This window comes from Prunus avium, chromosome 3 (genome assembly GCF_965620075.1).
Source record: "Prunus avium chromosome 3, drPruAviu1.hap1.1, whole genome shotgun sequence".
Lineage (NCBI taxonomy): Eukaryota > Viridiplantae > Streptophyta > Magnoliopsida > Rosales > Rosaceae > Prunus > Prunus avium.
The window spans coordinates 11,499,131-11,642,544 of NC_142286.1; the positions used below are offsets into that span (position 1 = coordinate 11,499,131).

At 38.3% G+C, this 143,414-nt stretch overlaps 10 protein-coding genes and 3 long non-coding RNA genes across 19 annotated transcripts; 7 read left to right on the plus strand and 6 right to left on the minus strand.

The window, feature by feature from the left end:
* Positions 1-760: 760 nt before the first annotated feature.
* On the plus strand, positions 761-1,969 carry LOC110762141 (uncharacterized). Its single transcript, XM_088250547.1, has one exon. The coding sequence runs from the start codon at positions 902-904 to the stop codon at positions 1,967-1,969; it is 1,068 nt and encodes a 355-aa protein (XP_088106673.1). The 5' UTR covers positions 761-901.
* A 4,749-nt stretch (positions 1,970-6,718) lies between these two features.
* On the plus strand, positions 6,719-8,468 carry LOC110764396 (alpha/beta-Hydrolases superfamily protein). Its single transcript, XM_021967370.2, has one exon. The coding sequence runs from the start codon at positions 6,835-6,837 to the stop codon at positions 8,212-8,214; it is 1,380 nt and encodes a 459-aa protein (XP_021823062.2). The 5' UTR covers positions 6,719-6,834; the 3' UTR covers positions 8,215-8,468.
* Positions 8,469-17,910: 9,442 nt separating this feature from the next.
* Positions 17,911-20,723, minus strand: MBF1A (multiprotein bridging factor 1A). Its single transcript, XM_021967309.2, has 4 exons — positions 20,460-20,723; positions 19,782-19,865; positions 18,348-18,430; positions 17,911-18,252 (listed from the first exon to the last, which is right to left on the minus strand). The coding sequence occupies exons 1-4, from the start codon at positions 20,596-20,598 to the stop codon at positions 18,133-18,135; spliced, it is 426 nt and encodes a 141-aa protein (XP_021823001.1). The 5' UTR covers positions 20,599-20,723; the 3' UTR covers positions 17,911-18,132.
* A 3,522-nt stretch (positions 20,724-24,245) lies between these two features.
* LOC110764318 (2-aminoethanethiol dioxygenase, putative (DUF1637)) lies at positions 24,246-31,715 on the plus strand. 2 transcript variants are annotated; one of them, XM_021967255.2, is made up of 6 exons: positions 24,317-24,456; positions 24,947-25,281; positions 29,283-29,428; positions 29,889-30,036; positions 31,007-31,210; positions 31,354-31,715. In XM_021967255.2, the coding sequence occupies exons 2-6, from the start codon at positions 25,179-25,181 to the stop codon at positions 31,470-31,472; spliced, it is 720 nt and encodes a 239-aa protein (XP_021822947.1). In that variant the 5' UTR covers positions 24,317-24,456; positions 24,947-25,178; the 3' UTR covers positions 31,473-31,715. The 2 variants fall into 2 exon arrangements, with proteins under 2 accessions (XP_088106971.1, XP_021822947.1); XM_088250845.1 differs by lacking the exon at positions 24,947-25,281 and having other exon boundaries at positions 24,246-24,456.
* A 5,059-nt stretch (positions 31,716-36,774) lies between these two features.
* LOC110764372 (uncharacterized) lies at positions 36,775-40,577 on the plus strand. The gene is made up of 7 exons (XM_021967332.2): positions 36,775-36,918; positions 37,787-38,199; positions 38,755-38,831; positions 38,945-38,981; positions 39,235-39,406; positions 39,698-40,037; positions 40,120-40,577. The coding sequence occupies exons 2-7, from the start codon at positions 37,800-37,802 to the stop codon at positions 40,387-40,389; spliced, it is 1,296 nt and encodes a 431-aa protein (XP_021823024.1). The 5' UTR covers positions 36,775-36,918; positions 37,787-37,799; the 3' UTR covers positions 40,390-40,577.
* A 4,089-nt stretch (positions 40,578-44,666) lies between these two features.
* LOC148295627 (uncharacterized) lies at positions 44,667-48,256 on the plus strand. Of its 3 annotated transcripts, none has more exons than XR_015834320.1 (4): positions 44,667-44,994; positions 46,580-46,691; positions 47,541-47,815; positions 47,896-48,256. It is a non-coding gene; the product is annotated as an uncharacterized LOC148295627 (long non-coding RNA). The 3 variants fall into 3 exon arrangements; XR_015834321.1 differs by having other exon boundaries at positions 47,541-47,584; positions 47,669-48,256; XR_015834319.1 differs by having other exon boundaries at positions 47,541-48,256.
* A 10,165-nt stretch (positions 48,257-58,421) lies between these two features.
* Positions 58,422-60,161, plus strand: LOC110764526 (uncharacterized). Its single transcript, XM_088250548.1, has 6 exons — positions 58,422-58,464; positions 58,529-58,605; positions 58,719-58,755; positions 59,009-59,180; positions 59,470-59,806; positions 59,889-60,161. The coding sequence occupies exons 1-6, from the start codon at positions 58,422-58,424 to the stop codon at positions 60,156-60,158; spliced, it is 936 nt and encodes a 311-aa protein (XP_088106674.1). The 3' UTR covers positions 60,159-60,161.
* Positions 60,162-63,493: 3,332 nt separating this feature from the next.
* LOC110773446 (uncharacterized) lies at positions 63,494-66,125 on the minus strand. Its single transcript, XR_002529306.2, has 4 exons — positions 65,789-66,125; positions 64,444-64,543; positions 64,232-64,345; positions 63,494-63,920 (listed from the first exon to the last, which is right to left on the minus strand). It is a non-coding gene; the product is annotated as an uncharacterized LOC110773446 (long non-coding RNA).
* A 2,109-nt stretch (positions 66,126-68,234) lies between these two features.
* On the minus strand, positions 68,235-71,669 carry LOC148295628 (uncharacterized). The gene is made up of 2 exons (XR_015834628.1): positions 69,257-71,669; positions 68,235-68,616 (listed from the first exon to the last, which is right to left on the minus strand). It is a non-coding gene; the product is annotated as an uncharacterized LOC148295628 (long non-coding RNA).
* Positions 71,670-80,665: 8,996 nt separating this feature from the next.
* Positions 80,666-81,638, plus strand: LOC148295629 (uncharacterized). Its single transcript, XM_088250549.1, has 2 exons — positions 80,666-81,416; positions 81,448-81,638. Exons 1-2 carry the CDS (start codon positions 80,666-80,668, stop codon positions 81,636-81,638), a joined length of 942 nt encoding a protein of 313 aa, XP_088106675.1.
* Positions 81,639-101,058: 19,420 nt separating this feature from the next.
* LOC110764186 (uncharacterized) lies at positions 101,059-104,568 on the minus strand. Its single transcript, XM_021967107.2, has 2 exons — positions 103,456-104,568; positions 101,059-101,742 (listed from the first exon to the last, which is right to left on the minus strand). Exons 1-2 carry the CDS (start codon positions 103,504-103,506, stop codon positions 101,299-101,301), a joined length of 495 nt encoding a protein of 164 aa, XP_021822799.1. The 5' UTR covers positions 103,507-104,568; the 3' UTR covers positions 101,059-101,298.
* A 9,400-nt stretch (positions 104,569-113,968) lies between these two features.
* Positions 113,969-114,688, minus strand: LOC148295630 (uncharacterized). Its single transcript, XM_088250338.1, has one exon. It carries the CDS (start codon positions 114,686-114,688, stop codon positions 113,969-113,971), a length of 720 nt encoding a protein of 239 aa, XP_088106464.1.
* Positions 114,689-125,584: 10,896 nt separating this feature from the next.
* LOC110764445 (arginine N-methyltransferase, putative (DUF688)) lies at positions 125,585-130,161 on the minus strand. 4 transcript variants are annotated; one of them, XM_021967439.2, is made up of 5 exons: positions 129,878-130,161; positions 129,033-129,105; positions 127,597-128,469; positions 127,408-127,502; positions 125,585-127,301 (listed from the first exon to the last, which is right to left on the minus strand). In XM_021967439.2, exons 3-5 carry the CDS (start codon positions 128,450-128,452, stop codon positions 126,030-126,032), a joined length of 2,223 nt encoding a protein of 740 aa, XP_021823131.2. In that variant the 5' UTR covers positions 128,453-128,469; positions 129,033-129,105; positions 129,878-130,161; the 3' UTR covers positions 125,585-126,029. The 4 variants fall into 4 exon arrangements, with proteins under 4 accessions (XP_021823131.2, XP_021823145.2, XP_021823122.2 ...); XM_021967453.2 differs by lacking the exon at positions 129,033-129,105 and having other exon boundaries at positions 125,585-125,980; positions 126,063-127,301; positions 129,878-130,160; XM_021967430.2 differs by lacking the exon at positions 129,033-129,105.
* Between the last annotated feature and the right edge of the window lie 13,253 nt (positions 130,162-143,414).

Sequence of the window (143,414 nt, forward strand, 5' to 3'; positions counted from 1 at the left end):
AAATCCATACGTTATAGGTTTATAGGTTATGGATGCCCACAATAATATCCATCATTATATACATGTAACCTACCAATGTATTTGTACTCTACCAACCAATGTATTTGTACTCTACCAACCAATGTATTTGTAACCTATCAATTATGGGTGGTAGGTGATTCAGGTATCTCTGCTCCTATAAATAGTGGCACCAAATATGAATGAAAGACAAGTTGATTTGAGCAAATTATACTGTCTCTTTCTTCCTCTTATTTCTCCCTACATATTCTCTAGTTTTATAACACGTTATCAGCACGAAAGCTCTTGGTAATGTTCTTCTCTATAGCTTAGTTAATCCATATATATATATATATATATATATATATTTTCTTTTATATACAAAACTCGATGATGGCTATTTTTTTTGTGAAATCATGTTTTTGACATGATTTAAATTGCCGAGAGTATCCCCCAATGAATGCATGAACATGTAGTTTTTGTTGTTGTTGTTGTTATTGTTATATGACCACTATTCATTGAAAACTTGTTGACATGCATGTTGTAGCTAATAACACGAGTAGTATGCAATTATCATTATTATTATTATTATTATTCTTTCTTTCTGTTCTCCTTTTAAGTTTTTAATTTATCTTATTTAAACACAATGTATTATGATGAGTTTTTTTATTAACAAGAGATCAGGACCTGAAGTTCCTCGATCCTCATAATGGATAAGGACCTGAAGTTCCTTTATCAAATTAGAACCTAAGTTTCTGTGATTCAAAATAATTGAAGGCATGAAGTTCCTCAATCTAAATTGTCTAAACATCCCAAACCAGAAGTTTTGGTGATTATATTTATGTTTACTATATCAACAATTTTTCTTGAGCTCTAATACATTCCATTTTCTTTTATATAGAAAATGTCGAACTTGGCAAAGCTCGAATTTGTTGCACTTGACATCTCCGGAAAGAACTACCTTTCATGGATCAATGATGCTGAGGTTCATCTTGAGGCTATGAACCTAGGGGAAACCATTAAGGAAGGCAATGAGGCATCCTCTGTGGATCGAGCGAAAGCCATGATTTTTCTCAGACGCCACATACATGAAGGCTTGAAGTGTGAATACCTTACTGTCAAGGATCCGTTGGCCCTTTGGGGAAATCTCAAGGAAAGATATGACCATCAGAGGACAGTTATTCTTCCTAAGGCTCGCCATGATTGGATGCACTTGCGTCTACAAGATTTCAAATCAGTGGCTGACTATAATTCTGCTCTGTTCAGAATTAGCTCTAAGTTACGACTTTGTGGAGAAAATATAACTGATGCAGACCTATTGGAGAAAACTTTCACCACATTTCATGCCTCCAATGTGGTTTTGCAACAACAATATCGAGAACGAGGTTTCCAGAAGTATTCAGACCTCATATCTTGTCTACTTCTAGCTGAACAGAATAATGAGCTTCTGATGCAGAACCATCAGTCCCGTCCAACTGGATCTGCACCATTCCATGAAGTGAATGCTGCCTTGGCACCATCTCATGAGGCATATGCTACCTCATCACATGGCGACCGTCGTCGAGGACGTGGTCGTGGTAGGGGTACCCGTAATGGTCAAGTCCAAAATAGTAATAGCCACCGCTTGGGCCCAAGAAATACCCAAGCATCTCATAACCACCAGAAGTGGAACAAACAAGACAAGGCAAATGGCTCCCAACCTTTAGCTGACAGGGTGATTGAGGAAGCATGTCATAGGTGTGGTACAAATGGGCATTGGGCACATGTATGCCGCACACCAAAACATTTGGTTGATCTTTACCAAGCCTCAATCAAGGGCAAAGGAAAAAAGGTTGAGACATATTGGATGGATGCTGATCCAACAGAGTTAGAACCAGTGGATGCAACTCACCTTGATGTCTCAGACTTCTTTGTTGATACTGATGGCAAATCTTTTGATCCTATGATTAGTGATGGGATACTCCCCAATTAATTTTGTTGAATTTTTTTTATTTTTTATTTTTCCTCGCTTTATGTTGTTTGAGCGCGTTTGAGCTGATTTTAATTCCTTTTTTTCCCCATTTCACATGTTAGTTTGGATCTTTTCCATTGAATAAAATCGAATAAAAGACTTCATTTGAATAACATTTTTTTTTTCCTGTTTTATTTATTATTTATTTATTTTTCTTCGAACAACATTTTAATACATATATATTTTCTTATAAATTTGAAGGCATGGAAAACAATCATGGATCCCCTCGTCTTGGGAGAATTGACGAAGATATTTGTCTTGCGGATAGTGCAACTACGCACACAATTCTTCGAGATAAAAAATATTTTCACAATTTACATTTATCAAAAGCAAAGGTAACTACCATACTAGGTTCTGCAAACCTAATTGACGGCTCTGGAAGAGCTCAATTTTTGTTACCCAATGGGACTCAATTCTCCATTGATAATGCTTTGTACTCTTTGAGATCGAAAAGAAATTTACTCAGCTTTAAAGACATTCGAATGAACGGGTACCATATTGAAACTAGAAATGATAATAATGTGGAGTATCTTTGCATTACCACCAATATCAACAGCCAGAGGCGTATATTGGAAACACTTCCTGCTTTCTCTTCTGGGTTGTATTATACAACCATCAAAGCAGTTGAAGTCCATGCTATCATGAATCAGAATTTCATTGACCCAACGACCTTCATGCTTTGGCATGATCGCCTTGGGCATCCTGGATCCACAATGATGCGTAGGATTATTTCAAATTCAAATGGACATCCTTTAAAGCCTTACCATAGTACTTTGTCCATTGACCAGTCTTGCAAAGCTTGCTCTCAAGGGAAATTGATCATTAGACCTTCTCCGTCAAAACTTGACTTTGAATGCCCATCTTTCTTACAGAGAATTCAAGGGGATATTTGTGGGCCAATTCACCCATCTTGTGGACCATTTCGTTATTTTATGGTTTTAATCGATGCATCTACAAGATGGTCACACGTTTGCCTATTGTCAACTCGTAATGTTGCTTTTTCTAGGCTCCTTGCTCAGATAATTAAATTACGAGCACAATTCCCTGATTATCCAATAAAGTCAATTCGACTTGATAACGCTGGTGAGTTTACCTCCCAAACTTTTGATGCCTATTGCATGTCACTTGGGATTGATGTTGAGCACCCAGTTCCCCATGTCCATACTCAAAATGGATTAGCTGAAGCTTTTATTAAGCGTCTCCAGCTTATTGCTCGCACTTTGCTATTGAAGACAAAGTTGCCAATTTCTGCTTGGGGACATGCAATTTTACATGGAGCATCCTTAGTCCGCTTGAGGCCCGTTACCCACCACCAATTCTCCCCTTTACAACTTGCCTTTGGGAGACAACCCAATATATCACATTTAAGGGTATTTGGTTGTGCAGTTTATGTGCCAATTGCACCCCCACAACGCACTAAAATGGGTCCTCAACGTCGATTGGGAATTTACATTGGTTTTGATTCACCAACTATCATTCGTTATCTCGAACCTATGACAGGAGATACTTTTACAGCACGTTTTGCGGACTGTCACTATGATGAGACATTCTTCCCGCCGTTAGGGGGAGAAAAGACCGTTCCTGAAGAACGGCGAGAATTGGGTTGGAACATATCCATTATGTCTCATCTTGATCCTCGTACAACTCAAAGTGAAAATGAAGTACGAAAAATTGTCCACCTTCAGCAAATTGCTAATCAAATGCCAGATGCATTCACTGATACAGGAAAAGTGACAAAATCACATATACCTGCAGCAAACACACCAGCAAGGATTGATATCCCAATCGGATTAACCAATGTTGCAGCAAATGAATTATCTACTGCACGCCTGAAGCGAGGTAGACCCATTGGTTCCAAGGACTCAACTCCTAGAAAGCGAAAATCGAAAGTATATCCCAATCCCAATGGAAACGCTAATGAAGATATTATTGGGAAAGAGATTCACCTTGAATCTACAATTCATCCGGAGAATGAAAGTGTCATTGAAAAGACACAAGCCACTGAAGAGGAAAAGATACCTAATACAGAAATTTCTGTAAATTTCGCATGCAATGATGAATTATGGGACCGTAGTGAAATGGTTATCGATGATAGTTTCTCTTTCGCAGTAGCTGCTGAGATTATAAAAGGTTATGAAGATATTGAACCACGATCTGTTGATGAATGTAAAGGAAGGCCTGATTGGCCAAAGTGGAAAGACGCAATCCAAGTTGAGTTAAATTCCTTGGAAAAACGTGGTGTATTTGGACCTGTGGTTCAAACACCACAAGGTGTAAAACCTGTGGGATATAAATGGGTGTTCACAAGAAAGCGTAATGAGAAAAATGAGATTGCAAGGTATAAGGCACGACTCGTTGCGCAAGGTTTCTCTCAAAGGCCTGGGATTGATTATGAAGAAACATATTCTCCTGTTATGGATGCAATTACGTTCCGTTATTTAATAAGTCTTGCAGTTTCAGAAAAACTTGACATGCGTCTTATGGACGTTGTTACTGCATACTTGTATAGGGAGTTAGATGCTAATATTTATATGAAAGTCCCAGAAGGACTCAAGTTGGCAGAATCAAACACTAAATCACGGAACATGTATTCCATTAAGTTGAGACGTTCTCTATATGGGTTGAAACAATCCGGACGAATGTGGTATAACCGTCTTAGTGAATATTTGATCAAGGAAGGCTACATTAATGATCCCATATGCCCTTGTGTTTTTATAAAGAAATCAAATTCTGGATTTGCAATCGTAGCAGTGTATGTTGATGACATGAACTTAATTGGAACTCCTCAAGAGATCATTAAAACTGCTGAATATTTAAAGGGTGAATTTGAGATGAAAGACCTTGGAAAAACTAAATATTGTCTGGCCTTGCAGATCGAGCATCATCCCAATGGTATTCTTGTCCATCAATCAGCTTACACTGAAAAAAATCTTGAAGCGATTTTATATGGATAATGCCCACCCGTTGAGTACTCCAATGGTAGTTCGTTCATTAGACACAAATAAAGATCCATTCCGTCCTAAAGAGGATGATGAAATGATACTTGGTCCAGAAGTTCCATATCTTAGTGCAATAGGTGCTTTATTATATTTAGCCTAATGTACTAGGCCAGATATTGCATTCTCAGTAAATTTATTAGCCAGGTATAGCTCGGCTCCAACACGTAGACACTGGAATGGTATAAAGCATATCTTGCGCTACCTTCGTGGAACAACTGATATGGGCTTGTTTTATTTGTACGAACCTTCCAACGGTTCAAATCTTGTTGGATACGCGGATTCTGGGTATCTCTCCGATCCACATAAGGGTCGCTCCCAAACTGGTTATGTGTTTACTTGTGGAAATACAGCAATCTCATGGCGATCTACAAAACAAACTTTGGTTGCTACCTCTTCTAATCATGCAGAAATTCTTGCGCTCCATGAGGCCAGTAGAGAATGTGTTTGGTTAAGATCCCTAGTTCATCATATTCGGAAAACATGTGATCTTTCTTCAACAACAAAAGCCCCGACAATCATGTATGAAGACAATGCTGCTTGTATAGCTCAAATTAAAGAAGGGTTTATCAAGGGTGACAGAACCAAACATATACCACCAAAGTTCTTCTACCCACATGAGCTTCAGAAGAATCAAGAGATTGAAGTCAAACAAATTCGCTCCCAAGATAACCTGGCAGACCTCTTCACCAAAGCTCTTCCGAAGTCTATATTTCAGAAGTTGGTATATGGTATAGGAATGCGACGACTTTACAAGCAATCAGATTGTTGAAGATCAGGGGGAGAAATCAATCGCGGAAACTCCTCAGTTTTACTACATTGGATGTATGTGCAATGTACTCTTTTTTCCTTCGATCAGGTTTTTATCCCATGTGGTTTTTCCTGACAAGGTTTTTAATGAGGCAATATTTAGCACGTCCAACATGATATCATTGTCTAGTGGACATCCAAGGGGGAGTGTTATAAATCCATACGTTATGGGTTTATAGGTTATGGATGCCCACAATAATATCCATCATTATATACATGTAACCTACCAATGTATTTGTATTCTACCAACCAATGTATTTGTACTCTACCAACCAATGTATTTGTACTCTACCAATTATGGGTGGTAGATGATTCAGGTATCTCTGCTCCTATAAATAGTGGCACCAAATATGAATGAAAGACAAGTTGATTTGAGCAAATTATACTATCTCTTTCTTCCTCTTATTTCTCCCTACATATTCTCTAGTTTTATAACAATAAATGGTTTTTTTGTTTTTGTTTTGCCAAAGATAAATAATAACAAAACAAAGAATAATAATTAATTTATTAATCTAAACCAATACAGTGTGAACGGACACTGCCCCTTCGTAATTGGACGTTCTCCCCTCTGTTTTCCTCTCTCTCTCTTTTTTTTACTTTTTTTTATTTTTATAAATTGCGGAATTTTAATATTCTTTTTTACATGTTTTTATTCTTTTCTCCTTCTACATTATTTTTGTTGGCAAATGAACCTGCCTCAAATGGTAATTTAAAATTCAGACCCAAAAAAAAAGTAATTTAAAAAGACTAAAGACTCGAAAAGCCAACTAATTTCCTATATAAAATATTTAGCACATGTTCATTAATTTCTACCCTCCCCACCTGTCAAACGTTGACAACAAAAAAGTTGGCAAGATATAAGCCCCACCATCATTACAAACCAGACATCTCTTATCCCCAACAGAGGAGACTTACTTTCTCCTTCGGTCTCCTAGGCTCTGGCCATGGCCGCCACCAACCAAACTCAACCACGACCACCATGCTCAAATCTCCTCCTCTGCTAGACATACAACAACAAAAATGGGCAACCAAAACGCTAAACACACAACAACAACACCACCAACAACAATAAGCCATCCATTGCCTCCTCCTCCTCCTCCTCCAGCTCTGTCCATGGCGGCCAGCGAAACCCAAGAAGCATGGCCAGAGCTTCTCGGCGCAAACAACTGGGCTGGCCTTTTGGACCCTCTGGACCTCAACCTCAGAACCCTCATCCTCCGCTGCGGCGACTTCTGCCAGGCCACTTACGACGCCTTCAACAACGACCAGAACTCCAAGTACTGCGGCTCCAGCCGCTACGGCAAGGCCTCCTTCTTCGACAAGGTGGTGCTCCAAGAAGCTTCCAGCTACCAAGTCTCCTGCTTCCTCTACGCCACCGCCCAAGTCAGCGTCCCCGAAGCCTTGCTCCTCCACTCCCAGTCCCGCGAGTCGTGGGACCGCGAGTCGAACTGGATCGGCTACATCGCCGTCACCACCGACGCCGTCAGCAAGGCCATCGGACGGCGCGAAATCTACGTCGCGTGGCGCGGCACCATAAGAAACTACGAGTGGGTTAATGTGCTGGGAGCTGACCTCGATTCTGCTGCGGCTCTGTTACGTTCTCATGAATCTAATCCCAGCTTGACAAATGACCAAACAGATGGCGGACATGGTCGTAATAGCAGCAGCAGCAGCGACGACGGCAAGAGTGAAGATGACGAAAAAGAGCCCAAAGTCATGAGGGGTTGGCTTAGCATGTACACGTCGAGCGACCCAAAATCGCTATTTACGAAATTAAGCGCTAGAGACCAACTTCTGACGAAAATCAAAGAGCTGAGGCAGAAGTACAAGGACGAGAAGCAGAGCATAACGATCACAGGGCACAGCCTAGGGGCGAGCCTGTCAATCTTGAGCGCCTTTGATCTGGTGGAAAATGGGGTTGCTGATGACATCCCAGTTGCTGCTTTCGTATTTGGTTGCCCACAAGTCGGAAACAAGGCACTGAAAAATCGAATTCAGAGCTACCCAAATCTGAAGATTCTGCACACCAAGAACACCATTGATTTAATCCCACACTACCCTGGGCGTTTACTGGGTTATCGTGACATTGGAACAGAGTTCGTGATTGATACAAGGAAGTCAAAGTTCTTGAAGGAGTCGAATAATCCGAGCGACTGGCACAATTTGCAGGGGATGCTGCATGTGGTGGCTGGGTGGAACGGGAAAGAAGGCGAGTTCGAGCTGAGAGTGAAGAGAAGCGTGGCTTTGGTGAACAAGTCGAGCGATTTTCTGAAGACGGAGTTTTATGTGCCGGGGTCGTGGTGGGTGGAGAAGAACAAAGGGATGGTGCTTGATGAGAGCAGCGGAGAGTGGTTGTTGGCTCCTCCTTCCGACGAGGACCTGCCTGTCCCTGAGTTTTGACTGGTAGTGGTGGTGGTGGCTTATGGCTGGGGTCTTTTTTTTTTCTGTTGATTTATTGTCCAATATATTATATAGTGTTTGTTTGCTTGTCTTGTTGCAGTTGTTAACTTGTTAGTGTGGTTTTCTTTTGGATCAGAGAGGGTTCAACAGGTTTCCAAGTCAGTCAATCAGAGCCTAAACTCGAGTTCTTAGTTTCAATTTTTTTTTAATATCGCTTGTATTAAAAAATTCAAAATATTTGTTGTACCGATACATGGGTGATTGGAATTTTAGAATTTTCGAAATTCAAAATTCAAAATATCAGATGTATATTAGAATTTTCGTTTCGATTCATGGGTGATTGGTTGCTTGCTTCCTTAATTGGTTGTTTAGAAGGATGGATATGCGATAAGGAATTCAATCCAGCGAGATCTAGCCAAGTTAAGTGCCCAAATGGCAGAGCCGGTCCTGGGTTTTCTAAGGTCCAATGCAAATTTCTAGAGTGTGCCCTTTTAGATAAATTAAAAACTAAAATTACAAACTTTTTTTATCAATAAATTAATTTTATTATGTAACATTTTTTAATTTTTATAAAAACACAAACAATAACAATAAAACTAATGAACAAAGAATAGTAAAATTTGGATTTTGAGCATTTTTTTCTTAAACTCGAAACTTCAAATTTCCAATTGTAAAGAACAAGAATCTCTGTTGAGTTTTTTGCTAAAACAAATAAAAAAGAAAAATAAGTTAACAAAGATGTCTCTTACAAAAATCCTATTATACATCTATTTATAAAAAAGAATGACACAAAGAAAAGACTTTCAAATTGCTAAAGCTTCCTATGTTTGGAACGTTTGTTTGGATTTTGTTGTTGTTAAGAACTCTTTGCTTCCATATGTTTAATTTTTGTTTTCTGAAATATTATATTATATCATTTATATTTAGTTTCCTAGAGAATCTCAAAGAGTTTTGTGCTGCCATAATTAATGATTACGACGACTTGCTTCTAGGACATTGACGGTTTGTGGGGTTTGTTTTTTGTTAATGTAAATACGTAGGCTGAAAAATCATATTTTTGTGCCCCCTAAGTTTTGGGCCTGGTCGCCTTGGGCCAGGGCCGGCTCTGCCAAATGGGTGTTTCTTGAAGTGGTTGATCTTGTAAATTAATTGATTTTGTGTTGTGGCAATTTTTTATTATTAATAAGTTTGTTGTACTTCAAAATAAATAAAAAAATAAAAAACCCAATGTTTACTCCAACAATTTCTTTTGAATATGAAAAACAAATTCAATTGGAATCTTGATTACATGTAGGCCTACCCTAGGACTCATGTGAGGTTGTTGACCCAAACGAAAAGAAGAAGACCGGTATGTAAGGTCCACTCTCCACTTGTTCAAAGTGATAAGGACTTTATGAATTGTGTATTTGCTTATAAATCACAAATAACAATAACAATAATTATGATAGTTTAGCAATAATAATAATAATAAAGCGACAATTCTCCTCCTGTACCTGAAGACTTTAAGAGTATTTTCACTCATTTGTTATGATAAAAAATAAAAGGAGGCAATGACTGTTACTAATTTTTTTTTATTAGTTTTCCACCTATTGCCATGGCAAAGGGCAATTACTATTCACAAAAAATTAATTTTATTTTTTATACTTAAAAGATTAATTTTAATAAGATTTTCGGTTGCCACGTGTCCATATTTATTATAAAATTCACATCTCATATTTCGAACAAGATTTTCAGTTGCTTCAATTGCGCCACGTGTCATCTTTATCTTCTAAATCCCTCTATAAAACCACATCCTCAACACACACCAATCATCCATATCCTCTCTATCCTTTCATTTCTCAAATTTTACAACACACATTCTACTTTCAATGTCTTACACGAGGAGGTTGTTGGAGAGAGCTGAGTGAGAAAATGAAGAAAGAATGTGCAAACATGCTGAAGAAGAAAGGAAGTGGGAGCAAATGGACAACCACTGGAGCAAGAACCGTTGATTCGGGACGGTCGTTACAACAACCGTATGATTGGCCATTATAGGGAAATGCAATCTTATGTTCACGTAAGACGTCAAGTTGATTTGATCAAGCACTTATGGGCGCTGAGAGACAATCAACGAATAGAATCAAGATTTCATTCAAAAACTTAAGAATAGAGTACATCTGCATAAAGAAATAGGAGCAACCATGTAAGTACTTCCTCAATCCAAGAAACAAAATCATTACAGCTGATTGCAAATTGAGCCAAGGTGTGTGCCACCTTATTACAGCTCCTTAGGGATCATTGACATAAAGCTACTCTAAATTTTCTTAGTAGGCATTTTGCTTCTTCAAGTAAAAGACCATGTGTTCCATTGCATTCCTCCGCCGAAAGAATAGGTTATGCATTCTTTTGCATCCATCTCTAGAATGGCACAAGTATATCCCATGTCAAGAGCAAAATGCAGTCCTTCAATTACATCCATAAGCTCCGTTTGCTTGGCCCCATAACTTGCTTGGATTGGCTTAACACATGCACTCATAAAGTCACCACACTCATTTCTAACAACAACACCTACCCCACGAATTGAATCCCCATTTTTGAGTGCTCCATCTACATTTATTTTATAGAGACCTATTGGTGGAGGCCTCCAAACTTGAGAAGGGGCTTGAGAGATATAAGTGCTATCTTGGATTGTGTGATAGAAGTGATTTGCTTCAGAAAATTCTTTCACAAAGACAGTCATACGATGCAGTAACTTTTATGCTGGTTCGGATTTCCCTTAAAAAATAAAGGCATTTCTCATGTTCCAAATGCCCCAGCAAATATATGCAAACATTCCTTGTTCTTCATTACTTGAGGAGAACTATAATGAATGCAATAGATCTCTAAAAGAATTGACCCTCCACAGCACACATACATTCCCCCATACTGAATATCGACACACTTGCTTTGCGGCCTCACATGACCACACTGCATGTAAAACACTTTTAGCTTTGCATTGGCATTGCGGACAAATAGGCATGGACAATATTTTCCGATTGAAAAGGTTCTGATCGCAAGGCAAAAAATTCCAAACACACCTCCATAGAAAAAAAAAATAATTTCTTGTATGGAATTTTAAGAGCCCAAATTTTTTCTTTTCCAGAATAGTGAATTCAAACCAACAACATTTGACTCCCCTCCACACATTTTATCATTCTCCATACATGCCAGCCTATATCCACTTTTGACAGAATACTTGCCATTTCTTTCATAATGCCAAATTAATCGATCATGATTTGCAAGAGAAAGCAATGGAATTTGTACGATGGCTTCCACCTCTTGATCCCAAAAAACCTGTTTAAGTAAATGCACATTCCATTGCCTTGAAGAAGTGAACAAATCACAAACCAGTGTTGACCTTGGCAATTGTTGGGGAGACATGATTTTGAAAAGAGAAAGGGCTGGGATCCATTTATCATTATAAACTTTGATGGACACCCCATTTCGAACTCTCCAACGAAGTCCCTTGTTGAGCAATTCTTTCCCCCATTGCAATGAACTCCAAATAAGAGAAGGATTTGTTCCCACATCTGCTTCCAAAAAATGTGATGAGTGATGATACCTTACTTTAAAAATTCTTGCCACAAGAGACTTAGGATTACAAAGAATACACCTGTTGGAGAATTTGGTTTATGGATGCTACTTTTCCTGCAAAACATCAAGGAAAATAGATTAGAAAATTATAATTTACATTGATATAGTAGATTAAATAAAATTAATGAAATTACAGCAAGATACTTATCTTTTGGGATGTAGAAGATCGTTCTTCCTGATACTTGAGTAGAATAATAGTTTTAGGTTGAGGCGTGTAATTCACTGTCCTTAAGAGTAGATTTCGCCCCTCGGAGACAATGTCTCGGTGTAGCAAGGTTGTATGGCGCCCTACCCTCCAGGATACAACAACCTATGACCCTCATAAGCGTACACTCACAATACTTGGGTCAGATGAACAACTTGAATCTTTCCCAAGATAAAAGAAAACAAATTGGAACACAAACTCAAGAATGTGGAGGAGAAAATAATGAAGAAAATGTGTCTATCTAATTTCTCTTCTCATATTTAACACATAGCTCGAATGGTTTATTATATTGGAGATTACCAACTCCAAGTGAACGTTGGGTTTTTTAACCAAGCAATTAAACCACATAAAACACTTGCACGTTAAGAACAAAATTTGATCCCAACTAAGCAATTAACTCACGCAATAAAGATTGGAATCAAAACATTCACCAACTATTGTAAACCAAATACATTTAACTTATTTAAATGATAATATAAATTGAAATATTAAGTAACGGTAATAACTCAATTAAAACCAAAGAGGAGATATCAAAACCGACAAAGCTAACAATTAATATAAAAGTATCAGGTCATAGATTTTATAAATATAGAAAATAATTGCTGTTTTAAAGAAGTAATCAAACCACTCAAAAATCTGGAAATATAAGTTCAACATAAAATAATTAATAAAATATTTTTGTATTTTGAAATACTTACAAAAATTCCAACAACACCAACATCACTTTACTAGCAAAACTTAATTGAAAGCCTCAAGATCACGAAACCCCAAACCTCCAACAAATTTACTTTTACATAAAAGATCCCACTTCAACCAATGAATTCCCCTATTGTCTTTCGCCATTGCCCACCAAAACTGAGCCATAATTCCAAAACTTTTACATAAAAGATCCCACTTCGGAATCTGAAAACAAGACTTTAATTAAAATTTCCTTCCTAGCTCTAGATAAGAGCTTTTCCTTCCACCCACTTATGCGCTTCCAAAGTTTATCTTTTAAGTGTTAATAAAAGTTGTTTCCTTCCCTTTCCTGCAATAGTTGGCAAGCCTATATATTTTTCAAGACACTACACAATAGGAATATTCAACACACTTGCAACCATATCAATGTCTGCACTAGTAGCATTTGGACTTAGAGAGAGTGCTGACTTAGAATAATTTATTTGTTGCCTTGAGACCTCTTCATATATTTGGAATAGATTTTCCATAGTCATATAAGCCTTTTTCGTTGCCTTCATGAAGATAATGCTATCATTTGCAAAAAGTAAGTGAGTCACTAATGGTGCCTCCCCTAAAATTGTTCATCTAATATTGAGGTCGTTCTCGTCTACCTTGCTTTTCTTTAGGAAGCAAAATCTCATTAAAATCTCCAACTACCACCCAAGCATCTTGAATCGTGTGAGATAATTTGCGTAATAACTCCTAAGAATGGTTTCGTTGTTGAGTATCAGGATGCCCATAAAACCCAGTAAAATAAAATTGTGAGTCATTTGAATCGGTTATCAGAGCATGAATGTGACCAATTGAGTAAGATAACAACTGCACATCCTACCCACTGCTCTAGAACAAAACCAAACCTCCGCCCAAACCCACTTTCGCAACCTTAACTACCCCTTCCATTCCAAGTTGTATTCGTTTATTTTCCATCTAATTTGAAGTTATTTTGGTTTCCATCAGGAAGACCAAATCGGGTTTTTTCTCTCGCAAAATGTTTTTGAGAGAGTGGAATGTCCGAGGAGCTCCGAGACCTTGGACATTCCAGCTTAAGATCCTCATGGGTCTTGGCAAGTCAACCTTGCTGATCCCACCACACTGTTTTTAAAATCATTCATATCTTCTCCCTCTTTGACCTACTTTGACACATGCCTCTTTTCATCCATTATCTCCATTACTCCCATTTTTCCAGTCAAAGCTCTAACTTCGTTGAGTTCCTCCTCATGCGAATTGGTTGATTCACATCTTGTCCTTGCCTTACGTTTCCATGACCCTCTACCACTCTTTAAGTTGGCATTGATTTTATTTTTTTCTCCTGCATATACTTCATACTGCATAGGGTCCACCAATATTCTTTTTGGCCCCAATAATAGTGTTTGCGAGCCCAGAGTTACCTAGCCCACTTGCAATATTATTAGTTGGAATGTGCGCATGAATATTTTGCAATGATTCGTGCACATCCTCATCAAGGGCAGCCTTAAATCTAGCTACTATGGTTTTGATATCCACATCCTCCTTAAATGCCTTTGTCTCCGCAGCTTTCATTTTGTGAGTACCGTTAATTATTTTCTCTTTAATTGCATTACCCACCTCTTCAATCCTAATGGAGTTTTGTAATGACATTTCCATATCAATCATGTCATGATCTGCTGGTTCTAGAATCGTTGCCACGTCAACCCTATTAGGAGAGTTCCCCGGGCACCCACTACTGGCATCTCCTCCTTCTATTGCCGCCTCCCACGCCATCTCATTTTGTGCTCTCCGCCTCTCCTCCTCCTCTTTTTGTTTACGCATCAGTCCCACAAAAGATTCAGCCACCCTCTCCCCTAGATTTTTCCTTCTGTCCCCCCTCCTCCACCTTTTTCCCCTTTACACAATTCCCTTTTTTTGGTACTGATGGGATCTCCTCGCATAAACGGCATCTCTCCATTGACTCTAGGCCCTCCATCCCCCTTTGACCCTCATATATCATTGGTACATAATATCTTTTGAATATTGTGGTCCTGAGTTCCATTACCTTCATCACCGTCATGTCTACTCATAACACCATCATTGGATCGCTTAGGACTACTTGCCCTTGTAGTGATAAAATCATCGGTGGCCTTTAACCATGTCCCATAAGGCTTTTCACATGCTAGCTTGGCTGCTTGGTAGACAAAAGAACACTCTTTGAATAGATGACCCACTTTGCCGCACACAAAATAGAATTCTAGCAAACGTTCATATTGAAAATCTAATAACTATGTGTTTTCAGAAAGTAGAATCACCTTTTTTCCTTGTCATAACTGCTTGGAGACATCCAAACAAACACGAATCCTCAAAAATCTACACAAACACTCCCCATCCATGCCCTCTGTTACATCCAAACACCGTCTAAGACTATTCCCAATTGGTCGCCCCATATTTACCGTCATACAACTCAATGGTACGTTATGGACTTGAATCTAGAATTTTGCATTTTTTAGATGCATTTTTTATTGAGCAACACTACCATCAGGAATCTCAAGTAATTATCAAAATTCCAAGGCCCATTGCGCGACACCTTCAGCCGCAAAGATGAACAAAAAGAGATTTTCACCTAAATCCTTCACCATCACCTCACGAGCCGTGTTCCAAATTTTTGACATCGTTTGCTTGAATGCCTCCCAGTTGAAAACATTAGTTGTAAAGACTTTTCCAACCAGGCTTGTCTTGAGTCGCTCCCCTATGTCATCAACATCATTTTGTCATACCTGAATCGCATCATTCTTGTATTCAGTTAGGATGAGTATTTTCTCCAATGAATTTATCACCTCTTCCATTCCAACTACTTGGATATAGAAGGGAAGCCCATTTATATCACCAGTTTGGTAAGAAAATAAAGAAAACCCTAGACAAACCTGGGATGGAAAACCCTAAACAAAACTCTTGTTAGGGGTGAAAAGCTCTTACCCTAAAGGAATAGAGATTTTAGAGAGAAAGGACCCAATTTAGTCAAGTTTAATGCTTAGTTTTGACTTTTGTTTTGTTTGTGTTTTGTAATGAATATATGTTTTGTTTTTATGTATGCAATGTTTTAAATAAATAGCTATATTATTGAATGCTTTCTTTTTTCAATAAAAGACAATCAATACAACTAATTAAGAAATGGCAACTCTATCAATACAACCTAATGGTTTTCATCATTTAACCAATTCGTGTTGCTAGGTCATCACAGAAAAGCCTTCTTCTCATAACATCCCTTTGTTCTTGCTTCCAAGATGACTTTGTTTCAGGGGACATATGACTCGTATCCATGGCCATGGTTTCCCTATCTTTCTTGTCCATGTCTTATTTGCGTTCATACTCCCTTTCTCTTGCAAATGCTTCATCTATTGCCTTGTCAGCCTCATCTCTTTTCATGTCTCTCTCAATTCTCAGTGCGCTGTTGATTGCAATTTGGTCCAAAATTTTTGCACATTCATTGTTCAAAGTGCTCCCTCTCTTGGCCTTAGCCGACTTTTTCTCAATAGGCCTCAACTCCCTTTGGATTGGTGAGTCTTGATTCATCGGAGAGTCCAACGTCGAATCCGATGTCAGTGAATCGTGGAGCGGCGTCTCATTCAACACAACGGTCAGACCCGTGGGAATAATTTTGAATCTCGAACAATTCTTCACAACCTCCCAATATTGGTGATTGTTGAAAGATTTTTTGCCTTGACCAATGGCACCGAACCACATTTGTGCTTGAATAATCTATAATAAAACAAACAAATTGGAAATGTAGGAATATATATGACATTAAATTTAATAAAACGGAAATTACAAAAAATTTACCTTGTTGCCAAGATTTTCGCCGCTTCAAATGTTGTCCCTCGCTTTTTCCAACACATCTCTCCATTTCCCTAACTCTTTATTCAAAAATTTCCACCTACTAGCCAATGCCATTTCCGTACGAAGTGAACCTGATCTTTCACAAAATTCTCCATGAATTTTTCTCCACATATGAGAGAACTTCATCTCATTGCCCGTAATCGGGCAATGACCAACTTGGACCCAACACTCACACAACAAAGCATCTTCCATGGTTGTCCACAAGCCTCCAGTTTCGATGGAAGATGCCATTGTATTTTTACACAAATAGAATTTAGTAGTAGAAAATTTGGTGTGGAAAGTGAATAATATTGGAAGGAGAAGAATGTTTATGAAGATTTGCTATGGAAAGTAAATAATATTGGTAGGTATTTATAGAGGAAAAAAATTCAAAATTTTTTGGTATTTTTTCAAATTTTATTATATAAAAATTGGCAGTTGTTGGATGGCAATGGAAGAATGGATCGGACACCCCAGGTAGCGCCACATGTCTTCTATCCGTTGGGGGAAAGTAGGCGCTGATGTCAACGACAAAAAATTCAAGTGTTTTTTTTTTTTTACCGTTGACATGTGTGACGTGCACAATACATGTGTGTACGTCACGCACCAACGGTAAAAAAAAATTGATTTCTTGAGCTGGCATCAGCGTCAGCAGTGACGTCATAGCCCTCAGGCAAGAGGGTAGGTTGATTTTGCCTTGGGCCTTGCCCGGGTTTGTGGAGCTCATCTCTTGCCCTGTCAAGAATGGGGCGCTGGATAATAGGAGTGGCATCAATTCAGTCAAACCGATCAAATTTGGTATTGGTAACTCATACTATTATGTTACTTGTTTATTTGTTTGTTTTGTGTTATGCCACTCGCGAGCGACATGTTAAGAGTTACATCCCACATTTTAGAATGACAAGTCTTGCAGTAGTGTTTGAAAGATCTTGCCTAACATCATCTATTGTGAATCAATTTTGTGTTGGATGCTACCGTTTTAACTCACAACTTCTTTTTGAACTGAGAAATGAAAGGGGGCATCGTTGAGCTGGTTTGAAATTTGTACCCCAGGGGATTTAGGTTACAACTCTAGTTTCTTTTCAACCCAATTTGATTTGGGTTCTGTCCCTATTTTCATTTAAACCGGCCTTCCAATAGTCAACTTTCATGCGACCAACATATGCAATCTTTTCTTTTCGTGTGCCTTTTTTCTTCTTGGCCCATGAGAAATAGCCCATAAAGTGGCATACCGCAAGGGAGCTAGAGAAATCACAAGGCTGGTGTTTCTTTTTCCCATGAAGAATTGAAAAGTCAGACGTAGGAAAGCATCACCTATGATATGAACATGTAGACACTTATTTTTTAGTTGAAATTGTTTGCGAACTCGTCATTTGATGAAATATTCTTAGAAAACACAAGTACTTCCTGCACCAAACACACGACCTTTGGAAGATAACTACAGAATGAGGTGCAGCATATTAGTTCAAACTTTAGCTACAGATTTAAGTGCAAATACATCAGAGTTCAAACTTAAAATCATAACCCCCAGCTGAGATTCGTTTTCCATCCTGGATTACTTATTTCTTTCCACGCAGTTTCGCTCCAAGAGCTCTCTCCAACTTGGTAATTACCTGCTGATTTGGAATAGCCTTCCCAGATTCGTACTCTTGGATCACTTGAGGCTTCTCATTGATAATCTGCAAATAACTCCAGATCATCACTAACTATACACAGATGGGAGAGAGAGAGAGAGATGAGAGAGAGAGAGAGAGAGAGAGAGAGAGAGAATTACTTGAGCAAGCTGAGACTGGGTAAGCTTCTTATCCATTCGAGCTTGCATAATAGCTTTCTTCAGCTCACTTGGCACACGTTCATCTACGAGTCAAAATCAGATGGCATTTAAGCACAAAGCCACATAGCAGAAAAGAACAAAAAATCCAAGCAAACAACAAACAAATAACTTTGCAGAATTGGTACAATATATTTCAGCTAGATAAAACACTAAAACAATGGTTCAAAGAAGAAATATAAAACCAGAGAGAGAAGCATAAGTCTGGGCAGGACTATAGGGGGAAAAAGTATATAAGGCCAAATGCACACAAACTCACAACATGCACAAAAATACATTATAATTCAAATAGAGAAATGTAAAAGATCAACACTGTTGGCTTCACGCATGATATGCATGGCCAAGAATGCCTAGAGTAGGGAGCATATAAAAGATACAAGTACCCAAGCTCATCCTTCTTTCAGCACTCTCTCTTACAATGGCACAAGAAAGTAAAGAATTCTATTTCCATCAAAACAACTCATAGCATGTCTAAAGCACACATGTTAAGGTGTGATTGCAAGAGTTAGAAAAAATTTAAAGTAAGCAAACAGGCAATGAAGAGAATCGTGGAATACCGTAATGCATATGCATGATACAAAAACAAATACAACACATGAACTCAATGATGACTACCCGAGCAGACAACCAATGCTGAAAATTCTCATAGAATAACACAACAAGTGAAGGATCTGTTAAGTCAAGCACTATATAACTTTTAGCCTTTTCGTTTTTTTTATAGCCCATTCCCTCCAATGCACCTCTGAAAAGCATCTTGGCATCATTACATGTTATGACTACTTCCCTCGCATCCCCTTTCATCAATGCAATTCTCATGTTAAAAAAATACTTTGAAGAACAACACACAAATGGTCAAAAAAGACTCTTGCAAGGACAACATTTTAGGCAAGATAGTGTTCGGGGGGAGGGGCTTTCAGCTGAAAAAGTTGTATGTCACATTGAAAGACTGAAACTGAAGGCTCAATACATAAACATTATATTTATAATAGAAATGAACCATGCAACCAACTTAGCAAAAGAAACAATAGGCCAATTGGGGCGACGCAGGGCCCCCGCCATTGCAGGGTCTTGGGAGGACCTATATACACAACCTCAACCCCACTTGTAGAGTGGCTATTTCCCATCAAACATTTGTAATGGAACCAAACTTATGACTGCGCCAAGGTTCATCCTCTTAGAAGGAAACAATTGAGCAAGATGTAAACAGACCTATCTGCTTCCATAAGCCAAACCAAACATTTCTAGCAAACTAAGAAAGCATATTAGAATCAACAAGATCTCAGGAAGATTATTTTTCACATACAACAAATAAATATAAATTCTCATATGAACGACATGATTTTCTTAACACATAGTACAACGTAAAAACAAACTCACGAGCAAGGTTCTCTGTTTCCTCATCGAGCTTCCTTGTGTTCAAGGTAGTGCTGCTGGAGGCAGCTTTATTGGTCCCAGCAGTAGCTGCAAAGGATAATAAAATAACTATTAGAACTGTAAGTTCTAAAATTATCATATGCAGTGCGCAACCCAAAAGATAAGTAACTTTTATACTTAATCCTAAGTCACCTCAAATGGAAAAAGAAAATTACAACTATAAACATCTGCAAGGGCCATCAAATATATAATAAAAAAAAACACACACAAACCCAGAAAACCTTTCGATTTTTAACGTACGGCTTAGTTAATTTGAACACCATTTGATGCATAAAAAAATAGGTGCAAGGTAATAAAAATCAAAGAAGAAGCCGGAACAATGATTCAAGCAACAACCCAAATGGAACAAAACGAGCGAGCTACATATAATGGATAAGATCCCTCTAAAACAACATAATTACAACTTTATCAAGTGCAGATATCCAACCCAAAAACCAAGGATAACTTATTCTAATTCCAAAAACATAAATAATTGTCTAAACCCACAATCAGATTTTGAAATTATTTCCAGGGTTTTATCCTATCTTTTGCTTCACGGATCACAAAAACAAAAAATCAAGACCAAAGAACAAGGGGAGTGAGGAAGAAGAAAGGCCGACACAAAATGCAACAAGAAAAAACCTTTCTTTAGGGTTTCGATCTCAGCGCCAGAGCGGCGAGCAGCGTTGACAGCTTTCTCATCCTTCTTAGCGGCGGCGGTGGGTGCCTTCTTCCTGATAACCACGGGCTCCCAGTCCTGTGTGATGGGTCCTCCTGACATGGCGATTGGCGATTGGCGATCTGCTGAGGGGTTTGTGGTGTCGTTGTGGTTGGGTTTTCTGGGTTTCTAGGGATTTTGTTTTGGTTGCTATTAAACGGCTAATGGCTTAGGCTGCACGCCTGTCTTGTTTTTATAGCTCTGGCCTTTTCTGGCCCTCCGGGATTTTTTGTGTTAATCGCTTTGGTCAAACTTGTCAAAGTCGGTTTTTGACATTTTGTAATCATTTTTCTTTGCGGGCAAGAATAATAACATACCTGTTGTCTATCTATATATAGTATATAATAAATGTAAAACGTTCAAAAATTCCAATAATGTCTACTATATTTTTAATTTGTCAAATAAAGTTTAATATTATTTTGCATTGTTTATGTAGACAAATAATATTGGAATTATGTGGGCAGCTTACTGGAGTGCAAAAGAGATAAAGTAAAAGAGAAAATTAAGCCAATTGGTTGACCATCCAATTCATACTTGCAACAGAGCTCAAACAATTAGGTTTTCCACTTCACAATGATTTGGCTACAAGGTTTGATGAGAATCTCAGAACCAATCCTAACATGTCAGTTCCTAATTTCATGACATTGTTAAAGAAACATTACAACATAGATATTACTATGAACCCGTGCTTTAAGGAAAAACATTTGGAAAAAGAGAGGATTTAAGGAAGTATTGAATAAAAATATGCAAATTTGTGGGATTATTGTGAGGAGCTTCAGGTAGAGCCAGTGCATTTTATAGGCTCGTTTCAACTCTCAGCATGACGAATTACATATTTATTTGGCATGGCACATGGATCATGACTCGTGCGAGCGTGTATGACGAATTTTCGCATGCCCACACCTGGTTTCTTCTCAGTAAGGTATCGCACTGGGCTAAGAATTTATTTGGGCCAAACCCTGGATTTTTTGGGCCTCAACACCATCATTGCAGGGAGATGATCCAATTTTTTAGAGACTTTATATATGATTTTCTCAACTGAGGAAGGGGATTATTGAAGGGTGTAGAACCATAGTTGGTTTTGATGGGGTTTTCATCAAGGGACAACATCTAGGACAACTTTTAAGTATTGTTGGGATTGAGGCTAACAATGGCATGTTCCCAATAACACTTGTTGTTGTGGAGACAGAAAGCAGAGACACTTGGACATGGTTTTTATATATATTCTTCAACGATGTTAGGGTTGGAGGCATTGGAAATGGTTGAGTTTTTATCACAGACAAACAAAAAAGATGGGGGCAAGCAATTGAGGCTTTAAAGCCAGATGATGAAAATAGGCATTGTGTAAGGCATCTGCACAATAATTTCAAAACTATTGGGCATGATAGTTTGGCACTAAAATAAAGGCTATGAGTTAATGTTAGAAGTACAACATTTCCTTGGTGGAAAGCTGAGATAGGCAACATTATGGAAAAATCTAGAGCAGCTTATGCATGGTTTCTGGATAGGCCAACAATTAATTGGAGCATGTCACACTTTAGTACTTGGACCAAGTTTGGTATACTTATGAATAATTTATGTGAAAGTTTCAATTCAACAATATTGGAGGCAAGAGATAAACCAATAATCACCATGGTGGAAAGGATAATAACATATTAGATGTTGAGAATTGCAAGACAAAAGGAAATGGAATGAACTTAAAGAGTTGGGCCAAGGATATTTTAGATTATTGAAAAGAATTTAAAAAATAGTGGTTCATGCATTGCATAGAATGCATGTAGAAATATGTTTCAAGTCACCCATATGCTTGGTGGGCAATATGCACTTGATTTGAATAGTTACTTATGCTCCTGTAGAAAATGGGATCTTTGTGGCATCTCGTGTTGCCATGCCAATGACTTATGTCAATGCTGTGTATAATAGAGAGGTTTATGATAGGGTTTATAGCAATTACATTTCACTAATGCCAAGCCAACAATTATGGAGAAAACAAGGTCATAGGCCAATTAAACCCTCATTGTATTGAAATGGATCAATTGATTATCCTTTAAATCCTAAAAGGTTGATTCCATTGATCATTCATGCATTTGAATTGAGTAAATCCTAACTACTACTCAAAGCTCTCTCTCATTTAGAACTTTATGAATCATTAAACCTATGTGTTTGGTGGTTGGACACTCAACAACAATTGTTTTTGAATTTGCAAGAAGCCATGAAAGCCCTTTGCATAATTCATAATGGCAAGCTCCAAGTAAAACCCCTTGCAAAACAACTCATAAACCCAAACGGCTGCTTAATTTTGGCAAACGAGAGAGACACCAATTTATTTATTGCAAGTCGACTTAACTACTGCAAGTAAAAACCCCTCTCTAATTCAAGCAAAAAAATTCTTCTTCAAGAACCTTGTTTGGGCCAAATGATTAAGACTTACATTCATGATGAGATGTATCATTTAGATTGAGAAGAGCTCTTTCCATTCTACAAAATTAGTCATTCCCCTCACTTTCTCATCGTATCAACTCTAGAAATCAAAACCACACACAACATAAGGTCTCACTTATATTTTGTTCAGGGGGCATTTAATGAAAAGTTTCAATACTTAATACTAGCCTCTTTGCATGTGCTTCCACGCCTGTGATAAGCTTTTTTTTAAAAAAATTTAAATTTATTTTAGAATTAAAAAAGATGATGGGTAGTTATGTTCCATAAAAATAGGATCCATTATCTGATTTTTATTTTTATTTTTATTTTTATAATATAAAAAAGTGTGAATTTACCATATTATCCTCATTTAATTAATAATTTCAATTTTTAATGTTTGCATTAACCAAGGGCATTTTCTAGTATTTTGAATGTTTTACCTTAAAAAAAATTATTTTATTTTAGAATTAAAAAAGATAATTTGTAGTTGTGTTCCATAGAAAGAGGATCCATTATATGATTTTTCTTTTAATTTTAAGTTTTTTGAATATGAAAAAGTGTGAATTTACCATATTATCCTCATTTAATTAATAATTTCAATTCTTAATGTTTGCATTAACCAAGAGCATTTTTTGGTATTTTGAATGTTTCACCATTCTCTGCCTTTTGCTTTATATATATAGATATAGATTAACTAGCCTCTTTGGCACACGCTAATTGGCTTTTTAAAAAAAAATATATATTAATTTTTTTGTCCATATGCAAGTTTTTTTTAAACATCAAGTAAATATAAATAAAAAAAGGGAAAAGAAAAAAGAAAAATGAATGTGGGTGGAGTGGAGTGGGGGCAATAAAAAGAGAGCGATGTGGATGGAGTGGGGAATAACTTCCTACATATAATTACTTAGGTGGAATTTATTTTATATTTTATTATTGATCAAAATTAGTGTTTTACCATTTTACTCCTATTATGTTAATTTGCAGTATTTTAGCACTTTGGTTAATCAAGGGTATGTTTTAGGTTTTTGAATGCTTTATTATTCTCTGCCTTTCCTTTATATATAGATAGAATCAAATTAATGTTTTACAATTTTACCCCTATTATATTAATTTGCAGTCTTACAGCACTTTGTTTAATTAAGGGTATTTTTTAAGTTTTTGAATATTTTATCATTCTGCGTTTTGATATGCATATATATATATATATATGCATATAAATATAGATATAGATTAATTCCGTTATATATAAAAAAAAGGAACAAAAGCGAAAAAACGCGAGGGGTGTTTTTGTGAATATGTACCAATATGGAGGCCAAAGTGGTGAAGAAGAGAGACACACACGGAGACCCAAAAAGGCCGTGAAAGGAAATGACGTAGGCGAAGATCTTCCTTCGGCTTCTTCCTCCACTATACCGGCAATCTCTCTGCTCTTTCATTCTCTATGTTTCATCTTCTACATCTCTCTTGTTACAAAATTTTCGTCTATCTCTCCAAACCCAGGTACGGTAGCTTCAAATCCCATCTCAACCCATATTCTCTTTTCCTTATTGGATCTCATTTATGGCTTTTTCCAGTTTGGATCCAACGTGGGTCTTTCTTGTTCTTCTTATAATCATTGTAAAGTTCAAATTCTCATCATTCTGTTGGTGTGATATATAATTCCCTGATTTCGTTTGATAAATTTTGATCTTATTTGCTTTTAACTACTTGATAAATGGTGTATGTTTTGATTTTGATTTTAATTTTATTTTATTGGAGTATATGTATAAAGTTCTGCATGTTTTTCACTTTACCTTTTATTGGGTTGCTTAGAATTGGTTAAAAGAATGATAAAAAAGATAACTTTAGAATTGAATGAAACAAATCGCTTTGATTAGTTGCATATGTGTCATAAAAAGTACGAGATGCAAATTCATAATCTTTTCTTTTCGTGCATACTCTTAATGAAAATTTTATTAACACTGCCTTAATATGTATTCTTGTTGAGTAGGTGCTTATAGATAAGATTAGCAGAGAGGGATCGAAAAACTGCCATGGAGTTTCATTATTGTTTCTGTCGTTGGCAAAATGAGAGGTTTGATATGCTGAATAGAAGGCAATAAGGTTTCCTAATTTGGTTTTGGATTGGCATTGCAATCAATAAGCTTCTTGCGAAGACGTTATCAGCTTACTGATTTTTGGGGCTGTAGTCCGTTCAGTTAAGTTGGTACCGTCTTTGCATCATGCCATATTATATTCAGAGACTCTATAATGTTTGCAAATCATCATTTTCGCCGAATGGACCTGTGTCAGAAGAAGCACTCGAAAAAGTTCGTGTTAAACTAGGTATGAAGAAATGGTCCTTTTATCTCCTGATATATCAGTCCAAACATGTTGAAATTGTGCTTGCGTTCTGCTGCTCCATGTTCTACTCTGCTAATTATATGTCATTGCCTGGTTGGAACAACGAAAAGACAGACAAAATTGTTGTTTTGAAGTGAATGTTAATTTTCGAAGAGAAGTTTTGTCTTGAAAATCCTAACAAATCAAATATACTAGTTTTTCCAGGGCAATTCGGTGTTTATTTTTAACTCATCAACTGAAGTGCTCCCCACTAAGTCATAAACTGGAAAGGAGTTTCCCATTAGTTTAGTTAACTTGTTAATCCAGCTATGTAAGAAACCGAAGAGTACAAGGCAGCAATGAACTTTAAAACACATCAAGAAACTGTATTTTTAAAAAAAAAAGATTAAACTTACTCATACTAAACCTAAATTGTTCACACTTAGTAGTTATCAGACAAAAAAAATATTCAAAGCACTTGATAACATATAAAAAAAAAAAAGAGGTACCACCATCAGGGATTTCTGTTTGCTTTGAAAGCTTCCTCGTTCATTTTATACATTATGCTTGAACTTTGTTTTAAAATTATGGCTCTTTAGAACCTAAATTATGACTCATTGCAGTAAAAACATACTTGTGTATAGGGTTTTGGATGGTACACATGTAGGTGAGCTTGTCAAGTATGCTATAATATTAGGGAACTTGGCAACTTATCTTTTCTCTTTCTTTTTAGCATTATGTAAAGACGCTTCTACTAATACTTTCTTGGATTTTAAGTGAATCGGATCATGTCTTCTCAGATATACTCTTTCTTTGTTGACTCCATGAGTTGATTTGAACTTGTTTTTTGTGGATTGCAGTTGATTGATTTTTCTTGTGGATTTGAATCTGAAATTGTTTTAACTTGATGTTGAATATCTCTTCAAGACGAAAGTCCAATAGGTCAGTAATTTATGGTTAAATTATCTGGAACAAGGAATCCAAGTCTCCGATATGTATGGCACATCCATCTTTAATATATGTATCATTTTCACTTCCTCAAAAATGATTAAAGCTTGTTGGCCTTTCATGATGTTAGATGACTAACTTTCTTAAAATTCTAAAGAACAACCCCCATACCACCTTATCTTAAAAATGTCTACACATGTTAGAAACCATCCTTTATGACATGGATATTTATTTTATGTGGCCTTCAGTGAATGGACATTTGATCGTAGGGTAATATTTCACAATATTTTCTGTGGCCATATTTATTTTTGTTTATTGTAGTCAAAGTTGCTTCTAATGGACCTTATTTTGTTGATTTTTCAATTTCCCCTGTGATAATGTTTTAAAAGTGGTTTGACTTTGTTTTTGTATTTTAATATTTTCTGCTTTCTGACATACTGGTTTTCTCTGGTTTCTTTAAAGTCTGTAAGTCTGTAGTCCTCTGAAGTATTAATGACCATCCGATATTTCTATTACCACTTAATCACTGATTGGCATATTACCTCCCTGCCTTTCTATGTATATGTTTCATTTCCTTGTGCACCACTAACTTGAAGCTGTAGTCAGTTACATAAGAAAAAGGGACCTATGACAACCAAACTACCAAACATTGTTTGTGCATTCAGGTTTATGCATGTCTTTTTATTTTAATGTGTGATCAGTATGGCTCCATGCTTCAATTTGTCTTTTTATTTTTGAACTTGCCTGTCTATTATGTTCAGGCCATCATAATTGTATGGTGTACAAGTCGACCCTAAACTTTAAACCTTAAACCCTTATTTGAATATGTCCATTGTCCAGACTAAAAGAAAAATTCTTAAAGTGGCATCTCTTGTTGGCGAGACGAAAACCATTATTAGTAGCTTGTTAGACCACTATCAACAAATTGGTGTCCTTGGTAGTTTGATCAAGTTTGATAGGTATCTGTAACAAATTTGGAATTAGGAAACAACAACGACACATTGAACCTTTTTTTATTTAGGACTTTCAGCATATTTAAGATATGCTGCTTGCTCCATGTTTGTTGAGCACTCTATAGTTAAGACATCTGTTACTTAATAATTTTTGGTTAGTTGCAGGGGAGTACGGCTAAGTCTTCCCACATATAAAGTAAAGCTGATGTAGTACAGCCCGTAGGTGTTAGATTAAGCACTTAAACAATAGAACAGAGAAGAATATAAGAGACCGAGGAGAAGAAATATAGATTGAAAAGACGAGATGAAGGGCAGAAACAGTAGAACAAAGAAGAATATCGGAGATCAAGGAGAAGAAATATAGATCGAAGGGATGAAATCAGAGAGTTCTAGGAAAAGGTTTACTCAACATTCAAATCGAATTTTAAAGAACTACATGGGGTTATTTATAGCAAACTAAAACCTAGAAATAATAGGATAAAAACCCCTTGCTTAAACAGAAATCATAACCCAAATAAAATAGGAAACTTAAAACTAGAAATATGGAAATCTGGAAAAGTAGAAATCCTACTAGTAATTGGAAAACTAGAGAATCTAAGAAGCAAACAAATACATTAGGAAACTAATAAATTTAGGTCCTACGCATCCTGCATCAAAAGCTCAACCTCTTGAGTGCAAACCTCAAGGCTCGAGCTTTATTAGTTTCATAAGCCTTTCATGAGTTGGCTTCATGAGTTTCATAAGCCTTTCATGCCTTGAAAACTCTGTTTTTTATTTGTTTTTTAATAGATGTGGGACTAGTGTAGTGGCTAGGCTTGTAAAGGCCCCTGGCCTAACGGCTGACCTGACCCAGGTTTGGCTTGAGGTTGGGCTTGATTCAGGCTTGCTTGGAGTTGGGCTTGGGCCTAGGTGCCACAGCCCCTCCTTGCCTCAATATTTATATTTTAGAAGTCTTATTATTTATATAAGTTTAAGATATTTTTATTTATTGGAGCTGTTATTCACACTCCAAAAAAGTCATCATGCACGCCTGAGTCTCAGATTAAGAGAAGTTAGTTTGTTTCATACAAACCATAAGCATCACCACATGGGATGCATGTGCAGTATGATGCAAGTTGCAATAAGGAGAAAAAAAGTAAGGTGTGGGAGAGAGAAGGCGGTTGAGAGAAAGTGGAGTTTAATTACTATGTAAAAGGGGTGTCATTGAATTTTTTTATATTATGATTGACAGAGGAAGTTTTCTTAATAGTAGTGTAGATAAATATTAATAACTTAGTTTTAGATGATTAATTGTAAATTAAAAAAAGGATAGGATGGGTACGGCCTGGTTCTGTCTGTAGCTCCTTCCCTCCTTTGGATCAAGGTTTGGGCCCAACCTTGGCTCTCTGTAGAATGGGTTGCCCTTCCCTGACCCAAAAGGTGATTGGGCTTTAGCATGAACTGTCCCACCTGATTTACAAGCCATCTAAGGCATTGAAATTTTTGCTTGGTGCTGAAGGCCTATGTGGTAAACTTGAATAATTAGTACTACAAACTTCTGTAAGTAACTCCTTTCCTTTGTGATGAAGTAATACCTTTTACTAGAGCTAAATACTTATGATCATAATAAGAATTTAAGACATATATTTTAAACTAGTATTGGATTTTTATACACTTAGATACAATAGCTTATTTCTTAGATTAAATGTTTGAGCTGGTCTCAAGCTTCTTCACAAGCTGTCAAGCTTTGTTCACAAGCCTTAACGAGTCTAGTTTTACCATTGCATAGGCTTCGCTTGTTTATTAAATGAGTTTGAAAGTTTGACTTCTGTTTGTTCTTTTATTAAATAAGTAAATATAAGTGAGCTTTGTTGAGCCAAGCTTCGTGCTGCTTGCCAACAGCTTGACTCGATTTTCAGCTCTAGTACTTGCATCTACACTGTTAATACACACATAAGTAGTGGTCATTGCCCTTAGCATCAGGATTAGCACCCTTTTGTAATGCTATATGACATGCCTCATTTTGCTTTCTTTCTGCACATAATAGTGTGAAATCTTAAGGTAAACGCTTCCTTTGTTATGTTTTTTTTGCACTTTTTAACCTTGTATATAATTTTGTTTCAGAGAAAATTAAGCCTGCTGATGTAGGTCTTGAACAGGAGGCACAGTTGGTGCGTAATTGGTCAGGTTCTATGCTTGAGCGTAATGGGGATCAGCAGTCACTGCCACCAATCAAGTACTTGCACTTACATGAGTGCGATAGCTTCTCTGTGAGTACTGGGCGACAATTCATCAGTTATTGATTGCAAATTGTTTTGGGTTCCATTTTGATTGTGAGATTTCAAATCTAGAGATTTTAGCTAATATTTAGAGTTAAATTGCTTGAGAATAATATTAACAATGCATAAAAGTTTGTATTCCTGTGGGATGAAATAGATATATATACATGGATTTCATATGATTCATTGTTGTACCTAGTCATCTTAAATTCATAATATTATGTAAAGTCTAGTTCTTTCAAATATATTGCATTGTATCTGTACAGTTCTTTTAAAAACTGTAAGCTTATTATTAATTCCGAATCCATTTATACAAATCTCTTCAACCAAATGGAGCCTTAGAGTTCTAAGACTAGAAATTTCTGCATACTCGCAACTGCACAATCAATGTTCACATACAATTGGAAATCCAAGTATCATGGTATTTATCTATTGTTATTATTTTTGGCAGATGGGAATTTTTTGCATGCCCCCTTCCTCTATCATACCCCTTCATAATCATCCTGGAATGACTGTGTTGAGCAAGCTTATATATGGTACATTATGTGTTAATTCATATGACTGGCTTGATTTTCCTGGTCCGGCCGATCCATCAGAAGGTGTGCTTTTCCACAGTATCTCTCATCTACTATATAAATGTTAGTTAATGTTTTGTTTGCTTGATGTAATATCTCCTTTGCATGCTTCAAAAATTAAACAGCATCCTGTTTGTGAATGTTTGTATCTCTATGCGGGAAGTGTTTTGATTCTTACGACAAGGAAATTACCTGTGGGATTGTGTTTCCCAAATCCTGTGAGCTCTGTCATCATTCTAGCATGTTCTTATTTCACATTTTAAACTTCTTTTAACAGTTTTTGGTGGTTGATTGTGGTGGGATTAGTTATATGTTTGTCTTGATACTAATATGTTGATATATGAGCTGAGATAAGTATGAATACGTTTTTCAATTATTTAAATATATAAATTAAGCATGCCATGAAAACAACCAGCTTAGAAACATCGACAGCTTTCTATTTTACCTTTGTGCTTTGCTTTGAATGTTTGCTATATATATGTTTTTAGTTACGGTTCAACCAAAGATTTAAGGAACAGTTTTAGCCCCTTTTGAATGAAATTCATTTGTCTAATTAATTACCTTCAGTTTTTTGTGTGTATGGTTTTCTTGGGGATTCATGTTGGATGACTTTCAGGACACGAGGTGGATATTTTGTGGGATAAAGTAGCCTTTGGACACCCCTTTGGGCGTCAGTTTCTTCAGAATTCCGGGAAATACCTTTTAATTCAATTTTTACAGATTGGAGGGCAGCTGTTATTTTTCCAGTAATGTAATTTAGGCTTTATAAGATTTGTTAGCTGCTAGATCTTGTCCTCTGCCACTGGTTGTGTATGTGCTTGTTATTTAATAAATTTTTGTTTCTCACAAAAAAAAAAAAAAAGCAAAAAAGAATTTTGGTATAGTCTTTAGCTCGCTGAATAAGTAACTCTTCGCGTGGCCATAGTTGTGAAGGGGACTATTATAATTTCATTACTTTTTTTAAACTAGAAACCGTACTTGGTGATTTTTGCAGCTAAACCTGCAAAGCTGGTCAAAGATACTGAGATGACAGCACCATGCCCACCAACAGTTCTTTATCCAACAACTGGAGGCAATATCCATAGTTTTAGGGCTCTAACTCCTTGTGCCATCTTTGACATCCTTGCTCCGCCTTACTCCTCTGAAGATGGACGGCACTGCACTTATTTCCGGAAGTCCTCAAGAAAAGATATGCCTGGTAATGCAATTTGTCTACTTTGCTGGTAATTACAGTTGCAAAAATTCCATTTGGTCCTAGAATAAGGATAACTCATAACTGGTTGTAAAATTTGTCTCCCATGCTGATATTCGTAGTTTTTGTTTGTTTTGTTTGGGATGAAGGTTATCTTGAGTTTGAAGGAGTTACAGAGCCACAAGTGACTTGGTTGGAAGAGTTTCAACCTCCCGACAACTTTGTGATTCGCAGAGGGCTGTACAAGGGCCCTGTTATTAGAACTTGAGAATTCTTGTTTTTTGTTTATACATTTGTAGTTAAATTTGCGTTTTTCATGATAGGAAACATTGAGGGGGAACTTTGGCAATAATTGATTTTTGGCTTATGTAAGTTGCGCATTTGGCTTGTACATAATAATACACCAATGTAGTCTGATTAGACCTCACATTAAACTAGTAGGGCAGTCATTGGAAGTTGGAAGAGAGAAATCATGGCCAATAACATTATCGTTGGCATTTTGTTTGTTTTACGGTCGTTGATCGTATTCGTATGGCGATTCTTCTTGCCCTGGTGGTATTTTCCCTAAAAGATAGTTTTTGCAATCAACCTTTCTAATAAGTGCGGGTAGCTACCCAAGTGGTGTGCAATTAGGCCTGGCTTGCCTATACTGAGGTTTGTCACGCAACGATTCTTTGTGCTGTCTTAATTTTTCAGATGTTAAATTTGATTGGCCTGCAGCAGCTGAATTCCAGTGCAGAATGTTTATTTCAGCTGAATTCCATAAGATGATGGAGATCCTTGCACTAAGTCTTGGGCCTCGGTATGCTGAGTCCAAAAATTCCGAGGGCCTCTCCCTTTAGGGCTGTATTATTCATGGAGGATAGTAAACGGGGTCTGGGGGCGATAATTTTCTTTTATAAACTTATTTTTTCTTCAATTAAAAAAAAAATCATAATATAGCACATGAAAAATACAATCACTATACAAGTAATTCTCGACCCACCTGATGTATAATATGTATGTAATTTACTTTAAGATTTTTTTTTTTTTTTTTTTGGTCGAAATCTTTGAGATTTAATTTAAACTATGTAGCGGTAATGTATAAGCCAATGGTCCGCCAAACACTGAGTTTGAACAACAAATTCATACAATAACGAATTTGACTACTAGTTCAAATCCAAAATTGCATTTACATTATCCGTAAAGTATATTTAGAGTATGACTCTGAATGACAGAATTTTTTGAGATTCTGAATTATTATAGTATTTAAAGAAGTGCTCAACTAAAGAGAACAACAAAATTATGATCAAACTGAACAAAATAAAACCCCGCACATAAGGATGAGCAAATGCATATATATATATATATATATATGCACTTCAATGCTTTTGGGTTGGTGCTGGATTTTCTGCCTACCTACCTAATAGTATACTAGTTGCCAAATACATACAAAAATGGACTATTTGGCTTCACCTCTCCTTCCCTACCTCCGTAAAACAAGAACATGTGAATTTGAGCTCTCTCTCTCTCTCTCTCTCTCTCTCTCTCTCTCGATCCCATATGGTGCCTATGTTCGCGGCGACTCTTTATCCAACGCAGCCAAGAGACCACCACACACACAGCTAGTTTGATTCTTTCTCAGTTATATATACATCTCTCACCATGTTAAAAAAACAATAACCTCAGTTTTAAGTTGTGCAACTATCTACATTTATCATCCCGTAATCAAATTATGAGTAATATTTTTCTCAAGAGCTTGACATGTTATATTGTCAAATCGCCAATTTAATTAAGTCGTTAATTAAATGTCATATCACATATACAATGTGTAAATGTGACAAGGAAGCATTACTTACCGAAATATATTTTATAAAAGGGATATCAAAGGCATTGACAGAATACATAACTATAAGGTCCCTATATATATAGTTTCTTTTATTTATGCACTTCAATAATTTCTCTCAGTCTCAATCACTCATCTTGATTCATGCATTATGCATGGGAATATTGACCGTATACATATTCTTGCGGTACTAATTAAGCAGTCCCATTTGGGTTTTAAAAATATACAATTAAAGATGTCCCAAGAGCTGCATGAAAGTTGCATGGCTTTTGGTTATGGTTGTTGTGTAGTCAATGTAGGAATCATATATACTAGCACACAACGGTTGACAAGGTTGTAGTTCAAGTGACAACCCTAGCTATGGTTGGCCTTCAGATAAACTGAGCAGACCTTGTCAACCCCCAGAGAAGAACAGTGCCCTTTGAGTTTTTGAAATTTTTTTTAGCCTCCCATTTTAAATATACCTATCATGCCAAAGAAGATTAATTAATTAGGTCACGTGTAACATACAAGATATATGAGATTAATTGCCATCTCAACTCAACCCTAATTTCAGACAAACAAAAATAATATTCTCAATCCAAATGCCATAAAACCAAATGATTTACCAAAGTTGATTCAGATTGGGTCATCATACTAGTCAAGTAGCATAATCATCTCGCACAAATGAACCATTCGGTCATCGTATTAATTTGGTTTAGTGACATTAGTCTTTGTTTTTTGAAGAAGATATGTTCAATCTTACAAACGATAATTATTGAGTAAAAAATGCATGTTTCGAACCTCTCATACATTTTAAATGCATGTCCAAACAAAATCTTCTTGGCCCTTCAATCGTCTTCGATCCCAACTCAACCCTAATTTCAAACCAAACAAAATAAAATAAAAAATTTCAGTCCACATGAAATAGAATAATTCTTTCAATCAAAATGAAATAACACCAATTAATGAATGGCAGTTAATCCAAATAGGTTAAAAGAGGGCATAAAACCCAAGAGAATTTCTTATTTTGTTAACCCACACGAGACCCGATCTCCTTCTCTCCCGCATACTCTTCCCCATTAAAACTCATACTTTTTCGAATATTTGTCTTCACTTGACAGAATCTCGCTCTCTAGGTCTTCAAATATAGTACACACACCCCCTAAAGATCATGTCACACATTTCTAGTAAATTTTAGGTGTCTTTTAGCCAAACCTAATCCTTGAGATGATGCCTTTTCGCAACCTCTTGTCTTCCCAATTAATAAACAAATGGTATGATCTTATGTCATGACAAATTGTGGAAATTCTATTGTAAGATGCTTTGGAAAGTAAATACTTGGACATTGGGTAAAATGGCAAGAAAAAGAGACAACGCTTTTTTATTTTTTTATTTTTTAATTTTTTGTGAAGAGACAATATTGGGGTGAAGTTTAATCTTATCAACTTAGTTTTCCTCATATTCCCCCAATTGCCAAATAGATTGGGGTAGGCAAGACTTTTTACGCTTGTCAAATTTCAGCAATATTAGCAAAGTTTTAACACAAAAAAAATATTTAAAAAATTTGACACGTGTCAAAACCATATTTGTTGTAAGGAGGAACTCCTCCTCAATTTGAAGGAGCGAATCGTTTTCCCTTTTATTATTTCAAAGAATGAATGATGGTCGACAAGAATTTTGATGACTTGGATGGTTATTGAGCTCGATATGAGTTATGTCCCCTGGTTACTATGAGATTCTTACTATACAATAAATAAATAAAAACAATTAGTAATTACAAACACCCATAATTAGGGCTCGCATGATTAATCAAACAACTTCAAATGAAGGCTCCCTAAAAGTTCTATTTATAGTAATATTTGGGGTTACATGATTAGGAATAAGAATTAAATCAGAAATCAAATCACGACTACAGGAAATTAAAACAAGCAAACCTGCGGAGCATTCTAACCGGTCACTAGGATTGGGAGACCGCCGATCGACCTCGAACTCACACTCCCGTACATTCTGACCCCGGCCGGTTTGGATGCCTTCTTTGGTGAATCATTCTCCACAGCTCAATAATTTGCAACTTTAGAATTATTCTATATGTATATATATTAATTACACAGTGCAAGTTTCAAATAATCTCTCTCTCTTGAGATTCGAACTAGGAATGGCATGGTAGATCTGCCATGGTGTCTGACAATGACAAAAGAAAAGGGTGTGTGTAATTTACATCTTCATTCTTTAAAGAAAGGGTATAAAATAGAAGACATAAATATACTGATTATATATATAATATATGGAAATTCTCCTATGCGGATATTCGTATGTTATTATTGTGCAGACGTTATGTAATATTTTGTACTACCTCTCCTTGCTTTCCTCCCTATTAACTATGATGTCCGCATGATAATAACGTGCGAACATCCGAATGAGAGATTATATATTAACATCTTCAGATAATGAAGAAAAAAAAAAGGAGTCATATATTCACTTGTAATTAATCAAGCACTAGCTAGGGAACAGTTTACATATATAAAAGGAGTCCAATTTCGGCTGATCTGGGGTTGAACCACAAGTGGTGGTATTCCATATGTTTTAATAATAAATAAATAAAACCAAGTGTTTTGTTTTTATAAGTAAATTAATCTCAAGACACTTTCATGCAGAGTGTGATACTTGTCATATAATGCCTAGCTCAAGGACTTCTTGGAAGGCCAAGGCTGTTATATTCAACCATTTGAAGAGTAGTGCAGATGAGGACAGATTAAATAAGATTGTTAAGAATATGTACAACAATAAACAAAACAGTGGGGAACAAAAATCAGAGAAGAAGAGGACAAATGATTGTTTAGAAAATATGGGGGCAAGAAAATTATGTGCATGCATGGCCAGGTTTACATCAATGATATGAGGACGACGGTTTACCTTTCCCACTGTATACTTGGACCGAGATTTGATTCATTTTGCAATAGAATAATTGGGTTGGAATAAAATTAACAATCTATATAACATTATAAGTTTTTATATATATCTATACATACACACAACTTCAACGGAATACTTTCTCAAATAAGTTTATTTGAGAGATCTTTCTATATTGTATTTTAATGATCCGAATCATCAGTTTTTTAGGTCCATCAAAAATATATATCTCTGTGAAAAATCACTTAAATTCGAAATCACTCAATCAAATGGTTGTCATTTTTCGTGTTTTCTTGAAGTTCGTTTATTTGGTGGTCATTACTAGATGCCTTAGTAATCTATGAATGAAGAATCGAAAAATAAACAATATGGATAGATTGAAATAAAATTTTACTGAACAATCAAATAAAATTGTTATGGATCCCACAATAGAATATATAACAATAAGGAGATAGACCTACTCACTAGCAGAGGTCAACTAATAAAGATTATCACGGATAGGTAGGCAGAGAGAGAAATGGACAACCTGTCAAATTAAGAACAATCGGTAAAGAGGAAAGGCTCGAGAAGTCACATGATTTTCAACAGTAGTGTTTTGCTGTAAAAATATAGATCAACTCCTGTCCGACTCCGACCATCGTCTTCTTATAATACAATATTGTGAATTATTAAATATTAATTATTGAAGTCTAAGAATATATGAATGTAATGCAGCATAAAGCTTTATTTCCACATATTCTTCTATATCTCTAATACATATAAATTCAACTTAGCTATATATATTTCTCGATACCACAAGGAAGGAGCACACAGTAAATGCTCTCTCTCTCTCTCTCTCTCTCTCTCTCTCTCTCTCTCTCTCTCTCTCTCTCTCTCTCTGTGATTCGCATGTATGTACTGTTGGATCAACTGGGTTTGGTGTCAGCTGGTTACATGGTGGATTTATGATGAAGGTTCAGTTGAAGTGCGCAGTGCTTGATTTCTGTGTATGGATATTGTAAGTTTGAAATTATAACCCTCTATCTTGAATCTGCTTTCGAACATATGTATATATATATATATGTAGTAGCTGTTTATAGCTAGGTTTTGGATAAAATATTCGTCGTTTGAGGTAAAACTTGATAAGCTTTATTTAGCCATAGGTTTAAATCTAATTGAAAGTCTTATTAATTTTCATCACGATGACTTTAGAATCAAGGAGAAAAGAAATGGAGGTGCTTGTTGATCACTAATGGGTTTGTACTAACCTTGATCACTTTCACTTTCTCTCATGTACTTTGGATTTCACAGTTATTGAGCAGATTATTAGATTCATCTCAGATAATTATCAGATCAAAGAGTACTGAATTGAAACTTTCATAATTCATGATCTTAATTATCTTCTCTCTCTTACCGTTATTTAAAGCTACTATCATCATTAATTAAATTGAATCGCACAGCTGCAACCAAGTTCATCAATCTACTTGAGAAAAGGAATGAAAATGATCCATGTGGATTTTGCTGCTACACTCCAAACTACCACTCTAATTTACCCCCTTCTAGGGTGACGGGTTCGGCTCGCGTAAGCAAGGACTAAAATGCAACACTTTGGAGTAGAACTATGTGCCTTAACTAAACTAGTTAGGATTTAGTTTTCGAAATTTGTTAGAAGTTTCTCTAGATCTTGGTACCATACAAGAAGAATTAATGATTCACGGTCTGATAACAGAACAAGCTTGCATGACTTGGCAAGACAATTTATCTATATATCTCATATATATGTATAGAAATTTATATATAAATGAACTACTCTTACTATATTGTTGCAACATAAGATACTTATATTGCTAGACTAAATCTATACCAATATTGATCATCAAGTTCAGAAAGTGATGAGGCATGCTAAGTGGAGGACCGAAAGAAATATATAGAAGAGATATGGCGCCTGAGAGAATTGAGATTTCTGATGAAGATGATCAAAGCAGTGATGCAAGTTTCGAAATTCAAGCTAAAAATGACTGTTTACTCAGTTCTCAAAAGTGTTTGTTCTTTGACCTGAATGAGGAAGCAAGTACTGGAGATGATGATCAGGATGTTTCATCCAACGAAGGCACCCAAGCCGTCGGCAGCAGAACATCTCCAGAAGGTAATTTAAGTTGTAATAACACAAGTGTTGAAGGAAAAGAACGGACAATTGCAGTAAGGCAATATGTTCGATCCAAGATGCCGAGGCTTCGTTGGACTCCTGATCTCCATCTAGCATTCGTCCATGCTGTTGAGAGGCTCGGCGGACAAGAAAGTAAGTTTTAATTTATTTACTAAGTAATTTACGCTTTAGTCTCTTAAGTCAACCATTGTTGGGTTCAGCTGATCATAATACAATTCAATGGTATGAACTTTCTATTTTGAGTTTTCTTTAACAATGAAAGTATATATAGAATTTATTTTCTAGGGTCTTACAATTTTGCTTTTTTTGACACAAACTATATTCTATTTTAATTTAATCCAAACTACGACGGAGAGAGAGATTCGAACTCAAGTGCAGAGTGGGGAGCACATCTAATCTAGCCAACTTGGCTAAGCCCATATTTGCGGTTTCACTATTTTGTTAGTTTGCAAGAAAGTATAGTAGTAAGGATAACTTGAGAGGTTTCATTTACAAGGACTCAAACTCAGTATGCCCATTTTGAAATATATATGTGATAAGTTTAATTGATTTATCACTGTTGAAAGCTTGAGCCTTAAGTTACCTCTCAAGTTTTAAGCATGTGGACCAATTATTACTTGATAGTCTAATTCATATATTGGTGTTGTTCTCTTTTAAATTTCTGTTTTGTAACTGAACTGAAAACAGGAGCAACTCCAAAATTAGTTCTTCAATTGATGAATGTGAGAGCACTTAGCATTGCCCACGTAAAGAGTCACTTGCAGGTAATTAACTTTTCACTGGTGCCCCTAACTGGATATGTTTAGTTTTTATTTTGTATCAATTAATTTTCAGTTCTATAGTTTCCTGAATCATCATGAAATTTTTGAATCAGCAGATGTATCGAAGTAAGAAGCTGGACGAGTCAGGCCAAGGTAAAGTATCAAAACCCAGCTTAAATTTTGGAACTAATTCGCTATTGGTCCCGTAAATTTTTATTTTTTATTTTGAGAGGAAACTGGAAACCCAAAGTGTTTACATGAAGCAGATGTGGATTAGGTTTGAGTTGATCCCTTTCCCCGTAGATTAGAGTAGTTTTGACCAATTGGATTCTTATTGTACGCCATAAAGCAATGCCTTTCTTCGAGAGAAAAGCTCACAAAAAGTTTGTATACTTGTTCTGTTCAGTTATCTCTCAATCAAGTAGAGGAATGCAAGTAAAAGATCACATTCTGGAAGTCTACCGCAAATTCAATCCTTATGGGCACTTAAGACATGTTGATGACAACGGAAGCCATTTTTCTTCTCCACCGGTATTGAAACAGCAGCCATATGATGATTTCAACGCAAACTCTTCAAGGTAATTTAACAGTCAAACCTAAAGAACTTGTATGCTTAATTATTTACTAAATTAAGGGAGAAATGTTGCTTGGTAGACATACGGATCACATGTTAAGTTGCGAAACTGTAAAACTGGACTATTGTCGGACATATGAATGGATTCAAGTTTGGATATATATGTAGTCCAGAATTCACAGTTTCACAACATAAAATGTAAGCCATTTGACGAAAAGAACATTCCCGGTATGAAAGGCTCTATACACATATAGATAGATACCAACCTTGAGCTTTTTGTGATCCTTTTGTGAAGGTCGATTTCATTGTGGAGAGAAAATTCCGGGATAGACAACCATGGGAGCAATATAAGAAGCTCACACATTTTTCATGTAAGGGAAGCAAGAACAAGAGATGGGCCTTTTAGACCCAGCCGATTTCTTGAAGAGAAGAGATGGCCTCCTTGTCAATTGATTGGAAACCACATGAAGGGTAGGAGACATTTGCTAAACTTTACTTGGGGTGATATCAACAATGTTCCACAACCTAATAACTTAGTATGGAGCGCCAAAGCAAGTACCATTAACCAACATCAACCCAATACATGCAGTCCAAAGTTCATCTCTAGTAGCTATGAACCCTTATCTCAGCTTGAGGTAACCACTTTTGCTTCAGTTATATAATTATTTGTAACATTTTTACTGGCTATGCATATTCAAGATTCATTTTGATACGCAGGTTCAAAAACTTCAATGCACAAATGAAGAAATGTTTCAACCAAAAGTTGGCCCCAACATGAAAACGATGAGACAGAAGACATGGGTACCAGATTTACAGTTAAGTTTAAGTCACGATTTCAGCAATGGCAGTGTGGTAAATGATAGCCAAGAAAGCAGGAAAGATTTTGAATCAATGCTTTCTCTTTCGTTGTCCTCCTCTTCGGCCAGGCAACAAGAACAATCCACTACACCTACGTCAAGAATTCGACTCTCGGTTTCAAGGACTTAGGTGTTCTTGAAAGAAAAAAAGAAAAAAGAAAACATTAAGATATTACCCAAGTTGTAAATTGAGATCAACAAACAAATTGCACTAGAACTACTTATGGGCTAAGTACTTAGTACGATCTGACCGTGCATGTTGATAAGGCATGGGAGTGAGATCTTGTAAGTACTTATCTCAAAAGGTCATCTGCGTGGCCTTGAATAATATGGGTTTATAAAATTGAATAATTAGTTTCTAGTTATTATTATTATTATTTTTTTGTCTGAAGAAAAAAACCTAGAAGGTTGCTTGCTCTTCACACATAGAAGGTGATGTGGATCACTCGAGGATTTGCTAGTTGTATGTATAATGAAGCACAGGACGATTCATAAGTTGATGAAAGTGTACGTAATTCTTGATTACCCCTTTCACTTTGAGGGTCACCTTTGCCAATTTTCTTGGTGAGGATGCTGTGTAGCCGTTGAACTAAAAAAATAAGGGAAAAGATATATTTTTGGTTACTGGAGTTAGGGTAAAAAACGATTTTGGTCACCGTAATTTTAAATTTTCTAATTTCATCATTGCACTTGCAGTAGTTAACAAATCAAGTCCATTCTAAGACTAGGAGGAGAGACTTTGGTAGACATTCGAAGTGGTCGTCGTCCATGGACGATGGATCTGGGTATACTCTGACGAAGATATGGGTCAATAGATGCCATATTTTCTTAGGTCATGTTTGATATGGAGGATTAGATTGGTCTAACTTGGACTAATAAAATGACTAAATTTTATGTGAATCAAGGAAGAATATGGATGGTGTTTTCTAACTTGAAGGATTAAGGTAGACATGTGAGGTTGATGTTTAAAATTTATCTTCAGTAATCCCCTTGAAATTGATGGGATTAATAGAGATAAGTTTTAGGCATCAACCTCTTATGAATAGTTCATCCTAATCCTCCAAGTTAGAAGACAACACCCATAATATTTCTTAGTTGCACATGAAATCTAGGCCTTCTAATAGCTAGTCAAGTCTACTCCTCCATATCAAACATGGCCTTATGGTTTTGCTTATTCCTGCGTTGATTAAAATGGATAAGGGAGAAGGTTAGATTAGGGTTAAGGTGGATTTGGGGTAGATCTGAGAGGGGAATTATTGGTTTGCAGAGATTTGAAAGAGGGTTTGCAGATTTTGAAGCAGCTATACAAAACAATACTATTAAACACCCTACCCCACTTCCCTATCTTCCATAGAATAGAGTCCAACCAAGGTGGTGCCGCATCAGTCCAAGGGAAACGGGTGCTTTCTTTCAAGCCATATTGGGCAAGAGCATGTGCCACACAATTGGCCTTTTGAGGTTGATACAAAACATCTGTCGCATCCCTATTGAATCTTCCACCACATTTCCAAATGCTGCTCCACCGGTCCATTCTACCATTAAGCATATACGGCTTCTTGGGAGTTAGTTGCAAGAATAAAGCGATTAAATCCCAATGAGCCCATTATCATTAAATCTTAGGTCATGGTTTTGAATAATTAAAAAAAAAAATACAAGCGATATTAGGTGATAGATAATTCGAATCGTCTCTGATATTGGGATAACCACTTAAGTTACAAGTTCCTTGTTTGAATAATCTTTATATACGAATATAAGACCATTATTATTACGAGCTCTAAAGTCTTGTGTTCAAAAAAAAATTTATGATTTAAAAGTGAACTTTGAGGGGTTAAAAAAGTGGTCATTCTATCAACATTTGATGACGGAAATTGTCAATTGTCCTCAAATTGTAAATGGTAGGGAATACACTGCCCAAAATGCGAAATTACGGATTATTGCATTTTTGTTGATAGAAATTTAAAGTGAATTTTAAATCGAGAATGACAAGCACTACCATGACAATTAATAAAAACACTATCTGACCACCATATATACATGCATGTACGAAGCTCCTTTAATATAACATAGCCTAGAATCCAATACCTTATTTTTGGTTCAATCACAGTTGGAAAAAATACAGAGATTACAAGAGCCAAAAAGGTCAATACATAGGAACAAAGAACAACAAGCATTGAGAGTTCAAATTAAAAACCATTACAGTCTAGCAAAATGAATCTTCCCCATCACAAAGCCAAAATAAAATACAAAACAAAAGCAAACAAAGCCATTGCCGCAAAGGGAACAAGGACTGCACCAACATAGCGACAAAAGGGGAGATACACTTCCCTCACACAAATCAGCACAGCTACACAAAGAGACCCACCAATTTGCAGCCGAGAAACAAATTTCCCCAATCACAAAAGTACATCCACACTAGAACATCCATCTAAGACTCACAATCTCTGTGAAGGCCGAATCCGCCTCTGTACCATAGAGAAAACAACAACCATTCAAACCATGGTATATCCCAAAAGACCAAAACCAAGAGAATGGAAGATGGTGGTGCAAACACCAGAGCAGGAGCCATAGCTATAGCCATAGTAAGAGCTCTATACACTTTCCAGAAAATACGCGAAAATTCGCTTATAGAAGTGGTTGATGTAGCCCAATGGAGAGGCCATATCCAGAATGTGGATAAGGCAAGAAGAGGAGGGGATGTAGAGGAGGAAGTAAATATGTTTGTAGGGGGTGTTTGGTGACGAACGGGGGACACAAACTAGCCTGACATTTAAACTCAGATCTGAGCACAAGGCTCAAACAACCACCACTAGGGAGGAGCCACCAACTCTTAAGAGAGCCACAGCACGGCCAAACAAGCTCTTGCCAAAAATAAGAACACACGCACCATGAGACACCAATGCAAAAAAGATAGAGAAGTAGCAGAGCAAACGAGAAAAGGGGGAGGAGGGATATGCCTCCTCCTCCCCAAAAAGAGAACTGTGCAACGATGAGAAGAAGAGAGGAAAAGGCACTTAGGTTTTTGTTTTTGTTTTTAATTGTTGGGAATCCAATACCATTATCAACAAAAACTCTACTTATAAGAAGGATATGTCTTGTTTACCTAAATTCGAACTTCTTTTATGACACAACTATAAGATCTCTTTCCTAAGTATTTCCACCTCCACCACCACAACCTCCACCACAACCTCCACCACCTCCACCACCACCACCACCACCACCACCATCACCCCCACCACAACCTCCGCCACCGCCATCGCCATGTCCTCCGCCCCCACCACAACCTCCACCACCACCACCATCACCCCCACCACAAGCTCCGCCACCCCCATCGCCATGTCCTCCGCCCCCATCTCCGTGATGACCATATGCAAAGGTATCTGAAACATTTGGCACATTATTGTGTTTCTTCTTGCGAGACGATTGACCACAAGAAAATATTACAGCTGAAATTACTGAAAGGGACATCAGGATCATGCAGAACAAGAATAGTCCACCAGCAGCACTTGGAAGCAATTCATCTGCATGACTATCACCTATACCAACAGGGTTCCTAGCCATTTCTGTTCGTGTTTTGCGAGCCTAACATTAGGAGGAGGAATTTATTTATAGATCCTAATTCCCATGATAATTAATAATAATAATTTTTTTTAAAGTTGGATAACAGACGCTATCTCCACCTTATGTTGCACCCCACGTGGATTGCATGTCACTAAGGCTTGCCCGTAATTATGTTCACATTAGACTGTATGTTGTGAGGGTCGTCCACTTTGGCCAAATAAGAATATGCCCGTGAGAAAATGTAATCATGGCGCCCTCGCTTGATTTGATCATTGATAAAAAAAAAAAAAAAAAAAAAAAAATCTGCAAAGAAAGAATGACCCCAAATTTGTGTGATATCGATTAAAACAATTCCTAATGGATGGTGTAATATTTGTTGTACTTGTACTTCGAGTCTTTTCTTTAGTTCATTCGTTCTTTGGTTGAGTGATTAGTAAGGAATTTGCTTAATTTAATTCAAGAATGGAAGTACAGAGGTTTATCTATACTATATTTAAGAGAATCCTCTTTGTCAATTAACCAGGAAGAATTTTTATAATATTTTTAATAGCTAAGGTAAGGTTGATATAGAGTATGGTCTCATGTTGGCCCCAATCCCATCTAAAAGATAACTATATCTTCCACTCATAGCTCATGGTTTTGAACAATGCCAGCGGCTCAGGTGAGAATATCTTTTTGCGAACCTCTATTTGGGGCTCTATCTCAGCCATTGAAGTGATCTCAACGGCTGAAGAGAAAAAACAAGCTCACAGTAGAATCGGGTACAATGCAGCTCCTCTTTTGCCGCTCACGCCTTTTTTTTTGTTCATTCCTTGCACCGTTTAATTATTTTATGAATAATAACTTCAAACCCCCAAAATCTCACACACAAGTACCCAAAAGGTCATAACTCCACCCAAAAACCAGATTAAAGAAAAAACTGTTTTCATTTGTGCAAAATCTCACGACCCAAAATCTCTGAACTTCTCAAATACCCATTTCTCAACTTCTTCGTGATCGAGTGTTGCCTCTGATATCAAAACCCTTTCCAGTCGCCCATTCATTCCATCCTCCGTAATCGAGTGTTGCCTAAGAATCATCAGCGGTTTGTCCAAAATTAGCTGTCCCGACATCTGCATTTCTGAACTTCTCCCAAATCGAATTTTGATCTTTCAAAGAAGCATCAACCAGTTCTGTGGTAAGTGAACTGCAATGAAAGCGAAATTTAAGAAGTGTAAGATTATATTCTATCTACCGACCTTTTGTAACTCTTCCTCTTATCAATTTTATCGCTAAATGGAGTTTATGGATATGGGTGTGTTTATCGTAGTGTGAATGAGTATCCGTTTGTAGTTTGCTTAGTTCCTGTGAATTTTGGTTTTGCTAGATTAGAAGCAGTCTATCTGTGCCTGAATGTTTAAGCCCTTGTAGTTTGCTTAGTTCCTTTCTTCTTTTGGTCGTTTGTATATACACTCTTGTTTAGTGTTTAGAATGGCATTTCAAATGCCCTCTGACTCTTATTCTTCTTATTGAGATGCTGTTCTTACTGAAATTGATATCCCCTTTGTTGACATTGTGCTTCCTTTCTCTGACGTGTGTCGTCCTGTGTGGAAGGACGCTCTGTGCATGTTTTTTCCTTTACGTGTTTTTATACTTGCATGTTATTCTTTCCAACTTTGTGCTGAATCACAGAGTTAAAGAAAAATTTCTTCCATTGAAATAGGAGATAAACATGCCCTGTTACATCATGATAAATATAAGAAGAAACTAAGCACTCTTAAACCTTTTCCTATCGAGACCCAGAACCTTTTCCTCCACCATTAGTCTCTTAATATGTTGTCTCTTCTTCTTAATCTTAGAACACCCAAAGAGCATACATAGGTTGTTTCCCAATCTGTACATGTCTGCTTAGTTGCTCAGAATTCTTCCCAAGCTATGCAATTATGAAATATGTTTGTAATTTCCAATCAGAGCTTTAGTCATCCAAAGCAATAAGTGTATAGGAGTAGTAGGCTAGGTGGTGTTCCATGACACTTCCACAGCTGACTCGCTTAAGTGCTACTAGGTAAAGCCATCACTACTGCCAGCAGATCTTTTTAATTTTTCTCTGCTTTTGATGTTTTTATGCTTCTGACTAAGATAAAGATATAGTATAGTTGTGCAGCTCTCCAGTTTTCTTTTTTACTATTGGTTTGTTTCTGAATAAATGTCTGAGACCCCAAAGAGTTTTTTGTGTTGGTATAATCTCCTTACCATTAAAGGCCACAAGGTGAACACGAAAGTTGCTCTAGCCTAGGTTTAGGTAATGGTGGGGAAGCTGGATGATACCAGCCTCCAGGCACAATAGGGAACATTATGTTTACCATTGATTGTTGGGGTCTTGTTTTATTCAAATTTAAGTCTAAGCAAAAATGTCTTTGTTTATCCCTTTATCTGGTCAGCAGGTAGTAGTGGTAGATTTTTCTTGAATCAATATTACATAATAAACCATATATTTGCAGTTTTTCACTGGGTATGAAGAGATGAGCTTTTTGGTTGCTTACTGGATATTTGATTGTAGTGACCATCAATTTCTGTCATTGTTGGAGTTATGGAATATGTTATTTTGAGTATGAGCTTTGGATTAGTTTAGTAGTAGATCAGGGTGAGAACTAAATAATTAATTTGTGGTCTTATTTCAGCAAATCTTGGGAGCTCATATATCATAAATTAATAGTATTTAACTTTTTGATAAAATAAATGTTATATGTAAGAGTTTTAATGGTTTTGGCTTTTTATGGAAGGAATGGTGCCTGCATTCATGGTGAACTATATCCTTTTCCATGTCATGTGATACAGGGCCTGTACCTGGGGACCTTGATCGGGAATGGAATTGAGAAGTTAGCATCGATATAGGTATGTGTTGATCATATTGTGAGTATTATGGACATGGGTATCCAATTCTGTATCCGAATGTGTTGATAATAATGTGAGTAGTATGTATATGGATATGATTTTTGTATCTGGCCAATAGGTGAGTAGTACCGATATGGGTATCATTTTTGTATCTTGCCAATAGCTGAGTGTGGAGTTGGGTATCATTTTTGTATCTTGCGAATAACTGAGTAGTATAGAATATAGATTTGGGTATCATATTCTGAATTTGAATGTATGGGTATCAATTTTGTATCTTGATAATAGGTGAGTAGTATAGATTTGGGTATCAGATTTTGTATCTGAAGGTGTTGATAATAGTGCCAATAGTATGGATATGGGTATCATTTTTTTATCTTTCTAATAGGTGAGTAGTATGGATTTGGGTACCAGATTCTGTATCTAAATTTGCAGGTTTCATTTTTTATATCTTGATAATAGGTGAGTAGTATGGATTTGGGTATAATTTTCTGTATCTGAATGTGTAGATAATAGTGCGAATGGTATGGATATGTGTATCATTTTTGTATCTGAATGTGTTGATGGATATGGATATCATTTTTATATCTTTCTAATTGGTGAGTAATATGGATTTGGGTAGTAGATTATGTATATGAATCTATTGATAACAGTGAATAGTGTGGATTTATTAATTACTCATGCCTGAAATCTTTGTATTACTTTCAGTTCTCCTTTAGTATTCTAGCATGAAGACAACTATGCTAAGTTCAATGCATAGTGATGCTGCCATATGTTTCTCCCTAAAAAGGTCATTCATAGTGCCATGAATTCATCCTAACTATTGTCTATTTTTCAAATTTTTTTTTACAGAGAAGCGTTGTTGACCAGCTAAATTCTGGGTTGGAAAATATATAGTAGGAAATCAAGGCCCAGCTGTTTAGAGTCCATTTAACTAGTTGTGAAATATTTGTGTATGATTCGAAATTAGATTTGTGCAGAACTCAAACATTGATAAAAGCACTGCAGCCGGTTGCGAAATTGATCCCTATGTTGTTAAAAGAAGCTGGATATGTTGACGGTTGTCCTCTACTAACAACTGAGTGGCCAGTTAATCGAGTAATTGATGCTCCCCAACAAGTTGGTGGGTGAGTAACTTTCCACCTACAAATTTACATATGTTATGTACAAATTGTGGAATGATTCACGGTGTCTTGCTAAGTTTCAGGGGGGACTGCGGGATGTTTGTCATAAAATATTGCGAATTTCTCAGCTCCAATGTAGACTTGGTGCAAATTTGTGATGAGGCCATCCATTTATTCTAGTTAAAGCTTGCTATAGACTTGTTGCAGGGATGCTGCAGCATATAGGAGTGTGATTGTGGGTGATGGAATTATTGAACTGTCTGGGTGGTTTAGTTTTTAATTTTGTTGGTAAGAATTGTTTAGGTACTGGATGAGGATTCGGTTGGGATTACCAAATCCCGTCTGATATGCACTGAGGGTACTTAGTTATTTCTTTTCCTGGGGCTATGCCTCCTTTGTTTATACCCAAAAAAAATAATTTGAAAAACTAAACTTTACCAGCAATGCACTCCATTTTAGCTAACCACAAATATTTTATTATTTTAAATTCATTACAATTGTAATATGAAAAAATTTTAATTTTTTTTTGAAAAGGACCCAAAATGACCTTCTCAGCACCGCAGTGTCGACAGCTCTTTGTTTCAATGCTGGCTGAAGAAGTCGACATTGCCCACAATGAAATGCCTATATTGCACGTCTTGACCATATGTATAAAATACACGGGAAAGAAAAACATAGTTGAAATACAAAACATAAACAAAATAATAATATAACAGACTTGCACGTGTTCCTTCAAAAAGGGTACTTGTGATCGGGTGATGGTACACGTGTTCATTCACTAGTAACCCCATAACTGGTTCCCCATGTGTCCCAGTTGTGGCTTTGGGGTTGGTTTCGGTTTCTTTATCCTTTTACAGTTCATAATGGAGACAACGACATGAGGGCTTGATCAACACAGCCACGTATAATATTAAACATTAACTTGGGTTTTCAAACGTGCACATGTACAATATTATTTAATACCCACCCCAAGTTATTCTTTCTTGATAGCATAAAAACATATATAATATGAGAAGGAAATGTCATATTTCCATAATACTTTGTACGAGTAACCCGTAAACCCTAAACCCTAACCCCTAACCCCTAACCTCTAACCCCTACCATGTAAACCCTAAACCGTACCATTTGTAATAAAATTTTGAAGTTTTAACAACAAATTAGATTTGGATGAGATGCCAGCTGGCGACATCCCTTGCTGACACGTATCCCCTTTCAAAAAGATATAATCAAATTTTGTTGTAAATACATTTAAAATATTAAAATAAATGGGAAACAAAATTTTGACTTTATAAAATTTGGAGTAATAATTGGAGCAAGAGTTGTTGTAAGGGATGTTCAACATAGTATTATTGTTGGTATAGAAACAAACTTGGATTTGAGAAATTATTTGAATTTTTATATTTCAAAATTATATTTTCAAGATTAAAAGATAAAGGAAACGTGACAAGGAGTTGGTGGGAATTTTTGGTGAATTTTCTGAATTTGGATTAATTTATTATGATTTTTGGAAGTTAAAATATGAAAAATACTAAGAAATGGAAGAGAATGACACATGGCAACATCTCATAGGTGGGTCATAAAAATTTATGACATGTGTCAGTATCGCGTAACGCCACATGTCACTAGAGGTTCATTTTTGTATTTTAAATGTAACAATTTCACAAAAAATGAATAATACTATTACTCTCCCTTACAAGAACTCTTGCTCCAATTATTACTTCAAATTTCCCAAGGTAAAAATGTTGTTTTCACACATCATAGTCGAAGATAATGTCACAAGGAGATTTTAGAAATGTTCTGTGCATTTTTCTGAATTTTTTATTCACTTTTTGTCAATTGCTTAAGTTTAAGATACAAAAATAAACCACTAATGACACGTGGCGGTACACAATACTGACACCTTTCAGACACTCTGATGACGCACCAATCTGGTGCTGCCATGTGTCATTTTCTTCCATTTATTAGTATTTTCCAATGCTTGAAGTTCCAAAAATCATAATAAATTCATACAAAATCTGAAAATTTCACCAAAGAATCCCACAAACTTCTTATCACATTTCCTTAATCTTTTAAGCTTTAAAAATATTATTTTGACATATACAAAATTCAAATAATTTCTCAAAGTTAAGTTTGTTTATATACTAACAATATTACTATTACTCTCCCTTACAACAACTCTTCCTCCCATTATTACTTCAAATTTTCCAAAGTCAAAAGTTTATTTTCACACATCATAGTAGAAGATAATGTCACAAGGAGTTTTTAGAAATTTTTGGTACATTTTTTGGATTTTGTATTCATTTTTTGTGAATTTTTTAAGGTAAAGACACAAGAATGAAGCTCTGATGACACATGGCATTACGCGATACTGACACTTGTCGGAAACTCTGAAACGTACCTATAAGACGCTGCCATGTGTTATTATATTTAATTTATTACTATTTTACAATGCTTTAACTCCCAAAATTCATAATAAATTCATAAAAATTCACAAAAAAATTACTTCATATTTTAAGCTTTAAATCCATTTCGATATCAAAACAAATAAATAATTTGATAGATGCCAGATGGCAGTGGTACGATGGTTAGGTGCAAGGTTTTTACCTTGCCTTTTGGTTTGGCAGAGATGACCACGTTGAATGATTATGTTACATTATATGTTTCAATGCTCACAACTCTTACAACATATTTCCTTGCCTTTAAGGTTGGAAGTTTTCCCATTTCACTGCAATTTCCTTCCCTTTTGTAGAAGCCCTAATGAATAAGTATTGAAGCCCTAATGAAATCTTTGTGATGCTTTTATGAAACATATTTTGACAAAAGTCAAAATGACATGTTTGGAACTTTACAAATTATTGAATGTGCTAATATTTTCTTCTATTACCCAAAATGATACACCACTAATGCTCTAGTGAATTCGTTCGGACACTTTTATAAAACTTGTTTTGAGAGAGTGATACTCGTAGAATGGATATAATTTATAAATGATTCACTTCCTCCAATTATTACTTCAAATTTCCATAAATAGTAATTAAGACTTCTTAGTAAAAATAAAATAAAACTTAGGAAGCTTTAGTAAAGCGATGTTGAAGCTGTAGTGAATCCTTTTGAAGCGTTTATGAAACATATTTTTGTGGCAAACAAGTGATGTTGCAACATTGTGATTCTGAACACAAGGCAACCAAAGCTTTAAACAAGGGCCTGCACAAATTAAATGAACACAATAAAAATAAAACCAAGCTACTAAAATTCCAATATTAAACCCAAAACGAAACAAAACAGTCCCAATTTAAGAGGAATACTCAACAGTAAATGCAGCAGTACCAAAAATACGTTTAAGCAATTTTTTTTTTCTATATTCGATTACATTATGATTTAGCATATTACTGGTATCAGTTTCCAACGCTGCAGACAAAGCAAGATATGCACAAAAAGCGACATAATGAATATATCAAGAACCCTTCAATAATTTATCAATAACCAGTGAATAATGTATCAATAGTCCACCAATATTGTATCAGTCACCCATCAATAGTTTATCAACAACCCATCACTCCTGTCAATAGTTTATCACTGTCATAGAAAGTTTGAAACAAAAACACAACTAATAATTGTCTTATTACACAAAAACACCCAAATTAATGTCAGTTGTTTTTTCAATTGAGTACATGTTCACTAGGATGTTGTGGCTCTTGAGAAAGCTAAGACTAGACAAACATCTACCCCTCTAGTAAATACATCATTTTGTTGGTCGACAAAGATGGAAATGATAATATAAAGCAACATACGGCTGATTATCTACCAAATTTCAAGTGCTAAAAAGGCTTTTAATAAGGCATACCTGTAGCAATTGCAATTAGTTCCAACTCTACACCACCAACCCATCTGACAGCAGGCAAGTTCATGTGCATCAATAGGTGATTTGCTTCATCATCAAACCCCCATTGACAGATGACCAAGGTAGCACCCACATCCTGCATATCAGTGATTATCCGTGAGTAAACCTAGATGGTATAGTAATGAAGAAAAAGTTGCAGCATCCCTCTGTAGAAAGGAAAAACCAAGAAAATATGTCCCGTATGCCCATATGGTAGCCACAAATGACACAAATGGACAAAACATTAACAATATAATGAGTATTCTCATTAAACCAGAGAAACAATGACCAGTATGCATAAGGCTATGAGATGCCAAACAATCATTATCAATAATTGGAGCCCTATGAAACCTATAGCATAACTCGAAACAGGCCTTACCTACAATGAATCTCTTTCCAATGAACTCCACAACACTGTTGTCCTCTATCCAGAGGTATATCCAGCTGCAAACTAGAAGAGAAACACGAATATATCATAAGGAAAATTAAAAAATTTCTTTTCTTTAAGAGAAGGAAAATAAAAATCTCTGAAGAGCCCCTTAAGGGACTTATTCCTGTTTATGCTAGGAACTCTAAACCTACTATTTGGCAGTTGTAAAACTTTTTCCCCCGACTAACCATTCAGTGAAGCGGAGGGCAAGGCAGGCAAAAAACCCCTCAAGTCTACATCTATAATCCCAAATTTGCCACATACCCGCACACCCAATACCCATTTCGCCAAAATTAATGTCTTTACATGAGATTTATTCAAAATACCATATTTTTAAATGTTCAAATTAAGAAAAGGAAGAGGAATGTACCAGATTTCTTAACCAGAGCAAGGAAGGAAGGAGATAACCTCTGCAAGAGACAAGAACCAGAGAAAATAATGAGAAGAGCTCACTTGTGTTAATCATGAGGAGACAAGAATCAAAACACAGTCTTAATCATCAAACAAACACATAATAACATAGCCGAGTTGTTCAATCCATTCTATGCTTTTCTATAGCCCATAAATTATAAATATTGGTACAAAGGGTAGACAACAAGCAGAGACATGGAATGAAAAACAAAACCGCAAGATCATATCCTAATACCCACAAACAAACACAATCAATCATATTCAACCCCAATATAAATCATGCCCACCCAAACAAAAAAATCTAGTTTTTTTGCCTTTCTTCTAAATAAAACACCTCAAATCTACACATACAACCCCAAATTTTTCACATACCTGCACATCCAAAACCCATTTCCCAAAAAGAAAGCGATAGATCCAGATTGGTAGCCAGTCATGATAGTTTTCACGAAAATATTTCAGAAGAGAAGAGTGATGCTTTGTATAGAAATGAAAGCGAGGAAGCCAGTCTATTGATCCGTCTCTGAATATGGGTAGATGGAAAAATAGATGAGAAAAGAGGGATGTAGTTTAGGGAGATTGAAAAGTCATCTGGAAAGGTAAAGCTGATTGCTTTAAGTTTTTTAATATAATTTTGGGGCTAAAATATCAACATTCAAGGACAGAGTCAACAATGCGGGAAAAAATGGCGCCCACGCGGGAAAGAAATATTTTCCGAAAAAGTTTTGGAGGAGAGAGGAGAGAGAGAGAGCAAATTGAGGGTCAGATTCTAGTACAACAGAGTACAACAGATTCACTTAGAATTGCTTTTTCTGAGCCATTAGATTAAATCCAACGGTGTTCTCAAAAAGAAGTTCTCAAAAAGAAGTTCCCACCAGAGAACAGCCCTTTAAACAATATTTATAAATGAATATGAAATTAGGGATCAACATTTGGCCCGTGGCGAATGGGCCGAAGTGGGTAGCTCGATGACTCAAAGCCTGTTACAGCTCGTTGTTTAGGCTCATTCGGTTTGGTCAGCTCTTAAATTGGATAGGGCTTGGGCATAGAATTTGAAACCTTCAGTCCGTTTACGGCTCGGCTCGCCTAGGCCTGTTTAGGCCCTATTTTTTAAAAAACTTAATTGATCCACTCGCTAACCTCAGTTTAGAGTTCATTGAAATAATATAATATGTAGAATGAATTAATAAACTTTTTTTTTTTTTTTTTCACATTTGTTATGCATGAAGTTAATTTTTCAATGTTATCTAAAAATTTGTAACAAAAAGTTATAAAAGACATTGAACTACAACGCCACATCTAAGTGCACTCTCTAACCTTATTTTAGACTTAATTCAAATAATGTAATATATTAGATTAATTAATAAACCTTTTTATTTTGTTTACACATTTATAAATTGAGTTCATTTTTTCAATGTTGTCTAAAAATTTGTAACAAAAACTTATAAGATATTGAATTGCAACTCCACATCCAAATCCAATCACTTGCAAAATCAAAAAGGCATGGCCCATGTAGGCCCATGTTCGGCCCTGCCCACTAGGCTTGGCCCAGGTGGCGAGTCTGGGCTTAGACATTTAAAATCTTGGCTAGACCGGACTTAGGCTGAAAAGGCAAAATTGAGTTGGTGACTTGTGCCTTGTGTGTTGAGTGGCCCAAAGACGAACCCTAGACGAGATGATGGTTAGAGTTGGGTGGGCAACCATATATTTTCTGGAGTATCTAAACTATTGTTTTCTAATATTTAATGCATGTTTGAATTTCTAGGTTATTATCTTTGTTTAATATAACTCTTTGGGTTAAATGTTATATGATATAAAGTTATGGTTCTCTATTAGATGCAGACTCGAAACTTACAAAAATATATGTTTACGAAAAGTACGTACTTGTAGCTATAAAGTTATAAACCAGAGAAATCAGCACAGCTTTAATCCACAATCACAATACAAACCAAAAAGATATTAGATTCTGTTGACAGAAATTTGTTTAACTCTCGCATGTCGTACAAAAGAAGCTCCATCAATATAACATATAGCTTACAAGCCAATATTAGTATCAACAAGAACAATTAAAAGAACGACAGGTTTTGTTGACATAAATTCCAACTTTTTTTTATTTTATGAAAACATAGTTATATATATCTTCCTAACAACCTCCACCTCCAAAACCGCCACCTCCAAAATTACTACCTCCACCGCCACCTGAAAAACTGCTACTAGCAGCAGCATCTGCTGCACTATGGTGTGCAGCATGGTGTGCAGCATGGTGTGCAGGGTGTGCAGCATGGTGTGCAGCAAAGCCACGGCCACGGCCACCGCCTCCGTCTCTTTTCTTGCTTGATCCTTCATCATCACCACAAGCAAATATGACCATTGATATAAGTGAGAGAGACATAAGAATCATGCAGAGCAAAAGTATCCCCCCCGAGTTGTCTTGAATGATGCCTAGTTCCTCTGCGTGGCCACCACCTAGAACAACATATGCTCCTCTAGCCATTTTTTCGATGAGTTACAAGATTAGCTAACAGTTCGTTAATCCAAGCATATATATATTTATAATGTAATGTCAACAAATGCCGTGTGCAATTCAAAGTCCTGCTATTCAAAGTATTCGGTTCACGATTCTAGCTGTGGAAAATTCGTTCTTCACAACCTGATGTTGAAGAGCTCGAAGAGACAGACAGAAACTTGTGAAAATTTTCAAAGAGAAAGGGATAGCTAGATTGAGATGCAATAATTGCTGCTAGCTTTATGTTTTGCTTGGTGAAAATGCTAAGAAGATCAGATGTGAGATTTTGTTTCTCTCTTCCTTAATTGTGGACAAGAAAAATACTTACGTCCACTCCAGATTCCATCTCCCCATGGACATTGACCAATGATATTTTTGTACATGTCTTTTCTTTTTAATTTTTGGGTTTTTATCACAATGGTCCTAAGGTTGGCGAAATTATCACATTTGATCCTTTATGTTTTTTTGGACATTATTAGTCATTTATCAATTTGGTCCTGCTATTAGTTTCCATCAAAATTTCTCTGAAATAATCACACATGACTTTAAATAAAATATAATGACATATTTTAAATAGTTTAAAACTTCAAATCCTTTAAAAAAAAGAAAAGAAAATTAAGTCTTTTTATAAATAAAAAAGATTAAAACAAAAACAAAAACAAAAATACATGCAACCATCCCCCTCTGCGCTCTCCCTTTGCCAAAGACCCCCACCTTCGTAGACCCACTCTTTGCCTCTGTCTCCAAACCAGCCCATTGCCATCCCTAGACGAGAGAGATGTATAATTCTAGAATCTGCTGAGTTAGTGATATCTCTCATAGGCTTCTTAAAAACCCAAGTAGAAACATTACGCACTGTGCCAGCTTGTTTCCCAGAAGACTTAGACATGGGGGAGGCACGCTCAGGAGCTTGAGCAACCGATTTAGAAGCCTTCTTGGAACCAAAAGGACCAGGGGTGAAACCCGCATCCTCATCGTCCCTACCATCATCATCCCTCAAAATATTAAATCTGGAGCCAGACTGGCTAGTGGCAATCTTCACACCACTAGCCTTATCAGACTTCTTGGTAGAAGAGAATAACTGCCCTTGTTCATGTGGAACCTTCTTTTTGAAATTTTTTGGTTTCATTAGCATCCATTGACCATGCATCTTAGCTGGAATCTTAGCAACTAAATTAGTAGGGTCAACAACAACAACATCCTCATTTGGAGCGAGAGGAGTACCCTCCATATTCTCAGAAGCATCTTCCTCAGCAAACTGCTTTTGCTTAGCCTCCACAATAACAGGGCATGTATCTCTACCATGCCCAAAACAACCACATTCAAAGCAGACTAGCTGAATCCCCTCATAAACAACCCCAAAAGTACGTCCCTCAACTTCAATAAAGGGGATAAGAGGCTTCAATAAATCAAGTTCAACACACAGCCTAGCAAACTTACCTCGAGCTTGACCCATAGTATGCGCATCCACCTTAACGATAGTACCAATGAGATTTCCAATTTTCGTCATAACATCAGTACGAAAATACTCCACATTCAACCCATTGATTCGAATCCAAGCTGTCATGTGAGTAACCCTCTCTTCTTTAGCATTAAACCTAGGTTTCCAATTTTGAGTCACAATATATTGCCCAGCAATTTTCCAGGGACCGCAAGTGAGCACATACCTCTTATCTTCCTCAAGAAGAAATTTGACAACGAAATAATTGTTCCAGATCTATTAAACTCATTGGACCCTTCAACTCCCAGCGTTGAAGCAAACGATCACGCAAGAAAGTATACGAAAGAGGGCGACCCATTAGCTTGATAATCACAGCAGTCCTCCAAGGCGTGTACAAGCAATCCTTAACCCTTTCAGAAAATTCAATGGATGGAATAGCCCCATGCTTGATTACAACATCATCATCATTGATTTCAAACTTATCCTCAGCCATCCCAAAATCACCAGAGACTTTATCTTTGAAGCTCATTGAAATTGGGGGCAAAGAAGGAGGAAACACATCAGAATCCAATCCACCAACATCCAACATCTCCCGGTTACGAGCATGCTTCTCTCCAGCAACTAGGCCCTCCTTTGAGCCACCACCAGCAGCGAACACAAACTCAGATATCCCATCCGCCACCATGGGCAGTGGAACAGTCACAGCACAATGAAGAGCCAAAAGATCGTGAAATCCCTAGAAAAACCCAAGTGCGTGCAGCGCGTTCTACAACTAGGCCTCTTTCATGTTTTTTTCCGGATCAATTCAAACCTTTTTTAGTTCATTCGTTCTTTGGTTGAGTGATTAGTAAGGAATTTGCTTAATTTAATTCAAGAATGGAAGCATAGATGTAATTGTAAACCTGGATGGATCAATGTTAAAATGCAATACGCAAGATTGATATGTGATTCAATCCTTGTACTACACAGCAAAATAAAAAATCAGAACACAACAAACTGAGAAAATAAACGACGACAAAGTGTTTGTACGAAATCTCGCACGAGGAAAAAACCCTCCACATAGGAGAGAAAAACCTCAAGGCACACAGCCAATTTCACTAAAAACTTGAGGACATATACAAGACTCAATTGATACTCACTGACATATACAAGACTCAATTGATACTCACTACTACAAAAAACGAAATAGACGACGGTAATCCACCGTCGTGTATCATGTTTTACAACCGATGAGAAATCGACCGCCGTCTTTTAGCATATGAAATAACGACGGCAAATACCCGACGTCGTTATTATATTACACGTCATAAAAAAACTAAAACCGACGTCGATTTCATACATAAAAGCATAAAAAGAGAACTTTCGACTATAATAGACGACGGTTTTAGTAAAACACAGACGTTTAAAAAATGTTAAATGTCAAAAACAACTACAAACACAACGTAAATATTTTTATCAACGTCTCTAAATCAAACAAAACCGACGTGTAAAACTTAGAAACCGTCGTGGTTAATAAATACTACGTTCACTAAATAAAAAAATTGACGTCTAAAACATATAACATGGCATATATTTACTTGAATTGACGTAAAAACAATAATAACCACGACCCTTTATCTCACCACAGACGTTGAAAATTATTTTCACGGCTTGAACACAAAAACAACGACGTGGTTAACATATAACACGTCACAAAAACACTAAAACCGACGTCGATTTGATACATAAAGCACAAAAAAGAGAACTTTCGACTATAATAGACGACGGTTGTAGTAAAGCACAGACGTTTAAATAATGTTAAATGTCAAAAACAACTACAAAACGGACGTAAATATTATTATCAATGTCTCTAAATCAGACAAAACCGACGTATAAACATTATAAACCGTCGTGGTTAATAAATATTACGTTCACTAAATAAATAAACTGACGTCTAAAACATATAACATGGCATATATTTACTTGATAGTGGACCAATTATTACTTGATAGTCTAATTCATATATTGGTGTTGTTCTCTTTTAAATTTCTGTTTTGTAACTGAACTGAAAACAGGAGCAACTCCAAAATTAGTTCTTCAATTGATGAATGTGAGAGCACTTAGCATTGCCCACGTCAAGAGTCACTTGCAGGTAATTAACTTTTCACTGGTGCCCCTAACTGGATATGTTTAGTTTTTATTTTGTATCAATTAATTTTCAGTTCTATAGTTTCCTGAATCATCATGAAATTTTTGAATCAGCAGATGTATCGAAGTAAGAAGCTGGACAAGTCAGGCCAAGGTAAAGTATCAAAACCCACCTTAAATTTTGGAACTAATTCGCTATTGGTCCCGTAAATTTTTATTTTTTATTTTGAGAGGAAACTGGAAACCCAAAGTGTTTACATGAAGCAGATGTGGATTAGGTTTGAGTTGATCCCTTTCCCCGTAGATTAGAGTAGTTTTGACCAATTGGATTCTTATTGTACGCCATAAAGCAATGCCTTTCTTCGAGAGAAAAGCTCACAAAAAGTTTGTATACTTGTTCTGTTCAGTTATCTCTCAATCAAGTAGAGGAATGCAAGTAAAAGATCACATTCTGGAAGTCTACCGCAAATTCAATCCTTATGGGCACTTAAGACATGTTGATGACAACGGAAGCCATTTTTCTTCTCCACCGGTATTGAAACAGCAGCCATATGATGATTTCAACGCAAACTCTTCAAGGTAATTTAACAGTCAAACCTAAAGAACTTGTATTCTTAATTATTTACTAAATTAAGGGAGAAATGTTGCTTAGTAGACATACGGATCACATGTTAAGTTGCGAAACTGTAAAACTGGACTATTGTCGGACATATGAATGGATTCAAGTTTGGATATATATGTAGTCCAGAATTCACAGTTTCACAACATAAAATGTAAGCCATTTGACGAAAAGAACATTCCCGGTATGAAAGGCTCTATACACATAGATAGATACCAACCTTGAGCTTTTTGTGATCCTTTTGTGAAGGTCGATTTCATTGTGGAGAGAAAATTCCGGGATAGACAACCATGGGAGCAATATAAGAAGCTCACACATTTTTCATGTAAGGGAAGCAATAACAAGAGATGGGCCTTTTAGACCCAGCCGATTTCTTGAAGAGAAGAGATGGCCTCCTTGTCAATTGATTGGAAACCACAAGGGTAGGAGACATTTGCTAAACTTTACTTGGAGTGATATCAACAATGTTCCACAACCTAATAACTTAGTATGGAGCGCCAAAGCAAGTACCATTAACCAACATCAACCCAATACATGCAGTCCAAAGTTCATCTCTAGTAGCTATGAACCCTTATCTCAGCTTGAGGTAACCACTTTTGCTTCAGTTATATAATTATTTGTAACATTTTTACTGGCTATGCATATTCAAGATTCATTTTGATACGCAGGTTCAAAAACTTCAATGCACAAATGAAGAAATGTTTCAACCAAAAGTTGGCCCCAACATGAAAACGATGAGACAGAAGACATGGGTACCAGATTTACAGTTAAGTTTAAGTCACGATTTCAGCAATGGCTGTGTGGTAAATGATAGCCAAGAAAGCAGGAAAGATTTTGAATCAATGCTTTCTCTTTCGTTGTCCTCCTCTTCGGCCAGGCAACAAGAACAATCCACTACACCTACGTCAAGAATTCGACTCTCGGTTTCAAGGACTTAGGTGTTCTTGAAAAGAAAAAAAGAAAAAAGAAAACATTAAGATATTACCCAAGTTGTAAATTGAAATCAACAAACAAATTGCACTAGAACTACTTATGGGCTAAGTACTTAGTACGATCTGACCGTGCATGTTGATAAGGCATGGGAGTGAGATCTTGTAAGTACTTATCTCAAAAGGTCACCTGCGTGGCCTTGAATAATATGGGTTTATAAAATTGAATAATTAGTTTCTAGTTATTATTATTATTATTATTTTTTGTCTGAAGAAAAAAACCTAGAAGGTTGCTTGCTCTTCACACATAGAAGGTGATGTGGATCATCTCGAGGATTTGCTAGTTGTATGTATAATGAAGCACAGGACGATTCATAAGTTGATGAAAGTGTACGTAATTCTTGATTACCCCTTTCACTTTGAGGGTCACCTTTGCCAATTTTCTTGGTGAGGATGCTGAAAGTGTAGCCGTTGGTTGAAGTAAAAAAATAAGGGAAAAGATATATTTTTGGTTACTGGAGTTAGGGTAAAAAACGATTTTGGTCACCGTAATTTTAAATTTTCTAATTTCATCATTGCACTTGCAGTCGTTAACAAATCAAGTCCATTCTAAGACTAGGAGGAGAGACTTTGGTAGACATTCGAAGTGGTCGTCGTCCATGGATGATGGATCTGGGTATACTCTGACGAAGATATGGGTCAATAGATGCCATATTTTCTTAGGTCATGTTTGATATGGAGGATTAGATTGGTCTAACTTGGACTAATAAAATGACTAAATTTTATGTGAATCAAGGAAGAATATGGATGGTGTTTTCTAACTTGAAGGATTAAGGTAGACATGTGAGGTTGATGTTTAAAATTTATCTTCAGTAATCCCCTTGAAATTGATGGGATTAATAGAGATAAGTTTTAGGCATCAACCTCTTATGAATAGTTCATCCTAATCCTCCAAGTTAGAAGACAACACCCATAATATTTCTTAATTGCACATGAAATCTAGGCCTTCTAATAGCTAGTCAAGTCTACTCCTCCATATCAAACATGGCCTTATGGTTTTGCTTATTCCTGCGTTGATTAAAATGGATAAGGGAGAAGGTTAGATAAGGGTAAAGGTGGATTTGGGGTAGATCTGAGAGGGGAATTATTGGTTTGCAGAGATTTTAAAGAGGGTTTGCAGATTTTGAAGCAGCTATACAAAACAATACTATTAAACACCCTACCCCACTTCCCTATCTTCCATAGAATAGAGTCCAACCAAGGTGGTGCCGCATCAGTCCAAGGGAAACGGGTGCTTTCTTTCAAGCCATATTGAGCAAGAGCATGTGCCACACAATTGGCCTTTTGAGGTTGATACAAAACATCTGTCGCATCCCTATTGAATCTTCCACCACATTTCCAAATGTTGCTCCACCGGTGTTGTGCCTCAAAAGAGGTGTTTTAAAAATTTATAAACTCGCAAGCGCACGAATCGAATACAGCATAAGCGTGTAAGAGCGAGATCGTACCCAAGGGATTGCGTGTAAAGATAGAAAACCAATTTCACCCAAGTTAATTTCATTGCCAACCTAGTTGATTCAAATGGTGATTTGTTTGTTCAAAAAGAAAATAAAAGAAAATAAAGCATAAAACAAATATAGCAATGACAATAAACTGAAATTAAGATTTACATTTATGAGAAAAATAATTAAGGTATTAGATTTCCACTTCTAACATAAACATGCAACTCTTAATAATTTGATCCACAAAATATTTTCCAATGTAGTTGTTCAAAATAATTAAAGCTCTTTTTAATTTCCTTTAGAAATATTCTAAGCATAACTTGTACCATTGGCAACAAACTATCAAAAAATAATCTTCATCAAAATTCTATTAATCTTTAGTAATTCTCTTCTCTTTTAAAAACATGAAAGTTTTTACTACACAATGGGAAAAACATGATTGAACCCATGAAATAGATTATCAAACATTCATCAATTAATTAAAAAGAAAACTACAAATTCCATTTGAACAAATACTACAAATTCACATTAAAGCTTAAGTTTGGATCAAACTAATAAAAATTACACATTTATATTAAAAGCTTTCTCCCTAGCCTACGGAACCATGAGGTATTAGAATCCACACCATCATTCCATAAGATCCTAATTATTTATCTTTCAATTCCCATGGAGTAACAATCTAGAAATCAATCTACTGCTTTCTCAAGATTTATCAATTAAGCTTGTAATTTAGATCATAAGTAAATTTTCCTTCCCTTCATAAGTACAAATTCTAAGCATAATATGTAAACAAAATTATTTAACTACAAAGGATCAAAGTTTCCTAAGCATCCTATGTGAAAAAGTTTATTTGAATAACAAAATATCAAAGAAAATTGTAAATTAGAAATATAAACCAAGGATGAATTAATAGATTAATCCAAACTCTTAACTACCACAAATACATGTTATATGTCACAATACATGATAGAAGTGGTGAAAAGAAGATTAATCTATTAATCATGTGAAGTGAAAATTATAATCATTGAACACCACAATATTTGAGAATTGAAAATAAAAACTAGAACTTTATTTAATAATGGTGTTTCATCCAACCTTGGTTAGGTAATTTAAATAGACATAATTAATATTTAAAACAAAACAAAGAAACTAAAATACATAAATTAAATGAGAACTAGGAAAGGAAGAACAAGTTTAAAAGAGTTATTAGCTCTTGGTTCTTTCCTTTCCATCATTGTTCTCTTTCTTCCTCACTCTCTCTCTATCTTTGCCGTGTGTTTTTCTCTCCCTTGATCTTTGCTCAAAACTTGTATTTATAGCCAAAGAAAGGGAGTCTTGAATTATATAATAATCAAGTAGCTTACTATTCCAACACTACTACAATTTTCCCTTGTCCTGGCAACTCTCTATGGTCAGTACAAACCCCATTACTGGCGGAAATTCGTCAGTAATAGCTTCCTGACGAGTGCAGCGACGAAAATGAGGGTCGTCAGTAAAAGTCTCGTCAGTACTACTAATACTGACGAACTTTTGCTACTTATTCGTCAGTAAAGGTCCATCTCTGACACAAAGTCATAAAGTGACTCTAGATTATTACTGACAAAACAAATGGTCAGTATTAAATTTTTTTTCTATCAGGATTATTGTTTTAGGATTGGATAGCAGTGGCCAAACATTTGTCAGGATTGTTCTTAACCAAAACAAAATAAAAATAAAAATTGATTGTTTGTCAATTTCTTTGTGCGCTGATGCACCATTAAATATCTTTCTTTCAAATGCCTTTTGTTTTGTAATCTGCACATTTTTCATTCTTAAAAAAACTAATTGATACTGACAATGCAATAACAATTATAAAGTACACTAATATAAATACTCAAAGATTTATCGATATACAACCACCATCCTTATAAAATATAAAGTACCAATGTTGAATAGAATAGCCAAATATACAAAGGTTTGCCTACATCAGTAGAGTTCAAAAACTTTTGTTGCCCAACCTATTCAAAACTATGCCATGCCAAATGTTCAACCAGTACACTACAAAAGTATGCATACTGTGACTCAAGGTGCCGTAGTTGTGTCCTCGCAATCTCTTGGATGACCCTGCCTTCGTCTGAATCCAAGGCACCTGGTGTGGTTTAACCCCAAGTCCTTCACCAAATGACTCAACAAATGCAATGCCAAAGGGTATGGACTATTCCAAGAAAAGAAGGATCATCCTTGCCTACCTTTTAAGTGCTTTTATTCTCGAACTCAACCAATAACGTTCCTACATGTCACATTGATATGTGGATCACATACCAGAACATAAGAATATGGTCTTATCAAATATTAGCAAAAAAAGAAAAATTGCATCAGCTTGCCTTTTAGAAAATAACATAAGCTTTTGTCTATCTACATTATCATAACACAAATAAAGTGGATTGAAGGAGCAGGGTAGATTCAAATTTTACAAAAACCAAAGCCTGAGTCATGTTTCACATAATTGGAGGTTCTAAAAATTAAATATATTGACAAAAACCATAATTGAAAGAAACAATGACTAACATATAGAAAGTAGATACATAACATGTGGCTGACCTGCTATTTCTAGCAATTGCCAATGATGCGACCACCTCTGCAGACAGAACATATATAGGACCATAAGCATGCCGAAAGTATTCATTCCCAATTAGATGTCCTGATTTCTCATACCTGAATAATAAATTAATGGATGGATTCATAAATAAAAAAAAATAAAAAAAATAATAAATCAATCACAAAGGTAAAAGCTCTGATAACAATTTTAATACCATTTCATTTTAGGGTCAGTGATTACTAGTCCTTTCTTCATGCATCCAATGTAGGTTTGTGAATGTGTTCTCTCCTTGGCTAGAAGTGTTGCTAGTTGAACTGAGAATGGTAGGAAAAAAGGCAACAAAAAGATCAACAGGGCATTTTCATCAAAGCCAAATATTGTTGATCTTAATCTAGATGAGCTGTAAACATCATAGCTAAGCTAATAAAGATCAACCTCAGCAACTGATCATGGTAAGCAAACCCAGAAGTGATATCAAACAATGCATCGTATAACAATATAAAAATACAATCTGATCAAAACCAACATCAGAAAGAGGACAAAAAGCCCCCAGCAAACCACCAAAACCCCAACAAAAAACGAAAACAGAACCACAACCCAAACAAAATAAAACAAAATAGAAGACAAAACCCCCAAAAATAAACAAACAAGCCCCAAACTACAAGAAAATCTTATTCAAATTAAGATACAGAAAGAACCTCTTAATAATTGTCAGTAAAAGATTTAGAAAGTAAAACTCTTATTCTAGTAACCAAACAGAGCATCATCATTGGCATAGATGAATCTTATTCTAGTGTTGTGCATGATATATAATCAACTTAGAGTGAACTACCACCTGAACTTAAAGTCTGAAATGTGTAGAAACCAGAACACAGAGCACAGGTTCTTATTACTTTAGGAAACCAAAACTAAAGTAGAGAAATGAATTAAAACTAAAGGCTTTATGCATTAGGCACTGATTTCAATAAAAATCACTAATTACAATGGAGCAAGAGATAGGAGCACATATCATCAATAATTGTTCAAGAACCAAAGATTTTAGAGCAAGAGAAACAACAGAAAAGACAATAGCAACAAAATACAAACATAGCCAACACCAATAGTGCAGGCGAAGCAGAACCAAAGGCTAAACCAAGTGTCACAAAGATTATGAAGAAAGATGACAAGGCTGGACTATTACCTCTGTCACACTCTGTCTTGCCAACAAATATTCAAACAATAAAACCTTAAATTAGACCAGGGCATCACTTCGAACAAAAACCATGGGATTAAATTCTAAAAAAAGATTGCTTCAATTTCATCACATCCAAAATAAAATAATCAAATACTCAAACGTAACCCTAAAATCAAATAGAAGAAGCCAAATTTCTTTACAAGGAAATAAAATCAGCGACAATAATCAAATACCCAAACAAAATCCTAAAATAAAATTGAAAAAATGGGAGTTCTTTATGAAGAAAAATAACCAACAACAGTTACCATAACCCTAATTGTCTTCGTCCATCACAGATTTAGGAATAGATTTAAAGAGGAAGAGGAAGAGGAATAAAAGAGTTTACCTGTCAGACTGTCACAGTGGCGGCGAAGAGATTCCAGAGAAGATCGAGCTTGGCTAGTGACGAGGAAGAGCGACTGTGCCAACGGTGAGAGGAGTCATCGTGCGAGCGCGCTAGAGACAAGAATGGAAGAGTAGGAGAGAAGAGGAAGAAAACAATTTCTTCTTCAATTCCTCTAACTCCAATAGCTCTAAGGAAGAAAACAATTTCTTCTTCAATGAAAAAAAAAGAGAGAGGAAGGGAGAGTGAGTGACAGAGCAAAACCCAAAAACGAAAGAAAAAGACGAGAGAGAAGATGTGGTCTTTTTTGGTCAATGAGAGAGATAGTCGATTTGAAGGAAGTAAAGAGAAAGTTTAAGTAAAAAAATTATACTTAAGTCTAGTACTGGCAAACCAACTCGTCAGTGACAAAAATATTGGGCGCTTAATATTTTGGCTTCCCGCCCTTGAAGGGGCTGACAATGTGGCTCGTCAGTAAAACTAGTACTGACGAAAAACTCTGCCAGTATTATTTAGTAGTGGCAAACCACTTTACCTGGCCAGTAAGGCCATCCCCAATGGTTGGGGCTCTAAAAATGGTTTATAGAGCCCCATTTAGAGCTCCGATGGAATCTTTGGGGCTCTAAAGGCATCTCTCCCACAGTGAGAGGCTCTATATTCGGGGCTCTATATTAGGGGTTTGATATTTTTTTAATGATATAATTTAATTTATGTGCTATTTTTGTTTTTTGTTAACTTATTTACGTTAGTGGTTTTTTTGTGAACATTTCAACCCAAAAAAATAAAAAATTGGACAAGATTTGAAAACATGGTTTAAAAAAATAAACCTAGCCATTTAGAACTTGAGGGTTGTAGCCTGAGTTAACTTTACCCAAAAAAATACAAAAAACAATGGGACAAGCTTGTTGCAATTGGCCAATTGATTAAAAAAATAGAAAAAGTAGTCAGCAACTATCAAAATGGGCGAGTATGACTCTGTTGAGTCGCAAGGCAAGTGAGCCAAAAAACTGTTGGGCTGGCAGCTTTTTCCAAATGTGGTCCCCACCGGGTTTCAGGGGCTGCAACCGAGTACACAGATTTAGCTTCAGCTCCGGTTAGGCTCTACCATTTAGAGCCTCAAAGTTATACCATTGGGGATGGTTTTTTTCAAAGAGTTGCTATTTATTAGAGCCCAAAGGTGGTGCAGCCCATTTTAGAGCCCCCATTGGGGATGGCCTAATGGGTCCTAATACTGGCTAAACTGCTCCTTCGCCAGTATTAGGTTGTCGGTATAAGCTAAAATTGTAGTAGTGCAAATATCTTTCTCATCTTTAGCCTACTTCCTTTACTTTGGTTTCACAAAGATCTTTGAGTCTTCTTATCAATTGCTCCACTTGCTCCATCTCATCTCTCGTATCTTCTCATAAAAACTGCAACAACTTTCCTCAAATGGTAGCTAGATAACAACTCGAGCATCATCATTCTTCTTTGCATTCATTGGTTGCAAGTAGTCAATTTGAACTTCTCCTTCATTGTTTATTCATTCTTTCTTTATTTCTTCAATGATGGAAGCTTGCATGCATGTCCTAGAGCATATTAATGCAATTGATTGCTTCTTCTTTGGTTTTGGCATTGAACCACACGTTGTTTTGAGCATATTTCCTTGACCATGGCTGCACACATTTTCATCTTTCTTCTATCTTCTTTTTGCAACACATTACTTATTCCTCCTCCTCCTCATGCCATTGGTGGAAGACACTTAATATCTACAAATAACCACTCAATAAGTATAAAAACAAGATTTGGAATGAAACAATAAAAATACTCTAATAGATTTACATAAAACAAAAGAAAATACTAACAACTATAAATTTAAGGATAAAACTTGTATTAATTTTGTGCTCATCAACCGGTCCATTCTACCATTAAGCATATATGGCTTCTTGGGAGTTAGTTGCAAGAATAAAGCGATTAAATCCCAATGAGCCCATTATCATTAAATCTTAGGTCATGGTTTTGAATAATTTAAAAAAATATATACAAGCAATATTAGGTGATAGATAATTCGAATCGTCTCTGATATTGGTATAATCACTTAAGTTACAAGTTCCTTGTTTGAATAATCTTTATATATGAATATAAGACCATTATTATTACGAGCTCTAAAGTCTTGTGTTCAAAAAAAAATTTATGATTTAAAAGTGAACTTTGAGGGGTTAAAAAAGTGGTCATTCTATCAACATTTGATGACGGAAATTGTCAATTGTCCTCAAATTGTAAATGGTAGGGAATACACTGCCCAAAATGGGAAATTACGGATTATTGCATTTTTGTTGATAGAAATTTAAAGTGAATTTTAAATCGAGAATGACAAGCACTACCATGACAATTAATAAAAACACTATCTGACCACCATATATACATGCATGTACGAAGCTCCTTTAATATAACATAGCCTAGAATCCAATACCTTATTTTTGGTTCAATCACAGTTGGAAAAAATACAGAGATTACAAGAGCCAAAAAAGTCAATACATAGGAACAAAGAACAACAAGCATATGAGAGTTCAAACTAAAAACCATTACAGTCTAGCAAAATGAATCTTCCCCATCACAAAGCCAAAATAAAATACAAAACAAAAGCAAACAAAGCCATTGCCACAAAGGGAACAAGGACTGCACCAACATAGCGACAAAAGGGGAGATACACTTCCCTCACATAAATCAGCACAGCTACACAAAGAGACTCACCAATTTGCAGCCGAGAAACAAATTTCCCCAAATCACAAAAGTACATCCACACTAGAACATCCATCTAAGACACACAATCTCTGTGAAGGCCGAATCCGCCTCTGTACCATAGAGAAAACAACAACCATTCAAACCATGGTATATCCCAAAAGACCAAAACCAAGAGAATGGAAGATAGTGGTGCAAACACCAGAGCAGGAGCCATAGCTATAGCCATAGTAAGAGCTCTATACACTTTCCAGAAAATACGCGAAAATTCGCTTATAGAAGTGGTTGATGTAGCCCAATGGAGAGGCCATATCCAGAATGTGGATAAGGCAAGAAGAGGAGGGGATGTAGAGGAGGAAGTAAATATGTTTGTAGGGGGTGTTTGGCGACGAACGGGGGACACAAACTTAGCCTGACATTTAAACTCAGATCTGAGCACAAGGCTCAAACAACCACCACTAGGGAGGAGCCACCAACTCTTAAGAGAGCCACAGCACGGCCAAACAAGCTCTTGCCAAAAATAAGAACACACGCACCATGAGACACCAATGCAAAAAAGATAGAGAAGTAGCAGAGCAAAGGAGAAAAGGGGGAGGAGGGATATGCCTCCTCCTCCCCAAAAAGAGAACTGTGCAACGATGAGAAGAAGAGAGGAAAAAGGCACTTAGGTTTTTGTTTTTGTTTTTAATTGTTGGGAATCCAATACCATTATCAACAAGAACTCTACATATAAGAAGGATATGTCTTGTTTACCTAAATTCGAACTTCTTTTATGACACAACTATAAGATCTCTTTCCTAAGTATTTCCACCTCCACCACAACCTCCACCACCACCACCACCATCACCCCCACCACAACCTCCGCCACCGCCATCGCCATGTCCTCCGCCCCCACCACAACCTCCACCACCACCATCACCATGTCCTCCGCCCCCATCTCCGTGATGACCATATGCAAAGGTATCTGAAACAGTTGGCACATTATTGGGTTTCTTCTTGCGAGACGATTGACCACAAGAAAATATTACAGCTGAAATTACTGAAAGGGACATCAGGATCATGCAGAACAAGAATAGTCCACCACCAGCACTTGGAAGCAATTCATCTGCATGACTATCACCTACACCAACAAGGTTCCTAGCCATTTCTGTTCGTGTTTTGCGAGCCTAACATTAGGAGGAGGAATTTATTTATAGATCCTAATTCCCATGATAATTAATAATAATAAATTTTTTGAAAGTTGGATAAGAGACGATATCTCCACCTTATGTTGCACCCCACGTGGATTGCGTGTCACTAAGGCTTGCCCGTAATTATGTTCACATTAGACTATATGTTGTGAGGGTCGTCCACTTTGGCCAAATAAGAATATGCCCGTGAGAAAATGTAATCATGGCGCCCTCGGTTGATTTGATCATTGATAAAAATAAAAATAAAAATAAAATAAAATAATCTGCAAAGAAGGAATGACCCCAAATTTGTGTGATATCGATTAAAACAATTCCGAATGGATGGTGTAATATTTATGTGTTGAGTGGCCGAAAGACGAACCCTAGACGAGCTGATGGTTAGAGCTGGGTGGGGCAACCAGGGAAATGCTTGATGTTGTGGGGAGGGTTGCTCTCTAAATCTATCTACTAGTAGTATTAGAATTTCCTATTTCGTTTATGAGAGGGTCTAGTAGTTTATTTATCATATGCCAAAGATGCGGACTCGAAACTTACAACAATATGTTTACGAAAAGTACGTACTTGTAGCTATAAAGTTATAAACCAGAGAAATCAACACAGCTTTAATTCCACAATCACAATATAACGTATAGCTTACAAAGCCAAGCCAATATTAGTATCAACAAGAACAATTAAAAGAACGACAGGTTTTGTTGACATAAATTCCAACTTTTTTTTATTTTATGAAAACATAGTTATATATATCTTCCTAACAACCTCCACCTCCACCTCCACCTCCACCACCTCCACCGCCACCACCTCCACAACCACCACCTCCACCGCCACCACAAGCTGCACCACCAGCTGCTGCACCAGCGGCTGCACCACCAGCTGCTGCAGCAGCAGCTGCACCACCGCCACCGCCACTGCCACTGTATTTGTTTCTTGGTCCATCATCACCACAAGCAAATATGACCATTGATATAAGTGAGAGAGACATAAGAATCATGCAGAGCAAAAGTATCCCCCCCGAGTTGTCTTGAATGATGCCTAGTTCCTCTGCGTGGCCACCACCTAGAACAACATATGCTCCTCTAGCCATTTTTTCGATGAGTTACAATATTAGCTAACTGTTCGTTAATCCAAGCATATATATATATTTATAATGTAATGTCAACAAATGCCGTGTGCAATTCCAAGTCCTGCTATTTAAAGTTTTAATAATAAAAAATTTGAAAGTTGGATAAGAGATGTTATCTCCACCTTACATTGCACCCCACGTGGATTGCATGTCACTAAGGCTTGCGGGCAATTATGTTCACATTAGACTACATGTTGTGAGGGTGGTCCACTCTGGCCAAATAATAATATGCCCATGAGAAAATGTGATCATGGCGCCTTCGGTTGATTTTGATCCTTGATAAAAATAAAAATAAAATAAAATAATCTGCAAAGAAAGAATGATCCCAACTTCGTGTGATACCGATTATAACAATTCCTAATGGATGGTGTAATATTTCTTGTACTTGTACTTCGAGTTTTTTCTTTAGTTCATTCATTTTTTGATTGACTGATTAGTAAGGAATTTGCTTAATTTAATTCAAGAATGGAAGTATAGAGGTTTATCTATACTATATTTTAGGGGTGGGCACAGTTCGGTTTGGACCGGTTTTTGCCTCAAATTAGAACCGATCCGGTACTATTTATCCAATTCGATTTTAATACTAAGTTATCCACCACAAGCTGCACCACCGCCACCGCCTCCGTATCTTTTCCTGTTTGATCCTTCATCATCACCACAAGCAAATATGACCATTGATATAAGTGAGAGAGACATAAGAATCATGCAGAGCAAAAGTATCCCCCCGAGTTGTCTTGAATGATGCCTAGTTCCTCTGCGTGGCCACCACCTAGAACAACGTATGCTCCTCTAGCCATTTTTTCGATGAGTTACAAGATTAGCTAACTGTTCGTTAATCCAAGCATATATATATATATATATATATATATATATATATATATATATATTTATAATGTAATGTCAACAAATGCCGTGTGCAATTCAAAGTCCTACAATTCAAAGTATTCGGTTGATGAATCTAGCTGTGGAAAATTCGTGAACACTTCATAGAAGCTTCGTTCTTCACAACCTGATGTTGAAAGGCTTGAAGAGACAGACAGAAACTTGCGAAAATTTTCAAAGAGAAAGGGATAGCTAGCTAGGTTGAGCTGCAATAATTGCTGCAAAATTTTCACGAAAATTTGCTTCGTGAAAATGCTAAGAAGATCAGATGTGAGATTTTGTTTCTCTTCCTTAAATGCTAAGAAAAATACTTACATCCACTCCAGATTCCATCTCCACCCCATTGACATTGACCAATGATATTTTTGTACATGTCTTTTCTTTTTAATTTTTGGTTTTTTCACAATGGTCCTAAGGTTGGCGAAATTATCACATTTGATCTTTTATGTTTTTTTTTTGACATTATTAGTCATTTATCAATTTGGTCTTGCTATTAGGTTCCGTCAAAATTTCTGTTAAATTGTTGACGTGGCACATATGTGGTGCCACATATCCAATAAAATAATCAAACATGGCTTTAAATAAAATATAATGATATATTTTAAATAGTTTAAAACTTCAAATCCTTTTTTAAAAAAAAAGAAAATTAAGTCTTTTTATAAAATAGGAACAAAAACAAAAATACATGCAACCATCCCCCTCTACGTTCTCCCTCTGCCAACGGCCCCCACCTTCGTAGACCCACTCTTGGCCTCTCTCTCTCTCTCTCTCTCTCTATTGAAATTTTGGTTAATTTCGTCCTTTCTCGGGTGGGGCTAGGATTTGGATAGAGGTTGAGGGTGGATCTCGGGTGGGGATGCTGGGGGTGGTTATATGATGGCTCTGGGTAGTGGGGTCAGGTGGTGGCTGTTCGGTTCATTTTTACACATGATTTTTCATGTTATTCACCCACTATTTTGAGTTAGTTCTTGACATTTTATAACTTTTTACTTCCTTTTTGTGTTTTCTTAGATTTTACCTTGGTTGGAATGAAAATGAGCTAAAAGTGCATTATTAGTTATAAATTTTGTTTTTGTTCATTTTCGTAGGTCAACTTCTTGGCCTGGGATCAACATGCTCTGGTGCTCGGATGGGGTCATGATCTTCATGAGACTTGTTCCAATGGATGTTAACTACAACATATCCAAATTTGAGCTCCATTGGACAAGTATTGCCTATCCAACCAATCCAGCATGTTACCACAGCTCTGGAAATCCGATTTTGGCCAGCTTTCACCTCCTTTGTGTCATCTTAATTTCTTGTTACCATAACTCTTGGTAACAAGGAATTACCTTTGTAAAAGAGATATATTCTGAAGCATTTGGCATCTTTGTGAAGTCAAGGCTTCATCATGACAAAGGAGACAAAGGATGATGGGTGAAGATTTTGGCAATAGAATACTAAAAGTAAAAGCTGGAAAGGAGGAGAGAGGGAAGAAAAGTTAATTGCAATCTGAAGTGGGAGAGGTTTTGAACGTGGGAAAGGAAGTCATTCTATCATTCTACACATCTAGAGCAGATTTTGGAGAGCTTGGAGCTAGGAGAAAGCCAAGGTGCAGCCAAGCAAAGTGGAGAAGAAAGCTTCCACCATTGATGACCTTGAAGCTTTCATCATTTTCTCAAAATCTGTAAACTCTTTCTAATTTTATTTTGAGTTTGTATTTGGAATAAGTATGAGCAACTAAACTTCATAGCTAGGGCTTAGGTTGAAGCCCTAAACATGATTACCTTATTGTTTTGATACTTGAGTGTATGAATTTCTAGATATTGTTGATGAATTCCAATTCACCAAATTAATCTATCCTTGATGTGTGTTTTTCCTTGGTTGGCCATCTTTGAAAGCATGCTTCTTGAGATTGTTGGGATTATGTGTATCTTCATGTTATCCTAAGCAATAAATGGATGAAGTAAGAATCATCCATGTGAATTGGTTTCTTGAATACCTAATGTAAACACCATGCTATTAGGATTCTTGTGATGTTCATATTCTCTTTGAACTTAATGGGTTCTCCTTGTAATTGAATCGAAGTACGAACCATACCTAGGTTCGGTTATGGGGAGGGCACAAGTATTGTAGCACGAACCATGCACTTTACGTATATTAGAGAGAATCAATGCGTCTTGAGCCACGACCCATGGTCTTGATTGCGAACATTTTCATCAACACGTTTAGAGTTCATCATTTGAGTATTCATGAACTTGGGTAGAATTGTTTAGGGTGGATTCCGAAACCCTAGTGTTTGTTACAATTTGATTCCACTCTTTGATAATTCATCTCTGCCACTCTCATTTAATTTCAAAGTCCATTTACTTTCATGCAATAGAAATAGGTCACTTCAAACAAATCAAACCCCCCCCTCCCCCCAATGTGTGTGTGAGTTGCGTGTTTGACACGTTATGTGTCTTTGTTACTGAATTTTATTTGTTTCCATAATTGTTTTGGACTTTTGGTCTGCGCTGTGTTCTTCCATTTTCTGTGCTGAATCCAACCGTATAAAGAACGTGAATTTTGGACGTACGGTTGGAAAGTTATAGGTCAAAAATTGGACAGAGGTCGAAACTGAAAAACAGAGAAAACGACTATGCCCAGAAACGACCGGTCGCTTTTACCTGCCGACCGGTCGCTCATCACGTCAAATTTGAGTTTCGACTCTGCCCAGAAACGACCGGTCGCTTTTACCCGCCGACCGGTCGCTCATCACGTCAAATTTGAGTTTCGACTCTGCCCAGAAACGACCGGTCGCTAGTGTCTCACGACCGGTCGCTCAGCACACAATTCTGAAATTTCGATTCTGTGAAGAAACGACCAGTCGCTGGTTACTGTTCACAACACACTTCCTTTTTGTTTTGTTTGTTTCTTTTACATTTCTTTACTTTCTTTTTAGTTTCAAATTTGCATTTGTGCATTGTGGTGTGTTAATTAAGTGTTCTCTTTGTACTCGAATTAGAACTTATAGGAAACCGACGAGTTCTTCGTGGGATCGACCCCGTACTTACATAATCTATACTTCGATAGATTCGTGCACTTGCGGGTATTTTTAATTGGTTGTTTGCACATTAATTTATGTCCTTTTAGGAATGCAACAATTTTTGGCGCCGTTGCCGGGGAACTGGCACGGCTGCTTATCTGTTTTGTTTGAGTATGTTTAGAGTACTTAGTTTTATTTTTGTTTATTGATTGTTGTTTCATTTTATCTTGATTTGTTTTTGTTTCTTTTTCTTACAGGAACATCCGAGGAGTCACCTCCACCATCACCAATGGCAGCCGCAACTGAAATTGTGGAACTTACTATGCAAGAATACTCCCATAAATTTGTGATGGAGGAAGCAAATGCATTTGGCTCATTTCAGAATGAGTTGACTATGAATGAATATTTCCAACAAACATACAATCCGGAGTGGAGAAATCATTCGAACTTTTGGTGGACCGACAATCCAAATTTTCAACAAGGGCCATATCAACCATATCAAGGCCAACAACATACTCGCCCACCTCATGGTCAAATGCACTATTACAATCCACCACAACCACCACCTAACTAATCAAGTTCAAATCAATCTCACCCACAATCTACAGGAAAATCTTTGGAAGAACTTGTTGCTTCAATGGCTAGAAACACAGATAGTTTCATCACTGAGACAAAAAGCTACATGCAGAGGAATGCCACCCACATGCAGAAAACGGATAAGGCCATTGCCAATCTAGAAACTCAAGTGGGACAAATTGCTACAGCTTTGAGTCAAAGGGAACCTGGTATGATGCCTAACCAACCAGTGATTAATCCAACTGGGCGTGAGCATGTTCAAGCAGTTACCTTGAGAACTGGTAAGGTAATTGGTGAAATTGATGGTTCTAAAAATTTGATTCACAATGTTGATGACATGCAGGTTGAACAAGTGACTGAGCCTAAAGAAAAGGATGAAATCAACAAAGAGAAAGATAAACAAGCAGCTTCTCCATCCGAATGGATCCCAAAGCATGAACTTGCAAGAAGGGCAAGAAAGGAGAAGGTAAGTCGTGAACCTACTGATGAAGAAATCTTACGTGCTCCTTTTCCTCACAGGCTTATGAGTTCCAAAAAAATTCAACAAGCCAAGGAAATATTGGAAACCTTCAGAAAAGTGCAAGTCAATATTCCTCTCCTGGATGCAATCAAGCAAATCCCGAGTTATGCAAAGTTCTTGAAGGACCTTGGTACCAACAAGCGGAGATTCCAAGATCATGAAACGGTTGCACTAACGGAAGAAGCTTCTGCTGTTTTGCAAAGGAAGCTCCCTCCCAAATTGAAAGATCCAGGAAGTTTTACAATTCCTTGCATTATTGGAGATAAATTGTTTGAAAAAGCTTTACTTGATTTAGGTGCTTCAATTAATCTGATGCCTTATTCTGTTTTTGAAGCCCTTAACTTAGGTGATCTTAAACCAACTTCTGTCAGCATTCAATTGGCGGACCGATCAGTGAGATATCCAAGAGGTATATTGGAAGATGTACTTGTGAAAGTAAATGATCTCATTTTACCAGCTGACTTTTTGGTGCTAGAAATGGAAGAAGCTCCTATTCCGGATGCGGATCTTCCATTGATTCTTGGCCGCCCTTTCATGGCCACTGCAGATACTGTGATCAATGTTCGACAAGGAACATTGACAATGACAGTTCAAGGGGAAACAATAAAGTTCAATATATATGATGCCTTCAAACTCCCCAATGATGAACATGAATGTTTTCGTATTGATACATTGTGTCATATTGTGCAAAATACATTTAATAGTACTCATGGTACAGATTCATTAGAAAAGGTGTTGATACAAAATCCTCAAGTTGCTGAAATTGTTGATGATGAGTTACATGAGGCTGTGCAATGCCTTGATGCATGTCCAGCCATACCACGTAAGTACGCTCCAAATTTTATACCTTTGCCAGTCAATACTGAAAAGCTTGTTCCTTCTCTTGACAGGGCACCTGAGTTAGAGCTCAAACCATTGCCATCCCACTTGAAGTATGTTTATTTAGGTGAAACAGAGACATTGCCAGTGATTAATGCTAGCAGTCTCAATGTGGAAAATGAACAGAAATTGATGCGAGTGTTAAGAGAACACAAGGGAGCAATTGGTTGGAGTATTGCGGACATCAAGGGAATAAGCCCAACAAGATGCATGCATAGAATTTTATTGGAATTTGATTCCAAACCCACAAAAGATGCTCAAAGCAGGTTAAATCCAATCATGACAGAGGTAGTTCGAAAAGAAATTCTGAAACTATTGGATGTGGGTATAATTTATCCTATTTCCGATAGCAAGTGGGTAAGCCCGGTCCAAGTGGTTCCTAAAAAGTCAGGAATAACTGTTGTAAGAAATGAGGAAAATGAACTTATTCCTTCTCGTGTCAAAACGGGATGGCGTGTTTGTATTGATTATAGAAAATTAAATACCGCCACCCGAAAAGATCATTTTCCATTACCCTTTATTGACCAAATGCTTGAACGTCTTGCAGGTCACAGTTACTACTGCTTCTTGGATGGCTATTCAGGATACAACCAAATTGCCATCGCTCCTGAAGACCAACACAAGACGACATTCACATGTCCTTATGGTACCTTCGCCTACCGGCGTATGCCATTTGGATTGTGTAATGCCCTGGCCACCTTCCAACGATGCATGATGAGTATTTTCTCCGATATGGTAGAAAAATTTATTGAAGTATTCATGGATGATTTTAGTGTGTTTGGTCATTCATTTGATTCATGCCTTAACAACTTGTCTTTAGTTTTGCAAAGATGCCGGGAATGCAACTTAATTCTCAATTGGGAAAAGTGTCATTTCATGGTACAACAGGGAATTGTTTTAGGTCATGTGATTTCCAGTCAAGGCATTGAGGTTGACAGAGCCAAAGTAGATGTGATAAGCGGTTTGCCACCTCCCACATCAGTGAAAGAGATCCGATCCTTCTTAGGACATGCCGGGTTCTATAGAAGATTCATAAAAGATTTTTCTAAGATCTCTCGACCATTGTGTAGCTTGCTTGCCAAAGATGCAAATTTTGATTTTAATGATGAATGTTTGGCAGCTTTTCAAAAGCTCAAAACTCTTCTCACAACTGCACCTATCATTATGCCTCCAAATTGGAATTTACCTTTTGAATTAATGTGTGATGCATCTGATTTTGCAATTGGAGCTGTTTTGGGACAAAGAGTTGAGAAGAGATTGCATGCCATATATTATGCAAGCCGTACCCTTAATGATGCTCAATTGAACTATTCAACTACTGAGAAAGAGCTTTTAGCTGCAATTTTTGCTTTAGAGAAATTTCGTTCGTATTTGATAGGCTCTAAAGTAATTGTTTTTACTGATCATGCAGCTTTGAAATATCTCTTGGCAAAGAAGGAAGCAAAACCAAGATTGATACGATGGGTTTTGCTGCTCCAAGAGTTTGATATAGAAATCAGAGATAACAAGGGATCGGAGAATGTGGTAGCTGACCACCTTAGCCGATTGATCACTAACTCCAATACCGAAGAAGACACTCTTCCTCTTCGTGAATCCTTTCCTGATGAGCAACTTTTTGCATTGCAAATTTCTGACCCATGGTATGCTGACATTATCAATTTTCTTGCTACAGGAAATATACCAAGGGACTTGTCAAGAGGTAAAAAGGACAAATTGCTGAAAACCACCAAGTCCTATGTGTGGGATGACCCATACTTGTGGAAGTATTGTTCGGACTCCGTGATTAGGCGATGTGTTCCCGAGACCGAATTTCAGTCTATACTCACATTCTGTCACTCGAACGCATGTGGTGGCCACTTTGGAGCCAAGAAGACAACATTAAAAGTTTTGCAAAGTGGATTCTATTGGCCAAGCTTGTTCAAAGATGCCTCACAATTCTGTCTATCTTGTGATAGGTGTCAACGGATGGGTAACATTTCATCTCGAAATCAAATGCCTTTAAATCCAATTCTAATTGTTGAAATATTTGATGTATGGGGAATAGATTTCATGGGACCATTTCCTTCATCTTTTGGAAATCTATTTATTCTACTTGCGGTTGATTATGTTTCAAAATGGGTGGAAGCAATTCCAACCAAGACTAATGATGCGAAAGTTGTTCTTAGCTTTCTTCGAGCCAATATCTTTTGTAGGTTTGGAACACCGAGGGCCATCATTAGTGATGGAGGATCCCATTTTTGCAATCGATCATTTGAGACCCTACTCAAGAAGTATGGCATAACTCACAAGGTGTCCACCCCCTATCACCCTCAAACTAGTGGACAAGTGGAGATTTCTAACAGAGAGGTGAAGCATATATTAGAGAAGACTGTTGGTCCTACTCGAAAGGATTGGTCTATGCGCCTTAACGATGCTCTCTGGGCCTACCGAACTGCTTACAAAACTCCAATCGGTATGTCTCCATTTCTCTTAATCTTTGGTAAACCTGGTCATCTACCTGTCGAGCTTGAACACAGGGCCCTTTGGGCAATTAAGAAGTACAACTTCGACATGAAGGAAGCAGGAGATATCAGAAGGTTACAACTGAGTGAACTGGACGAGCTTCGCAATGATGCTTATGAGAACGCAAAAATTTACAAAGAAAAAACAAAGGCGTTTCATGATAAGCATATCATTAGAAAGTCGTTTGAAGTAGGGCAAAGAGTATTACTCTTTAACTCTAGGTTCAAACTCTTTCTAGGTAAGCTTCGTTCCCACTGGACTGGCCCATTTGTCGTTACTAATGTTTTTTCCTATGGTGCAGTTGAAATCCGACCAATAGGCATAGGAAAGGAATTCAAAGTTAATGGGCATAGGTTGAAAATCTACCACGAAAATGCTTTGCATCGAGAAGATGAAGTGCTCCACTTCATTGATGTACCTGCTATGGTGCAAAACTGAGTTGGGAAGGTAAGTCCTTAATAAAATGAAAAAAAAAAAAAAAAAACCCACGAACGACCGGTCGGTTTTCCATTGCGACCGGTTGCTCTGCGCGAATTGCTGAAGATTTGAATCTGCCTAAAAACGACCGGTCGCTTTTGCCTTGCGACCGGTCGCTCTTTTGGTATTTGGAAAAATGAATCTGTGAAGAAACGACCGGTCTCTTTTCGATTGCGACCGGTCGCTCTTCGCGTATTTCTTTTACTTTGAATCTGTTTCAAAGAGACCGGTCGCTTATCACTTGCGACCGGTCGCTCGTCGCATTTTTTTATTTTTAAAACAGGTTCTTTTTCTTTCTTTTCTCTCTTCTCTCTCCTCACTTCTTCTTCTTCCCAGCACAGACCCCCCCCTTCCTCGTCTCCTCTCTTCTCCCTCCCTCTAAATCCCTCACAACCCACCCTAATCCTAACTCAAATCACACTTTTCTCACTTGATTTTTCGAGTAGAATCCATTTTTGGCATCTATTCTTTGAAATTTCAAGTATTTCATCAATTCTAGGGAGATTTTCAGTTAGGGTTCCAAAAACACCAAGGTAATTTTCGATTTTTTCTTAGTGTTTTCTCTTTGATTTTCTTACTCTAATGCTTCCTATAGTTGTTTTGTATCTAATTTGTTGATTCTCTTGTTTTTGTTTTGGGTTTGGATTGTGATTATCAATTGGTGTGATTTTGCTCAATTGGGTATGTTTTTCTCACTCTCAATCTCTTATTTGATCATTGTCATTGATATTTGTGTTTATTATTGAAATTTTGTCATTATGGTTGAATTTTGGGAATGTGGTTTACATTTTGGAAATTTTGTCAACGTGGTTTATATTTTGGAATAATTGTGCATTGTGATTAATTTTGTGGCATTGTTGAATTTGTGCATCATTGTGGATTGAAATTTTCGCTTTGTGAATGCAATTCTGGCATTGTGGTTAATTTTTGGTATTTGTGACATATTTGGGAATTGTGGCATGAATTTTGTTGTTGTTTTGCTTTGTGCATATTGGTTTATTTTTCTTAGATGTCTAAAGCTAGAAAAGGTACCAGAGGGGGTGCATCTTCTTCCGGAAGTGCCCCTCAACCGGAAGAGGCAATGCTCACTGCCACTGTGGTTACTGAGCGTAACGTAGATCTTAGTCCCTCCATCCAAACCGCTGGACTTATTCAAGTCCAGCACCTTCTTAGGGACCGAAACCTCTTACCTTTAGCTCGTATCTATAAAAAATACAATGAATCAATTGTGCGGGAGTTTTATGCTGCTTTCCCTAGGGAGGAGCCTAGAGATAATGACAATGTGCCCATTAAGGTTCGGGGCAAAAATTTTGAACTATCCACCTCCATTATCTCTAAGGTTCTTCACTTGCCTGAGGGGAATACTGATGCGTGGAACCAATATGTAAATAGAGATTTTGATATGCAAAGCGCAGCTGAAAGACTTTTTTATGCTGACCCTGCTGCCTTTGCATCTCAAACCAAAAAGAATGTCCTCATTCAGGGTAAGTTGACACCCTACTTTGCCATCCTGTGGAGCTTTGTGCGCCACAACATCTACCCATCCGGCCAACGGTCGGAAATTCCCATAGTAGGGGTCAAGATCCTGAAAGTTTTGCATGAGGGAACTTTTTCCCTACCTATTGATGACATTATTTTTGAACGCTTAAAGGCTTGTGCACGTAAGAAAAGCATCATATATTATCCTTGCCTTGTTAGCATGATTTGTGAGTGCTCAGGTGTTCGGGCTCGCCCTAATGATATATTTGTTGAGCCCATGGGTCCCATTTCGAACACTTCTGTGTCCAAGAGTATCTCTCAGAGGCGCAATGCACCTGCACCGGCTCCAGTGCCGCCCCATATGCTACCACCACCACCACACAGGCCGGCCTCATCACAGCCATTCCCACCTGCTCCCAATGTCGACACTTCTGCTTGGGAGCCCTCTCTCCAAGCCATTTGGGACTTGCAGATGCTTCAGTACCAGCAGATGCAACATATGAGCACCTCCATTGACGCCATTTGGACGCACCTCCAGATGCCAGGTCAACCCGGGACCTCTGATGGTGATGATGGTGATGATGGTGATGATGGTGATGATGTTCAGTAGTACTTTGAGTATTGTACCCTTTTGAACTTTTCGTTTATTTTGTTTTTGGATTTTATTTTAAGACGGTTGTTAGTTTGATTATTTCAACTTTCATTGTTAGTTCAATTTTTTTGTTGTTGTTTACTTTTCCTTTTATTTTGTGATTATACATCCCAATCTTTCTATGTTTCATATAAGTTTGGGAAGTGTTTTCAATTCATTAATGCACAATCAGAAATTAGGCGTGAATGCTTTTTCATTTCATAACATGTGAGTACTTACACAAACGTGAAAATGCGTACATAAAATTCCTAATCACATGTTCATTGTTGCATTCTGCTCCACCTGAGGCTTCTGCTAATTGCCTCTGTTTGTTCTTGCTTGTAGAATCTGCAGCAGCTCTACATGATCTTCATTCCTTTTGTGCAGCATCTCTACATGCTGGGTGGCACTGTAAAGCCGCTTCTGCAGGTCCGCCACTTGAGCTTTCAGGGCCGCCACCTCCTCACTCAGTGCCCCGCACTCTCTTGTTCTCGCCAGTAGGCGCATGCCCAAATTTGTGGCCGAGACCGCGTTGAGCACGGTTAAATTGTGGGACTCGTCCACTGCCATCTTGTCAGACCTCTGCGCCACATGCAGATGATCTGCAACTGTAAGTCTGCTGACAGTCATGCCTTCCGGCAATACTGCCCTCCACGGCATCGCCTCAGAGAAGTTTGAGGCCGAGCCATGATGGTATGAGGAGTTTGGGAAGATAGGGTTTGGAGGAGCCCGTATCTGGGCATTTGGTGGTGCAAGCGACAACTCAAGGTTAAGGTCATCAATAAGCATATCTGGGGATGCCATTGATTTTTATGTCTGGACTATTTGATGGTTTTTCTTGAGTTTGCAGGATGAAATGCAGGGTACTCCTTCTTTCAACCGAGAAGTGGTTTAAATAGACATATGCTCATAAGGGAGCCGACACCACTTTGCATTTCCTGAGCAATTTGCGGTTGCCTCCAGTTAAAAGGGAAGCATTTCTACTTTCACTTTACTTTCTTTTCCTCCCTGTTTTCTGGTGCATTGTGTTTTGATTTCTTTTTAGTTTGTCGTTTTTGTTTTATTTCAGTTGGGGAAGCGTGTTTTGTTTCTTTTTCTTTTGTCGCATTCCCTTTATTCCCGTTTGGGAAGTGCGTTTTGTTTTTCTTATTTGTCTTTTGCAACTTTCTTTTATTTTATTTCCGAAAACGAGAAAATAAAAATTTAAAAAAAAAAAAAATACACGGGAAGGGCAAAGACAAACAGGCACACCAATAATACATTAGAAATCATTCTTTCACAGTGCTCGGTGTCTCGACCATTGGACCTTTGAGTTTAGCCCTATGGCTATCCTCTTCCGGGGCTTCACGCACAGCCTCTTGGGGCTCATCACTTGAGCTCCCAAAGATCGCACTCTTAGCTTGAGCGTACCTACTCTCGCGATCTGTTTTCTTGCGTTTATCCGGTTGGTCCAGGTCCTCCAGCTGCTTTCTCATGTCATGGGCGTAAACACTTACCATCTTTGAGAGATTTTTGTTCTCTTCCCGCAACGCCTCCAGCTGGTGTCGATTCACCTCCACTATCCTTGCCCTTTCCCTTTTTAAGCTTTTAATAATACTCTAGCACTCTTCCACCATACTTCGCTCTGCCGCCAACTGACCTCTCAGCACCTCTACCTCATGGGACTTCGCAAGTAGGCGATGACCCACACTTGCGACTGTTGCGGTGCTTTGCACGCTTAGTGCCAGAGCATCGCTCACGACCCGGTTGTCATCCCTTGCTCCCAGCACCCATATATCCTTGGGAGTCACTAGATTTCTAGCAACTCCAAGGGCAACATCGTTGTCCAGCAGTATCGAGTCATTCACTGTCACGTGCCCCCGTGCGGAGGTAAAGTAGGGCATCCACACTGGTGCCACTGCTTGGCCCCGAGTTTGAGTCGGTGGAGCTAGGTTGAGATCCAACGAGAATGGGTAGGAAGACGCCATTTCAACTCTTACTTTCTTTTGTCTTTCTTTTCTCTTTTGTGTGTTTCTGAGTTTGTGTGTTCTTCCCCAACTCTTTCTCTTCTTCTTTTATAGAGTTAGTTTTTACGTAACCCTAGCCACTGCGCTTCTGCGTTTTGCGCGGCCCTTACGGCCTATCCACTTAGGTCACCTCACCTGGTCCCCAACCCCTTTAATTGCATTTCTGCCTTTCAGCGCTTTTGAGAAACAAAAGTCGTCCCACCTTCCTATGAAGCCAATAATTCTGGCTTGGGAATGTGAGAGAGACCTCTGCTTGTCGACACGTCTCTCACTTTGTATCCCGTGACTCACAGGGGCCGAGACATCAGGGACCACTTTTTCTATTTTACTGAGTCCTCGCTCTTTGTGCTTCTGACTTGGTTTCTTTGTTTTATTACTTTCTTCGCTTTTGGGCTTTCGTTTGGGTTGGGCTTTCATTTGGTTTGTGCGTTTCATTGGGTTGGATTTCTTACTTTCTTTTGTTTTTCTTTCAAGTAACCAATTATTACTTCTAGCCTTAGCCTGAAAAACAAGAATTTACCTTTCTAAGGAACTCGTGAGCTTTAATTTAGATGTGTTTTTCATGCTAAGTTTGGGAAGGGTTATTACACCAAATTGAAAAAAGAAAAAAAAAAAAAGAAAAAGAAAAAAAAAGAGGTACTTCACTCAAAGGGTGAAAGAAAAGAGAAAAGTTGTGGTTAAGTGGCAATGGTTTCAATTTCAATTCCATGTTTCTTGGTTGTTCGAATGGAAGGAAGGAGTGTGAATCGTAATTAGTGGAGGTATAAGGCTTTGTGGTCTATTTGATCACCTAAAAAAAAAAGAGTGAAAATCTCAAGCGTGATGTTTCAAAGTCTTTTAGTCAACGAATATATGCTCTAACATTGTGAGTTCCTTGGACTTTGTTGTATCCATATCCTTCATTTCTTACTCACCTTACACCCTTAGCCCCATTACAACCTATAATAAAGACCTAAATTGATCCTAAATGTCATGTGGTTGATTTGCACACTTTCTTCTGCTTTTAAGTGTTTAGCATCCTTCTTGAGATCATATTCATGCATGTTTTTCATCTTGCTAATTTTGAGTTAAGTCCCTTATGGTTTAATTCTATTCTCATATTTACTATTGAGTGTTGCATTGTAACCCTCTTCCGAGTGATTCATTTGTGAGAGGACAACTTTGGTGAGATTTGAAGTTACATTTGTGCTTGGTATGATTTTTGAAGTTGTGTGAAAACTGAAATTGGAGAATGAGTTCCATTTGGCCATCACACTACTACACTTGAGCATGTTGTGTTCTGAACTTTGCCGCCTTGTGACTAATGTCTAAACTAAGTTTTTCTTGTGAAAACTTTTGAGTCGTTTGCATGAGTCGCTCTCTCTTTGGAAAGTGTTCGGAAAGTTTGTTTCGAGTCTTGTTTTAGTTTCTGTTTTGCTCGAGGACTAGCAAAAGATAAGTTTGGGAAGTTTGTTCGGTTCATTTTTACACATGATTTTTCATGTTATTCACCCACTATTTTGAGTTAGTTCTTGACATTTTATAGCTTTTTACTTCCTTTTTGTGTTTTCTTAGATTTTACCTTGGTTTGAATGAAAATGAGCTAAAAGTGCATTATTAGTTATAAATTTTGTTTTTGTTCATTTTCGTAGGTCAACTTCTTGGCCTGGGATCAACATGCTCCGGTGCTCGGGTGGGGTCATGATCTTCATGAGACTTGTTCCAATGGATGTTAACTACAACATATCCAAATTTGAGTTCCATTGGACAAGTATTGCCTATCCAACCAATCCAGCATGTTACCACAGCTCTGGAAATCCGATTTTGGCCAGCTTTCACCTCCTTTGTGTCATCTTAATTTCTTGTTACCATAACTCTTGGTAACAAGGAATTACCTTTGTAAAAGAGATATATTCTGAAGCATTTGGCATCTTTGTGAAGTCAAGGCTTCATCATGACAAAGGAGACAAAGGATGATGGGTGAAGATTTTGGCAATAGAATACTAAAAGTAAAAGCTGGAAAGGAGGAGAGAGGGAAGAAAAGTTAATTGCAATCTGAAGTGGGAGAGGTTTTGAACGTGGGAAAGGAAGTCATTCTATCATTCTACACATCTAGAGCAGATTTTGGAGAGCTTGGAGCTAGGAGAAAGCCAAGGTGCAGCCAAGCAAAGTGGAGAAGAAAGCTTCCACCATTGATGACCTTGAAGCTTTCATCATTTTCTCAAAATCTGTAAACTCTTTCTAATTTTATTTTGAGTTTGTATTTGGAATAAGTATGAGCAACTAAACTCCATAGCTAGGGCTTAGGTTGAAGCCCTAAACATGATTACCTTATTGTTTTGATACTTGAGTGTATGAATTTCTAGATATTGTTGATGAATTTCAATTCACCAAATTAATCTATCCTTGATGTGTGTTTTTCCTTGGTTGGCCATCTTTGAAAGCATGCTTCTTGAGATTGTTGGGATTATGTGTATCTTCATGTTATCTTAAGCAATAAATGGATGAAGTAAGAATCATCCATGTGAATTGGTTTCTTGAATACCTAATGTAAACACCATGCTATTAGGATTCTTGTGATGTTCATATTCTCTTTGAACTTAATGGGTTCTCCTTGTAATTGAATCGAAGTACGAACCATACCTAGGTTCGGTTATGGGAAGGGCACAAGTATTGTAGCACGAACCATGCACTTTACGTATATTAGAGAGAATCAATGCGTCTTGAGCCATGACCCATGGTCTTGATTGCGAACATTTTCATCAACACGTTTAGAGTTCATCATTTGAGTATTCATGAACTTGGGTAGAATTGTTTAGGGTGGATTCCGAAACCCTAGTGTTTGTTACAATTTGATTCCACTCTTTGATAATTCATCTCTGCCACTCTCATTTAATTTCGAAGTCCATTTACTTTCATGCAATAGAAATAGGTCACTTCAAACAAATCAAACCCCCCCCCCCCCCCAATGTGTGTGTGAGTTGCGTGTTTGACACGTTATGTGTCTTTGTTACTGAATTTTATTTGTTTCCATAATTGTTTTGGACTTTTGGTCCGCGTTGTGTTCTTCCATTTTCTGTGCTGAATCCAACCGTATAAAGAACGTGAATTTTGGACGTACGGTTGGAAAGTTATAGGTCAAAAACTGGACAGAGGTCGAAACTGAAAAACAGAGAAAACGACTCTGCCCAGAAACGACCGGTCGCTTTTACCTGCCGACCGGTCGCTCATCACGTCAAATTTGAGTTTCGACTCTGCCCAGAAACAACCGGTCGCTAGTGTCTCATGACCGGTCGCTCAGCACACAATTCTGAAATTTCGATTCTGTGAAGAAACGACCGGTCGCCCTTACCTCACGACCGGTCGCTGGTTACTGTTCACAGCACACTTCCTTTTTGTTTTGTTTGTTTCTTTTACATTTCTTTACTTTCTTTTTAGTTTCAAATTTGCATTTGTGCATTGTGGTGTGTTAATTAAGTGTTCTCTTTGTACTCGAATTAGAACTTATAGGAAACCGACAAGTTCTTCGTGGGATCGACCCCGTACTTACATAATCTATACTTCGATAGATTCGTGCACTTGCGGGTATTTTTAATTGGTTGTTTGCACATTAATTTGTGTCCTTTTAGGAATGCAACAGTGGCGTGGGGTCAGGTGGTGGCGTGACTGGGAGGATGGTGTGAGGGAGAGAGAAAAAGAGAGGGTGAGAGACGAAAGGGGAATGTGTTAGTATGAAAATTGTATTGTCATTTCCTAGACTGTAGCATGGGTTGAAAATTAGTGTGTGAAGAATTGTTACTGGACGTTTTTGGCACAACTCATTCAATCCCATACTTCCGAGGCATGACTTGACCGATATGAGAAACTTGACTTCAGGTAAATCATGACATAATCATGCATTCACAATAGGATTTATAGTTGAAGTTATTTTTAATGTCATTGTGATTTAAGTAAAAATATTAGTGTTTCCTATAGTGACGTGCACCATGCTTATCTCCTAATTAACTTGTTTTAGGAGAAATTTTTGTAGGTACCTGATACACCAGCCTGTTGTACCTGCCAATAGGAATGAGACACATGTAATAATTTATTTTTAGCCTTTTAACTATTTGTTTCATTAGCGTTCTTCCATTAGCCTTTTAAATTTACTAGATGGTATACAATGTCAATGCTGTCCTTATACTAGATGGGGCTACAGAGTACATGTCAATGCTATCCTTCTTCGAATGTCAAATTTTGTTTACTAGATGGTATACAATGTCAATGCTGTCCTTTTAGTTTTTTTTTTTTTAGTGGGAATATTTTGAGTTGGGCTCTTCTTAAATGGTATACAATGTCAATGTTGTCCTTTTGTTTACTAGATGGTATACAATGTCAATGCTGTCTCCCTCCTCTTTTTCCCTTTTTTTCCTCTCTCGCTCTCTCTATTTAAATTTTGATTAATTTCGTCCTTTCTTGGGTGGGGCTAGGATTCGGGATAGAGGCTGGGGGTGGATCTCGGGTGGGGATGAGGGTGGTTGTATGATGACTCTGGGTAGTGGGGTCAGGTGAGGATGGTGTGAGGGAGAGAGAAAAAGAGAGGGTGACCGACTCTTTATTTTAGTTGCAGAGTTGCCATAAAAATGCCCAAGCATTGGTTAATACAATAAGGTCAATTTATTTATAGATCCTAATTCCCTTGATAATTAATAATAATAAAAAATTTGAAAGTTGGATAAGAGATGTTATCTCCACCTTACATTGCACCCCACGTGGATTGCATGTCACTAAGGCTTGCGGGCAATTATGTTCACATTAGACTACATGTTGTGAGGGTGGTCCACTCTGGCCAAATAATAATATGCCCATGAGAAAATGTGATCATGGCGCCCTCGGTTGATTTGATCCTTGATAAAAATAAAAATAAAATAAAATAATCTGCAAAGAAAGAATGATCCCAACTTCGTGTGATACCGATTATAACAATTCCTAATGGATGGTGTAATATTTCTTGTACTTGTACTTCGAGTTTTTTCTTTAGTTCATTCATTTTTTGATTGACTGATTAGTAAGGAATTTGCTTAATTTAATTCAAGAATGGAAGTATAGAGGTTTATCTATACTATATTTTAGGGGTGGGCACGGTTCGGTTTGGATCGGTTTTTGCCTCAAATTAGAACCGATCCGGTACTATTTATCCAGTTCGATTTTAATAAAAAAATTTCAAAAACTATCCGGTTCAAGTTGAACCTATTTCGATCCGGTTTTGGTTTTGAACTGGATTATAAAAATTATTTTTTAATACAATTTTCAACTGAAATTTTATTTTTTGACTTGAAAATTAACAAATTATTCAATTTCATATAAAATAAATATTAAAGCTAGAAAAGATAGATATTTTGAAATTGAACTTGGATAAATATTAGTTATGAGATTAAAAATATAGCATTGAATATAAATAAATAATGAAATTATATCTTTTTTAATTTGACCAGTTCGGTTTGGCCCGGTCCAATTTTTGAAGACATAGAATCGGAACCAAAACCGGTCCAAACCAATCCAGTGTGATTTTTGACTAGTTGTTGACTTTTTGGTTAACTCGGTTTTTTTCCGATTTGGTTCGGTGCAGTTCGGCTTGGATTTCCGGTTCGCCGGTTTGAATGTCCACCCCTACTATATTTAAGAGAATCCTCTTCGTTAATTAACCAGGATGAATTTTTATAATATTTTTAATAGCTAAGGTAAGGTTGATATAGAGTATGATCTCGTGTTGGCCCCAATCCCATCTAAAAATAACTCATATCTTCCACCATATAGCTCATGGTTTTGAACAATATTTATAAAAGAATATGAAACTAGCGATCAACATTTGGCCTGTAGTGAATGGGCCGAAGTGGGTAGCTCGATGACCCAAAGTCTGTTACGGCCCGTTGTTTAGGCTCGTTCGGTCCAGTTTGCTCTTCAATTGGATAAGGCATGGGCGTAGGATTTGAAACCCTCAGTTCGCTCATAGCCCGGCCCGCGTAGGCCTGTTTAGGCTATATTTTTTTAAAAACTTAATTGATGCATAACCTCAGTTTAGACTTAATTGAAATAATATAATATGTAAATTTCACACATTTATGAATAAACTGAATATTTCATTGATAGAAATTTAAAGTGAATTTTACACATTTATGAATTAAGTTAATTTTTTTTTAATATTGTCTAAAAATTTGTAACAAAAACTTAAAAGCCATAACAGAAACTCCACATCCAAATCCAACTACTTGATGTGAGTTAAAAAAAGGCATAGCCCATCTAGGCCTATGTTCGGCCCTGCCCACCTAGGCTTGGCCCAGTGGGTGATCTTGGGCTTAGACATTTGAAATCTTGGTTAGGCCCAACCCAGACTGAAAAGGCCAAATTGAGTTGGTGACTTGTGCCTTGTGTGTTGAGTGGCCCAAAAACGAACCCTAGACGAGGTGATGGTCGGAGCTGGGTGGGCAACCAGAGAAATGGTTGATGTTGTGGGGAGGGTTGCTATCTAAATCTATCTACTAGTAGTATTAGAATTTCCTATTTCGTTTATGAGAGGGTCTAGTCTAGGTCAACCATATGCCAAAGATGTGGACTCGAAACTTACAAAAATAAGTTTACGAAAAGTACGTACCTGTAGCTATAAAAGTTTTAAACCAGAGAAATCAGCACAGCTTTAATTCCACAATCACAATACAACCCAAAAAGATTCTTGTTCCTTTGTTTTTTTGAGGATTTTTAGGGCGTTAAACCCTCGGTTGATTACCCGCTGAAGGACTTTTTTCAATCTGGTCATTATGAAAGCTTGAGAAGAATTGATTTGGTGAGAAAAGCAGCTGGAGAGGCAGTTTGAAATGTGAAAGAGAGAGTTATTTTTATGTTCTTGAGCAGATTGTGGGAGGCAGGGGTCTCCTCTGCCTGCCCCTTTTGTTCTGACGACAACCTCCGCCCATCCCTCTCCCGTTTCCCAGAAATATCAACTGATCATACCTTCTTTTCTGACATTTGAAAAAGAAAGCTTATGACTCTGCGAGGCAAGAGAGAGGTATAATTTAAGGGAGGAGGTCTTGGTCGTGGTCGCGGGGTGTTGCCTAGGAAGAAGAAAAATAAAGTCTATTTAACCCCAATGCAATTGATATTAAAAATTAATATTGTTAACCCGATCAGCTCGACCCGCTTAAGATTCAATTGGGCTTGAGATTGAAACCTTAGGCCAGCCTATGACCCAGCTTGTTTGAGCCCGTCTAGAACCAACCCAACTCGCTCTTAAATAAAATAAATAATAAATATAACAATACAGTTCATCAAATGGTGTAGAAACATCAACTCGTCCATCCTGTAGAAACACCGTAGAAACATGTCCATCCCACCGAAAAATAAAGCAAATGAGCCCGTTGGACTTCAACCCAATATTGTATTTAATATTAAAGTAGGCTAATGAAATACTAAAGCATAATGCAAGAAAAAGCGAGGAGGAACGCGATGAAGAATTGAAAAATATAAGATTAAGAAGATCGGGTTTTATGGTTGAAAGCGAAGGCGAAACCACATCATTGATAATTGGAGATTGAAGATCATTTATAATAAATTATTATTTTTTATTTTATTTTATACCTTAAGATTGTAAAGTACAAGTGATTGATAAGTGTGTAGGTGTCAATCTAGTTGTAATGTACACATCTTATAGTGATGCACTTCCTAACCTTATTTTAAACTTAAGTGTAGGGAGGAAGAGCCATTTTATTTGACGACGGAAATTCCCAATTTTCCTCAAATTGTACACGGCAGAGAATGACACTGTCCAAAATGGGAATTTACTGAATATTTCATTTTTGTTGATAGAAATTTAAAGTGAATTTTAAAAGAGAAAAACAAACACTACCCTCAAAATTAGTAAAGGCCAAAATATGACCATCATATACACAAGAAGCTCCATGAATATAACATAGCTTACAAGCCAATATTAGTATCAACAAGAACAATTAAAAGAACGACAGGTTTTGTTGACATAAATTCCAACTTTTTTTTATTTTATGAAAACATAGTTATATATATCTTCCTAACAACCTCCACCTCCACCTCCACAACCGCCACCTCCACCACCGCCACCACCTCCACCACCTCCACAACCTCCACCGCCACCACAAGCTGCACCACCTCCACCGCCACCAGCTGCTGCAGCAGCAGCTGCACCACCGCCACCGCCACCACCTCCGTATCTTTTCTTGCTTGATCCTTCATCATCACCACAAGCAAATATGACCATTGATATAAGTGAGAGAGACATAAGAATCATGCAGAGCAAAAGTATCCCCCCCGAGTTGTCTTGAATGATGCCTAGTTCCTCTGCGTGGCCACCACCTAGAACAACATATGCTCCTCTAGCCATTTTTTCGATGAGTTACAAGATTAGCTAACTGTTCGTTAATCCAAGCATATATATATATTTATAATGTAATGTCAACAAATGCCGTGTGCAATTCCAAGTCCTACAATTCAAAGTATTCGGTTGACGATTCTAGCTGTGGAAATTCATGAAAACTTCATAGAAGCTTCTTTCTTCACAACCTGATGTTGAAAGGCTTGAAGAGACAGACAGAAACTTGCGGAAATTTTCAAAGAGAAAGGGATAAGCTAGCTAGATGCAATAATTGCTGCAAGCCTTATGTTTTGCTTCGAAAATCAAATTGTTAAATGCTAAGAAGATCAGATGTGAGATTTTGTTTGTCTCTTCCTTAATTGTGTACAAGAAAAATACTTACGTCCATGCCAGATTCCATCTCCACCCCATTGACATTGACCAATGATATTTTTGTACATGTCTTTTCTTTTTAATTTTTGGGTTTTTATCACAATGGAGTCAAACAATATGGTAGAATATTTTCAGATATATTTCATTCTCCGAAAGGAGGTATTTATAATACAGGTTACAAACCCTAGTAGGGTTTAATTAGGAAATAAGTGGAATCCTAATTACATAATATCTACACAAAAGGTAAAATAAATAAAACCCAAATAGAATAGGACTAGGACTCGCCAACACTCCCCCTCAAGTTGGAGCAAAGACGTCACGCATGCCCAACTTGTCAAGCGAGTTGAGAAAGATACTTGTAGAAACTGCTTTCGTAAGAACATCAGCTAACTGATACTCTGAACGGATGAAGGGGAAGGACACAATCTCCGCATCCAACTTTTCCTTAATAAAATTTCGATCAACCTCCACATGCTTTGTACGGTCATGTTGTACAGGATTCTGAGCAATTGCAATCACAGCCGTATTGTCACAATATAACTCCATGGGTTTATTAGGCCCAAACCCAAGGTCTTTCAACAATCTTCTCAACCATAGTAACTCAGATACACCATGGGCCATTCCCCGATACTCGGCCTCAGCACTAGATCTAGACAACACATTTTGTTTCTTGCTCCTCCACGTAACAAGATTGCCACCCACAAACATAAAATACCCAGATGTCGAACGCCTATCTGTGGCTGAACCTGCCCAATCAGCATCTGTAAACCCTTCTACATTTGTATGGCCATACTTGGAGAAAATTAACCCCTTGCCAGGAGTTACTTTCAGATACCTTAAAATACGAGTCACAGCCCCCATATGATCTACACTAGGAGAGTGCATAAACTGACTCACTATATTTACAGCATACGCAATATCTGGACGAGTATGAGCCAAATAAATCAACTTCCCCACAAGTCGTTGATAACGTTCTTTGTCAGTTGGAACTTGATCGGGATATATCCCCAACTTATGATTCTGCTTACTAGGGGTATCAATCGGTTTACAATCCAACATTCCAGTTTCTGCAAGTAAATCCAAAACATACTTTCTTTGGGATAGAAAAATACCATGTTTAGATCTGGCAACTTCAATCCCAAGAAAATACTTTAAATCACCCAATGATTTCATATCGAACTCAGAAGCCAGATACTTCTGAAGTCTCTGTATCTCTACATGATCATCTCCAGTCACAATCATATCATCAACATAAATAATTAAAGCAGTCAATTTACCTTTATGACGCTTCAGAAACAAAATATGATCAGAGTTACTTTGCACATATCCAAACTTCTTCATAGATGCAGCAAATCTTCCAAACCACGCTCTTGGAGACTGCTTTAATCCATACAAGGATTTCCGTAGCTTGCACACCACACCCTCCTTAGAAGTCACAGGGATACCTGGCGGAGGATCCATATATATTTCTTCCTTGAGATCACCATGGAGGAATGCATTTTTGACATCAAATTGTAGCAGCGGCCAGTCACGGTTAGCAGCTAAGGATAAAAGTACGCGTACAGTGTTGAGCTTAGCTACCAGAGCAAAAGTCTCTGTGTAATCCACTCCATATGTCTGAGTATACCCTTTTGCTACCAATCTTGCCTTGTAACGGTCAATGGAACCATCAGCCTTGTGCTTCAAAGTAAACACCCATCTGCACCCAACTGTTTTTTTTCCTTTTGGTAAAGGAACTAACTCCCAAGTAGCATTCTTGTTCAAGGCTTCCATCTCAACATGCATTGCATCTACCCAGTTTTGATCAGATAGAGCATCCTGCAACTTAGTTGGCACACATACACAAGATAATTGACACAAATACGATGCATATGACTTAGATAAACGATGAGTTGACATATAATGGTTAATGAGATATTTAGACTTGGCATGTATATCAGGAGAATATTGTACTTTAGGTTTCCCACGGGTAGTACGTGGGGGCAAAGAATAGGTAGGCATATCACTAGAAAGTACCTCATTATCACAACTTGATTGAGGCAATGGCAGGGCAGAGGGGGGTATATTATCAATTTCATATGTACGAGAGTCGCCAATATCACTGTTATGTCCTTCTGAGAGAGGCTCGAAAAAACCACAATTTTGGTCTGGCGACCAGTCGTCGCTTTCCTCGCGACCGGTCGCTTCCCTCGTATCGTTACTGTTATCGCTCGTCGACGCGGGCGACCGGTCGCTTCTTATGTGCGACCGGTCGCTTCCAAGCAGATTCATTAGCGACCGGTCGCCCACTTCTACACGACCGGCCGTATCCAGACAGATTCGTTCGTGACCGGTCGTTTCCTCACTGCGACCGGTCGCTTCCCTCGTATCGTTACTGTAGTCCCAGCTCAACGCGAGCGACCGGTCGCTTCCTATGGGCGACCAGTCGTTTTCATCCTGTTCTGGAAAAATTTCCTTATTTTTCACTCCGAAACTCTTCAATTCACTCCCCCTCTCCCCCTGAGTTGAAGAGGAGGGAGACACATAATAGGGTACTTCTTCATGAAATGTGACATCCAAAGTGACATGTACCTTCTGAGTAGGCGGGTGATAACACTTATAACCTTTCTGAGTCGTAGAATAACCAATAAAGACACAGCGGAGAGCACAAGGATCAAGTTTACTCCTTTGATGAGAGTAAACATGAACATACGCAACACACCCAAATACCTTCGGAGGTAACTTAGAGACCGAAACCGGAGGGGTAAGAGCACATAACACATCAAGTGGAGTCTTGAAATCAAGAACCTGACTAGGAGTACGATTAATCAAGTAGGCGGCAGTTAAGACACCATGTCCCCAAAGGTGATGGGGAACAGACATATCCAACATCATAGAGCGAGCAACTTCAAGTAACTGGCGATTCTTCCTTTCAGACACACCATTCTGTTGAGGTGTAAAAGGAGTGGTAGTTTGGTGAATGATACCTTGATCACGAAAGAATTGGGCCAAGGTATGATTCACATATTCACCGCCATTATCAGTGCGAAATACTTTAACACGAGCACGGAACTGAGTAGACACCATGGCACAAAAGTCAGGAAGAATAGAGACAACATCATGTTTCGTCTTCATCAAATACACCCATGTTAAACGAGTGCAGTCATCAATAAAAGTCACAAACCAACGGAAACCATGAGAAGTCACACGAGCAGGACCCCAGACATCAGAATGTACTAACTCAAAAGGCAAAGCAGCTTTATTATTACTTAAGGGAAAAACAGTACGGTGGCTCTTGGCCATTACACAAGTCTCACATTTGAAACTAGACTCGTCACATGAACTAAATAATGAAGGAAACAAATGTCTAAGATAACCAAAAGACGGATGTCCTAAGCGACGATGCCATAACCAAAGTTGGTGCTTGTCCTTGACACTGCCACTCAGAGCTTTATTAGCGACACAATCACGAACTGCTGCAGCCGGCAACTGTAAGTAATATAACCCCCCTATCCGTTTACCATGCCCAATCTTCTCGTGAGTCCTGAGATCCTGGAAAAAACAATGGGTAGAATAGAAGGTAGCAGAAGCGTTAAGTGTATCAAGTAAACGCCCAACAGATAATAAATTGCAATGAATATTGGGAACCAAGAGTGCATGAGATAGGGGTAAAGAAGGAGTAAGATGGATGGTACCTTCACCGGTAACTGGGGAAGGTAAACCATTAGCACTAGTAATATATGGGTCACGAGGGTTATGCAACAACTCATCAAACATTTTATCATTATAAGTCATATGATCAGAAGCACCAATGTCAATTATCCAAGTAGTAGAACCCATACCTGGCATAGTATCAGAAGCACACAGATTTGCAGATGGAGTTGGAGGACGAGCCTCATCAGGAGTCACAGTGTAAGTGGCCTTGGGACCATACATACGAGCTTTGTAGTCAGCAAACCAATCGGGGTAACCATGCTCCTTAAAGCACTTTTCAGAGTAATGATCCCCATTACAATGGCGGCACTTAGGCGGACCTTCAAGAGAGGTGGAGGCAGAAGGACGAAACCCAGCAGAAGATCCAAACTTTTTTTGCGGCGGGCGACCGGTCGCTACTTGCGGGGCGACCGGTCGGTGACGTGCTGGATCCACCTTAAGAGCCAGCGATCCTCCTCCAAGCATAGCGGACTGACGGGTATCTTCCTCCATGACCATGGCATAGGCTTCGAGAGGGGGTGGAACAGGGCTAAGAGCAAGAATACGGCTACGAACACCATCATACGATGGATCTAGCCCACCAAGAAAATCATAAACTCGATCGGCTTCAATTTCTTTCAGACGACGAGCCCCATCAGTAGAACAAGTAAACTCATGCGGACGCAGACAATCAATCTCTTGCCAGATAGCATGAAGTTTTTCATATAACACTTTCACAGATTCACCATTCTGACCTATAAGTATAGATTGCCGTCGGAGTTGAAACAAACGAGAACTATTCTGAGTCACAGTATAGGTCTTCCGAGCAGCCTCCCATATATCAAAAGCAGTATCACCACGTTCGAACAAGGCACGAACTGGTTTAGTCATGGAATTTAGAAGCCATGACTGCACCAGACAATTATCTTCTTCCCATTCGGTATAGTCAGCGGAGTCCTGAGACGGAGCAGACTTCTTCCCATTGATCCAACTTGCCATACGACGACTAGTAATCGTAATACGCGCACCACGAGACCAAGAGGCATAATTGGAGACATCCAATTTGTCAGATGTAATCAGGGTAGAGTAATCACGCGATGGACGTGCCTCCTTCGGTGTAGAGGCACTAGTACCAGTCACAACTATGGAATCATCACCCATGATAGATAGCAGCGGAAACAAACACAACACAAAGCAGATACGATAAACACAGCACAGGCACGGGAACAAGAACCCTAAAAAGAAATTAAGGCACAGAGTAGAACACGGCACAAGAACCCTAAAAAGAAATTAGGGCACAGAGTAGAACACGGGTGGGCACAACACACACAGGTCACCAGAAAGTCGGCTCTGATACCAAGTCAAACAATATGGTAGAATATTTTCAGATATATTTCATTCTCCTAAAGGAGGTATTTATAATACAGGTTACAAACCCTAGTAGGGTTTAATTAGGAAATAAGTGGAATCCTAATTACATAATGTCTACACAAAAGGTAAAATAAATAAAACCCAAATAGAATAGGACTAGGACTCGCCAACAAATGGTCGACCTAAGGTTGGCGAAATTATCACATTTGATCCTTTATGTTTTTTTGACATTATTAGTCATTTATCAATTTGGTCATGCTATAGCTATTAGGTTCTATCAAAATTTCTTTTAAATTGCTGACGTGGCACATATGTGATGCCACATATTCAATGAGATAATCACACATGGCTTTAAATAAAATATAATGATATATTTTAAATAGTTTAAAACTTCAAATCCTTTTATAAAAAAAGAAAATTAAGTCTTTTTATAAATAAAAAAGATTAAAACAGAAACAAAAACAAAAATACATGCAACCATCCCCCTCTGCTATCTCCCTCTGCCAACGGCCCCCACCTTCGCAGACCCACTCTTTGCCTTTGTCTCCCTCCTCTCTCTCTCTCTCTCTATTGAAATTTTGGTTAGTTTCGTCCTTTCTCGGATGGGGCTAGGATTCGGATAGAGGCTGGGGTTGGATCTCGGGTGGGGATGGGGGTGGTTGTATGATGGGTCTGGGTAGTGGGTCAGGTGGTGGCGTGACTGGGAGGATGGTGTGAGGGATATAGTAAAAGAGAGGGTGAGAGACGGAAGGGGAATGAGGGGAAGGGGAGTTGCAGAGTTGCAGTTTTTCTTTTTCTTTTCTTTATTTTAGTTGCAGAGTTGCAATAAAAATGCCCAAGCATTGGTTAATACAACAAGGTCAATTTTACTTGAGCTGGCATGGCAATTTGGTCGAACAAACAAATTATCATATAGTCGGATCAGATTATATATATATTTACAAAATTTATATATGATTTGTTAAACCAATGAGTTTTTAGATTCGGATCATAAACAGATTATCATATTCAAATTACAAATTCACATCTATTAGTTACATTATTATGCTTGCTTTTAGCTTACGTATAAATTTGGACTAGTTACCATTTCTTTCTAAACAATCTCAACCCCCACCTCCGCCTCCACATCCTCCACCACCACCTCCACCTCCACAACCTCCGCCTCCACCTCCATCTCCACCTCCTCCTCCATCTCCACCTCCTCCTCCACATGGACCGCTGTTGTTAATATTATGTTAACTCGCAATTGTACGGGGCAATTATTAGTATAGCAAGACAAGTACGAGGTCGTACCCACGAAGACTGAGAAGTTAAAACTAGTTATGTACTTAGATTACCAAATTCAAGAAAGTAGGAGGTTATGTCTAAAACAGAATTTAGAACAAGAGTGGTTGTGATTGTTGAACAAAAGAAGCAAAATGAAATTGCAAACAAAAACAAGTAAACAAATGTAACAAAAAGTGGTTTTAAGAGTTGGAAAACAGATTTTGAGACTAGGGCATTCGAATCACCATAACAATTCAATTCTGGGTTATAAAGATTCAAGTAACAAGTCTAATTCAGATTCAAAGATTGATTCTAGCTAAAGTATGATTAGGCCATGGTGTTTGGTCCTAACCTTGTGTTCCTAATTCCCTAATTTGATCATTTGTTGTCTAACCTAAAATTAAGCATTAGGAACCCATTAAGCATAGAAGAACATTTTAAACAACCAAGTATGTATCTAATCCCTGTTGTCGAATGTCCATACATACTCTTCCTATTCATAGTTCAATTCGAATTAAAGCATGGTGTATACTCTTAATTCAAACCAAGATAGTTAACAAACAAGTTCTAATGGTGATCAATCATTCAAACAAGCATGTTAACTTATAAGCATAATGAATAAGAACATGAATCATGAATCAAACTTGAAACTCCAAACTTATAAACCCAGAATATTCATGTTAGGTTACATCGAAGCCCTAGTTATGGATTTAGCTACTCATAATGGAAAAGAGACTTGAACAGAAATGAGAAAACATAATGAATGCAATAAGAGTAGAAAAACCCTTTTTCTGAAGTTCTTGTGGTGTCCAAGGCTTCTCCAAGTGCTTCTCCACTTCTAATGCTTCTCCAAGAGCTTCCCCACTTCTAGAAAGATGTATGAAGGATATGGAGGTGATTTGGGATGAGTTTGAGTGAGTGGTGATGGCTAAGGAAGATGAAATTCGTAGGGAAATGGAAGAGAAGTTTGCTGGAGTTGTTTTGGTGATTGTTGGAGTGTTTGGGATTGTGAGAGTGTTTGAGGATGGTTGGAGTGAATTGTGGGGTTGTGAATCCCAAGATTTGTTGTGTCTTGAATGTGGAATGGATGTGGTATTTATAGGGAGAGGGGAGTGATAAATCTGAATTCAATATGGCTAATGCATTCAACACTTGCATTATACAATCTAAATTGGTTGATGCACTTCACTAATGCATACAACACTTGCAATATAAAATCTGAATTGGTTGATGCACTTCACCAATAAATCCCACCAGCAGCCCTAGCTCATCTTCATGTCACCATGACCAAGCTTCCAACAAGCTCAATAGCTCATGCCTAGCTCACCATGACCAAGCTTCCAACCAGAAACAATAGCTCATCCTGAGGTCAGCATGACCAGCAACTTCAAGGGCTTACGAATTGGGCTTCCCTTAAGCAAATTAAGACTTTAAGCACTCAAACTTGAATTTCAGAATGTCTTCTTTCCAGCCATATATCATTTGGGCCAATCCAAGGTCGGAGGAGGAAGTTAAGGCCAAAACAAATTGCTAACTCATTTTGCGCGCTGATAAAATCCATCCTGAGCATGGCTCTGTGTTTGCTAGGTAACAGACTCCATATTTATCCAATGGGGCTGAATTTTGGATATGTTATAGTACACACCCATTGGAACAACTTTCATGAAGAATGCTGCCTCATCCGAGCTGTGTAGATTGCTGAAACAAAGCTTGCAATATGACCCACGAAACTGGACTGGCAAGAGGCTGTAGGAAAAATGAGTTTGTCTTTAAGCTCTTCTTCCATTCATCCAAATTAGGCCTTAACATGCTTGAATTGCATGAATTATGCTCTCTTGCTCTATTGGCCTACAAAACACACAAAGGGAGGGAAATAACTTAGAATTATAGGAACTAAGCAAAAGAAGTAAGTAAATTGGGCATGTATATGTATGAAATTATGAGCTTAACAACCGCCTCCATCACCACAACAACAACCGGTGAAATCGCAGTCGCCACAATCAGCTTGGCGCTTTTTCTTCTTTGATCCTTTATCACTACAAGCAAATATGACCATTGATATAAGTGAGAGGGATACAAAAATCATGCACAACAAAAGTAGGCCTCCCGAGTTGTCTGGCATGAAACCTACTTCCTCTGCATGGACAACGGCTACAACAACAAATTTTCTAGCCATTTTTCCAATCTATGTGTTAAAAGATTATCTATATGACCTTCATGCTATTTTAATTTCTTTATATTATCATGTGCACAAATGCCGTGTTACAAGAATTGATGACTTGAAACTTTCTTTTATTTTTCTTTAAGTCGTACCATTCAAATTACTTGGTTGACTATTCTGGTTGTCTAGAATTGATCAAGTCTTGGAAATTTCAACTAATTAGAATAATTTTTCTTTTCCTTTAAACCCTATTCTGGTTGACTATTCTGTGACACCACTAGATGGTATCACATGATTTGTGTGCAGCTTAATAAATTGAACAGGCTTATTAGCAATCTAACTTTATCCCCTTTAGCAGGAAGACAACCAATCTAACTTTATCCCCTTCAGGACATTGCAAAACCTCAAAAACTCGTTCCATATCGATGAGCCAAGCCTCGGCTTCCATAGGATCAGAGCTACCATAGAACTCTTTGGCTCCCAACTCTTTAACTCTCCTGATGTCAGAACCTTCCGTATCCCGTCTCCCTTGCATGGCTCTAGCCATAGTTTGGGCGAACTGATTGGTGAACTGATTGGTGAATTGTTTGATTACTTGTTGCAAATCCAGCATATTCTCTCCAGCTTGCTCTCCAGCAGGTGGTGGAGATGGTGGAGGTGGAGGTGAAGGTGGTGGTGGTGGAGAGGGTGGTGGAGATGGAGGTGGAGGATTTGGTCCATATCTTTGAACGCGCCACGACCTCTCGTCCTGGCACCATGGGGATGCATGATTCTAAACAAAGAAAACAGAGAATCATTAGTACCAACACGCAAAAGAAGCATGAAAGTCAAGGGAAAAAAACCTAATGCTCTGATACCAAGCTGTCACATCCCGGGATCGGCTCCGCCGTAGCACGATATTGTCCGCTTTGGGCCCCCCTCTCTGCCCTCATGGTTTTGTTTTTGGGAGCTCACGAGCAACTTCCCAGTGGGTCACCCATCCTGGGATTGCTCTAGCCCCCAACTCACTTAACTTCGGAGTTCCCATGACTCCGAAGCCAGTGAGCTCCCAAAAGGCCTCGTGCTAGATGAATGCGGGCATGTACATATAAGGCACATCAACCTCCTCTCCGTTGGTCGATGTTATGAAGCTCTTCTTAAAGGTGGTGACCAAGTCACTCGGTTTTTGCTCATCTCTCTCTCTCTCTCTCTCTCTCTCTCTCTCTCTCTCTCTCTCTCTCTCTCTCTCTCTCTAGATTGGTTGCTGAGAAATTGGTAGAGAAGGAAATGATGGATAATTTGGTATAAGGCTTAGTTGAGTCAAATTTTGTATTAATTTTAGTTCATTTAAATACCTATTGTAAATGTGGAATTCATATGGTTTTCATCAACTGTTTACTATCTGGAGGTTGATTGCATTTCATCTGCATATATCTCTTTTTGCTCTTTTTTTCAAAATCACGAGCCAACTGATGCTTTCGTCTACATATATCTCTTTTTGCTCTTTGTAGAAAACGGAAAATGCAAGGCAGAAAACGGAAACTGCAATGCATTAAATGGAAACTACAATGCAGAAAAAGGAAACTGCATTGCAGAAAACGGAAATTGCATTGCAGAAAATAGAACCTGCAATGTAGAAAACGGAACGTGCAATTCAGAAAACAGAAACATGAATAACCTATTTTACATTCTAGGTGGTCTTCAGTCTGATTCCCCCTCCCCCAACATGTCTTGAATAAAAAAAATATTGTTTTGTTTAGTTTACCTCTAGAGCTGAGCATTTTTGCCCAAACTCAGCCTTGCAGTTTCCATTTTTGTATTGCAGTTTCTATTTATGCATTGCAATTTCTGCTTCTACATTGCAATTTCCGTTTTTGCATCGCAGTTTCCATTTTAGTACTTTCATCTTGGTTCCTCCATTTTGCTTCTATAAAATTAAATTTGTTTTTGTTTTTGTTTTTGTTTTTTTAACATAATTGATATCTACATTGCATTTTTGTTGCAGTTTCTGTTTTTATTTGCAGTTTTTGTGTGAATATGTATTGAAATGGTTTTTTTTTTTGTTTTAAACCGTTGATTGTTTATATAAATATTGTATAACTGAATAAATATTACAAAATCATGTTTGGTGTAGTGGTTTGTGAGTGAGCCCTCGTCCTTTGAGGGTCAAGGTTCGAGTCCCTTCAATGACACAAAATCTTTTTTTCTTAAAGGTGAATAAAGGGCAACGGAGTGGTCCCCTGCATACGGTGGCAGGCCGGCGATGGGCGGTGGTGACCGGCAATGGCGGTTGGCAAGGGGCGGCGGGTGGCCGGCGGTGGCTGTTGGCTGGATGTGGACATGTGGCATAGTATGCTTGCCTTAGAAGGAGTGGCATTGTGTGTAATTTTGATATTTTTATTTTTGTAAAATTAAGTACTATATTTTGGTCTTTGGCCTTATGCTAATTAGATGAAATTGTATTCCTATCTTCCAAAATGAAAAAACTCAAGCAAAGCATAATTACCTTCATCCCCAGCCGCTTGTTGAGAGCTTCATTTCCACATATTTGCAGCATAAGCAGGCTGCATCCTGGTCCACATAGACATGACAGAAACAACCTGAAAACATGAGCTGCCAATTAGGATAGAAAACTTAATAACCAAAACCAAGTATGCTCCATCTAAAAAAACATATACATACATACATATATACATGCATGTGTGGGGAGATGAAACGCAGGATGAAATTCGTGCATGCATGCTGGTGAAATAACAATATAAACTAACAACCGACACAATGATACCTTGCCTCCAAATCCTCTTCTGCCCATTTTTGAAGTTAAAAATTCTGCTCAGTGTTTATTTCTTATTGCCTTTTGAAGTAACAATCACAAGGAGTGCTTGAGTTCATTGGATTCTAGAGTCTTGTAACTTGTACGCCTTGTGCTCATGTGTGTTAGCCTTAGATATTGGGCTAAAACTACAAATCTTACCTTTAAAAGGTGGGGAAGGATAACAAGAAAGGTTCGGATATTTGTATTGCATGTTGCTGTTAGTAGTACTCATCTATGGAATGACAGGGAGGAGATGGCCTGTGATGAAGCTGAGCTTGGAGCAGATGAATTTGCGGAAAGGATGCATAGTCAAGAAAAATTACAGGAGCAGGTAATATATGTTCAAATATAACAACTATAATGGTAAAGGTGGATGTTTCTAAAGCACCAGAAGTAAATATTTTTCAACAACTGGAGATGCTAAAGCACATGTAGAAATTTCCCCTGGATGATCAATCTGCAATCCTAGCTACCACTCTAATACATTCATAAACGAACTCAAAACACAACAAAGCAGCCACAGTTCAAATCTCAAAACAACACCACCGAAATTAAACAAAAAATTCTCAAGAAAAGCCCATTTCCAAGTAATTCAATCGCATAACCTAAAAATCAGACCTCATCAGATTCAAAAACAGCACAATAATTAGCATAGGTTCTGAATTACTGCAGGAGACGAAGATCTATACAGTGTTTGACAGCTCGCTGTATAATCAACTTAAATCAGTTAAATCCATCATGCAATGCATTTCCTTCTCATTTTTTGTGATAAACTAATAGATAATTGACTAAATAAACATTCTCCAAAGTTTTCCTTACAATTTTCGTGGTTTTTATTCAATTTCTATCGATAATATCCCGATATTTCCATCGAAATTTCCCTGTTTTTGGACTACCGATATTTCCGATATCATCGATATTTTAGACCTTGGTTGCGACCTCGTGCTCTCCGTTTGGGATGAATCCAAAGTTGGGGCGTGATCTGGCTCCAGTATAAAATACAAAGGGTAAAAATGTTATTTCAAATTGTTTGGGCCCAAATTTAGCACGCCGAAAACAAAAGCCCACACCATCTCCTAGGCCGCTTGTATCAGACGACCTCAAGCCCATCAGCACGACCCAGCCCATTAAACGAGTGGACAGGCCAAGAACACGGCCCAAAACATTAAAAGGCTTGGGAACAATAGGAATCAGAAAAAAAAAACTTGGGCCTCGAAGAAATCCAAAATTAGGCTCAAAAGCAAACTAGACTCAAGCTGGCCTTCAAAACGGAACAGTCCTACGTGATCCCTGACTTGGAGGAGTCAATAATTTCGGCTGAAAACTGAAAATAGAACAGGAGCAGGTATAAAAGAAGAAAAAATCTAAAGTAGCTTGTTGCCAGAAGATTAGAACCCGCTTAGTTTATCTAAAAGATATTCTGATATTTTGGAGGAATGCCATTTTCGAGGATAAGCAGACTCTATTTTTATAAAAAGAGAGATAAGCGGGAAACAGGAAGCTGTCCAAAAGCTGAGAGCCAGCCATCTCCAAAACTCCAGACCTTTTGCAAAAGCAGGTGGAATGGAAGAACAGGCATGGCACTCCATCAAAAATACAGAAGTGGTCACCTCAGGAACTAATCGTTGAGTGCTTACTCGCCAGAAAATGGATAGAACCCCTGTTTATTTCATTTTAAAATTAAAAAGATCTTTTGATTACTTGCCGCCCATTCTCGGAGGAACACTTCCTATATATACAAGAGAGGGTGAACAGAGCAAGGAACAATCAATCAACCAACCAACCAAAACTCAGTCAAAAGACAAACACTCAAATGATCACTTGATCACAAAAATCCTAAACAAGTTCCAACAGACTTCGAGCCTGAAATATTCAAAAGCTTGCCAACAAGCTTGCAGAATCATCCTGTCTTCTCCCAGCAAAGACAAGTTTAAATCGCTACCTCTGGTTTGAATCCCAGTTCGCATAGTCAACAATAACGAGGTTTCTCTCGTTACAAATTTGGTTCAGTAAAAGCCAAGCTAAGCAGAGTTTCGAGTTTCCTCAAATATGAAAAACTCAACAAATTTGTGAAGAGCCCTGACTAAGCAGCACAGGTATTATAGCCCATTTCCAGCTCGAGTCCAGCCACTTCTGCCCCTTTCAGACTGGAGAAGTCCCAGTTCTGCCCATCCAAAAGCCTTCCAGGGTTCGAAATAGATTAAAGCTCTGCCAAACTCAAGCTTTGGTATCGATTTGCAGCTGAAGCCTAGCAGTTGAAGTTGTTAAAAGTCCAGTCCAGCACAGGCGTACCCAGTCCAGCCCAGAACAGAGGCAACTATCCAGACAGAAATGGAAGCACAGCCCTCTTCTTGTCCTTGTATAGTCAGTTTTTCCCTTTTTGAGTCTTGTAAAAGGGAGTTCTGCCTGAAATTGGTTCAATCTGTCATCTTTCATTCTGGTCAGAACTACCGGTTTTTATACTGAGATAAATTGTAAAAGTCCTTACCAGTCTAAGGCATAGAAAAGAACTTACTTGGGAGATATTCCTCACCCAAATTCACAATCGTTTGGTAAAAGTTAGTAACTTGGGGCGCAAGTTATTTTTACCATAAGTCTGTTAGGGTTGAAAAATTGCTAACAGTGGCACGCTCAACACATAAAGAAAGTTAATTCACTGACCAAAACATGGTCTTTGAATTAATGGGGAACTTTGCCCTGTCATCTCAGGAAGTAAATCAAAACGGGTGAACAATTTGGCACGCCCGGTGGAACTTCTCAGTATATACACCCTGCAGTATTTTGAAAGTATATGTATATTGGAAGTTCTAGCCAGAACCCATATCACACGATGGAACGAGACCAAGCAGCTTTCCAAGAAGGACCAGACTCGGAAGAAAGAGACGCTAGACAATCAGCTCATGGCAGTACAGGAAGCAGACGTTCTAGAACTGGTTCCAGGAGGCTGAACCAAATACAGGAAGCCGTGTTCCGACAAGAGGCCACAACACAAAGGAGTCAGGAGTCTTTGAACAACATAACAGCCATGATGCAGTGGCAAGTTAACAGGCAGTTCAGGAAAGACCGCGAGGCCGCTATGGCCAGGATTCCAAATCCTGACGCCGTAGTGCAACAGTTGGACCTTCCCTACGGTCCTCCACCAGGACTGGCATGGCCATATCAAGAGAATCCTCTTATTGCACAGATAGCTGGAGTACCGGGACCCGAAGAAATCCAAGCTGGACAGAGGGGCGGAGCCCTTCTCGCCCAAGAACACGAGGCCCCAGCCAGGCCAGAAGGTCTTGCACCAGTTCAGGTTCCCCAGAATCGGCCAGAACCGCCTGCACCACAACCTGTGGCCCCACGAGATCAACCATTGCCACTTTTTCCTGAGGCGCCAGCCGTGCCACCCTACAGACCAAGAAGAATGGACCCCAATCCATTCCCTCCACTAGCAAGGGGCAGGAGAGGCAGAGGGGGAATTAACCCTTTTGCCAACAATGACAGGAACAGACCGGGGGCAAATTGGAGAAACCATCTGGAGATTGAAGAAGAGGAAGAACACAGGGAGGAAGCTCTGCCCCGACCATACAGAATAGAGCATAGGTTTGATAATGATCAGCCAGAACAGGGACGAAATCCACGTCCTGCCAATGCTTTGAATGACATGGGGGCACTACAAAGAATGATCAGAGAAATGATGGAGCCAGAGGCCAGGAGAGGAGAAAGGCCCACCTACAGAAAGCCGTACCCGGCTTACATAGATCAGATTCCTTTACCTGCAGGTTTCAAAGTACCAAACTTCACCTTATTTAACGGAGAAGATCCTCATGCTTCGTCCGTTGAACACATAGGCAGGTTTTCTGTCCAGTGTATAGCCATAGAGAATAATCCTTTGTTAAAGCTAAGGCTTTTTGGGAATTCTCTCTCCGGACAGGCTTTCACCTGGTATACTAGTTTGCCAGCCAATTCTGTTCAGACCTGGGAGCAAATGGAAAACATTTTTCATGACTATTATTTCAGGATCCAGCCAGAAGTCACCATCAGTGATCTTGCCGCTCTTAAGCAAAGCGAAGACGAACCTGCCCAGGATTTCATAACCAGATTCAGGAAGCTCAAGATGAAGTGCCGAATTCCCATGGAAGAAAGACATTTCATTCAGATGGCTCAGACCTCCCTCAAAATTTCATTAAGAAAAAGATTTGACGGGATGCTGTTCGGAGATCTGGCAGAACTGGCAGACAAAGCATCCAAATATGAGGAACTGCTGAGGGAGGAACAGCAGAAGAGGAACTCTTCCAAAGGCACATACTACAAGTCCCCTTCTTCTTCAATTCATTTGATTGAAGTAAAATTAGAAGAAGACACAGATGGCTCGGAGGAAAGAGAGGTTGCAGTGGCAGAAATGGCAAAGTTAAAGCATCCTATCAGCTGCAAAGCTCTTACAAAGCCACCAAAGGACCAGAAGCCACCACCATTTACAGGAGGATTTGTTCCAAACAAACCAACACAGAACAAGGTTTACTCTTTCGATCTAACCAAGGTCGATGCTCTGTTCGATGAAATGTTGGCGCAAAAGGCAATAGAGACGCCTCACAAGCTGCCTAAACCAGAGGAGCTTAAGGGCAGGCAGTATTGCAGATGGCACAACTCTTGGAATCACTCTACTAACAGTTGTGTCGTGTTCAGAGATGTCATACAGGAAGGAATAACTCCAGGAAGATTGAAACTAGCAGAAAAACCACCTTCAGTCACGACAGATCCGTTTCCCCAACCTCAAGTTAACATGGTCAATTTAAATTGGCCAGAACGGAGGGAAGATGCCAGTTCCAGCAGAAGCAGGAGAACTACAAAGGAGAATTTTCAAAGGCCAAAGGCGACCATCTCGGCCGGGATAGTACTATGCAGTAAATGCAAGTGTGAAAGTGAGTTAGAAGTTACTCTGGACAGGCAGAAACAGCCCACGCACATCGTATTTGACCGGATTGGAACGTCGCACCAGCAAGGCCTAGCTCCGATTCCTCCCAGAAACAGAGTCAGACAAAGGGATTATCTCAGGCCAGTTCAGCAAAACAGAAGAATGCCAGGACAACCTAAGGAGGAGATACCAATTAGGATGCCAGGAAATGACAAGCCTTTGGCAACTATCATAGAGGGAAGATGGTATTCCGTCGGAAAAAACGGTAGACCAACCTTGGAATTAACCAGAACTCAGAAAAGAAGGGTTCAGAGACAATATTCCACCTTCCTTAGAAACAGGAAAGATGTGCAGGTGTTGACAGAACCAAATTCTGCCAGGAGAAGAGAAAATCCAGAAACAATTCCTCAGGCAGAACAGACAAAACATAAGTCCCAAAAGCTGATAAAGACAGAATCCTTCATCTGTTCAACCTCATCTCCCGCCGATCAACCCAAACTTCAACAAGTACAAGAAGGGCCAGAACCTGTTCCAGAAGAAGAACAACAAGGCTGGACTGAAGAAAACGAGGAGGAACAGTTGGACTATGAGCCATCTGCAGATGATCAAGCTGGTTTCCTCGAAACAGGAGAACAAGGAGAATGGACAGAGGAGATGGAATACGATGGGGGATTAGATGAAGAAACCGAAGCTTTTGGGGAAGAATTGGAGAACTTGTTGCAAGGTGATCTTGGCATTAACATGGTATTTATCCTATCAGAGAGATTCAGGGCAGCAGAAGGACAAGGAAGCACTCTAGAGGGAGATGTACTCTCGCAAGAAAGCTTCGAGTGCAGACTGACGGAAGTAGAAGGAGCGCCAGAACAGCAAGTGCCTGCTGCCAGAACAGGCGGAACCACCATGAAACCAGTTGCAGAACATCTTTGTTTCTCCAAACCAACCGGGGAAATGGCCAATCACCTCATGCCTCTATTCATAACTGCAAACTTTGGAGGCATTCCTGTTTCCAAGGTAATGGTAGATGGAGGCGCAGCCATTAACCTTTTACCACACAGACTGTTGAGTAAAATGGGCAGAACAGAAAAGGATCTAATTCCAACACGTCTGACCGTCACCAACTTTGCCGGGGGCATCACTAAGACTCATGGAATTTTGGACGTGGATGTCATTGTTGGGACCAAAAAGCTGAAAATTGCATTCTTTGTGGTGGACACTACTTCTACTACCTACAATGCATTGCTCGGAAGAGACTGGATTCACCAAAGCCTCTGCGTTCCTTCTACTCTGCATCAGCAGCTAGCTCTTTGGCATGAAGAAGGTTACATGGAGATAGTAGAGGCCGATCCACGGCCATTTCTGCCTTCTGCCATGTGTTTTGAGGCAAGATACTATCACGATGACCTTGGTCCTTTCAGTTTCTTTGGAGTCAACCAGAACGGCCGCCCTCATGGTGTCACGGCCCAAAGGCTCATTGAAGACGGTCTGGCCAGTTCTCTAGAAGACTGGAATAGGCCTTTTGTTCTGAACCTCCAGAACTCCGATGTTTAGTCCCAATCAACAGGAAAAGGATCGAGCTGCAACAATCCGATCCATTACAAAAAGATTGTTGATATACTGGGAAGAAAAGAAACTCATTGTGCAGAATCCAGCAATTAATATGGCAGAATTCACGCATGAGAGCATCAAAGAACAGGAAGAGAGTTTACAGGAGGAGATATTGGACTTTGCACCATCAGCACTAGATGATTCCTTACCAGAAGTGGAAGATCCATTACAGGAGATTAATTTAGGGACAGAAGAGGATCCAAGACCCACTTTCATTAGTGCACTATTGGAAGAACCGTTCAAAAACGAAATCATCGCACTTTTGCATGATTTTAAAGACTGTTTTGCTTGGCATTATCACGAGATACCAGGATTAGACAGGAAACTGGTAGAGCACAAGCTGCCTATCAAAGAAGGCTACCTTCCAGTTAAACAGGCCAGAAGAAGAATGTCCATGGAAACAGAATTAAAAGTCAAAGAAGAGATAGAAAGACTGCTTAAAGCAGGATTCATCAGGCCGGCCATCTACACTAACTGGCTAGCCAATATTGTGCCAGTTCTGAAAAGGAAAACAGGGGCAGTTAGGATTTGTGTCGATTACAGAAATCTGAATGAAGCATCCCCCAAGGATGAATATCCTATGCCTATGGCAGATATGCTAGTAGATGGAGCTGCCCAGAACCAAATGCTATCTTTCATGGACGGCAACGCAGGGTATAACCAGATCATGGTAGCAGAAGAAGATATCCACAAAACAGCTTTCATGTGTCCAGGGCACATAGGTGCTTTTGAATACACTGTGATGCCTTTTGGCTTACGAAATGCAGGAGCCACTTATCAAAGAGCAATGAATTCTGTTTTCCATGATATGATAGGACATTCTCTAGAAGTATATATAGATGATGTGATAATTAAATCCAAGGAAGCTGAAAGTCATGTGTCGGATCTGAGAAAGGCATTCCAAAGAATGAGACAGCATAAATTGAAAATGAATCCTAAAAAATGTATTTTTGGAGTGCAGGCAGGAAACTTCTTGGGTTTTTTGGTCCATCAAAAAGGCATAGAAGTCGATAAAAATAAAGCAAAGTCCATCATAGAAGCTCAACCACCTCGGAACAAGAAGGAGCTGCAAAGTCTTCTGGGAAAAATTAACTTCCTAAGAAGATTCATATCCAATTCCGCGGGAAAGATTCAGCCCTTTTCTTCCTTGTTAAGGCTAAAACAGGAACAGATCTTCAAATGGGAGGAACAGCACCAACAGGCTTTTGAAGAAATTAAACACTATCTGTCAAATCCACCAGTTCTGTCCCCACCAAAGAAGGGCAGACCGCTCAAACTCTATGTGTCTGCGTCAGGAACATCTATTGGAAGTTTGTTAGCCCAAGACAACAACGAAGGGAAGGAGCAAGCGGTATACTATCTGAGCAGAACTTTGACAGAAGTAGAAAGAAATTATTCTGTGATCGAAAGGCTTTGTCTGGCTTTATATTTCACTGCTATAAAACTCAGACACTACATGCTGCCATTTACCATTTATATCATTGCCAAGACAGACCTAATCAAATATATGCTAACAAGGCCAATGCTAAGAGGCAGAATTGGGAAATGGACTCTGGCTCTGACAGAATTTGCTTTCAGATATGTCCCTCAGAAAGCTGTCAAGGGACAAGCTGTAGCAGACTTCCTAGCCGATCATCCAGGAGAAGAAATTGAAAATATGGACTCTTTGGATATAGCAAATGTAGATCTATTGACAAGAGCTCATGTTTGCCTTAACAATCTCATTTATTCGATTCATCTCACACCATGGAAGCTGTATTTTGATGGATCAAAAACTGACTTAACTTCCGGAGCAGGAATTGTTCTAGAAGAACCTTTGGGAGTCAGACATTGTTATTCTATCCAGTTGGATTTCCAATGCACCAACAACAGAGCTGAATATGAAGCTTTAATCATTGGCCTTGAAATGTTGGTGGAACTAGGAGTCCATTCTGTGGAAATTTTGGGAGATTCCATGCTTGTTTTGAAACAGATTGCTGGAGAATACAAATGTTTGAACCCTGCCTTAGCTGTCTATTTAGTAGCAGCTAGGAATCTGTTGACAGAATTCAGGGAAGCCACTTGGGAACATATCCCAAGAGAAGAGAACTTCGCAGCCAATGAACTAGCTCAAATAGCTATAGGAATACAAATCCCTGAAGATTGTGTGCAAAGAATTATCAAAGTAGGGAAAAAGAGCCTGCCATCTGTTCTAGCTAGAGGAATGGAAATAGACGTCAATTCTGCCATAATCGCTGAGGATGATTGGAGAACTCCCATCCTAAGGTATTTACAATACCCACTCTTGCCTTCTGAAAAGAGAGTCAGAATCATGGCCCTAAATTATCTCATGTGGAATGAAGATTTGGTCCGAAAAAGCAAGGATGAAGTATTGTTAAGATGCTTGGGAAAGAAAGAATACATGAAGATCATGGGAGAAACTCATGAAGGGATATGTGGAGCACATCAAGGTGGAAGGAAAATGTGTTGGCTAATCAGAAGGTATGGTTATTTCTGGCCAACCATGATGAAAGATTGCATTAACTACTCCAAGGGATGTGAAGCTTGTCAAAGACATGGACCGATCCAGCAGGTTCCTTCGGTTCCCATGAACCCAGTAGTCAAGCCATGGCCATTCAGAGGATGGGCAATGGACCTCATTGGCAAAATTTATCCAGCCAGCAGCCAACAGCATTGTTTCATCATTGTAGCCACGGACTATTTTACCAAGTGGGTGGAAGCCAAGCCTGTTAAGTCTACCACATCTCAAGAAATCATCACTTTCATAGAAGAACAGATCATACAAAGATTCGGCATTCCAGAATCAATCACTACCGATAGGGGATCTTCTTTCATATCCGGAGATATGCTGAACATGGCAGAAGCGTTCAAATTTAAGCTACTCCAATCCACGCCTTATTATGCTCAAGCCAACGGACAGGCAGAATCAAGTAACAAAGTGATAATCAATATTATCAGGAAAATGCTTGAGAAGAATCCAAAGCAATGGCATGAGAAGCTGTCAGAAACCTTATGGGCATATAGAACTTCGAAAAGGGAGGCGACTGGTATGACTCCATATGCTTTGACTTATGGTCACGATGCAATTCTGCCTATGGAGATAGCAGTCCAATCCCTCAGAATTGCCCATCAAAACGAATTGGTTGGAGAAGACTACAACCAAGCCATGTTATTAGAACTGGAAGGGTTGGACGCGAGTAGGATTGATACCCTCAACAAACTCTTAGCAGGAAAACAGGCTGTGTCAAGAGCATACAACAAGAGAGTTAAAAACAAGAGTTTTGAAGAAGGAGAAATAGTCTGGAAAGCAGTTCTGCCCCTCGGAACACATATAGCTAGTTATGGAAAATGGTCACCAACTTGGGAAGGACCTTTCATAATTAACCAAGTCCTAGGATTAGGGGCGTACAGACTGCAGGATCGAGATGGAGAAGTCCATGCTGCGCCAATCAATGGCAAAAGGTTAAAGAAATTCTATCCAACTATGTGGGATTCACAGGCTGTGCAGACAGATCCTGGGATAGAAAGGCAACAACTTGAAACTGTTGTTTGATCTTGTTTTAAGATTTAATTCGGTATTAGTATAATCTTTTATTTCAGTTTGTCAAGAGAAATCGAAATTCCAAAAAATAAATAAACTTTCATTTTCAAATAGTCACTTTGGTGACTCAACCAGTTCATTACAATTCCAAAATCTGAATTTTAAAATCCTAGTTTTCTAAGGGTTTCTTGCAGACTCGTCTTCTTAATCGAAAGCTCCTTCTGAAGCAGTACTCCCTGGTGGATTGAAGCCTCTGCAACTTCCAAAGCTGGCCTGGAGGCTGAAACCATGGTCTGCACCAGGAAAGTGGCCTTAGTCTTGGAGCTCAGTCCAGCACCCAGCTTGCGCTGTACCTCCCTACGTTCTGCCAGCTGCTTTTGAAGCTCCTCAATCTGCTTCTCCAACCTGTCTGCAGTAGCCTTGGCCTCTTTGTACCCCGCGACCATCTGATCCAGTTCTGCCTTCTGTTTTGCATAATCAGCCAAATTAGCGTCATGAGTTGTCTTGCAGAGTTCAGAAGTCTCGAAGGTAGGCTTGAGATCCTCATAGCGATCGTGAAGGTTAAGCACATCTCTGGCCAGGTTCAGACTTATCTCAAGAATTGGCCTAGGAGCCATGTTCTGCCTGTGCAGCAGGTCCAGATCTTTCATCAGTTGTTCTACAGCTTCCCTATTTTCCTCCAGTTCCAGCTCAGTAGATTGCCAGACCTTCACCCTCTCCATGGCCTCATCCACTGCTTTGAATTTGGTCTTGTTAGGGGTAGAACTGAGTTTCTCCAGCCTGTCCAGTTGGGCGTCCAAGTCCATAGCCTCGAATTCAGCCAATTCTGGGTCAGCAAAGGAGGCTATGATGGTTGAAACAGCACGGGATTGGACAGGCATCTGCAAAACCAAAATTGTGGATTAGAAAAAGGCAGAAATAAAAGAAAAATTCATGACATGGTGAAAACTTACAGCTGCGAGAACAGGCTTCAAGGGGCTAATAACCACTGCCACGGCTCCTGCAGCTCCGGGCACTTCCACCTGAAAAGAATAAGATGTAAAAAGAAAACAAGGACAGGATAAAGCACGAAGGATGGACAGAAATAAAAGGACAAAGACTTACCATGGCTTCAGAAATAATAGCAGTTAATTCTGCTTCAGATTCTGGGGTTGCAGCAGGAAGCTCCACCTGCTCCACAGGCCCCGAGGCAGATGGTTCTGCCAGGCTCGCAACCGGAAGTTCTACCTGTCCCACAGGTCCCGATTCTGCCAAAGCCTCCATATGCTCCCCAGACCCTAGCATTGCCTGTTCTGCTTGAGCTGTGACAGAGAGTTCTGCTTGTTCTACAGGCTCGAATGCAGGTTGACTGGTTGAAGCAGCTACAGGAACTTCTACCTGCTCCACTGGCTCTGAAACAGAAGGCTCTGGCTGTTCCTCAAATACAGGAGCTGCAGTAGAATGTTCAGCCTCCGTGTCTTCAAAGGCGGCCAGTTCTGAGCTAGTCAGCTCTGTCCGGGGAATGGCACGCTGTTGTTGAGCCAAGGCAATGCTCTCTGCGATCACCTCAGCGGGGATCTCCTCCTAAACAGACAAACAGAAATCAGGAGTTAGAAAAGAAAAAGCAGAAAGAGCATGTCTACAAATGACCAGAATTCACCCCCACCTCTTCGTCGAGATCTTTTCCTTTCTTTTTTGGAGTTTCCACTCCGTTTCTTGTTGCTCCTCTTTTTCAACAGCCTCAAAAGCTTCTCTCAGCTCATCATCAGTCCCAGAGGCTTCATTCGGATTGGCAGCAAACTCTTCTGTCTCATCAGAATCAATCTCACGCCTCTTCCTAAGTCTTTTAGACCTGGTGCGAGGAGGAGGAGGAGGAGGGCTTTCAGCTGCATAAAAGAAGCAAGGATTAGAAGAAGGAACAAGGCAGAACAAGTCAAAAGGAAGTGGGATCTAAACACAAGGACCCTACCAGAAGTTTCAGGCTGGGCAACGCTGCCCTGAGCTCGCCAAACACATTTCCACAGGCCCAGCCCTCAAAAAGCACCTTGACTGCAGCAGCCGAAGCAGGCATCCCTCGAAACCTGGCCTTCCACCAAGCATCAAAATCGGAGGAACTGGATGAATTCGGCTCCCAGGATGGATAAAGACCATCCAGACTGTTATTGATTTTATTAACTGCACAACGAGCATCCTTGTGCACCTCCAGATTATCTGAATCTCTCCAGGACGAGGCTCGATTGCAACTTCGGTAGTTTGAACAGAATAACCTGTGGACACCCAAGTTGTTGTGCACAGAAATTGGGATGGTAGACTTCTGCCCCCAGATGATAGCTTGGTGGCTGTTAAGCTCATAATTTCATACATATACATGCCCAATTTACTTACTTCTTTTGCTTAGTTTCCTATAATTCTGAGTTATTTGCCTCTCTTTGTGTGTTTTGTAGGCAAATAGAGCAAGAGAGCATAATTCATGCAATTCAAGCATGTTAAGGCCTAATTTGGATGAATAGATGAAGAGCTTAAAGACAAACTCATTTTGGCTACAGCCCCCTCCCAGTCCAGTTCCGTAGGTCATATTGCAAGCTTTGTTTCAACAACCTACATAGCTCGAATGAGGCCACATTCTTCATGAAAGTTGTTCCAATTGGTGTGTACTATAACATATCCAAAATTCAGCCCCATTGGATAAATCTGGAGTCCGTTACCTAGCAAACACAGAACCATGCTCAGGATGGATCTTATCAGCGCGGAAAATGAGTTAGCATTTTGTTTCGGCCTTAACTTCTTCCTCCGACCTTGGATTGGCCCAAATAACATATGGCTGGAAAGAAGACATTCTGAACTTCAATTTCGAGTGCTTAAAGTCCTAATTTGATTAAGAGAAGCCCAAGTTGTAAGCCCTTGAAGTTGCTGGTCATGCTGACCTCAGCATGTGCTGGTTGGATGCTTGGTCATGGTGAGCTAGGTATGAGCTATCATTTCTGGTTGGAAGCTTGGTCATGGTGACATGAAGATGAGCTAGGGCTGCTGGTGGGATCTATTGGTGAAGTGCATCAACCAATTCAAGATTTTCTAATACAAGTGCATCACCCAATTTAGATTTTCTAATACAAGTGCATCAACCATTTCAGATTTTATAAAACAAGTGTTGTATGCATTAGCCATATTGAATTCAGATTTTCACTTCCCCTAGGCCTATAAATAGGGAAGTTCTCTAAGCTTGTAAACACACCCCAAGGGGGGGAGCTCTCAAACACTTCTCTAGAGCTCCCTTCCCTTCTCTTCCTCAAATTCTCTTAGTTTCATTTTCTAGTTTTCAATTGTAGTGATGAAATATTTGTGCTGAAATTCTCCTTAAGTTTTTCTTAGTTCCACTTTACTTTTAATTATGTAAATTCTTTTCTTTAGTTTCAAGTTTGATTAGTTTCCAAGTTTCAATTATGGTTTTTGTTCTTATTCATTATGCTTATAAGTTAATATGCTAGTTTGAATGATTGATCACCATTTAGGCTTGCATGTTAGCTATCTTGGTTTGAATTAAGAGTAGACACCATGCTTTAATTCGAATTGAACTATGAATAGGAAGAGTATGTATGGACATTCGACAACAGGGATTAGATACATGCTTGGTTGTTTAAATTGTTCTTCTATGCTTAATGGGTTCCTAATGCTTAATTTTAGGTTAGACAACAAATGATCAAATTAGGGAATTAGGAACACAAGGTTATGACCAAACACCATGGCTTAATCATACTTTAGCTAGAATCAATCCATTAATCTAATTGAACTTGGGAACTTATCTGCTTGAGTTAGTTATTTCTTTATTCCTTGTTTTATTTATTTCCTTTCTTTTTCATTTCTGTTTTGTGTAGGGAAACTAAATTGGATCATTCAATCACCAATCCCTGTGGAATCGACCTCGCACTTACATACGCTAAACTACCAACGGTTCGTGCACTTGCGAGTATTACAAGTTGAGGATGCAGCTTAATCCATTTTGGTGCAGCTGAAATCCACACAACAGTGGCTTCCCACCTCCATGAGGCAGATCGCTCAGCAAGGCTACGCTCAGAAATATCTTCCTGTATTCTGTCCTGGCAGCCTCGTCTTCTGGCTCCTTTTCAAAAAGCCGGTGCCCAGGCTGGAACCAAGGATAGGTTCTTCTGATCACCACTTGCCATTGAGCCGCGGAGCGCTTAAGACAGTGTCTGAACCACATCAGGTATTCGTCAATGGAACGCTTGGGCACTTCTGCCGACATCAGAGGGAGAGCCAGAACCTGCTTTTCAGGCAGGACTAGATCAGGAAATCGGAACTCTGGAAAATACACCTGCAACCAGACCTGGATCATCCAAAATGAGCCAGGAGCAGATAAATTCAGGGGATTCTCCATTGTGGCAGTATGCAGGTTCTTGAAAAGGTGAGCCAGAACTGACAGCCCAAGTCCAACGTCGGTATGGTTGTGTAAAGCTTCTGCCAAATGCCTATACTCAAGCAGAACAGCAGAAGAACGATTGGGGAACACAAATCTGTTCAGCCAATACAGAAGGAATAGCATATGCTGCTGATCCTTGTCCTTCTCCACACTGAATTTCCTCAGAAAAACGGAAAAGGAGCAGTTCTGATTGATAGTAGCAGGAGAGACAGTGAAAGGCTTGGCTAGTTTCTCCTGGTTCCTCCTACGATGATAGTCTCCAACAGCATCCACAGGTCGTCCATGGGGCCTAAACCCAAAGATCTGAGCCATGTCCAGCAGAGTTGGCGCCATTGGACCCACACGGAAATCAAACGTGTTGCTGGCAGAATTCCAGAAACATAGGGCAGCGGCAAGCAGGTTCTCATCCCGGTTGATGGATTGCTTAGACAGAAGAATCACATCATAAATTCCTGCCCGCCTGCTGTTGCGTAGATACAGCTGCACCAAAATGGATTCAGTTGCATCCTCAACTTGTGATACTCGCAAGTGCACGAGCCGTTTGGTAGTATAGCATATGTAAGTGCGAGGTCGATCCCACGAGGATTGGTGATTGAATGATCCAATTCATTTTTCCTACACAAAACAGAAATGAAAAAAGAAAGGAAATAAATAAAACAAGGAAGAAAGAAAATAACTAACTCAAGCAGATAAGTTCCCAAGTTCAATTAGATTAACGGATTGATTCTAGCTAATGTATGATTAAGCCATGGTGTGTGGTCATAACCTTGTGTTCCTAATTCCCTAATTTGATCATTTGTTGTCTAACCTAAAATTAAGCATTAGGAACCCATTAAGCATAGAAGAACAATTTAAACAACCAAGCATGTATCTAATCCCTGTTGTCGAATGTCCATACATACTCTTCCTATTCATAGTTCAATTCGAATTAAAGCATGGTGTATACTCTTAATTCAAACCAAGATAGCTAACATGCAAGCCTAAATGGTGATCAATCATTCAAACTAGCATATTAACTTATAAGCATAATGAATAAGAACAAAAATCATAATTGAAACTTGGAAACTAATCAAACTTGAAACTAAAGAAAAGAATTTACATAACAATGAAAATTAAGTAGAACTTGGAAAGGAGAATTTCAGCACAAATATTTCATTACTACAATTGAAAACTAGAAAATGAAACTAAGAGAATTTGAGGGAGAGAAGGGAAGGGAGCTCTAGAGAAGTGTTTGAGAGCTCCCCCCCTTGGGGTGTGTTTACAAGCTTGGGAAACCTCACTATATATAGGCCTAAGGAAGCTGAAAATCTGAATTAAGTATGGCTAATGCATACAACACTTGTTTTATAAAATCTGAAATGGTTGATGCACTTCACTAATGCATACAACACTTCCATTATAAAATCTGAAATGGTTGATGCACTTCACTAATAAATCCCACCAGCAGCCCTAGCTCATCTTCATGTCACCATGACCAAGCTTCCAACCAGAAATAATAGCTCATCCTGAGGTCAGCATGACCAGCAACTTCAAGGGCTTACGAATTGGGCTTCCCTTAAGCAAATTAAGACTTTAAGCACTCAAACTTGAAGTTCAGAATGTCTTCTTTCCAGCCATATATCATTTGGGCCAATCCAAGGTCGGAGGAGGAAGTTAAGGCCAAAACAAATTGCTAACTCATTTTGCGCGCTGATAAAATCCATCCTGAGCATGGCTTTGTGTTTGCTAGGTAACAGACTCCATATTTATCCAATGGGGCTGAATTTTGGATATGTTATATTACACACCCATTGGAACAACTTTCATGAAGAATGTGGCCTCATCCGAGCTATGTAGGTTGCTGAAACAAAGCTTGCAATATGACCTACGAAACTGGGCTGGCAGGGGACTGTAGCCAAAATTGAGTTTGTCTTTAAGCTCTTCATCCATTCATCCAAATTAGGCCCTAACATGCATGGATTGCATCATTTACTATCCAAAGCCCTCATTATTACCTAAAGCTCAATGAACTGAAAGATAAACACAAAAAGGATTAAAAGCACAAGTTTAACTCAAAAACATAACCAAATCATAAGCTAGAAGGGTACAAAATGATATGTAAATATGCACCGATCACCTGCAGTGAGCTCCAAACTTGGGAAGAAGTTTGTCAATCCAGTCCGCCCACTTCACAGGACTATTCCTTACTTCACTGGACGGAAATGAACGGCTTAAATTCTTGCTGACCCAAGAATAAGAGGATAGGGCAGAGTTCCCTTGGTAACACAGAGGTGCTTCGGCATCCTTCTTAACTAACTCTGCCATCTCAGCTGGGACAGGACCAAACCAGCGAGGTCCCACAGTCAGAGTACTGTCAAACAAGTGAAGGACGTTTTCGTCCAATTTTTTCTGAACAAAAGGATGAAGTCTGCTTCGAACTTCCATGACGTGAGTGTCGATTCCACTCCCGGTGATATAGTCTGGAGGAACCGAGGAGGAAGCACTGTGGGCATGAGTCCTTGGAGAAGACATTTTCTGGACTTACAGGCTAGGAACGAAAAAGGGTTTAGGGATTGAACGGAGCAAAGGGAAAGGATTCTGACAAAAACCGAGAAAATTGAACTCTGAGAAAGCTAGGTTTTGAGATGAACAGGAACTGGAAATTTCAAATTTCTTTTAAGGGACTCAAAATCGTGGGAAAGGGAAGACAAGACGCCACCTGAAAGCTAATAGTGACGAGCTAGTGACCAGCTAGTAACTGACCAGTTTCCCACGAAGTCTAGGTAGGTGGACGTGGCAGACAGGGGACGTTTTAAACTGGCGCGCACAAATTAATAGCCGAAAACATTAAATCTAAAAACCGATTGATAAACGGTTCAGATTTAATGGGGGCATTCTTTGGGCCCAAATTTAGCACGCCGAAAACAAAAGCCCACACCATCTCCTAGGCCGCTTGTATCAGACGACCTCAAGCCCATCAGCACGACCCAGCCCATTAAACGAGTGGACAGGCCAAGAACACGGCCCAAAACATTAAAAGGCTTGGGAACAATAGGAATCAGAAAAAAACTTGGGCCTCGAAGAAATCCAAAATTAGGCTCAAAAGCAAACTAGACTCAAGCTGGCCTTCAAAACGGAACAGTCCCACGTGATCCCTGACTTGGAGGAGTCAATAATTTCGGCTGAAAACTGAAAATAGAACAGGAGCAGGTATAAAAGAAGAAAAAATCTAAAGTAGCTTGTTGCCAGAAGATTAGAACCCGCTTAGTTTATCTAAAAGATATTATGATATTTTGGAGGAATGCCATTTTCGAGGATAAGCAGACTCTGTTTTTATAAAAAGAGAGATAAGCGGGAAACAGGAAGCTGTCCAAAAGCTGAGAGCCAGCCATCTCCAAAACTCCAGACCTTTTGCAGAAGCAGGTGGAATGGAAGAACAGGCATGGCACTCCATCAAAAATACAGAAGTGGTCACCTCAGGAACTAATCGTTGAGTGCTTACTCGCCAGAAAATGGATAGAACCCCTGTTTATTTCATTTTAAAATTAAAAAGATCTTTTGATTACTTGCCGCCCATTCTCGGAGGAACACTTCCTATATATACAAGAGAGGGTGAACAGAGCAAGGAACAATCAATCAACCAACCAACCAAAACTCAGTCAAAAGACAAACACTCAAATGATCACTTGATCACAAAAATCCTAAACAAGTTCCAACAGACTTCGAGCCTGAAATATTCAAAAGCTTGCCAACAAGCTTGCAGAATCATCCTGTCTTCTCCCAGCAAAGACAAGTTTAAATCGCTACCTCTGGTTTGAATCCCAGTTCGCATAGTCAACAATAACGAGGTTTCTCTCGTTACAAATTTGGTTCAGTAAAAGCCAAGCTAAGCAGAGTTTCGAGTTTCCTCAAATATGAAAAACTCAACAAATTTGTGAAGAGCCCTGACTAAGCAGCACAGGTATTACAGCCCATTTCCAGCTCGAGTCCAGCCACTTCTGCCCCTTTCAGACTGGAGAAGTCCCAGTTCTGCCCATCCAAAAGCCTTCCAAGGTTCGAAATAGATTAAAGCTCTGCCAAACTCAAGCTTTGGTATCGATTTGCAGCTGAAGCCTAGCAGTTGAAGTTGTTAAAAGTCCAGTCCAGCACAGGCGTACCCAGTCCAGCCCAGAACAGAGGCAACTATCCAGACAGAAATGGAAGCACAGCCCTCTTCTTGTCCTTGTATAGTCAGTTTTTCCCTTTTTGAGTCTTGTAAAAGGGAGTTCTGCCTGAAATTAGTTCAATCTGTCATCTTTCATTCTGGTCAAAACTACCGGTTTTTATACTGAGATAAATTGTAAAAGTCCTTACCAGTCTAAGGCATAGAAAAGAACTTACTTGGGAGATATTCCTCACCCAAATTCACAATCGTTTGGTAAAAGTTAGTAACTTGGGGCGCAAGTTATTTTTACCATAAGTCTGTTAGGGTTGAAAAATTGCTAACAGTGGCACGCTCAACACATAAAGAAAGTTAATTCACTGACCAAAACATGGTCTTTGAATTAATGGGGAACTTTGCCCTGTCATCTCAGGAAGTAAATCAAAACGGGTGAACACAAATACAAATTAAACAAGCTTAAAGAGCACATGGGTAAGGCCATTGGCTTTTAACAAAATAAAATTTAAAACTCATCCACCATATCCAAAACAAAAATAGGTAATGTATCATATGCTAATTACTAAAGTTTTTTTATCACTATACACTAATTTTTCTAAGAAAAAAAGGCATGGCCATCTAGGCCCATGTTCGGCACTGCCCGCCTAGGCTTGGCCCAGTGGGCGGGTCTGGGCTTAGACATTTAAAATCTTGGCTAGGCTCGACTCAGGCTGAAAAGACAAAATTGAGTTAGTGACTTGGGCCTTACATGTTGAGTGGCCCAAAGACGAACCCTAGACGAGATGATGGTTAGAGCTGGGTGTGGGCAACCAGGGAAATGCTTGATGTTGCGGGGAGGGTTCCTATCTAAATCTATCTACTAGTAGTATTAGAATTTCCTATTTCGTTTATGAGAGGGTCTAGTTGTATTGCCGCTAAAACATTTAAAAAAGAAGCAATTTATTTATCATATGCCAAAGATGCGGACTCCAAACTTACAAAAATATGTTTACGAAAAGTTATAAAGCAGAGAAATCAGCACAGCTTTAATTCCACAATCACAATACAAACCAAAAAGATATTAGATTCTGTTGACAGAAATTTGTTTACCTTTCGCATGTGATACATAAGAAGCTCCATCAATATAACATATAGCTAGCTTACCAGCCAATATTAGTATCAACAAGAACGACAGGTTTTATTGACATAAATTCGAACTTTTTTTATTTTATGAAAACATAATATCTTCCTAACAACCTCCACCTCCAAAACCGCCACCTCCAAAACTGCTACCTCCACCGCCACCAGCTGCTGCTGCTGCTACTACTGCATCATGGTTTGCAGCTGCTGCTGCTGCTGCTGCTGCTGCTGCAGCTGCTGCTGCTGCAGCTGCTGCTGCTGCTGCTGTTGCACCATGGTGTGCAGCTGCTGCTGCTGCTGCACCGCTGCTGCTGCTGCTGCACCACCGCCACCACCTCCGTATCTTTTCTTGCTTGATCCTTCATCATCACCACAAGCAAATATGACCATTGATATAAGTGAGAGAGACATAAGAATCATGCAGAGCAAAAGTATCCCCCCCGAGTTGTCTTGCATGATGCCTAGTTCCTCTGCGTGGCCACCACCTAGAACAACATATGCTCCTCTAGCCATTTTTTCGATGATGAGTTACAAGATTAGCTAACTGTTCATTAATCCAAGCATATATATATATATATATATATATTTATAATGTGAGATTTTGTTTGTCTCTTCCTTTTTAATTGCGTACAAGAAAAATACTTGGGTTCACTCCACTCCAGATTCCATCTCCAACCCATTGACATTAACCAATGATATTTTTGTACGTGTCTTTTCTTTTTAATTTTTGGAAAATTCATGAACACTTCCTAGAAACTTCGTTCTTCACAACCTGATGTTGAAGGGCTTGAAGAGACAGACAGAAACTTATATATATATATATATGCTATTTTAATTTCTTTATATTATCATGTGCACAAATGCCGTGTTACAAGAATTGATGACTTTGAAACTTTCTTTTATTTTTCTTTAAGTCGTACCATTCAAATCACTTGGTTGACTATTCTGGTTGTCGAAAATTGATCAAGTCTTGGAAATTTCAAGTACTTAGAATAATTTTTCTTTTCCTTTCTTGTTTGGCTAGAAGACTAAGGCCATCTCCAGTCATAGGACTAAATGTAGTCCAGGGCTAAAATTTTAGCCCTCCAAAATATTAATTTTTTAAAGAATAGTGCAGGGCTAAATTTTTCCATCTCCAGCCATGCAAGGCTATATTTTAGGATCCTTCATATTTTATTATATATATCCAGCTATGATATCATCTTACTTTATTGTTGGCTTTTAAAATGCAAATGCATGGGCCCACAAAAATTTGGTCTAGACTAAAGATGGGCTATATGTGACCTGGTTGGAGAGCTAAAGGGCCAAATGTGGCCCTCCAAATTTGGCCAAAATTTTATTTAGCCCATGACTGGAGATGGGTTTTGCATTATTTTAGGGCTATATTTGGGATATAGCCCATGGCCGGAGATGGCCTAAGAATTCCAACTCCAATTATCTCAACTACTCACATTAAGATCTAAGGAGTGAGAAAGACCCTGTCTGGTTACAGGAAGGCCCTAGAAGGAAAGAGAGAGATAAACTAATTCTATGGATTGAAATAGAAATGGTCAAGATACATGTGCTGGCAATAAAGTTCATTTCTGACTTAAGAAACACCACTAGATGGTATCGCATGATTTGTGTGCAGCTTAGTAAATTGAACAGGCTTATTAGGTTAAAATAATATCCTCAATCAATACTTACGTGATCTTGCAAATTGGCCATGAGTAGCACCTAAAAAAAAGCTATAAAAACCTCTATTTAATTTTTAATACAAGCGATAGTCTAAACTAAAAGGATGACTGGAATTTCTCACGCCATTGGTGTCATGGATGTTCAAATCTAAGACCACTAATCTGCAAGTCAAGGTTCTTTTCCATTGGACTAGATCAAAACCTGATATATGAAAAACAGGAAATGCTATAACTAAATATACATGTCTTAACACCAATAAATGCTAAAACTGAGTTATTCTTCCATCCAAGAAAAATGTATGGATTTGGAGACATATCTTGGCCTTAACTCAACAAAATTGATGAGATGGTCCATGGATTTTAGATATGTGAACATTTCCTTGGTCAACGAAGATATAAGAAAACTGCTCTGCTTGTTATGCATGGCAGATAATGCACATGGCTTTAAGTACACCAGGTTCCTTTTATTTAAAAAAACTTTAAATAAGAAAAAGATATACAGCTATTGATTACCTTTACAAAAGAATCCCAATAGAGAACAAACTTAAGTTCAGAAAGAAAAAACAAAAAGATGAGATGAGATTTACAGGATAAGAAATGGGCTTGTTGATGTACAGTATCCATTATATACCAAACTTCTGAGTAAAGTAACTTGTAAGGGGATACCTTGGAGAACAGAGGTTGTATTAAAGTGAAAAGTACAGTTTTTGCACCTATATTCCCATCAAAAGAGTGGACATTATTCCATCAAGGCAAATGTATAAACTGGTGAGCTTCAGACAAAGCTTCCGTACGTCTAAGCTTCCGGTATAGGTGTCAGAAGCTCCTGATAAAATATTGAGTAACATAAACAACCCCTCAACAAACAGGTAAAACTAAAGCCAGGAAGGTTTAGAGTTGAGAACTACCTCTGAAAACCGCAAATGTCCATGGTGCGGTTTAGAAGTTTTAACAATTGTCTCCCACTTGGGATCAAGAGAGGATGTCTTGGAAGCCTGACTGCTAGTATAACTCCGTGAACCAAGAGAAGACTGTGAAGATGAACTCCTGGAGGAAATACTAGGTAAGGTACGCTTTAGCCAAGACTCTGATGGAGATTTTGGTAAAGGGGGTCCAAGAGGCAGTGGTACTTTGTTTCCCCGGGGACTTTCTTGGTTACCAAGTTTCACAAGCTGGTGACTTTCTAAATCAATCTTCCCCCTATTGGCCACTTTCGAGCTGGTCAATGCAACTGAATTCTGAACATGGCCATGAGAAATGTCTTCTCTACCTGATTGCCTAGACTGTTGGCTTTCTAAACCAATCTTTTTCTCACCGGCCAGTTTTGTGCTTGTCAATGTAGTACAATCCGGAGTAAGGCCAACAAAATTTTCCCTATCACCTGATTTCACTAGCTGTTTGCTTTCTAAATTTAACTTCTCTTGATCAGCACCTTTTGAGCTTGTTAATTTGCTAAAATGTTGAATACGATCCTGATTTGGTATATAACCAATTCTAATGTCGGTTTGCACATCATCACTGGATCTGCCAGAAGAAGATAGAAAGCCGGAGTCAGGAAACTCCAAACTCTTATACCGCACTATTGCCTTTTCATTCCCATCACCCAAGTGCTCAGTATCTTGGAATGAAGACTCTACCGAATGGGTTATTTCTTCCACTTTATCACTTTTCTCACGAATTTCAAAACCATTCCCTCTGTAATCAATAATACGGCCCTTTGTATCTGAGGAACATGATTTTGAATTTGGAGATTTTGCAGTTTGTACTGAATCAATATACAGAGTCTTCTCAACCACAGGACTCCCTGGGCCCATTTCCAACTCGGCAACATTCTCAGCAGCCAATAATTCCTGAAAATTGTTGTGGCATTTTCGATATTTGCCAGAGCTAATAGCTTCTCTGGAATTCTTAGCTCTTTCAGGAATACCAAGAAAACCTTTTTCTTCATGCTGAGAACATTCATTTCGGTAGGGTGATATGCCACTACCCTGTAGACGCCTGTACATAGGTGACCCATCTAATTTCTGACAATCACTTCTGTTGGTGATCTGATTGGATTCATGTATCAAATCGTTCTTATCCTCAGGCACCCTAGCTTCCGGATGTCCATTCATTAATCTTTTTTCACATGAATCACCCCCAGAATGCTAGAGAAATAAATAGCAGATGTTCAACAAGGATTCTTGGCATGATGATGACAAAAGGAAAACCAGGAACAAAAAAAAGGAAACAAAAAAGGAGAAGGACAAATACCTCTTTTTTAGCTTCTCTGTACGAAATGGCATAAGAAGATTTAGCCCGCACTCTCCTAACTGAAGAAATGGGTAATTGCGCTTGCACTCTCATACCTAGAACAGGATTCAAAAGGCAAAAGGAATTTTTTAAGAATAAATCAAGTAAATACCCAACAAACATTAGCTAATACATTTTTGTTATAATCACCTTCATCCTCACTTTTGTCCCCAGCTATATCTTGAACATAATGTGGCAAATCCTTTGGCCTATGTTGATTAAGCGGAAGTTGCTTATCCAAACTTACTACCTTCTTCATCCCACTTGGTTGCTCTTGCAAAAGTGGTTGCTCTCGGGCAACTGGTTGCTTCCTGCTAGCATATTGAGGTGTTTCTGAAGCCATAGCTTTTGCTGCAGGCAAGAACCGGCCCATCATGAAATCCCGAGTCTGTGGATCTGTTGAGAAGGTTCCAGATGGTTTGATATGTAGACCATCCAGTCCACTCAAACCACTTACACTACAGTTCATAAAGAATGATTCACTCCTAGAAAGTGCATCTAAATAGGTCTCATCACCATCGTCTGAACCAGCAATACCCTTTTCCTCCATCTCCACTTTAGAGCTGTCATATTTAGTAGCTTCTTTTGTATCCAAGGTTGAAACATTTTGAGAATTCGAAAGTACATTTCCAGTTGGTGATTGAGCAGCAGTTGTACATTTAGAACCTTTATCCGTTGCTTGCTTCTTAACCTTTGAAACCCTTCCAGGCGGAAGCTTTGGTGCAGTGGGAAGCCGTTCAAGAGCCTGATTTGGTGATTTTCTTTCATCCTTGGGTCTTCCTGGGATTTGCTCCCATACAAAAGGAACAGTTCCGGGGTTCCTCACGGGACCTGATTTCAACTCTGATTTGTAAACGGGAAGGGGAGGTAGTTTGGGTAGGGACTTTTCAGTCTTCCTTTTTTCATCAGCTTCTGAGGAGACCACTGTCGCTGAAAATCGTCTCACAGATAGAAGTGGCTGATTGAAGTTCAACTGCTTCTCTTCCATCAGATTCTTTAGCATCATGTATTTTCTTTACTTTCCTGCAAAGTACCTCTTTGTAATCAAATTGCAGTCCAAAGAAGAAAAAGCAAGGAACCAGACTCGCAACACATGAGAGATTCTCATATAAAGTAATCTTGTCTGTGACGGTGTGCAATATGAAGGCAGCTAAAAAACTAACTATACCAAAACAAAGATAACTATGAACCTACAACTGATAAATAAACCGTCCAGTTCTGGCTAAACGAGAGTGCAAATTCCAACTGAAAGTTGATTCAAGTATAACAAAACATCCTGACTTGGAAACTTCGGACCCTCTTTTTGAGCATCCAAGCTGTTGAGATTTCTAATAAACCTTCCTAAATTTTTCGTTTTGGTATCAAACTTTCTATGAGTGCTAAACATTTCAACCCTTCGGGATAACAGAAATCATTCAGTTTTCATAGGATTTGAGATGAATCCACTGTTTCGTTACATGTAAACGATTCTTTTGCATTTTTTGCATCAAAAAGAAAATTTAGACAAACATAAAAATTAGAAGTTTAGGTTCTACAAGAAAAACCATATCTATTTTAATGTACTGGCAACTTGGGGATTGTTTTACCTTTTCCTCCCAAACTACCAACTTGTGTTTGAAAATAAAAAATTCCGTCAAGTGATGCAGATGTGCTAACCTACTAAACATTTAACAAACTCAAGTTAAAATCACATACTGGTTGAGATCCACAATTTCGTCAAGCCGAATAATAGTTATCAATGTGGCGTAACATTCATTTGACAGGCCAGGGAACCCAAAAAAGCATAAAGCAATTGAACTTGAATTTTCACTATTTACCAATGAAATAGAAAGTCAATGCAACAGCAACCAACACAATTCTTTGATTTAATTAAGGTGAGATTCACATAATTTAATAAGTAGGACGAATTATAATGAACGGCAGGTTTGAATTTTACTTCCTTTCCTTTTCTTCATTTTCTTAGCAACCAAACAGAAAGGTATTGTACTCTCTGAAAGTGACTAGTCCTTTTCTTTTTGTTCAAATGGCCACAGAAAAAGACTCTGCTTAAATGGGTTACAGCACCGCAACAACAATTTCAAATTATTAATTTTTACCTACAATTTTGAAACTAGCAACAATCTTTAATCCTCCATCCATAAAATCAAAACCCATTTTAGCCCACATTACAATGTTATGAAATCAAACCTAGAAAACCAAAAATACTAAATTCTGAATCTTTATTTAAGCAACAACCGTCAAGAAATCTAAAAGAATGCATTAACTGATGAAATTAGATTTCACATATTAGAAGAAGTCGCAGCAAGAAGGTACAAGTCAACCCACAAATCCATGCTCAGCTTTCTTTCAGATAAATCAAATTCAGGAAGAAAAAAAGAAGAAGAAGAAGAAGAAGAAGAAAGATGCAGTGTTGAGTTAAAGAAACACTGACCCTGAAAGACGAAGAGAGAGAAGCTTGGATATGAGGCCGACCCAGAAACCGACTCGGCTTGGAGCTTGAAAAGAGAAGCAAATGAGAACTCCAGAAGTCACAGAAAGGAAGACAGAGAGCTTGTAATGTATAGTATGAGAATCAATACCTAATCATACACTAAAAATTGAAAGAAATGTGACGGGGAAAGAATAGAATAAAGGGGGAGAGAGAGGAGAGATAAACTGGTCTGTACGTTTGTGTTAATACTTGGCTGCAGAGCAGAGCTTACCCGCGGATGATGAAAAGCCAAATTTAAAAACACAGATGAAATAATAAATAATTATACCCAAAAAAATAAACTAATAAAGTGGACCCTTTTAGACGGAATCTTCTTCATTTTTTTTGAAGTGGGCCAACTTTAGAGAGTCACTTCCATTTTTTTTTTTTTTTCAAAAAATCATGATTAATTTTAGATTGTAGTTCAGTAATCCGAATTGTCTTTTTTGGGTAATTGAATTGGTTCTTTCTTACCAAATTTTATGTAAACATTTGATTGTGTCATTGTCCACCGGAAACACTATGTTCGTCTATTTATTTGATCATTTGGCTATCTTAATAGTATTTTTAATTTGACGAAATTTTATGTAAGAATGAAAATTAATTGAGGGCATGAAAAATAGATTGTTTAAATTTTAAATTACAATGCAAAATGAGTCCCACAAAGAATCCTCAATAAGCTTATCCCAAAAAAAAAACCTCATTTTTATTATATTATCCATTTTAAAAAATACGACTCAACTTTTTTAATCACTAAAGGCAAAAATGGAGTGAAGTGACCTTACCTTTGAATTTAGGAAAAATCTCTTATCTTCAATGTTCCCTCAAATGACCAATAGGGTGTTAGTTGGATTGCCCTGGACTTTAATTTGCTACTTTTGAACTTTGGCAAAAAAAACCAAAAAGGTTCCCCTGAGGGAAAAAAAAATTGTTATAGCAAGTTTTAGATAATAATTAATTTGGTACTTTTGAACTTCTAAATTCATTCAAAAATATATATAGATTTAATAAATCGTTTGTAGCTCAAATAATTAAGTGAATGAGAAATATAACCAGGAATCGTGTTATGTCATCCAAATTGTTTGTAAAGAAAAATATAGCCATGTCATCCAAAATGGTGTACCTAATTCGAAAAGATTTTTTTATGGATTAATATTATTATCAATAGTATTAATAAAGTAGATAATTATAAGCTAATGATGATTGATTATTATAATACGAACACTAATAAAAGTGAATGAGAAATTGTGGGTTACTTGTTGTTTGTTGGATTTGTTTATGGTCACTTGGCTTGGATCATGTGAGGACAATGAATTTTGATTTGAAAACAGAGGGTAAAGGTCGTCTTTGAATGACTGGACCGACGCATAGGACTCTTTTAGACTTATTATATTATAAGACACGAACATCATTAAATTTTACTCATTGGAAAATGTGAACTTCTGTGTGAAAAGTTGTTAGGGGAGGCAACTGATGGAGAAGAACTTAAATGAAACGGGGGAGAGTACTGTTTTGTTATCCCAATCAATTATGCTATGTTACGTGAAAAAGTTATCACGTGTAATATAACGTAATTAGTTGAGGATTGCAAAATAATATTATCCCCACTAGACCTATCTCTTTCTTTGTCCCATTTGATTACAAATGTATTTCTCCGACTGATGAGGCTTATCTCTTTCTTTGCCCCATTTGTTTATATACTTTATGTGCTGGCATTTCATTTGCATTTATCAATTATTGGTGGTATGATGTATGAAATATCTACTTTGAATTTTGATACTAACTTAGCATTGTCATCCAACACATGGTGATGGGTTGGTGTTGTCTTCATAGTTGGAAACTCTTTATTTTTATGAGAACTTCAATTTTGCTAGTAGTTTGATAGCACTTAAACTTATTTTTTTTTTCAAAGTTAGGAAGAGGGGGGAAGTTTTCCAACACGCAAGTTACTAAGGTGTTATGGGAGTTCGAATTTGAGACAAGTTGTTTGCGAGTCCAATGCCCTTTTTTAACTGGGCTGACCACGTTGGCAATTATAAACTATTTTCTAAATTGTCTCTCCTTTCTTCCCCACTTGCATGGTTCGTCTTCTTCTCACTTTCCTATCACTCTTCCTTTCATTACGAAACTGGTTCTAAGACTTTATTTTGAATTCAGTAACATTACTTTGACAAGAACACTAATAATTTTATTTTGAATTTAGATTAAAAAAAGTTGATATATATATATATATATTAAATCCACAAAATGACAATGGAACAGTTGAGGATTCAGCATCGCTAAAAAGGGTGGATATAACTCAGGGCAAGTAAATGATGTAGTTAATTAATAATAATTGACATGTTTTAATATTTTAATGAAGGGATGCAGGACTGCATTAATTCTCTGTTTGCAGAAAATCCCTGCCAAGAAACTTGTCTGGTCTTCAATGCCCTACTGGATAGTGCAGAAGGTACTGCCATATAGATTCCTTTTTTTTTTTGTGGTCATAAACTGCCATATAGATTCCTTGTGCAAGGAAGGGAGTGAAATGAAAATAATTAATAACCCTATGGTACGTACTTGATCTCATTTAGCCAAAATAAAATACAAAAATACTCCTACATTACTAACTTGCAAGCATAGTTAATAAAATAATAGGGAACATGAAAAATACAAATAAAATATGTATGTATATCAATTGGTAAAATTTTAAACAAAAATCTGGCCATTATAGAGTATTAGTATTAATGATTTAGGGGGGTTTAGGCACTCCAAGGAACAAAAACAAACCAACAGCAAACTAATTACAACAGACCATTCGAGTCCTCACGACCCCAAGCAAGTCATCCAACACTTTAGACCCAATCCAACTGGGAGCTTCCTCTAAAAGGCATGGGCCCAGGTCAAAATTATGGCTCCAGTTAGCCAAACCATCAGCGACACTATTATTCTCTCTGTAGATGTGATGTATACTGCAATTCTCAATTTGATTCATCATCTGCCAGCAGCTGGATAAGAGCGCAGCCAGAGGGTGTAATTCCAGAATATGCTGATCCTGTATAAGTTTGACAATACAAGCTGAATCCATCTCAATAATTAGCCTCGTGATGCTTTTATGGACAGCCATCCTTAATCCAAAAAACAGCCCCCATAATTCTGCCTCCAGGATTTGTCCTCTGCCTAAGTTTACAGCAAAACCACATATCCAACTTCCAGACCCATCCTTTTAATATAGGGTTGGAGGAGAAAACAATTTTTTTTTTTTGGGATTTTTAGGAGTGAAGTATGGGTGGTAGGTTTGTGGGGATATGCTGTGACAGGATCTGACCCGAATTCTCCTTGGAATCATTGCCAAATCCTATTATCCTTCCGACACCCATAGGATGCCAGGCCCATTTACTAAATAACCCATTTTTACCCTGCTTTAGAAACATAAAAGGGTCAAGAACTCTACCAAAATTTCGGCAGAGTCTCCCCTATAAAACGAACAATTCCAAAATTTACACTTGCAGTAAAAACACAGATAAAGTTCTCAAGCGCCAGCACACACAGTTTACAAATGGCCTATGGCCTCAAAACCAACCATACATGGGTGTATTCAAAGCATACTACGAATTTAGTTAGTTTACAAGCCGAAAACATAAGAAAAATCACGAAATGAAAATCCTATGGTGGCGACGATCGTGTGGAGAACGAGATTCTGGTCTTGATTGTAAGTCTCTTCAAGTCACGACCTGGGGGGGGTGCAAAACCATGTAAGATGTGCGTAGACGAAAAGTAAGTTTAAACATAAGTAAAACAAAATACTAACCCCACCTTTTTGAAAATATTAGCCTGAAAGCCATGCGTGTAAAACCTTTTAACACGTGCTTGATTTGAAAAACCTGTTTGATCTCAAAAATCCCTTTTATACAAATAAACGCACTCACATCCATACTATGTACCAGGGGAAAACAATCCAATGCAGGGATTGTTTTACTAGACCACATGGCAGAATCCTCAATGCACATGTGACTAGGGAATGAGCAGTCCAACCGGAGGACTATTGCTCCCCAAACACACACGGTAGAATCCTCAATACACGTGTGGTTGAAATATGTCATGCGCGTGCTGACAGCCCGTCAAGGCCTTCAATACACCCTGTCAACGGTGCCCGGTTCCCGACACACCTCCAAAGAGTTACCTCGTGTCAAAAATATAAATATATACAGAATAACAGTAATGGGGGAGGTACACATTATGGTAAGCATAAACACAATTCAAACCACCATCAATATATATATAATTTCCCACATGCAAATATGCATTAATTTTCAATAGTTCCCATATCCAAGTAAAAACAAATATTAATTTAAAAATCCCTTTTTATGCATGAAGTTTATACTTTAAAGAAATGCTTGTTTAAAACAAGGTCCACTCACAGAAAGTCTAAGCTAGTATGGCCCGGTGGGGGTCCCGCCTGCTGGCTACCTGGAGCTAAGCACCTATTGAAGAAATATCAAGATATGTTAACAATTGTATTTCGAACACGAACTTTAAATGAGAAAGAAAACCCTAATTCCCGGGATTTAAATGTGTAGTTTTTGTTAAGACGGTTTTGATAGGTTCGTGGTCGACAGTTTAGTCAACTTCCCATTTTTGGTCAACAGAGCCCACGGGACCTATGATTTTCCAAACGAGAGTTCCCAAAGGTCCAACTCCAACAAACAACAAGTCCTGAGGGTTTGGTCTTGATCGCATAATCAGACGATTATTGGTTACCTAACTTTAAACTCCTTGAATCGAAGTATCTGTGACTCCGATTCCCGATCCGCGAATTCCTACTCTATCCTAGAGATACGAGAAACAACATACTTGGAATTGGAGTCAATCCAACGGTTAGAACATATCGAACCCAGATATCGCCTGATAGGCGTAACCCCGTTCGATTGTCAAACGATAACCAAAATTGAATCCAAGCATACCGTTGTGCTCGGGACGACAAGAGGATCAAAACAAAATACAATGGGCCACCACACCATGGTCTACGCGCTTGCAGCGCTTGGGTGGCTTGAGAAATTTCTGGCGATGAAAATTTCTCAAATCACCCAACAATATCTATACCTACGTGATCAGGGCAACTAGGAGAGAACCTTTTATAACTAGGCTAACCTCCAATTTGGCCGGGAAGTGGCCGGATAATGCTGCCAACGTCGAATAAAACCTAGGTTTCTAATCGAATACTCACGGCTTCAAATCGATCCAAACCAACTATCAAAACTGCTAGAACACGAAAAATGGATGAAGAAGCATACCTCACTCGTCAGATTCCGTTGCCGAAATCGTCAGAACGGCGACGGAAAAACTGTGATTTTTTCCCTCGTTTCAATCGCTTCATGGCTACAAATCAAGTCTAGAAAATCAGTGGATCGTGTAGAGGAGGTGGAGAGGAGTGTTTTGCAAGTTGTGGTGTCGAATTTGGTGGCTGGAATCGCCGTTAAAAGCGGCAGTGTTGCGCCGGAGAGAGAGAGAGAGAGAGAGAGAGAGAGTCGGGAGGGAGAGAGAAAGTGCGTGAGGAAGAGAGAGAACCAGATTTTTAAAACCCAACTTCAACAAATTTACGATTGTGCCACTGTACTTTCGTTATCCACAACTTCTTTGTTAAAACTCTGATTTGGGCCCATTACATGTCTACGAACGAGCTCTATGCAATGGCCCAACTCAATTCCCCAAAATCCTTTCCAAATTAAAAGTGACCAATTTACCCTTACCCTTAAGGGTAAAAATATAATTTCTCAGTATTATTTTTTATTTATAATTATTTTAGATAAGGATGTTACAACCTAACCCCCTTAACGAAATTTCGTCCTCGAAATTACATACTTGTTACTCGAAAAGGTGAGAATATTGAGCCCGCATCTGCTCCTTGGGTTCCCATGTAGCTTCTTCAACGGTTTGACTCCTATATAAAACTTTCACCACAGGAATGGACCTGAAGCGCAACACTTGCTCTTTCCGATCTAGGATTTGTACAGGTTGCTCCACATAAGTGAGATATTTTCTCAGTTCCGCTGGTTGTTGTTCCACAATATGGGAAGGGTTCGGTACGTACTTCCGTAACATAGACATATGGAACACATCTTAAATTTGGGATAGTTCATATGGCAAAGCAAGCCTGTAAGCCATGGGTCCAATTCGTTCTATGATCTCATAAGGTTGATGTAGCGAGGGCTTAACTTCCCTCGTTCCTCGAACCTCACCACGCCTTTCCATGGCAACAACTTTAAGAATACCCAATCCCCAATTGTAAACTCAAGATCCTTGACTAGATTGTCAGCATAACTCTTCTGTCGGTCCTATGCTATTTTGAGCTTTTCTCTAATTACCCTCACATCCTCCGTTGTCCTTTGCATGAAATCCAAATTCTCCAATTTGTTATCCCCAACCTCTCCTCAACACACAGGAGTCCTACACTGCCTTCCATAAAAAGCTTCATAATGAGCCATATCAATACTCGAGTGATTACTATTGTTGTAGGCAAATTCCATCAACGGAAGTTGAGCATCCCAATACACTTTAAATTGCTTCACACAAGATCTCAACATATTTTCTAGAGTTTGAATTGTTCTTTCTGACTGTCCATCAGTTTGTGGATGAAAAATGATACTAAATTGTAATTTAGTACCCATCACTTCCTGTAAACTGTTCCAAAAACGAGATGTGAACCGTCCCAGTCAGATACAATGGACACAGGTGCTCCATGTAACCTTACAATCTCATCAACAAAAAGTTTGGCAAGTTTATTCAAGGAATAAGTTTCTTTGATAGGCAAGAAGTGAGCGGATTTGGTAAGTCGGTCAACTATCACCCAAATTCCATCATGCCCATTCCGTGTGCAGGGAAGTTTGAATACAAAATCCATGGTGATATGTTCTCACTTCCATTCAGGAATTAGAAGGGGTTGTATCAACCCAGATGGTTTCTGTTGTTCCGCTTTAACCTGTTGACATACTAAGCACCTGCTCATGTATTCTGCTATATCTTGCTTCATATGGGGCCATGAGTAATACTCTTTAAGCGTGCGGTACATTTTGGTGCTTCCCAGATGCATAGTGTAAGGTGAACAATGGGCATCTTCCAATATTTCCCTCTTTAAGACTTCATCATTCTTTAGCACACAAAGACGAGCTCTCGCTACCAAAGCTCTATCTTTCCTCACTGCATAGTCAGTTTGAGTGTCATTCTCCACTTCTAACCTTATCGCGCATAAGATAAGATCCTTTAATTGACTCGCAATCACTCGCTCAACTAGTATAGGCCTCACATGGAAACTGGAAAATAATCCTCATTGTGGATTCATTTCCAACTCAACCATATCTTTCCTCATCTCCACTAATAGTGGAAGGTACTCCATTCGCAGGTGAGATAGGCTTCTTGTAGACTTCCTACTAAGAGCATTCACCACAACATTAGCTCGCCCCAGGTGATACTCAATGGTAATATCATAATCCTTGATTAACTCTAGCCAACGCCTTTGTCTCATAATCAATTCTTTCTGGGTGAAAAAGTACTTAAGGCTTTTGTGATTGGTGAATATTCGACAAGTCTCCCCATACGGGTAGTATCGCCAAATTTTAAGGGCAAACACAATTGTCGCAAGTTCCAAGTCATGGGTCGGATAGTTCTGCTCATGCTTCATAAGTTGCCTAGAGGCATAGGCAATCACCTGATCATGTTGCATCAATACACACCTTAAGCCTTGTAATGATGCATCATTATAGATCACAAAGTTTCCCTTGTCATCTGGAAGAGCTAAGACAAGTGTAGTAGTCAACGGTCTTTTGATCTCCTAAAAGCTTTGCTCACATTCCTCAGTCCACACAAACTTAACTCATTTCCTCGTTAACCGGGTAAGGGGTGCATCAATAGTAGAGAATCCCTCTACAAAATGACGATAATAGCTTGCCAGCCCAAGGAAACTTCTAACTTCAGTCACATTGGTAGGTTGTTGCCGATTTGCCACAGCTTCTACTTTCCTTGGATCTACATAAATTCCATCAGCTGAAATCACATGTCCGAGGAAGTCCACTCTATTCAACTAGAATTAACATTTACTAAACTTGGCATACAACTGATTTCTTCTCAAAGTCTTTAGCACAATCCTCAAATGTTTCTTATGGGCCTCCAAACTTCGTGAGTACACCAAGATGTCGTCTATAAACACAATCAAAAAGCGATTCAAGTAAGGTCAGAACACTCTGTTCATGAGATCCATAAACACTGCTGGGGCATTAGTCAACCCGAAGGGCATCACCAAGAACTCATAATGTCCATAACGAGTCCTAAATGCCGTCTTGGGACAATCTTCTTCTCTAACCCTTAACTGATGATACCCTGATCTCAAATCAATCTTGGAAAAGAACTTGGCACCCTTTAACTGGTTGAACAAATCATCTATACGGGGAAAAGGTATTGGTTATGCACCGTCACCTTGTTGAGCTGCCTGTAATCAATACACAATCTCATTGTACCATCCTTTTTCTTCACAAACAACATCGATGCTCCCCAAGTTGAAACATTAGGTCGGATAAATCCACGATCCACCAATTCTTGCAATTGAGTTTTCAACTCCTTCAACTCAGCTGGTGCCATTCTATAAGGAGCGTGAAAGATAGGATTGGTGCCAGGAACAAGTTCAATAATAAACTTCATCTTCCTATGAGGAGGTAATCCAGGAAGATCATCAGGAAATACATCCGGAAACTCCTGCATAACAGGAATATCCTTCAAAACCATGATAATGTCTCAAGTATCAATTACATGGGCAAGATATTGTTCGGTTCATTTTTACACATGATTTTTCATGTTATTCACCCACTATTTTGAGTTAGTTCTTGACATTTTATAGCTTTTTACTTCCTTTTTGTGTTTTCTTAGATTTTACCTTGGTTGGAATGAAAATGAGCTAAAAGTGCATTATTAGTTATAAATTCTGTTTTTGTTCATTTTCGTAGGTCAACTTCTTGGCCTGGGATCAACATGCTCTGGTGCTCGGATGAGGTCATGATCTTCATGAGATTTGTTCCAATGGATGTTAACTACAACATATCCAAATTTGAGCTCCATTGGACAAGTATTGCCTATCCAACCAATCCAGCATGTTACCACAGCTCTGGAAATCCGGATTTGGCCAGCTTTTACCTCCTTTGTGTCATCTTAATTTCTTGTTACCATAACTCTTGGTAACAAGGAATTACCTTTGTAAAATAGATATTTTCTGAAGTATTTGGCATCTTTGTGAGTCAATGCTTCATAATGGCAAGGGGACAATGGGCAAAAGCTTTAGAGAAAGAATGAGTTTTATATTAAAAGTGTGAGTAGGAAAAGATGGGAAAAGGAGCAAAAGCAATTAGCAATCAGATATGGAGGGAGCCTTTGAACGTGGAAAGCAATTCAATTCTGAATTCTACACAATTGAGAGCAGATTTTGGAGAGCTTGGAGCTAGGAGAAAGCCAAGGTGCAGCCAAGCAAAGTGGAGAAGAAAGCTTCCACCATTGATGACCTTGAAGCTTTCACAATTTTCTCAAAATCTGTAAACTCTTTCTAATTTTATTTTGAGTTTGTATTTGGAATAAGTATGAGAAACTAAACTCCATAGCTAGGGCTTAGGTTGAAGCCCTAAACATGATTACCTTATTGTTTTGATGCTTGAGTGTATGAATTTCTAGATATTGTTGATGATTTCCAATTCACCAAATTAATCTATCCTTGATGTGTGTTTTTCCTTGGTTGGCCATCTTTGAAAGCATGCTTCTTGAGATTGTTGGGATTATGTGTATCTTCATGTTATCCTAAGCAATAAATGGATGAAGTAAGAATCATCCATGTGAATTGGTTTCTTGAATACCTAATGTAAACACCATGCTATTAGGATTCTTGTGATGTTCATATTCTCTTTGAACTTAATGGGTTCTCCTTGTAATTGAATCGAAGTACGAATCATACCTAGGTTCGGTTATGGAGAGGGCACAAGTATTGTAGCACGAACCATGCACTTTACGTATATTAGAGAGAATCAATGCGTCTTGAGCCACGACCCATGGTCTTGATTGCGAACATTTTCATCAACACATTTAGAGTTCATCACTTGAGTATTCATGAACTTTGGTAGAATTGTTTAGGGTGGATTCTGAAACCCTAGTGTTTGTTACATTTTAATTTCACAATTTGATAATTCATCTCTGCCTTTCTCATTTAAATTCAAAGTCCATTTACTTTCATGCAATAGAAATAGGTCACTTGAAACAAATCAAACCCCCCCCCCCCCCCCAATGTGTGTGTGAGTTGTGTGTTCGACACGTGGTGTGTCTTTATTACTGAATTTTATTTGTTTCCGTAATTGTTTTGGACTTTTGGTCCGCGTTGTGTTCTTCCATTTTCTGTGCTGATTCCAACCGTATAAAGAACGTGAAATTTGGATAAACGGTTGGAAAGTTATAGGCAAAACACTGGACAGAGGTCGAAACTGGAAAAACAGATAAACGAATCTACCCAAAAACGACCGGTCGTTACTGTTCAGCGACCGGTCGCATATGAATCTGCCCAAAAACGACCTGGCGTTACTGTTCACGACCAGTCGTCACTGTTCATTTTTCACTGTTCATGGGTACTGTTCACAGGTGATAAATGGGTGATAAAAGGGTGATAGAAAGTGCTGTTTCTGTTTTTCTTTGGTTTCTTTTGTTGTTTCATTTCTTTTACATTTCTTTACTCATTTTTAGTTTCCAATTTGCATTTGTGCATTTGTGGTGTGTTAAATTAGTGTTCTTTACGTACTCAAACTAAAACTTATAGGAAGCTGACAAGTTCTTCGTGGGATCGACCCCGTACTTACATAATCTATACCTCATTAGATTCGTGCACTTGCGGGTATTTTTAATTGGTTGTTTGCACATTAATTTGTGTCCTCTTAGGAATGCAACAATTTTGGCGCCGTTGCCGGGGAACTGGCACGGTTGCTTATCTGTTTTGTTTGAGTATGTTTAGAGTACTTAGTTTTATTTTTGTTTATTTATTGTTGTTTCATTTTATCTTGATTTGTTTTTGTTTCTTTTTCTTATAGGAACATCCGACGAGTCACCTCCACCATCACCAATGGCAGCCGCAACTGAAATTGTGGAACTTACTATGCAAGATTACTCCAATAAATTTGTGATGGAGGAAGCAAATGCTTTTGGCTCATTTCAGAATGAGTTGACTATGAATGAATATTTCCAACAAACATACAATCCGGAGTGGAGAAATCATTCAAACTTCTGGTGGACCGACAATACAAATTTTCAACAAGTGTCATATCAACCATATCAAGGCCAACATAATACTTGTCCACCTTATGGTCAACCCCAATATTATAATCCACCACCACTTAGTCAATCTCACCAACCACCTCAAGGACCAACTTTGGAAGAAATTGTTGCTTCAATGGTTAGAAACACAGAGAGTTTCATCATGCAGAGGAATGACACTCACATGCAGAGGAATGATACTCACATGCAGAAAATGAATAAGGCCATTGCCAATCTAGAAAATCAAGTGGGGCAAATTGTCACAGCTTTGAGTCAAAGGGAAGCTAGGATGATGCCTAGGCAAACAGTGATACCAAATGGGCGTGAGCATGTTCAAGCAGTTACCTTGAGAACTGGTAAGGTAATTGGTGAAATTGATGGTTCTAAAAATTTAATTCACAATGTTGATGAAATGCAGGTTGAGCAAGTGATTGGGCCTAAGGAAAAGGATGAAATCAACAAGGGGGAAGATAAACAAGCAGCATCTTCACCTGAGTGGATCCCAAAGCATGAACTTGCAAGAAGGGCAAGAAAGGAGAAGGTAAGTCGTGAACCTACTGATGAAGATATCTTACATGCTCCTTTTTCTCACAGGCTTATGAGTTCCAAAAAAATTCAACACGCCAAGGACATATTGGAAATCTCCGAAAAAGTGCAAATCAACATTCCTCTCTTGGATGCAAACAAGCTCAAGGAATACGAAACTGTTGCATTAACGGAAGAGGTTTCTGCTGTTTTGCAAAGGAAGCTTCCTCCCAATTTACAAGATCCAGGAAGTTTCACAATTCCTTGTATAATTGATGATAAATTGTTTGAGAAACCTTTAATTGATTTAGGTGCTTCAATTAATCTAATGTCTTATTCTATTTTTGAAGTACTAGAGGAAGACAAGTTGAGCATCCATGTTCCAAGTACCAATCATATGTTCAATGTCATTCCTTCTACTCAAATGAGAAGGCCACCCGATCCTAAATATGTGCCTCCTCCATCTAATCCACGTATTGAAAAGCGCTTAAAATTGCTTTTGAAATCTACTCATGCGCATAAAAAGAAAAGAATACGAAATGGGTTGATTAGATGGCAAAGAGATTTGAAGAAACTTCATGTTCGGCACAAGGAGGCGATTGAGCCAAAACCCCCTAAGTGACCATGGTATGTTGGAAGTCCGGCAAAAGACTTTAAACTTAGCGCTTCTTGGGAGGCAACCCAAGGTGAATAGAAGAAGTTTGTTGTCGTCCTAATCGCTTCAAAGTGGAGTTTCTCTAGACTCAAACTTTCTTTTATTTAATTTTATTTATTTTATTTTTGTGTTAGGGTTACAATTTTCCAACCAAGGTAATTTCGAATTTCTTGTTGTTTCTCTTTGTTTTTCTTACTCTTTCTTTCTTTTATTTGTTTGTGTTTCTATTTTGTTAGTAAGTTTGGGAAGTAGATTGCTTCAGGATTGCACACTCTGAACTTTGGCTCAAATGCTTATTCCATTTCATAACATGTGATTACATTTATAAACTTGAAAATGCATACATAAAATTCCTAATCACTCGTTCATTGTTGCATTCTGCGCCACCTGAGGCTTCTGCTAATTGCCTCTATCTGTTCTTGCTTGTAGAATCTGCAGCAGCTCTACATGATCATCATTCCTTTTTTGCAGCATCTCTACATGCTGGTTGGCACTGTAGAGCCGCTTCTGCAGGTCCGCCACCAGAGCTTTCAGGGCAACCACCTCCTCACTTAGTGCCCCGCACTCTCGTGTTCTTGCCAGTAGGCGCATGCCCAAATTTGTGGCCGAGACCGCGTTGAGCACGGTTAGATTGTGGGACTCGTCCACTGCCATCTGGTCAGACCTCTGCGCCACATGCAGATGATCTGCAACTGTCAGTCTGCTGACAGTCATGCCCTCCGGCATTACTGCCCTACGCGGCACCACCTCAGAGAAGTTCGAGGCCGAACCATGATGGTATGAGGAGTTTGGGAAGACACGGTTTGGAGGAGCCCGTGTCTGGGCATTTGGTGGTGCAAGGGACAACTCAAGGTTAAGGTCATCAACAAGCATATCTGGGGATGCCATTGATTTTTCTGTCTGGGCTTTTTGATGGTTTTTCTTGAGTTTGCAGGTTGAAATCCAGGATGCTCCTTCTTTCAACCGAGAAGTGGTTTAAATAGCCATATGCTCATAAGGGAGCCGACACCA

What these genes read in the sequence shown, in the direction of transcription:
- LOC148295630 (XM_088250338.1), bottom strand. Translation starts at nt 114,688, where the DNA reads ATGCCTGTCCAATCCCGTGCTGTTTCAACCATCATAGCCTCCTTTGCT.
- MBF1A (XM_021967309.2), bottom strand. Translation starts at nt 20,598, where the DNA reads ATGTCAGGAGGACCCATCACACAGGACTGGGAGCCCGTGGTTATCAGG. An exon ending in GGAAACAGAGAACCTTGCTC is followed by an intron (nt 18,431 to 19,781) that starts GTGAGTTTGTTT and finishes TTTGACTCGTAG; the next exon opens with ATGAACGTGTGCCAAGTGAG. An exon ending in CCCAGTCTCAGCTTGCTCAA is followed by an intron (nt 18,253 to 18,347) that starts GTAATTCTCTCT and finishes AGTTATTTGCAG; the next exon opens with ATTATCAATGAGAAGCCTCA.
- LOC110764396 (XM_021967370.2), top strand. Translation starts at nt 6,835, where the DNA reads ATGGGCAACCAAAACGCTAAACACACAACAACAACACCACCAACAACA.
- LOC110764372 (XM_021967332.2), top strand. Translation starts at nt 37,800, where the DNA reads ATGCTAAGTGGAGGACCGAAAGAAATATATAGAAGAGATATGGCGCCT. An exon ending in ACGTAAAGAGTCACTTGCAG is followed by an intron (nt 38,832 to 38,944) that starts GTAATTAACTTT and finishes TTGAATCAGCAG; the next exon opens with ATGTATCGAAGTAAGAAGCT. An exon ending in AACCCTTATCTCAGCTTGAG is followed by an intron (nt 40,038 to 40,119) that starts GTAACCACTTTT and finishes TTTGATACGCAG; the next exon opens with GTTCAAAAACTTCAATGCAC.
- LOC110764186 (XM_021967107.2), bottom strand. Translation starts at nt 103,506, where the DNA reads ATGCTGCAAATATGTGGAAATGAAGCTCTCAACAAGCGGCTGGGGATG. An exon ending in ACAAGCGGCTGGGGATGAAG is followed by an intron (nt 101,743 to 103,455) that starts GTAATTATGCTT and finishes TTCTTTGTTTAG; the next exon opens with AATCATGCATCCCCATGGTG.
- LOC110762141 (XM_088250547.1), top strand. Translation starts at nt 902, where the DNA reads ATGTCGAACTTGGCAAAGCTCGAATTTGTTGCACTTGACATCTCCGGA.
- LOC110764526 (XM_088250548.1), top strand. Translation starts at nt 58,422, where the DNA reads ATGGCATATATTTACTTGATAGTGGACCAATTATTACTTGATA. An exon ending in ACGTCAAGAGTCACTTGCAG is followed by an intron (nt 58,606 to 58,718) that starts GTAATTAACTTT and finishes TTGAATCAGCAG; the next exon opens with ATGTATCGAAGTAAGAAGCT. An exon ending in AACCCTTATCTCAGCTTGAG is followed by an intron (nt 59,807 to 59,888) that starts GTAACCACTTTT and finishes TTTGATACGCAG; the next exon opens with GTTCAAAAACTTCAATGCAC.
- LOC110764318 (XM_088250845.1), top strand. Translation starts at nt 24,252, where the DNA reads ATGTACCAATATGGAGGCCAAAGTGGTGAAGAAGAGAGACACACACGG. An exon ending in TCCGGCCGATCCATCAGAAG is followed by an intron (nt 30,037 to 31,006) that starts GTGTGCTTTTCC and finishes TGATTTTTGCAG; the next exon opens with CTAAACCTGCAAAGCTGGTC. An exon ending in CTCAAGAAAAGATATGCCTG is followed by an intron (nt 31,211 to 31,353) that starts GTAATGCAATTT and finishes TTTGGGATGAAG; the next exon opens with GTTATCTTGAGTTTGAAGGA.
- LOC148295629 (XM_088250549.1), top strand. Translation starts at nt 80,666, where the DNA reads ATGTCTAAAGCTAGAAAAGGTACCAGAGGGGGTGCATCTTCTTCCGGA. An exon ending in TATATTTGTTGAGCCCATGG is followed by an intron (nt 81,417 to 81,447) that starts GTCCCATTTCGA and finishes TGTGTCCAAGAG; the next exon opens with TATCTCTCAGAGGCGCAATG.
- LOC110764445 (XM_021967430.2), bottom strand. Translation starts at nt 128,452, where the DNA reads ATGATGCTAAAGAATCTGATGGAAGAGAAGCAGTTGAACTTCAATCAG. An exon ending in GGACAAAAGTGAGGATGAAG is followed by an intron (nt 127,503 to 127,596) that starts GTGATTATAACA and finishes ATCCTGTTCTAG; the next exon opens with GTATGAGAGTGCAAGCGCAA. An exon ending in ACAGAGAAGCTAAAAAAGAG is followed by an intron (nt 127,302 to 127,407) that starts GTATTTGTCCTT and finishes TTATTTCTCTAG; the next exon opens with CATTCTGGGGGTGATTCATG.